At 41.4% G+C, this 144179-nt stretch overlaps 2 protein-coding genes across 9 annotated transcripts in view; both read right to left on the bottom strand.

Moving 5' to 3' along the window:
• Positions 1 to 32905, bottom strand: part of pgghg (protein-glucosylgalactosylhydroxylysine glucosidase) — a 220310-nt gene extending 187405 nt beyond the window's left edge. Inside the window, exons 1-16 of one of the 6 annotated variants that reach the window (XR_013933700.1) lie at positions 32587 to 32904; positions 32446 to 32488; positions 30327 to 30607; positions 28727 to 28943; positions 26241 to 26499; positions 21847 to 22023; positions 20815 to 20934; positions 14396 to 14527; positions 13104 to 13215; positions 11249 to 11321; positions 9818 to 9954; positions 8197 to 8330; positions 7126 to 7221; positions 5899 to 5996; positions 5313 to 5521; positions 925 to 3488 (exon numbers count right to left, since the gene is read on the bottom strand). Coding sequence is in view for 4 of the 6 variants with exons in the window: in XM_080436898.1 (XP_080293024.1) it covers positions 3412 to 3488; positions 5313 to 5521; positions 5899 to 5996; positions 7126 to 7221; positions 8197 to 8330; positions 9818 to 9954; positions 11249 to 11321; positions 13104 to 13215; positions 14396 to 14527; positions 20815 to 20934; positions 21847 to 22023; positions 26241 to 26499; positions 28727 to 28943; positions 30327 to 30607; positions 32446 to 32486 (2163 nt within the window). In the remaining 2 variants the exon portion in view is untranslated. Of the gene's footprint in view, positions 1 to 197; positions 3489 to 5312; positions 5522 to 5898; positions 5997 to 7125; positions 7222 to 8196; positions 8331 to 9817; positions 9955 to 11248; positions 11322 to 13103; positions 13216 to 14395; positions 14528 to 20814; positions 20935 to 21846; positions 22024 to 26240; positions 26500 to 28726; positions 28944 to 30326; positions 30648 to 32445; positions 32489 to 32586 lie in introns of those variants that run through there. The other 5 variants (XR_013933701.1, XM_080436898.1, XM_080436899.1 and 2 more) reach the window with 5 other exon arrangements.
• Positions 32906 to 61231: 28326 nt separating this feature from the next.
• Positions 61232 to 137272, bottom strand: LOC308091343 (protein phosphatase 1 regulatory subunit 12A). 3 transcript variants are annotated; one of them, XM_080436887.1, is made up of 26 exons: positions 136713 to 137272; positions 114036 to 114166; positions 112759 to 112877; positions 109838 to 109994; positions 106980 to 107124; positions 106233 to 106307; positions 104848 to 104927; positions 100737 to 100845; positions 98521 to 98605; positions 96984 to 97099; positions 93538 to 93747; positions 88652 to 88743; positions 87481 to 87582; positions 87143 to 87229; positions 85674 to 85871; positions 77150 to 77240; positions 75976 to 76140; positions 74544 to 74646; positions 73735 to 73838; positions 68838 to 68897; positions 68025 to 68047; positions 67873 to 67915; positions 66276 to 66371; positions 63367 to 63417; positions 62883 to 62933; positions 61232 to 61626 (listed from the first exon to the last, which is right to left on the bottom strand). In XM_080436887.1, exons 1-26 carry the CDS (start codon positions 137049 to 137051, stop codon positions 61540 to 61542), a joined length of 2919 nt encoding a protein of 972 aa, XP_080293013.1. In that variant the 5' UTR covers positions 137052 to 137272; the 3' UTR covers positions 61232 to 61539. The 3 variants fall into 3 exon arrangements, with proteins under 3 accessions (XP_080293013.1, XP_080293012.1, XP_080293014.1); XM_080436886.1 differs by having other exon boundaries at positions 61233 to 61626; positions 100737 to 100869; XM_080436888.1 differs by lacking the exon at positions 136713 to 137272 and adding an exon at positions 136571 to 136618 and having other exon boundaries at positions 61234 to 61626; positions 100737 to 100869.
• Between the last annotated feature and the right edge of the window lie 6907 nt (positions 137273 to 144179).

Genomic DNA, 144179 nt, shown 5'->3' with positions numbered 1-144179 from the left:
CCCTCTGGAGTGAGAGTGAAAATATAGTGGACCTCTCCATCATCAAAGTTGCATCACCCCTGAGCTCCAGCCCCAAGCTCTCAATGCGTCTGCGACACATTGAGAGCTTGTAGATATTTTTGCTGCTCAACATGCTTCCATAGAAGACATGCTGGCTTCTACGACTGAAATCAAGAGTCATGGAGACTGAGAACGTTCCATTCCATTTTTATTGCTCCATTTTGTATTCATTCATCGCTCAATCTCTCACATGAAAGACAAACTAAAAGCACAATTATTATATCGTCTCTGTCGGGTGGAAACCTTGTATGTTCCAAACCGTTGCTTTTCAGGGGAGAAAAAAAAAGAAGAAGCTGTGTTTCAATGGATCCATAATGTAGTTATTATTTAGTCACAAGTTCTGGTTAATATTTCATTGGTTTACAGATACCAGTGGTGGAAAAAGTACTAAAATGACTTAAGTAGAAGTATCAATACTGCAATAATAGAAATACTCTGCTACAAGTAAACATCCGGAATTCAAAATGTGTTTGAGAGTAAAAGTACAAAAGTATTGGCATAAAAATGTACTTAAAGTACCAAAAGTAAAAATACAAATTATGAAGAATGTCCCATTTCAAGTTTTCAAATGTAGAAAAATCATGTGAAAATAGCAGATCTACGATATACGTCGCATCGCGACGCATTGTGAGCTCGTAGATCTGCCATTTTGAAAAGGACTAAATATATATAGGGCTGAAGTGGTTAATGTATATTTGTAATAATAATCAAAATCTTCAAAGTAACTAGTAACTAAAGTTTTCAAATAAATGTAGTGGAGTAAAAGTACAATATTTGGATCCGAGATGTTGACACAAAGGAGACTCTTTGTGTCTCCTACCAGAACCGCTGCCGGTCATAAAATTATTGGCTTAGGAATGAGACAAAAACAAAATATCCACATAATCAAGTCTCTATGGGGTGACTAATCGATAGAGGGAAAAAAAAGTAATTTTGGGGGTGAATTATCCCTTTAAATTAATTATCCCAGTACTTAAGTAAATGTACTTAGTTACTTTCCACCACTGATAGATACACTTCTCCACTATTTAACCTAGACTTGCTATTTTGGGCACAAGTGAAAATAGAATTCTAAAATAGCGAGAAAACAGCCGATCTACAAGCTTACAGTTGTGGATAGACTATTTCAGCTACTTCTGTGCGACACGGCCCTAATGCCAAGGGTAAAATAGGGTAGTGGTCCTCAAAGTGGGGTCCGGGGACCCCCAGGTGTCCTTGGGGGGAGGGGTTCCAGGGGGACCCTAGCAAAAGTAGTTAACATAGCATCCCAATCACTTTAACCACTTTATCCATGTTGGCAATTCAAAAAAATAACTGATCTACAAGCTCACAGCGCGTCACTTCGTACCACGCTGTGAGCTTGTACTTGTATCTGCGATTTCTTTTTTTTTGGGGCGGTGAAACCGCCCCTATATGTGAGGTTTGGATATTTGCACACCAAATCCTGCGCTGTGATTGGCCACAAATGTACCCCCCTAACCCTGCACCGTGATTGGCCAATCACAGTCTATTCAGGACTGTGATTGGCTAGGGAAACATGACACATGTGCATAGCCCTATATAAGAAACCATAACTTTAAAAAAAACACAAATGTGTTTTTTTTTAAGTTAAGGTTTCTTCCATCACTTCTTCCATCACTGTGATGACCACTGTGACCACACCGCCCACTTCACACTGGGTGTGATTTTTTTTTTTACATAAATCCTCTCTTCTGGGGGTCCCTGGCACAATATATTTTCAGATGGGGGTCCGAGGCCAAATGCATATCAATTTGGGGGTCCTTGGCAAGAAAAAGTTTGAGAACCACTGAAATAGGGCATTGATTTAAAACAGGAGTCTTCAACGTTTTCAGGCCAAGGACCCCCTAGCTGAGAGAGAGATGAAGCAGGGACCCCCTACTCTATATTGTATAAAATTGTGTTTCAGATTAAAGTTTTTTTTTTTTTACTTAGTCTGCTCTTTTTTCCCTCTACACCTATAGCCTCTTTGCCAAAAATAGCCGATCTACAAGCTCTCAACGCCTCGCAGCGCGAGGCGTTGAGAGCTTGTAGATCTGCTATTTTCAGCTAATGTTCCCCTCAGAACAGGAATTCTAGGGTTCAAGTGGTTAATGTAAAACAAACTAAATCCTATCACACAAAGATTTGGCGGACCCCTATAGTAGCTCTGAGGACCCCCTAGGGGTCCCGGACCCCCTGTTGAAGACCCCTGATTTAAAAGGATCCCTGGATAATAAGCCAAATGTGCTTTAATACATTATAATCGTCCTAAAATGTAAAACACCTTAAATATTGTATTTATTTTAGAAATAGTTAAGGTCGTTTCAGACGTGGGAACGGCCGACGGGCCTCTGTAATGTATATGTAATTCATTTTCAATGAGGGGCGGGCGATTATTTGGGACGCGCGGAGAAGTTGAGGGGCGGAGAGGCAGGCGGGGCGCGGTCCCGTGAAATTCTCGTTATTTGTGCACACGCCGCGGGCGGCAAGAGCTGGATGGCGGTCAGCTTCCCCCCCCCCCCGCTAGGCGCGGGAGGACAAAACAATAATGACCGCGGCGCGATCCGCACTGATCCGAGCGAGAACCCCTGCGTCAACCGCCCCCCGTCTGTAACGACCCTTAAAGGAGAGATCCAGTCATTATAAATGTTTGCTTTGATGTGTCGCTAATCACTCACCAACATACCAGGGGCAGTTGACTTTTTCCATAGAAGCCCCTGTTGTCCATTGTGGAGAGACCCCTTCCACTGGCATAATGGAGTAATGTGTATAAACGAAAATCGCCTATTTTAGCTGCTCCGTTTTTTTTCCCACTAATCCTCATTATGCAGTGTCCTGACACTCAAACATGCACTGAATGTCCCTTGTGAGCTGCCGTTCATCACGAACGACATGGAGCTGGTTGCTTGTTTCTCTCACAGAATCTGGCAACGCCGAGGACTAGCTTCCATATTTCACCGCATATTTCATCGCAAAATCAAGGATTTTAGCCCCACATAATCAAGAGAATATAAGCCCGTACAATCAAGAGTTTTAGCCCGCATAATCAAGGATTTTTGCCAGCGTTTTTCTGGAGGGTCTACCTTTAGTAAAGGATTAACCATTTCTAAAATATTTAAGGTGTTTTATTTAGTTTTAGTTATAGAGGACAATTATAATGTATTAAGGCACATTTGGCTTATTAGCCAGAGATCCTTTAAAAAAAAATCTAAAACAATACAGCGACGTACCATGTTTTGAGTATAGTAGGGTATGAACTGAATAAGATTATGAAAGAAATGAAGAAGAGATGAGATTAATTAAGTAATGAATTGAATTGATAAGAGATGATCAGTTTGCTGCTTCCGGTCGTCAGAGCGGCCAACAAGAAAAGGTAGAATCCAGACGGCAGAGAGTCCCTGCCTCTCGAGGAAAGGTTACCGGCTGCCCTGAAAAACACATCAATGACACACAATTAATAACAAGCTATTTGTACTTATTAGGTGCAGTAAGTGACATTTCTTTGGTTGAAATGTGTGTGAAATAGCTCTATATTGTGATAGTAATCATTACTATAGAGTGTTTGTTCAGTAACAGTGTTAAATAGCTCTATATTGTGATAGTAATCATTGCTATAGAGTGTTTGTTCAGTAACAGTGTTAAATAGCTCTATATTGTGATAGTAATCATTACTATAGAGTGTTTGTTCAGTAACAGTGTTAAATAGCTCTATATTGTGATAGTAATCATTGCTATAGAGTGTTTGTTCAGTAACAGTGTTAAATAGCTCTATATTGTGATAGTAATCATTACTATAGAGTGTTTGTTCAGTAACAGTGTTAAATAGCTCTATATTGTGATAGTAATCATTGCTATAGAGTGTTTGTTCAGTAACAGTGTTAAATAGCTCTATATTGTGATAGTAATCATTGCTATAGAGTGTTTGTTCAGTAACAGTGTTAAATAGCTCTATATTGTGATAGTAATCATTGCTATAGAGCAGGGGTCTTCAATGTTTTCAGGCCAGGGACCCCCAAACTGATGGGGAGATGGAGCAGGGACCCCCTACCTCGTAGGTTGGGGAGGCTACAACATATATTGTATAATTAAAATAACATAAAATTGTGTTTCATATTTAAACATGCCATGTTAGTGTGCATTCAGACAGATTAATATATTATATTAATGCTTTTATTTTAAACATACATATGTACAAGGTACAGTGAGAGTGGCCGTACTGGCACTTATGCCTTATTAACTGAGAACCAATGTCAATACTATCAACAATCTGTCAATTGCACTATAATCATGTATACAAGCTATTCAAAATGGACAGAATCATGATTTATTTTAAACATAAATGTGGACAATGTTTAAAACATATTTAAAGACAAATGGATATTTTTGAAAAAAAAACATAAATTAAAACAAAAATATTCCCAACATTCTGACACTAAAATAGCTTTTTTCCTTAAAAAAAGAAAACCCTACAGACCTTTCTTTGTCCCAGCAACATACACTCACAATATCTAGCGACAGTAAACATAGGACGTTCGTTCGCGAGATCTGCCGTCAGACTACGCTAAGGAAACGTCTGTATGCAATTTGTGTACAATTTTGCCTCTAGTGGCTAAAAATGGAATGGCGAATATTTCTAAATACCATCTTTGATAGAGCCTGTAGTTTAGTTACCTGCTATGAGAGGGATTCTGGTGTCTGTAGTTTAGTTACCTGCTATGAGAGGGATTCTGGTGTCTGTAGTTTAGTTACCGGTTATGAGAGGGATTCTGGTGTCTGTAGTTTAGTTACCTGTTAAGGGATTCTGGTGTCTGTAGTTTAGTTACCTGCTATGAGAGGGGTTCTGGTGTCTGTAGTTTAGTTACCTGTTATGAGAGGGGTTCTGGTGTCTGTAGTTTAGTTACCTGTTATGAGAGGGATTCTGGTGTCTGTAGTTTAGTTACCTGTTATGAGAGGGATTCTGGTGTCTGTAGTTTAGTTACCTGCTATGAGAGGAATTCTGGTGTCTGTAGTTTAGTTACCTGCTATGAGAGGGATTCTGGTGTCTGTAGTTTAGTTACCTGTTATGAGAGGGATTCTGGTGCCTGTAGTTTAGTTACCTGTTATGAGAGGGATTCTGGTGTCTGTAGTTTAGTTACCTGTTATGAGAGGGATTCTGGTGTCTGTAGTTTAGTTACCTGTTATGAGAGGGATTCTGGTGTCTGTAGTTTAGTTACCTGTTATGAGAGGGATTCTGGTGTCTGTAGTTTAGTTACCTGCTATGAGAGGGATTCTGGTGCCTGTAGTTTTCAGGACAACCTCCAGGGGGCAGTGTTTGGCGGTCGGTTCCCTGAGGATGATGCAGACCTCGTCTCTCCTTAGCAACCAGTCCATCTTGTTGCCCAGGTAACTGACGCCACGGATGAGGAGCTCAGACAGGTCGTTAGGGAGGATGGGAGAGAACGCCAGGCAATGCTTCTGGACCCTGGGAGACAACCGTTACAAAGTACATTAGGGAATTGTACTTAAAAGCTGCACTATGCAGTGTTTCTCTTCTACCCCGGATTTGAACCCGGTGTCCTGCGCAAGTGCTGACATTTATACCATTGAGCTATTAGAGCCTGCCTGCTTGCTCAGGGGGGAAAAGTTCATCTTCACCATGAGGTCAAAATTCAAGTCAGATCCTATGTCTAGGAGAGACATAGTCTCGCCAGGTCCGCTGGATTGAAGGGGGTCAACAGTACATAAGAACTGACCTGAAGCCTGTAAAACCAGACTATAAGGGGGTCAACAGTACATAAGAACTGACCTGAAGCCTGTAAAACCAGACTATAAGGGGGTCAACAGCACATAAGAACTGACCTGAAGCCTGTGAAGCCAAAGAGCACGGCCTGCAGAAAGCCTCCCATGCCGGTCAGAAAGTTCACCGCTCCAGTACCGTCTGCAGATTCACTCCATACCTGTGTGTGTGTGTGTGGAGAGATTATTATATTTTCACTCCATACCTGTGTGTGTGTGTGTGTGTGTGTGTGTGTGTGTGTGTGTGTGTGTGTGTGTGTGTGTGTGTGTGTGTGTGTGTGTGTGTGTGTGTGTGTGTGTGTGTGTGTGTGTGTGGAGAGATTATTTTATTTTCACTCCATACCTGTGTGTGTGTGTGGAGAGATTATTTTATTTTCACTCCATACCTGTGTGTGTGTGTGTGTGTGTGTGTGTGTGTGTGTGTGTGTGTGTGTGTGTGTGTGTGTGTGTGTGTGTGTGTGTGTGGAGAGATTATTTTATTTTCACTCCATACCTGTGTGTGTGTGTGTGTGTGTGTGTGTGTGTGTGTGTGTGTGTGTGTGTGTGTGTGTGTGTGTGTGTGTGTGTGTGTGTGTGTGTGTGTGTGTGTGGAGAGATTATTTTATTTTCACTCCATACCTGTGTGTGTGTGTGTGTGTGTGTGTGTGTGTGTGTGTGTGTGTGTGTGTGTGTGTGTGTGTGTGTGTGTGCGCGCGTGTGGAGAGATTATTATATTCTCATTCCATACCTGTGTGTGTGTGTGTGTGTGTGTGTGTGTGTGCGTGTGTGTGTGTGTGTGTGTGCGCGTGTGTGCGTGCGTGTGTGCGTGCGTGTGTGCGTGCGTGCGTGCGTGCGTGCGTGCGTGCGTGCGTGCGTGCGTGCGTGCGTGCGTGCGTGCGTGCGTGCGTGCGTGCAAAATATTGACAATTTCGTCAACAAATAAAAACTAGACTAAAATGTTAGTGAGGGACTAGAGGAGAAGAGATCCTGTAGAACTAAAAGACACGTCATTTTATGTTTGGTTGCGCTCGGGTTTTGCGCTCAGAAAATAGCAGATCTACAAGCTCACAAGCATGTAGATCGGCTATTTTCAGCATGCAACCAAGTGTAAAATCAGCCATTACGACGCCAACAAGGCACCGCCAACATACATTTTAGTCGACTAAATCAACTGTAGATTTAGTCGACTACATTTTAGTATTACTAAAATATGACTAAAACTAAATGGAATTTTATTCAAAAGACTATGACTAAAACTAGATCAAAGTTTGCTGTCAAAATGAACGCTGTTTTTGAGAACCACTGTCGTACCTGGAATGGTTCTTGGATGTTATCGAAGCACTTCTGCAGCAGACCTAGAGCCTTCTCAGCCTCGCCCAGCTCCAACCAGCCAACAGCAAACATCGACTGCAGAGACACACATACACACAAGATCAGTGGTGGACAGTAATGGAGTAAATGTACTTGAGCATTGTACTCAAGTACAGATTCTGAGGATCTGTACTTTACTGGAGTATTAGATTTTTTTAATACTTATAGTTATTACTCTTACTTGAGTACATTTCCAAGACATATTTTACTTTTACCTGAGTACATTTCTAGAAAGGCTGTAAAGTACTGAGTACTTTTAGGCTGGCATTTTTTTTTTCTTTTCTTCCCTAAAATGCAATTGGCCACACTCTCACACTAGCCGTGTTTCTCTCGGTCTGTGTCTCATTGGAGGGCTGTGTGCACAGTTCAGAAACCTGCCTACCAGTGACATCATCGATGGTGATTCCAAGCTAATAGAAACTACAGCCCTTTTCTCTTCCTGGGAAGTTAGCATTGACCTTACCCATGTTTTAATGGATCTTACCCATGTCGTAGCTTTTATCGGTTTCTTTGACTGGATCTTACCCATGTGGTGGAAAAAACACTAACATTGTTTACTTATAAGTAAAAGTATCAATACCGCAATGTAAAAATACTCTGTTACAAGTAAAAGTCTGGAGATCAAATTTAACTTGAGTAAAAGTACAAAAGTATTGGTATCAAAATGTACTTAAAGTATCAAAAGTAGAAAATACTCATTGTGCAGAATGTCCCATTTCACAAGTTTTCAAATATTTTTCTTTTGAAAATAGCCAAAATGTATATAGGGCTGAAGTGGTTAATGTATGTTTTGTAATAATAATCAAAATCTACAAAGTAACGAGTAACTAAAGTTTTCATATACTTGTAGTGGAGTAAAAGTACAATATCTGCCTCTGAGATGTAGTGGAGTAGAAGTAAAAGTACAGAAAATGGGAAATACTACAGTAAAGTAAAAAACAGTACTTGAGTACATACATTCACTTAGTTACTTTACACCGCTGGTCATAAGTGTGTTTGACTGGATCTCACCCATGTCATGGCCGGTCCATTAGGGTCCGTGACGGCCTCGTAGATCTCCAGGTCATTCCTTCTGATCTCAGAGGTCAAAGGTAAGCCCAGAGGATAGGCCAGCATCACCGTGTCAGCCTGCTTCACCGGGTGACCTGGAGAGAGAGAGAGAGAGAGAGAGAGAGAGAGAGAGAGAGAGAGAGAGAGAGAGAGAGAGAGAGAGAGAGAGAGAGAGAGAGAGAGAGAGAGAGAGAGAGAGAGAGAGAGAGAGAGAGAGAGAGAGAGAGAGAGACACAAACACACACTGTAGGTCCACTGGGTCTCAGCTAGGGCTGTCACAATTATACATTTATGTTGACGATTAATTGTCAATCAAATAATTCCGATAAACAATTTCATTGTGTGTTTGGTATTGAACATTGGAACATATGAAGCCTTTTATAGGCTTCCTAATCAAACATTGCACAGGGCAGATATGACAAATAACTGAAATATACAAAGAAACTATTGACATATTTGATCATTTTTATACCTGTAAAAAAACTATATATAAATAGCTGATCTACAAGCTTACAACGCGTCACATCGTGACGCGTTGTAAGCTTGTAGATCTGCTATTTCAGCTTTTTTTATATATTTGAAAATGTGTGAAAATCTTTCAACATGGAAACGATTATGACGATTTTATGCAAAAACAATTGCGATTATCTCAAATAATTGCGACCAGACGATTATGTAATAATTGTGACAGGGCTAGTCTCAGCATAAACAAACCGTAGTTAACTACGGTACTTGAGTAAATGTACTTAGTACTTAGTTCCCCGCCACTAGCGCTGTGTTTCATAAACAACTTTGCTTTCATGAAATATCTGAGATCAATTAGGGTTTTCTGAAAGATTGAATATGTATTCTATTGCTAGTTCGACCACTTCAAAATTCTCTTTTATCTTAAACTCAACTAATAACCAGAAAATAGGTAACTGATAACCAAAAACAATCTACAAGCTTCCAATGCGTTGTAAGCTTGTAGACGGCCTACTTTCAGTGCGTGACATTCTTCCATAGAAGACATGCTAATGCTATGCTGACTTCAATGGAATCCAAATGACTGATGAAAATCACTGAGAATGCTGCTGTTCCCAGGCCCACCCATAGCTACGTCCCTGTAACAGCATATTTCTGTACTAGGCCCACCCATAGCTACGTCCCTGGTACAGTATACCTCTGTACCAGGCCCACCCATAGCTACATCCCTGGTACAGTATGCTCCCAGGCCCACCCATAACTACGTCCCTGGTACAGTATGCTCCCAGGCCCACCCATAGCTACGTCCCTGGTACAGTATGCTCCCAGGCCCACCCATAACTACGTACCTGGTACAGTATGCTCCCAGGCCCACCCATAGCTACGTCCCTGGTACAGTATGCTCCCAGGCCCACCCATAGCTACGTCCCTGGTACAGTATACCTCTGTACCAGGCCCACCCATAGCTACGTCCCTGGTACAGTATACCTCTGTACCAGGCCCACCCATAGCTACGTCCCTGGTACAGTATACCTCTGTACCAGGCCCACCCATAGCTACGTCCCTGGTACAGTATGCTCCCAGGCCCACCCATAGCTACGTCCCTGGTACAGTATACCTCTGACATATCCGTCGAATTCAGGATGGAACTTGTTCTCCTCATCAAAGGGGATTTTCATCTTGTCCGCCACCTCCTGCCACTCCTTGGGTGCCGGGAACTGAATCAGCTCTGCCAACTCCACCGCAAACTGCAGACTGACGCACGCGCAGACAGACAGACAGACAGACAGACAGACAGACAGAGACAGACAGACAGACAGACAGACACCTGTTTATTATGAATGTATTTAGAGAATATCGACTCTGTCAGGTGGAAACCTCATAAGTCCAAAATTGTTACTTTTCAGGATTAAAAAAAAAAGAATGGAAAAGTAGTCAATGGACGAGCTCCAAACACGTCGCACTGACTTCGGCCTTGTGGATCTGCTACTTTGCTTTTGTGTGACGCTGTCGTATGACGAAGTAAGGCGTTCATTTACAGGGGAAAACAATATATATATATATATATATATATATATATATATATATATATATAATCTCTAAACAATATGGAGATAAGAGGTTTCTACCCGACAGCGACGTACAGGGCATCCATCATACCTCTGCGTGGCGACACCTCCCGTTGACAGCCCCCCCGTTCTTGAGACAGAAAAGTCCATTCTGATAAACTCGCCGATAAACTGCACCCCTACGGACGGCTTTGATCCACAAACATCCAGTCGTGTTATGAGCAGTGTTGATTTTGACAGCACATTTTTATGTAGTTTTAGTCATAGTATTTTGAATAAAATCCCATTTAGTTTTAGTCATATTTTAGTCATCTGAAATGTTCCAGTTTTTGTCTAGTTTTAGTCGACTAAGTATCATAAGATTCTAGTCGACTAAAACTACAGTTGATTTAGTCGACTAAAATGTATTTTGGCGGTGCCTTGATGGCGTCGCAATGGCTGATTTTACATTTGGTTACATGCTGAAAGTAGTCGATCTACAAGTTCACAACGCTGTCGTGTGAGCTTGTAGATCTACTATTTTCAAAGCACAACACCCGAGAGCAACCAAACATAAAACGACTCGTCTTTTAGTTCTACTGGATCTCTTCACCACTAGTTCCTCACTAACATTTTAGTCTAGTTTTTATTTGTTGACGAAATTGTCAATCTATTTAGTCTCAGTTTTAGTCGTCGTAGCTTAGTTTTTATTTAGTTTTCGTCAGTGAAAAAAAGGTAGACAAAATCAACACTGGTTATGAGCAAAATTCTGTCAATAAACTCTGGGAGGTTTAAAAGACAGAACCCGCACACTGAGCTATGGTAAAGACATGGCAAAAGATGTAAAATCAGATTGGACTTTTCTGTTCCATGAATGAGGCTGTCAATTGAGGGAATTGCAAAGGTAGAGTTTATGGATATACCCTCTAAGTTGCGTGCGGCGGCTGGGCTTAATGAATGAATGTTATTCGTGTTAATGTTATGAATACTCCTAGTAGTACCTGAGCTTGGCTACTGTGTTGGTGTACACAGAGTCGTTGACATTGTAGTAATACTCATCAGGTGGCATGACACCTGAATGGATAAATACATAAATAACAACCATCTATGCAGTACGGTTTCTTAAAAACGGGGTCCACTTAGGGGTCCAAATTGACGCTTGTGGGTTCTGTAACTCTGAGAGTGTACAAATGGAACCAAGTAGACCTGTATGCTCTCAGAGTGGAGAGAGGAGAAAAGACAGAAAAACAGGGAAACATATCGATAGAAAAAATAAAACATATCTACATGGCATCTACATAGCATAATCCAGCTGGTACCGTATGTATGTACATGAGGTTAGACATAAGGTGCATAAGGTTAGACACAAAGGTAGTAGCACTTCGGTAGGTCCACATAGCGGCAGGTACAGCGTACATGAGGTTAGACATCACGTTGAGGAAGAGTGTTGAGAGCATTTTACATGAGATAAAGAATATTGTCCACAAGGTTAACTTTCACAGGTAATATCCAAAGGAAAAGTAAAGTCTATGTCCAGCCTTGTGCCTCGTGTGTTCAGTGTGATGATAACGTCCCACGAAAGCTTTAAAAATGTACTAACACGTTTTATGTCGTAGAATAAAACATGAAAACCCCTTAAAAGGGATAGTTCACCCTCAAAATAACTTTTTGGAGACTTGAATTCATGGATATTTTTTTGTTTTTGTCGCATTCCTAAGCCTGACCGGCAGCGGTTCTGGTAGGAGACACAAAGAGTCTCTTGAGTCTCCTACCAGAACTATCTCTTTAAGCTTTTACAGCTTCCACCCTGGCCACCATCAGACTGCTGAACAAAGGGCCTTAGATGACAGCTGTGACATTCTAAAGTACTGTTTATCGTTATCGCAAGTGCTTGTCCTCTCGAGAAGAACTCTTTTCCTCCTAACGTATTGAAACATCGATGGACGTACAGTATTCTGTGTTGATTGACAGAATTTTTTTATTTAGTTTTAGTAATAGTCTTTTGAATCAAATTCCATTTAGTTTTAATCATATTTTAGTCATCTGAAATGGTTTAGTTTTAGTCTAGTTTTACTCGACTAAATCTACAGTTGATTTATTTTATTTAGTCGACTAAAATGTATTTTGGCGGTGCCTTGATGGCGTCGTACTGGCTGATTTTACACTTGGTTGCATGCTGTAAATAGCCGATCTACAAGCTCACAACACGTCGCGTGAGCTTGTAGATCTGCCATTTTCAGAGCACAACACCCGAGCGCAACCGAACATAAAGTGACTTGTCTTTTAGTTCTACTGGATCTCTTCTCCACTAGTCCCTCCCTGACATTTTAGTCTAGTTTGTATTTGTTTACGAAATGGTTTAGTTGTCGTCAGTTTTCGTCAGTGAAAAAAGGTAGTTGACAAAAATTTGTAGTTTTAGTCAACAAAATCAACACAGCTGTATTGGTACCTAGGATGTGGTAACGTTGTATTGAAACATTGATCATACAGTATTCTGTGGTAACGTTGTAGTATGATCTGTTGCTGGGGCTTATGACTGACTAAGAAATCCTAAAGTGATCAAAGTGAGTGCCGGTGATCTTTTCTAAGAAATGCTGTAGCTAGACATTGATAATGCAGTGTTCTGTCGGTACCGAGGATATGGTAGCGTTGTAGCTAAAGATTGATAATGCAGTGTTCTGTCGGTACCGAGGATGTGGTAACGTTGTAGCTAAACATTGATAATGCAGTAATTATGTCGGTACCGAGGATGTGGTAGCGTTGTAGCTAAACATTGATAATACAGTAATTATGTCTGTACCGAGGATGTGGTAACGTTGTAGCTAAACATTGATAATACAGTAATTCTGTCGGTACCGAGGATGTGGTAATGTTGGTCCTCCGGGCTCCAGGTTGCCTTGGAAACCCAGAAGTCTGCCACGCCCCAGATGACCTCGCTGCCCCGTCGATCGGTGAACATGGTCACATCCTGAGTGACCACACACACACACACACACACACACACACACACACACACACACACACACACACACACACACACACACACACACACACACACACACACACACACACACACACACACACACACACACACACACACACACACACACACACACACGAGTAAGAGTTAAAACGCGTAAGAGTTAAAACACTTCAAAGGGGTGTGTGCAAGAGAGAGTGTACAAATGGAACCAAATGGAACCCTACGGGTCCATTTGGTTCCATTTGTACACTCTCAGAGTTACACACCGGTAAGGGGCCATTTAAGGAACCCCCTCAAGGAACCATGAGGGTCGATGGACCACACTTGAGACCCACTGGTGTAGCAGAGTGTTTCCAGTGAGTCAACACCCTGACTCTGTTTGACCAGAATGGAACAGAGCCTTCATTGGTATCATTGGTATCAATGGAAGGAAGTAAGGAAGAGGCCCAGTTTCTTTACAATATGGCTGCTGTGCATAGAGCCTATTGCGGAATTGAATCAGGTAAATAAATCTGACGTATTATTATTATTAATAATAACTCGTGTCAGGTACAGGTAATGTTGGACGGTATTATTATTATTATTATTATTATTATTATCATCATTAATAATAAACATACTCGGGTCATGTATAGGTAATGTTGGACGGTATTGTTATTATTATTATTATTATTATTATTATTATCATTAATAATAAACATACTCGGGTCAGGTATAGGTAATGTTGGACGGTATTGTTATTATTATTATTATTATTATTATTATTATTATTATTATTATTATTATCATCATCATTAACTCATTCACTGCCTAGAACGACTAAAACGACTTTTGTCCTTTAAGCCTCCACTGCCAAGAACGACTAAAACGATTTTTAATTTTTTTTTTTTTTTCTTTCTTATTTATTTATTTAATTTTTTACCTAAAGACCAAGGAGATATGATTTGTTGAAGATCTAGACTCCCATCCACTTCCTTGTTAACTTAAAACTTAAACATTTTGTATCTTGGCTCCTGAGTACTTTTTTTTTTCTATGAAAAATCTCTGGCAGTTTGTCAAACGCAAAAATAAAAAAGTTCTGGCAGTGAATGAGTTAATAATAAACATACTCGGGTCAGGTATAGGTAATGTTGGAAGGTATTGTTATTATTTTTAATAAACATACTCGGGTCAGGTACAGGTAATGTTGGAAGGCCAGCGCCACGTCTCCGTTGATGTGAACTTCCTGTTGCCCATATATGTCCTCAGGACACACCTCTCTTCCTGACACAGCACTCTCCCATGGAAACTTCAGTCCCTGCACACATGAGACAAAAACAAAAACAATAGCCATGAATTGAAGTCTCCATGGGGTGACGTAATTATTTGGGTGAACTATCCCTTTAAACTTAGTTTCATTGTAAGTGCAAAACAGAACAAATGCTGCAGAAACACTTAATAATGACCTGATCTCATTGAGGTTATGTATACTGTATGTTACAGTAAATCAGTACATTTTAACGGTACCAGTAGTCCATGGGCCAGACTAGAAGTCAGGGACACGTAAGGTGGCAAAATCTCTTTGGCACCATTTTGTTTGTAGGGTCCATATAAGTACTTTGAAACATGATAGCCTTTTCAAATGAGTAGCTTTAATACTTTTTTAGGACATTATTTTTTTTGCCATTATCTCCCCACATTATCTGCACAGTAGTCCTGTACTCTGTCACAGACCCTGCGGTCCACAGACTTGGACCTCCTCACTGTCCCCAAGGCAAACAAGTGAACCTTCGGGGACAGAGCCTTCAGTGTGGCAGCCCCCAATAGGAATTTGCCATGCTCCAACACTGGACTCTTTTAAGGCTACCTTGAAAAGACACTTCTCTCAGGCTTATGGCTTATAGTTGTTTGTTGTTTTGTTTGTTTGTCTGTTAGTTGTTCATTGTTTTTGATGTAAAGCGTCCTTGGGTTTATGAAAGGCGCTATATAAATTCAAGCTATTATTATTATTATTGAAGTGAATGAAAGAGAGAAAATTCAATTTTTTTCCCCTCTGTATGACATGATCTGTTAAAAAAAAGTGGCACACTTTCTTCACTGATAACTGTGACTAAGCTACCACGTGGGAAAGGCTATCATGATCAAATATCATCTAGGGATATAGACCTATTCAAAATACAAAACTAGAATTTGCAAATGTTGCACTTGAGTGACCCCGCAAAAGTGAAAATGTATCACAACGTGAGGTGTTGTGAGCTTGTAGACAAGCCATTTGCTGAATGTTTGCTCCAGAATAGGCATGCTAGGGTTCATGTGTGGTTCATAAGGTTCATAAGTGAAAGAAAGAGATTGAATAATGTTTTTTTTCCCCTCTGTATGACATGCTCTATTCAAAAAAGGTTAGACGATTTTTTCATTCTTTGTATATGGTTGGTGTCATTGAAGGCTGATAACTGGGACTAAGCTACTACTTGGGAAGGGCTATCATGTTGAAATATTATCTGTGTCCCAGAAAGCTTTGGTCAAAAACAAGAGGAAGAACAATGTCAGCTTGTAAAACTTATTAGGTCAACATATTATTCCCACAATGTTACCAAAGCTGTCTCTATCAATTTATTCACAAAGATCAGATCACATTCCTTTTCTATTGTTGGATTCACATGGAACGGTTTGAATTGAAAAGGTTATTGTCTCCGCCAGTGTTACGCTCCAGCCTAGGGGAACCGAGACGCAACATAATGGTGTGGAAGACCGCCCTTCCCAGCTCCCAAGAACCTGTTCTGTTCAAAAAAAGTGGCAAGCTTTCTTCACTGATAACTGTGACTAAGCTACCACTTGGGAAAGACTATCATAAGGCTAAACATTAACATGTCCGACGTTGTATGAATGATCTACATGATTAAGGTTATTTAAAAGAAATGCGCTCTCCTCCTGGGTTCCCCCACCGTTCCCCCGTCTTGGAGAACTCAGCCCCTTGACTAAAGCTCATATCTATCTGTAAATTTAGAAAAGACTAGCAAACATTTTATAATGAATCCTGTATGTATTAACGTAATTCTTGTCAGTCTGCTGGTTGAGAGAGCAGCGGTCTTAATGTCAACAGGCACTCTTGCATAATATTAGAATGGGCTCTGTGGGAACAAAGAGCTCGGCCGGTGTGGTGTTTTAGATTCACACCTATAACAATAGACAGGATACTTAGAAATGTTATCTTGATTAACTCCACTGTAACAGACAACCACAGCTGAAATCCCCCAAATAGCAACCTTTTTAGTGACTTTTGGTCTCCTGATGTCATGAAACACTTTAACAGTTCCTGGGTTTATAATGTATTAATAAAGTAATGTTAGTCAATATTCTATAGCACAGGACCCGATACACGACATTTGCTCCAGAATAGGCATGCTTGGGTTCATGTGGTTAAACAAGTGAAAGAAAGAGATTGAATGATGTTTTTTTCCCCTCTGTATGACATGTTCTATTCAAAAAAGGTTAGACGATATTTTCATTCTTTGTATCGATGGTTGGTGTCATTGAAGGCTGATAACTGGGACTAAGCTACTACTTGGGAAGGGCTATCATGTTGAAATATTATCTAGGGATATAGACCTTTTCAAAATACCAAACTAGAATTTGCCACCTTGAGTGTCCCTGATTAGTGAAAATTCTGGCCTGGGCCCATGGACTACAGTACATTTCAACGGACTGGTGGGTCAGTAAATGTGAGAAAATGTGTCAGTACTGCTGTATGGGGCTGAGACATGGACCCTCACAGTGGAGTCAGTGCTGCTGTATGGAGCTGGGACATGGACCCTCACAGTGGAGTCAGTACTGCTGTATGGGGCTGAGACATGGACCCTCACAGTGGAGTCAGTACTGCTGTATGGGGCTGAGACATGGGCCCTCACAGTGTAGTCAGTACTGCTGTATGGGGCTGAGACATGGGCCCTCACAGTGTAGTCAGTACTGCTGTATGGGGCCGAGACATGGACCCTCACAGTGGAGTCAGTACTGCTGTATGGGGCCGAGACATGGACCCTCACAGTGGAGTCAGTACTGCTGTATGGGGCTGAGACATGGACCCTCACAGTGGAGTCAGTACTGCTGTATGAGGCTGAGACATGGACCCTCACAGTGGAGTCAGTACTGCTGTATGGGCTGAGACATGGACCCTCACAGTGGAGTCACTACTGCTGTATGGAGCTGAGACATGGACCCTCACAGTGGAGTCAGTGCTGCTGTATGGGGCTGAGACATGGACCCTCACAGTGGAGTCAGTACTGCTGTATGGGGCTGAGACATGGACCCTCACAGTGGAGTCAGTGCTGCTGTATGGGGCTGAGACATGGACCCTCACAGTGGAGTCAGTGCTGCTGTATGGGGCTGAGACATGGACCCTCACAGTGGAGTCAGTACTGCTGTATGGGGCCGAGACATGGACCCTCACAGTGGAGTCAGTACTGCTGTATGGGGCTGAGACATGGACCCTCACAGTGGAGTCAGTACTGCTGTATGGGGCTGAGACATGGACCCTCACAGTGGAGTCAGTGCTGCTGTATGGGGCCGAGACATGGACCCTCACAGTGGAGTCAGTACTGCTGTATGGGGCTGAGACATGGACCCTCACAGTGGAGTCAGTACTGCTGTATGGGGCTGAGACATGGACCCTCACAGTGGAGTTTTTACTTTTCGCAATTTTACTTGAAAATCATGTTTTATGATTGAGTTTATTGTCTGAATCTAAATCTACAGTTGATTTAGTCGACTAAAATGTGTTTCGGCAGGCCTTGATGAAGCCGTAATGCCTGAAAACAGCCGATCTACAAGCTCACAACGCAGCTTGTAGATCGGCTATTTTCAGAGTGCAACCAAGCATAAAATGTCTTGTCTTAGTTCTACTGGATCTCTTCTCCTCTTGTCCCTCACTAACATTTTAGTGTAGCTTTCATATGTATCTGAGAGACATGTTTTCACTTGAAACGTTGTCCTTTAAGATACAACCCAGGCACTGTAGGTCATTTCATGTTATCACAAGGAAAGATGAAATGACCTACCTGGGTCGCGAAAAAATGGCAACAAAAGTAATCAAAAAAAGTCAACCAAAGAACAAGTTTTCTATTCAGGATCTCCTCGGTGGTCAGTTAGTCCATGAGCCAGACAAGATTTAATTATCGAAAGAGTGGGCAAAACCATACCTATATTAAATTGTTTATAGGGTCATTATAAGTAAATAAATATATGATAACCTTTCCACAGTAGCAGCTTTTTCATATTTATCACACATTTTGTTATTTTCCCCATACGTCAGGTTAAAAAATTAACCAACCAACATTTAAAAAATAGTTATCATGATGAAACTTCCCCAGTTGATTACTTACATGAAGACAATGATTTATCGTATTACAAGTTTTCTGAAATTGTATTATAAATATGCAAATTAGGCATTAGGAAAATATGCCCAAATTTGCATAACTTTCCAGAATCAACATTGGAACATTGGACAAAGCCAGAGTCAACATTCTTATTTCATATTGTTAAGATGTTGGAGTCAAAGGTTTTTAACGAGGGAATATTCAATATCTGGCTCAATTTTGGGGTTCTGGCTCATGGACTAAATTCCTAATTTGCATATTTAAATATACAATTTCAGAAAACTTGTAATACGATAAATCATTGTCTTCATGTAAGTAATCAACTGGTGAAGTTTCGTTATGATAACTATTTTTTTAATTGTCATTTTTTCACCTGTCATGTATGTATGGGGAAAATAACAAAATGTGTGATAAATATGAAAAAGCTGCTCCTGTGGAACGGTTATCAGATATTTATTTACTTATATTGACCATATAAACAATTTAAAGGTTCTATGACATTCATTTTCACTTTTTTTATTTTTTATATTTTTTGGGGGGTTTTATGACCTCAATTACACCCAAAAAATCTGAACTTTGAACATTCAGTGGATTTTCTGTGGTCTGGGGTTCTCTGAATAATTAGGCTGAAAAGTAATCTGAGCTTGGCCCTTCGGCAGTGAGGTCACAGCCGATTAATCCCGCCCACTCTCCTCCTCGTCCCTCCCCTCCCCTATCCTTTCCTTTGTGGGGGGGGCGGGGGGGGGGGCGGAGCAGAGGCGATGATTGACAGGCAAAATCCCTCACCAGCGACACCCGCAGGCAAAGATTTATTTTTTTATTGCAGTTGAAAAGGCTTTAGAAATGTGAGAGAAAAACACCTGCCATGGATCAATGGAGTGGATGTTTTTGTTAAAACGTTCTATACACGTTTGAAGGATCATGACCAGGGGCGTCACTACCGTCACGCAGACAACGCGGTTGCGTTGGGGCCCATGACGTTAGGGGCACCTCCCCACCCCAAAAAAAAAAAAATATATATATATATTAAAAAAAAATTATGAATTAAAAAATAAACCTGGGTGTGCCCCTTAACATTGTTACAAAACCGTTGTTTATGTACCCGAAATCCGTCACAAACCCGCGAAAAAAGTATCTACAAGATCTACAAGCTCATATGAGCTTGTAGATCTGCTATTTTTGAAAAATTGTGAAAATGTGTGCAAATCTTTGAAGATATCTTAGATCAGCGAACATTTGTAACTCAAATCTTTGCTTCTACAAATGTCTTCTAAATCTGTTTTTTTTTAAATAACGTATGTTGCTATATATCAGAACCAAACATTTGAGTTAAAGATATATTCAAAATATATATTCAAAAATGTTAAATATAGATTCAAAGATTTGCACACATTTTCGCGATTTAAAAAACAATTGCAGATCTACACCGCGCTATGAGCTTGTAGATCTGCTATTTTTTGAATAGCCAAAGAAATAAAAAAAAATTATGGATAAAAAACTAAACCACAGACATCTCAAAACAAACTGGTCACTACTTGGCCTCCTCACACCCAGAACTCTAACCCTAACCCCTGCTCATTATGCTAGCGTGGGATGGCTCAGGGTAGAGGACAGAGTACAGCAACATGCAATGGATCTGGTCTACAAGATACGCAAGGAAACAGGGATAACCGTCTACCTGTCGGACTACTTCAATAGCATAAGAGACACACACAGGCACACCACCAGAGGGAGCTCCACTGATCTCACTGAACCCAGATTCGGCTCAAACACGGGGGCAAATTAATTCTACTGCTATGCCACCAAAACGTGGAATTTCCTACCAACACACATTTTGACACCAAACAAGCTTAACCCATTAAGACCTAGAACGCATCTGCGTCACTTTAGATTTCTTTGGCTATTCAAAAATAGCAGATATACAAGAACTTGTAGATCTGCTATTTTTTTTTTTTTTTTAAACAGTTAGGATTTAGAAAACATTTTTAAGAATCGCCTCAGGTCTTAATGGGTTAACACCAAAAAGGACCACCAACCCCACCCCCAAATATTTACAGTACATATACAATAATAAACAAGACATAATCAACACTAGTAGCAATGTAGGACTATACAATGGCAATGTAGCGATGAACATATATTATTAGTTTTTGTCAGTGGAAAAAAAGGTCGTCGACAAACATTCTTTTGTCGTAGTTTCAGTGTCTAAATGAACAGTGAGGTGGAGGTGTACCTTGTGTCCTTGCCTCTGGGCGTTGTCTCTGGCTCCATCGATGGTGCTCACCCTGTAGTCCAGCACAGCCTGGGCCAGCTGGGGGTAGAAGAGGGCGATGCCAGGGTACATCCATATGTCCTGGAACACAGTTATTACAGTTAACTAAACAGCTGGGGGTAGAAGAGGGCGATTCCAGGGTACATCCATATGTCCTGGAACAAAGCTAGTATAGTAGCTTTGTTAAAGCAGTGGCGTCTTTGGACACAAATAACATGGCAGCCAACGTCTTTGACTTCATTACCCAAGAGTCTCTGCAAGCATGTACGGCGAGGACGCGCCGTGATTGGCTAGTCTTCACTTTGACTGGCAGTTCTGTCTTGGTGCCACTGCCTTGGCAAATGCCAGGATGAGACTCATTGTCTCCCCTATACATATGATACAGTGGAGCCCCTAGCAGGGACCCCCCTGAGTCTATACATAGTAATACAGTAAAGCCCCTACATATAGACCTGAGTCTATACATTTATGGAAGTGATGATTGTTATTGCTTAAACATGTAACCTTATAAATGTATGGGACATTATAATAGAGTTGTTAAAAAGTTACATAGTGCTGCTTTAACTAAAACGTGTGAACTTACTGAATTGAAAAATCTATACATTTAAAAGGTAGTGTTAGATTTATTTTGCATCCTGTATGAGTTTCTCTCTCCTGATTGCATAAAAGTTGTATCCTGACCCAAACATGTATTTTCTGTTTACTTAAAAAGCTGGAGAGACGGGGAGACTCCCGTTACTGAACCAACACTCTATAGCAATGATTACTATCACATTATAGAGATATTTAACACTTATTTTAACAGAATAAAAGTATAATTTAGAGCACTTCTTTTTTTTAGAAAGGTTGAGAATCAGTGACTTAGGCGTCAGACAGACAGACAGACAGACAGACAGACAGACAGACAGACAGACAGACAGGCAGACAGGCAGACAGACAGACCTGGTCCCAGAAGACAGACAGACAGACAGACAGACAGACAGGCAGTCCTACCTGGTCCCAGAACACGTGTCCCCAGTAGTCCTGTCCGTCTCCGCCGTTGGACAAACCCCCAGGACTGACCCCTCCGAACGCCCCCGAGGCCTGGTGCAGCGAGGGGAACGCACTCAGCAGGTAGAACATACAGCCAATCAGAGCTCTGTTGAAGGTAGCCGAGCCCTTCACCTCCACCTAGACAGACAGACAGACAGACAGACAGACAGACAGACAGACAGACAGACAATCAGCGCTCAGTTGAAGCTGCTGGAGCCAGACGGAGTGACAGCTCCACCTAGATATTACTTCACAGAAATTGTGTGCAGTTAAAAAGCTTTCATATCTGTGCAAATAGGACAAGATATGTCAATCTATTTTAGGTATACAGAAAACAGTGTTGATTTCGTCGACTAAAACTATGACGAAAAATGTTCGTCAACTACCTTTTTTTACTGACAAATAAATAAATAAATAAAAACTAAATAAAAACTAAGCTACGATGACTAAAACTAAGACAAAATATATTGACAATTTCGTCAACAAATAAAAACTAGACTAAAATGTTAGTGAGGGATCTAGTGGAGAAGAGATCCAGTAGAACTAAAAGACAAGTCAATTTATGTCTGGTTGCGCTCAGGTGTTGCGCTCTGAAAATAGCAGATCTACAAGCTCACAACGCATCGCGCTGCGACGCGTTGTGAGCTTGTAGATCGGCTATTTTCAGCATGCAACCAAGTGTAAAATCTGCCATTACGGCGCCATCAAGGCACCACCAAAATATAATTTTAGTCGACTAAATCAACTGTATATTTAGTCGACTATAACTAGACTAAAACTAAACCATTTCAGATTAATAAAATGTGACTAAAACTACATTTTATTCAAAAGACTATGACTAAACTAAATCAACACTGTACACAGTATACACCAATATATTGGCTGCGGCCGACTGATGCTTACCTATTCATTCGGATACTACATAAAACTAGACGCGTCGCAATTCAGGGCAATTGCAGAGTGTGGTTGCGCCGACGCGAGTCGCGGGTCGCTGCCACCGGGACTCGAGGAATACGCTGGGAGGAATACCGTCGGAGGCTGTGCCAATTACATTGTCACATAACTCCTGAGATCACTTGCGTTTCATTTTGAGAGGATTGGTCCCCCCAACATATGGTTTTTGCATCAAAAGGTTACATTTTGAGCATTTGTGGCGCCCCCTATGGAAAATCTATCCTGACGCGGCCTATATGGGGAGTTGCGTCATGACCCAAGGAATCTAGGGAAAAACATACATTTTGATTTTACGACCTACGGTTTAAGAGTTATAGGCCAAAACGTAAAGGGGGCTGTTATAGCGCCACCATGTGGCCGATTAGTGTAATTATTTTTTTAATAATTTTGGACTAAATTATGAACCTCCCCTAACTCTAGCTCTCACGGTTTCTGAGAAAAAAATACTTGAATTTGAGTTTTTTCACTTTCTCATTAAAGTGGATGGGGAAATTTAATGCACTAATAAATCAATATCAATTAAACTATGCACCCAATCTCTTAGCAAAATACAAGCACACGATTCCCGGTGAGGCCGGTCATTTTGGCATATGGCACTAAATTGGGAAAAATAAACTGTGGGAGGAGTTACGATTGGAAATAAAGTTTATCTATACGTATTAATAACTAGACGCGTCGCAATTCAGGGCAATTGCAAAGTGTGGTTGCGCCGACGCCGGTCGCAGGTTGCCGCCGCCCGGACTTGAGGAATATGCTTGGAGGAATACCATCGGAGGCCGCGTGACGTGCCATTAGAATTTGGTGCTGATTGGATCCAGTGTTCGTGATACATGGCGTTTTGATTTGAAGAAATAGGCCCCTCCCACTAAAATAAATAAGCCCCTCCCACAAATGTAGCGGGCCAATGACATCGTCATGTCACTCCTGAGATCACCTGCTTTTCAATTTGAGAGGAGTGATCCCCCCAAAAATCATGTTTTTGCATCAAACGGTTACGTTTTGCACAGTTGTGGCGCCCCCTATGGGTCAAAGTGGAAATGCTTTTGGGGATTCGTTGAGTAAACCACCCTCGACATGTGATTCAAATTTGGGATTGACTGGACGTTTTGTTTGTGATTTTTGGCTTTTTTTGTAAAACGGGCCCCTTCCTCTAACTTTGGAAGCCATTTACGGACGAACGGTAATGACTATAAAAATTCCACTTGGAGGTGTTTATCGCATGGGTCCAGAGATCATGTGTACCGATTTTTGTGAGATTTGGAAAAAAAATTTAGGAAAAGGTGCAAAAAGTGTGTTTTGAATAAAATTCAAAATGGCGGAAAATCTATCCTGACGCAAATGGGCGTGGCCTATATGGGGAGATGCGTCGTGACCCAAGGAATCTAGGTGAAAAGAAATTTAGATTTTACGACCTACGGTTCAAGAGTTATAGGCCAAAACGTAAAGGGGGCTGTTATAGCGCCACCATCAGGCCGATTGGTGTAATTATTTTTTAAATAATTTTGCACTAAATTATGAACCTCCCCTCCAAATCTGGTAACTGTAGCTCCTACAGTTTCTGAGAAAGAAATACTTGAATTTGAGTTTTTTCACTTTTCCATTAAAGTGGATGGGGAAATTTAATGCACTAATAAATCAATATCAATAAAACTATGCAACCAATCTCTTAGCAAAATGATAGCACACGATTCCCGGTGAGGCCGGTCATTTTGATATATGGCACTAAATTGGGAAAAATAAACTGTGGGAGGAGTAGCGCGGCAAAGTGTTGTTTATCTATAAATAAATAAAGACCATCCAGTACTATAGTCTGGTTGCCCTGTTAGGGCAACCACACTAATAAAGCGCGAAGATAACTATAGTCAGGGCAACCACACTAATAAATCTATCCAGCAGGCCTGAAAGCATTGGAATCAACACCAATATCATTCTGATTGACCCGCTACACACATTTATATGAAACATACAAGGATAAGAAGGAAGTCCGCACACTGTTCTCAAGCTCAAAAAATAATAATATTTATATCAATCAATATATATCAATATTTGCCTGATGAAGACCTAGAAGGTCGAAACGTTATATAAATAAAAAGTAATTTTGTTTGGAGCTTGAGAACAGTGTGCAGACTTTCTTCTTCTTATCCTTGACTGATTGATTGATTGATGTACTTTATTTAGTAAGACATGAGAACATCAGTACATGGAAGTACAAATTCACAATACAAGGTCTACTAAACTGGGAGACTCATTAAGCACTGAGCTTGTTTAAGATGAGATCCCCATGCACACAAATCATGACTCTTCCCTTGATGTCCAGCACCTAGCTGGTCTAAATGCAGGCATGGGATGTGCACACAATTCTCTCTATGAAACATACACACACATTCCTTCCCAAATATAGATGTTATCCGGCTGCAACCACACTATGTAGAGTATATACTATATAAATACACTTTACATATTGTAATATAGTTTTATTTACCACTCACCTGGCTGTCCAGGTTTTATATTGTAATATATATATATATATATATATAGTTTTAGTGACCACTCACCAGTGGTGGAAGAAGTACTCAGAGACTTTACTTACGTAAAAGTAGCAATACCACATTATAAAAATACTCTGTTACAAGTCAAAGGCCTGTGTTCAAAATGTTACTTGAGTAAAAGTACAAAAGTATTGGCATCAAAATATACTTAAAGTACCAAAAGTAAAAGTGCTAATGTTTGAAAAGAGCAGATCTACAAGCTCACAACACATCGCATCGCGATGAGTTGTGAGCTTGTAGATCGGCTATTTTCTAATAGCTTATGCAAATGTATAGGGCTAAAGTGGTTAATGTATGTTTTATAATACAGTAATTTATATAATATAGTGATTTATATCTATAGTAACTAAACAAGTAAGACGCGCGAACGCTGGAAGCGAACGCAGCTCGAAAATATTGTGTATTTATTGACTTGTAATCCGTGTTATTTCACCGTGATGGGGAGAGAACATTGACTCTGTGTGTGTGTGAGCGTGCGTGTGTGTGTGTGTGTGTGTGTGTTTTGCAGGTTGTTGTGCATTTTAATCAGAGCATTGTCTAAATTCCTGCACTCTGGCGCCCTCTGGGGGCCAGAGTGTGTGACACAGAGACTGTCACACACACACACACAACCCGAGCACGGTTACATAGTAAGCTCCACTTGGTCGGAGGCGCGGCTTCGCCGTGCCTCCTTCCGCGTTCGCAATAATTCAAATAAATGTAGTGGAGTAAAAGTACAATATTTGCCTCTGAGATGTAGTGGAGTAGGAGTAAAAATATTGCAAATTGGAAATACTCTAGTAAAGTCAAAAGTGACTCAAAATTGTACTTTAAAGTACATGTACTTAGTTACTTTCCACCACCGCCACTCACCTGGCTGTCGAGCCACATCTCGCTCCAGGCTTGCTGGTGGGAGGGCCGCAGGCTCCCGACGGCCATCAGCTCCAAACCCTCGTCGTAGCTGCTCTGCGTCGCCTCGGCGCTGTCGCCCACCGCCAGGATGAAGCCCCAGCGGGACTGGCTCTGGTCGGGGAGCAACGCCACGCTGTCCGGCACCGGCGTCCAGATGAGATGAACCGAGCTGACCGAGCCCCCCGCCACCTCGGGCGCCTTGGTCTGTCCGTGGAGGTGTCTGTGTGTGGGAGCAAGGTGATTTTGACAGCAAATTTAGATTTAGTTTTAGTCATATTTTAGTCATCTGAAATGTTTTGGTTTGTCGTCTGGTTTTAGTCGACTAAATATCATAAGTCGTAATGGCAGATTTTACACTCGGTTGCATGCTGAAAATATCCGATCTACAAGCTCACGACGCGTTGTGAGCTTATAGATCTGCTATTTTCAGAGTGGAAGTGGAGAGGAGTTTTTATTTCGTTTTCGTCAGTGAAAAAAGGTAGTCGACCAACATTTTTCGTCAGTTTTTGTCGACGAAATCAACACTGGTGAACAAACAGTACAAGACTTGTATTGCACTTCACTTGACGACCATGCGGTCACTTATGCAAAAGGTTAAAACGTAATTTAGATACGGTAGCATGTTTTGTAGACAGATGCCAGGTGCATTTTGTTGACCTGACATCCTATTAGTTTGTATAGTTTCAATGTACAGATAATAAATGTTCTAATAGTATATCGTTTAGACTGATGCTATAGGTTCTTGGTATGATCCTAGACTACTGAGGCTACAGTACACTGTCTCTCTGCATGTGATGTATTACCTTGTGTTTGCCTTGCTTACTGTAAATCGCTCTGGAAAAAGAGCATCTGCTAAATGCCTTCTGGCTCCCAAACGGTGGAACAAACTCCCCATTGCAGTTAGAACTGCAGACTCTTCCGCCGTAATCTGAAGACTCACCTCTTCAGACTCCGTCTCAGCCCGTAGCACTAGACCTAGCCGTGACGACCTTGCATGCTTATGCTTAAATGTAACTTAGAAAGCATGTTATGTAGACAGATGCCAGGTCATTTGTAGACCTGGCATCCTATAGTGTGTATAGTTTCAATGTACAGATTATAGATTTGTTTGCCTATGATCCTAGATTACTATCTCTATGCATTTGATGTAGTACCTCTATTTTCCTTGCTTACTGTGAATCGCTCTGGGTTAATGCCTACATTTTAAATTGTAACAAACGTGTTAATAAAGTATTCAATCAATCAATCAATGTAAATAACAACACCACAGAATTGTACCTGTGTTATGGGATGTAACAATACAAATCTTGAATCTTGGATCTTGACAAATCAAACTAAATTGAGAACGAACAGAAACATTCAGCATCTGTAGTTGTAAACAATGCATTACGCAAACATTGTATTAAATAATGCATTATGAAAATATTATATTAAACATGCATTATGCAAACATTATATTAAACAATGCATTATGCAAACATTATATTGAACCAGACATTATTCAGTGATGTGTTTAGAGCATAATATTGTCACTGTTGGGCAGAAACCTAGTCTAAGTGATGACATATGTAATGCATGTTTATGTTCCTTCATAAATGTATTTCCTATTTTTTTTTATTTTGAACTTTGACGTATGACGCTGTCACGCAGAATGAGCGAAAATAGCTGATCTGCTATAGAGTACAGAAGTCCTGACTTCACTCGTCCATCCCCTGGGTCGTAAAGTAATTTCTCTATGGAGAATAACATTGGGTCATTCTCCCTCATATAAGAATTGTGGTCCTTTATTATTAAAGGACCACAATTAGCTTTTTCTCAACGTCAGTTGATGCTTCATATCCATAAGAGTCAAACCGCCGTTTATTTTATTTATTGTTTATTTTTGGAACACAGTTCTTATTTGACACGATATTAAACACATCTATGGGAATTCAGAACGGGGGGGGGGGGGGAACGCGACCCAGGTAGGATGTATAAATTACGTCAGACTTCGGTGCTCTATTTGATCTATTTTAGCCAGCTTGAAAGTGGTTAAGTGGCTATAGTGGCTGATGGAGACCCCCCGATAAATGGATCAGCCAGCAGGCTATGACTGGGAGATACTAGAAATCTGTATGACGCGCTGATGATGATGTGAATATGCCAATTATCTATTTCAGTGCACAAATACAATAAAAACCCTTTTAGCTCCAACAGTGTGGGTTTAAATATTGAACAAATGAAAAGTGTCAACAAAAAATTGTGACGAAATAATAACTAAAGGTTTTGGACATACAAGGTTTCCCCCCGACAGCGACCAGAACGTTCACGATAACGTTCACAATAACGTTCACGATAAAGTTCATAATAACGTTCACAATAACGCTCACAATAACGCTCATAATAACATTCGCAATAACGTTCACAGTAACGTTCATAATAACGTTCACATTAACGTCAGCCTTTACCTTCCACCTTTGTAATCCGGAGCCTTGTGGAAGTGGATGTCTCTGCTGTGAGGGTTGAAGGAGCTGACCAGGTTGACGGTCACGGCGTCCTCTGGTGGCGAGGCGGCGTGACGCACCAGCAACACCTCCATCACCAGCAGGTGGGAGTAGTGCCGGTGAGCATAGAAGGACTGTGTGGCCGTGAGGCTGGCCGTGCGGAGAGTGTGAGTGAAGATACCTGTGTGTGTGTGTGTGTGGGAACAAGGAGAGAGTGAGTGAACATACCTCTGTGCTGGAACAAGTGTGATCGGTGTAGATATGTGTACAGATGTAGATCGGCTATTTGAACTGTATTTAAATGTTTTTCAAAACTATAAAGTTTAGGCATAAGGGGCAAGTCGAATACAAGAACGCTCGCCCCAAAACACACTCGCCCCGGGTCAAATCCGGCGACCTCGGAAGGGTCGCCACCAGGTATTCCTAAACGTAACCTCAGTAAAACTATGCCTAAAACTAACCTTATTCCTAAACGTAACCTCAGTAAAACTATGCCTAAAACTTAACCTTATTCCTAAACGTAACCTCAGTAAAACTATGCCTAAAACTAACCTTATTCCTAAACGTAACCTCAGTAAAACTATGCCTAAACCTAACCTTATTCCTAAACGTAACCTCAGTAAAACTATGCCTAAACTTAACTTTATTCCTAAACGTAACCTCAGTAAAACTATGCCCAATACTAACCTTATTCCTAAACGTAACCTCAGTAAAACTAGGCCTAAACCTAACCTTATTCCTAAACGTAACCTCAGTAAAACTAGGCCTAAACCTAACCTTATTCCTAAACGTAACCTCAGTAAAACTATACCTAATCTCTCAAGAACAGTTTCTGCTCTCCGCTTGAATCTGTCGGGGGGGTTCGTCATATCGCGTACGCACTGGCCTGCAAGTGGGCGTGCCTTCAGATCAGGAAGCAGGCCGCGCTTTACCCAAACAAATGTAGTGGGCGGGACTTACGTGTGTACCGATCCTTCCCCGCTAGAAACAAACCGAAACTCATTTTACAATAGCGTCCTCGGAGCAGACAAAACCACGGAAAGATATTCACATCTTAACTTGCTCTTTCATCATAGAAACAAGTGGGCTTATAACCAAAACGATCCATGTTCTCTGGGAGAAGTGGTGTTAGGGTTCCGTGTAGAAATATTGTTAGTGGGAATGAAAACATAGTCGCACCACCGGAAGTGAAAGGCCGAAGGCAGACCAAAACCCCGGTTTCCTTGCGCATGGGTGCTCCATTTTGCTCCCCCCAGAGCTAAGTGAAAGAGTTAAAAACAGCAGAGGGCGCTGTTTTTCCTTTTTTATTTGGCGATGGGTTTCCAGATTGAACTATACCTAACCCTCACCTTATTCCTAAACGTTCCTTAATGGAAGATGCTTCTGAACATAATCTGCTAGTTTAACCACTTAAAATGCTCCAATCTTAAAATAATAACTGAAAATAGACAATCTACAAGCTCTCAATGCGAGCTTGTAGATTTGTCGTCTTCCACGGGATCCAAAGAACTGAAATAATTTGTGGCGACTGAACTTTTATCCATGCAAGAGGTGTGATAACTACCTGTGCGAGTGTCCAGGCTGTAGGCGTGTTCGGCCTCTCCCTCCGTCTCCAGGGCCACGGCGAGGGGGCAGGGCACGTCCGCTCGGTGGCAGTGCCCGCCCTGGCCGTTGTAGAGCCCCCCCGTGTGCATGATGGGGTGGTACACCCTCCAGCCCAGCAGGCCGTTGGCCAGCGGGGGCAGGAAGCGCGGGTCGGGGGGCAGTGAGTCGGAGGTGAAGACGTAGGGGTCTTCTTCCGCCTGGGTCTCCATGAGGGGTGGAGGAGGTGGGAGACGGTGTCCACTTAGTGAGAGATGATGACAGGTGTGTAAAGATGAGATATCTGCAAACATAGGAGGTGAATGTGTTTGGAGGTTCCGTCCCCGCACGGCTATTTCTTAATAGCACTGCGTTTTGAAATGTCACAGAATGCAGGAGGCAGCAGGGTGTTGCATTATTGGAAACGAGCGCTTCCAAACTCCAACACTCTAGAAAAATACCTGCACAGAAAGTATTGACAGAAAGTAGCTCATAACATGTCTATGGTGGATTTTTATGAAACAAAAACTTGACCGATACAAATAGGATAATCCAAGCTTTCCGTACAGCTGCAACGTTGGTGAGTTTAACGTTATTTAATACAATCAGATAGGACTTTTCTGTTTGGATGGAAGGGTTGGTACTGCAACTCTAGATGCCTGATATTAAAAAAAGAGTAGTTCACCCAATAAATGTCTTGTACTTTCTATCAATTACACACCCAATGAAGCATTGCATTTTTTTTGTCTTTGTCGAATTCCTAAGCCAATCATTTGATACCGCCTGTCTCTCCGGCAGGTTTTTGGGGTGAACTACTCCTATAAAAATAGCATCTACGAGTTGCTTTCTGGCTGTGTGAGTTATATCTCCTGTTTGGATGAAATTGATGTCTGTTTATCATAATAGGTGGAGAAGATGGGGAGACCCAGAAGATGGGGAGACCCAGAAGATGGGGAGACCCAGCCTGTTACTGAACAAACACTTATCTGTCAAGGCTATAGCAATCATTACTATATCACAATACAGACCTTTAAACGTTTTAACAAACAAAACTACACAAAATTCACAATAGCAACTTTTACTTTGAATAACATTACTGTAAATATGTACTGTGTTTACTGTACATATATATATATATATATATATATATATATATATATATATATATATATATATATATATATAATTTATAACTGTTTATATGATGTTTTGCATAGTATTGAATATGTGTCCATCATAAAATGTTTCGATGAATTGAGTACAAAGGACCCCAATGGAAACAAGCCATAGTCTTGCTTTCTTGGGTTTAAAATCCTCTTAGCAGACCTGGTATTGAAATGTACTTTCCTGTGCTATTTGTAATAAAGTATTCAATCAATCAATCAAAAATAAAGCCATGTTAAGAGTTTCTGGGGTCATTTGTACACCGTGTACTTTGATCATCTCTGTTGTCACAAGACATTTCAGCACAGATCATCATGCAGACTTTGAAGATACCAAGATTATAAAATAATGATAATAAAAAAATCCGCTCACACTCACCCAGTGGTGGAAAGTAACTAAGTACATTTACTCAATTAATGTAGGCCTACAGGTGCAATTTTGAGGTATTTTCACTTTACTGGAGTATTTCCAATGTTCAGTACTTTTACTTCTACTCCACTACATCTCAGAGGCAAATATTATACTTTTACTCCACTGCAATGATTTGAAAACTTTAGTTACTAGTTACTTTGCAGATTTTTATTATTATTACACAACATTAACCACTTCAGCTCTAGATACATTTCAGCCATTTGAAAATAGCAGATATACAAGCTCACAATGCATCGCAGTGCTTTGCATTGTGAGCTTGTAGATCTGCTATTTTCAAAAGATTTCAATGCATTTTATACATTTGAAAACTTTGTGAGATGGGACATTCTGCATAGCCTATCGAGTACTTTCTACTTTTGGCACTTTAAGTACATTTAGATACCAATACTTTTACTCAAGTACAATTTGAATTGACTTTTACTTGTAACAGAGTATTTATGCACATTTATGCAGTATTGATACTTTTAATTAAGTAAACAAATGTAGTACTTTTTCCATGCACTCACCACGACACAGAGATCTGCAGAACGAGGAGAAGATATCTCATCTCTGAAACGAAAAACAAACAAACAGTCAAACAACAAACACATAAAACCATGAGATTAATGATGCAGATGCGCTTTGTTTTAAAACTTCTTATTTTTTACCGTAATTGCGGCGCAGCTCAAATCTCTAAAAGCGACCCTTATAAAAAAAAGTCCTTTGACCACAAAACCACAGAAAAGTGCAGGAATCCAAATAATAAGATCAAATGAGTTATACAATGTTGTTGTGAATTAAACACATCAGACCTACAGCCCATTGCTATCCGATCTGCTGTGGTTAGATCTCAAATCAAAAGCAAAATGAACTTTTAAAAAAAGTTTAAAAGTCTCGAAACTCCGATCTGAAGCCTCTCTCTCTCTCTTTTTTTCTCTCTTCTCCTCCTCCTTCTTCACTCGTTGTGTTTGATCTGAAACGGGTCGCTACTTGCCAAAAAAAGAAGCAGATCTATAAGCTATCGATTGCGACGCGTCGATAGCTTGTAGATCTGTTTATTTTGTTTTGCTCCGCTCTCTAGCCTGAGAGAAGAAGAGGCGTTACCGTAACACCTATAGACTGGGATCAAGTTGCTTTGCGTTTGCTGATCCGGTCTGGGTCTGTACCGGATACGGAAACGATGCTTTAATGTGTGCGTGCGTGTAAATGACCGGATACAGTAGGCGGGCTCTAGACCGGATCACACTGGTCGATTCTCAATAGAAACCAGGCTTCCCACAGGTGCTGCGGAAAGCCTGGTGAAGCAAGGCTACCAAACACCCAGTGGTGGGAAAAGTACTCAAATTCTTTACTTAAGTAAAAGTATCAATACTGCAATCTAGAAGTAGTGGGCGAAGTACTCTGTTACAAGTACAAGTCCGGAATTCAAAATGTACTTGAGTAAAAGTACAAAAGTATTGGTATCAAAATATACTTTAAGTACCAAAAGTAGAAGTACAAAATATTTGAAAATAGCAGATCTACAAGCTCACAACGCGTCGCGATGCGACGCGTTGTGAGCTTGTAGATCTGCTATTTTCAAATAGCTATGTATAAAATAGGGCTAAAGTGGGTAATTTATGTTTTTGTAATCATTTATATCTGCAAAGTAACTAACTAAAGTTTTCAAATAATTGTAGTGGAGTAAAAGTACAATATTTGCCTCTGAGATGTAGTGGAGTAGAAGTAAAAGTATTGACAATTGGAAATACTCCAGTAAAGTAAAAGTACCTCAAAATTGTACTTAAGTACAGTACTTGAGTAAATGTACTTAGTTACTTTACACCACTGCCAAACACCTCGCCTGGGGACCAGTGGCGGACGCAGGATCTCTCTATGAGTAAGGCCAGGCAGATACGTGGTAGGCCCCCACCCCACTCACCCCGCGCCGGGAGGGGAGGGGAGGGGGGGGGGGCTGGTCGCAGATAGACAGCTAGAGAGAGTTGAATAACCTCTTCAAATAACCAGAAATTACCGAAATATGTAGGCGACCTACATATTTATGTTTTAGCTTAGACAAATCCTACAATAGTTGGTAGATGATTGGTAAATCATTATGACAACGACTCAAAGACTTTTATTTTGTACTTTCTTTAACCACAAGCATATCACTGTGCCAGTCAGATATAATGTAGGCTACATGAGCGAGAAAAGGGGGGGGGGGGACACTTGATACACAAAAACAAAGCTGGCAATGTATTGCTATCCAGGGATGCTTTGGCTACTGTGCAAAGCACTACATTTAGTCAGTGAGAATTGCATTGTACATAAACTGCGCTCGGAAAGGTTTCTTTTAGGAGCGCTTGTGCACTAGTACCCCGACATGACAGATTCTCCATCACAGCATAGCAGCAAAGCCCAACACAGAGTTTTTGATCCAACTCGAGGGGGTTCAATAATTTTCGAAATTCACTTTTTTGTGATGCCCCGTGCAGTCAAATCCGCAGTGTCAATAAATCCTACTGCCCGCTCTTTGATGAGTCCTCCATCCATGAATCGAATACAAACTGCAACTACTTCCCGTTTGGAAAGATCTTTACACTCATCCGCGAGTAGGCCTATTGCAAAATATTGTCCACTGAGTTCAGCTTTTATTTTACCAAGCAGGACTGATGCTGCAGCCTCAAGCAGCTTGTCCTGAATGCGGTTTAGGCGGTGGCGGCTGTGTAGCGTTTAGGCGTCCTCGCGTCGATGAGTTTGCTCCGGACAAACTTTTTTTTTCTCGCCGGTGCCATTGCTCTCTCTCTCTGGCAGTCTCTGCTGTCTCAAGAATCAAAAATGACTCAAGAGAATGAGGCCGGGACATTGTGTGTGTGGCGTTTATATTGTGTGCTTATTTCATGACGTAGAAAACCGGTTATGTGAATAAGGGACACAGGCAGACACATTTCACACTTGAGTGTGAAAAGGGATTCTGAGAATACACATTGGCTCAAAGGACTCGACATCCTCCAGACACGCAGGACGTAGAGAGTGAATGGATGCGTATTACGTTTGTTGGAGTTGAATTTCACCTTATGACCCACACAAAGTACAGATACTTGTAGCACGGAGACAATAAGGAAAAACCAGACTCAGACAGGCAGCCGAGGGTATAAGGAAACATGTTTGTATTCAGATCAGAGAGATATAGAAGGTTACAGTATATCACAGGTATGGTTCCGCATCATCGGTCGCCCGTCTCTCTGTAGTGTAACAGAGAAAGCAGTAGCTTTTAACAGAGTCCAGTAACATAAACATATGACATCATAGGATGTGACATCGATGAGGTTCCGGGTGAAGGTGGACTTCTCGGATTGGATGAGAGCGATGGTTATGTCGTCGTCTGATGATGGTAGATGATGGTAGATGATGATTGTGTGACAGTTTATCTCTGGACAACAGCGTCCCCATGTCTGGGTCAACAGGTTTGACATCTCTGACCTGTCACTGGTCAGTGGAGATTTGGTTGACACTAAAGGGAGACAGCTGTAGAGAAGAGAACACCCAGATACCGTGTTCCCAAAACAAGATTGCCACAGAAAAGGCCTGCATGACTTTGACCTTGGCTGGCAGACAGAGGGACTAAGAGTACAGAGTACTTTTACCATGACAAAGTACAGGCCTGTATGGCATTATTAATAGGACATTTTAACCAGGTTAAGGACCCTAGACACATTATGATAATTAAGATAAGATAAGAGATTAAATGACTCTATCAAGCCTACATCTTATCATGATTTGGATAGGGTCAAAGGTCAAGCTGATTGTACCTTGTGACATTATTCAAAATCAAATCACAGACAGGCAAAGATTTAAAGGACTTAAAGCCAAAAATAAATAAATGGTTAGTTAGATAACATACACATTTATACTTCTTCAAAAGGACTGTATAATTTATTAATTTATTCAAATAAGAAGCAAAACAGGGTTAGTTCATGAATTTCCAAGACACTCCACACGTGTCCAAGTTTTCCCTTTGCACCTTTGCAAATAACTTTATTATAATTCAAAAAAATCTCAGCTAATGTCTCCGTCCCAAACAAACCTTTTCAACATGTTTTGTTTAACTGTAAGACAGACAATTTTAGCACAGTGTAACGGCATGGCAGCAGAGAGATTGAGAGGGAGGGACAATTTACTAATCTGCAAGTTTTCATATTGAAATCTGACAAGAAACCTACGTCTCCCGTCATTGATTGTTTCTGTACACGTTCAGAAATAGAAAAGTTACCTTCCTCATTGTGGAGCTGCGGTCCATGTGCTCTTATCAAGATACAAGTATTTAAAATGGAACGGGACACTTCTGTACTATGTAAATTTGTACATCACTTTACACTTTATTTTGGGAAAAAACTTACGTGATATCGTCTTAAAACTCAAGAAATACTTCCTGATTGCATGTAGGCATGTGGGTATCAAACATCTGTCTATCCAAGACACAAGTTGAAATCTGTAAGACAGAATGGAAATCAAATTTACTGTTCGGCATGACAGTAGCCTACAGTTGACTGTAGTATGAAACACAGTTTAAAACAGGTTTAGAACCAGATATAAAATTAAAGTTTAGCCCTGTATGTACAATTGTATGTACAATTAGCAGGTAATGTGACCTTATAGTTGTCCAGGAATTGGATTTATGGGGTGGTTTACATTCTCGTTCTAAAATGAAACAAACACAAAACACAGCAATTAAACATTAAATCAAATCATATTTAAATCAAATATTCATCAAACTCCCCTCTATTTGACACCCATATATCTATAATATAGTGTGTGTCAGATGATTTGTTGATGAGAAAGGGGATGAAAAAAATTTTTTTTAATTAAAAAGTATAATTAAAACTTTTAAAATTAAAATATAACAATGAAAAATAAGGAATAAACATCTTTGTTCTGAAGAGTATATTGAAATGAGATAAGTACAGAAAAAATAGTTTCTGAAAATTAGCAAATCTACAAGCTCATAAAAAAAATCATAAGTTAAAATGATAAAATATTTTCAAAACGTTTAAAAGAAATCAAAATGACTTTATGATAAACTTAATATTATAGTTAATGTTTCCCAATATTGATATAGAACAAATTGTATCTTATTGTGGGTTAATTTAACGGATCTATGTTTTAAATGGAATTCACTTGAGACTCAGCTACAGGATGACGTTGCCATGGAAACGTGTCTAACATACCACTAACACTTCCTGCTGAAGGGATTATGGGAAATGGAGTCTAAGTAGCCCAGAAGGAATTATGGGAAATTGAGTTTTAAGAGATCAGAGCGATCATTTTGGATGAGCTGATGACGCTAAATTACTGATTTGTCACTGACAGATCCTTGGAAGTTTTACTTTGTTCTAACTGACAGGGGAATTAATTAAATTTGGACTAAAATGGTTATAGAACTAGCGAGACAGACAAACTCAAACATTCACGCATTCCTGCATAGCTGAAATCGTTCATACATAGATAGTAGAAGGGAGACAAAGATAAACAGATAGACTTTCACTCCTTAGCTCTCTCGCCCGCTCGGACACACACACTGTAGACGACAGCTGGCGGACCCATAGAGAGAGAGAGAGAGATAGAGAGAAATCGTTCATTAATACATACACAGACATACAAACATACCGAACATAGATATCTTTCAGCAACAAACTAATTTTGTAATGAAAAAGATTTTAACCTGATTGGTTTACTTATTATTTTAAATTATATTCAAAAATATATTTTAAATAAATTAAAACGTATTTTTAAGGCAAATATAATTATACTGATGGTTCAATGAATTTAGAACAGTGTTAAAATATATATATATTTTAAACTTTTAAAACAAGCCTTCATAGTTATAGTGTGATTATTATTCTTGTCTGTAACTTAGCCTACTTTGTTATTAGAGCAGCTCTGAACAAGAGAATGTAAACAGATAAGACACGGGAGAAGTGAGAGGCTGTATAGGATAAGTGATTTAAAAGTTATTGTCAAAGTGCAATATATTAAATGGATGGATGATTTAACTACAGTGGTCAAAATAAAACAAACATATAAGACAAAACAAAAAAAATTTACTGACAAAGTAAAACACAAACTTCACAGAAGTTTCTGAATTAAAAGGGCGACAAACCTAGCATTGTCTTGGACATTCAAATATAGCAATGTCCGTTATGCAGCTGTCTGTTTAATGCTTTGTACCCAAGGGTGGTACTAACATCGAAATACAGCTGCATATCTTGGTACCGGCAAGGGTGGTACTAACTGCAGCAGGGCTAAGACCTACATGTAGCCAGGATAGATAAAGCAACACTGGAGTACTTTAATCATGTGAGCTGATATGAGACCCGATTTGTAACATTAACCCTATACAGCCGATAGGCAGTGTAAAAGGAGGGCTGGGGTTAATCTTAGGTCAAATATCAGTATAGAAGGAAAATTAGTACATTATGACAATTGTAAGGATATATTCATGCAGGCACACAGACAAACCCCCAGCACCTAGTGTAAAACTAATATTAGATAAATTCACCCGCACCGAAAACCAAAGCGTGAAAAAGTGGTATTTCGAGGTACAAAAAAATAAATCCATATATTTATATATATAGCCATGCATTGCTCGAACACCCAAGTTGAATCGTGGGTTATTCTAGAGGCCTTGACATAAATATATATATAAATAAAGACAAATAACTGATAGTAACAGCTGATAGTCAAACATCTGTGTAAAAAAACTTCGGGGTGTCTCCGGTGGTCTCATAAACATATACAGAGACAAAGACAAACTATATAATGACCCAGGTAGATAAGAGAATTTATGAGACATTCAGGAATGTTCTCCCAGGGATAAAAGGTGATAAAACATTTTTACTTGACTCACTCCCTAGCGGAGTTGTGTTAAACAGTAATTTACAAACAGGCTGATAATTATGAGACAAATGGTTCGGTAAAGACAATAAAGAAAAAGGTATACTCATCAGATCAAGGCAGGGATAAGTTACATGGAGGTCCCAATCACTGGACCATGGTACAATAAAAAATAAAAATATATACTCATCAAATCTGATGTTGGTTCAGGGATCCCGACCCCGATGGCTGGACCATGTGGAATTTGAGACATGTCGAGGGTCCAGTCCAAAGGTCCAGCGATCGCGTCCGGATCCAAAACAAAAATAAATTGTGATACTGTTCAAAGTTAACCTTCATCTGAATAGAAGTGATAAGTCGTTACACCCAAGGCCGGTTCGTTTGATACGTATTAAAACATGGTCTGCCGGGGAAGAGAGTCTGACAATAGCAGTTCCCCCCCGTACACCATATTTCAAACATATCCTGGCTCGATAAGGACCAATTGTTGGAGTTGAATTTCACCTTATGACCCACACAAAGTACAGATACTTGTAGCACGGAGACAATAAGGAAAAACCAGACTCAGACAGGCAGCCAAGGGTATAAGGAAACATGTTTGTATTCAGATCAGAGAGATATAGAAGGTTACAGTATATCACAGGTATGGTTCCGCATCATCGGTCGCCCGTCTCTCTGTAGTGTAACAGAGAAAGCAGTAGCTTTTAACAGAGTCCAGTAACATAAACATATGACATCATAGGATGTGACATCGATGAGGTTCCGGGTGAAGGTGGACTTCTCGGATTGGATGAGAGCGATGGTTACGTCGTCGTCTGATGATGGTAGATGATGGTAGATGATGATTGTGTGACAGTTTATCTCTGGACAACAGCGTCCCCATGTCTGGGTCAACAGGTTTGACATCTCTGACCTGTCACTGGTCAGTGGAGATTTGGTTGACACTAAAGGGAGACAGCTGTAGAGAAGAGAACACCCAGATACCGTGTTCCCAAAACAAGATTGCCACAGAAAAGGCCTGCATGACTTTGACCTTGGCTGGCAGACAGAGGGACTAAGAGTACAGAGTACTTTTACCATGACAAAGTACAGGCCCGTATGGCATTATTAATAGGACATTTTAACCAGGTTAAGGACCCTAGACACATTATGATAATTAAGATAAGATAAGAGATTAAATGACTCTATCAACGTTGTTTGTCGGCCTTAAGTATAGGGGGCGATATTCATAGTAAATACACAAAAAGCCGTCTGGCGGAGGGAATGCACAGTGTATTCGAGGTAAGGCACGTGCCTTACTTGGCCTACCGTGCGTCCGCCCCTGCTGGGGACCAGTACCAGTTTCGGGGTTTCCGATCCGGTCTGCTGCAGAAATAACTTTACGTCATCAGGCAGGCCGGAACCACTAACCAGAACCACTTAGCGCCGTGCACCTCCAAAATGATTCCCCTTAGTTTAAAGGTTTAATGACATTCACTTTTACACCACATTCAAAGTCTTTGTCCTGGTCCTTCAAAAGTGTACAAAAAGTTTTAAGTGAAAATTCCATTCCAGTGATCCATGGCAGGTGTTTTTCTCTCACATTTCTAAAGCCTTTTCAACTGCAATGAAAAAATAAATCTTTGCCTGCGGGTGTCGCTGGTGAGGGATTTTGCCTGTCAATCATCGCCTCTGCTCCGCCCCCCCAAAGGAAAGGATAGGGGAGGGGAGGGGCGAGGAGGAGAGTGGGCGGGATTAATTGACTGTGACCTCACTGTCGAAGGGCCAAGCTCAGATTACTTTTCAGCCTAATTATTCAAAAAACCCCAGACCACAGAAAATCCACTGAATGTTCTAAGTTCAGATTTGTTGGGTGTAATTGAGGTCATAAAACCCCAAATAAAACATTGAAAATAAAAAAAGGGAAAATGAATGTCATGATACCTTTAAACTGGGTTTAAATTGGTATAATCATTTCGTTTCTTTAAAAAGAAAAAATCGTTTGGTATGTTCATCTTGTATTCTAACTCGTAGCGTGAGCGAGAATAAACTAATTGATTCGCATTATGTGGGGAACAAAAACAATGCGACGCCAACCGGAACCAACCAACGCAACTACCGTTTTTAAGCTCCGTACCACCATTAGTCCTAGGTCAGACTGTTGCCTCCCACAATTTAGTTGTCTGGTGACGCGAGACTAGTTGTCTGGTGACGCGAGACTATTCCGCCATCAGATTTAAGACTTCCTCTTGTTTAGCTTGCAGATATAAGGTTTCCGGTTGCCTTACAATAAGATAATCGTTATTAATGTTTTTTAAAAGACACACATGTATTTTAAAAATACATTTATGATGTATGTATTTTTAAATGTCTCACACTAGAGCACTTTTAGGAGCCAGTTCTTTTTTTTTTTTTTTAAGACACAAATGTATTTTAGAAATACATATATATATATATTTTTTCCTAAACCGGATCACACAGCTCGGTTTAGAACGAATACCAGCCTTTCCTCCGCGGTGGAAAGGCTGGTGATGCGAGGTTATTAGTCTGAACGGGTTGCTTGACAAAAGGTACAGATCTACAAGCGATCGACGCGTTGCCGATAGCTTGTAGATCTGTTCCTTTTTTTTTGCTCCAGCCTGAGAGAAGAGGCGTTACCGAACACCCGGCGACTGGATCTCACTTCCACGTTGGAACGGATTCAAGTCTGAACAGTATCACTTACAGTGTTGCTAGATTGTGAGAGAAATCAGCAACCAGGTCTAAGGAAAACAAGCCCAAAAGCAGCGCCACATCATGAGCACTTTACACCTAGCCTGGTAAAGCCCCTCCCTCCGGAAAATCTCAATTACAAATGAGATTTCCGGAGGGAGGGTTTACCAGGCTACTTTACACCTATCTACTGTATACTTTGGCTATTTCTACAAGCTCACAACGCGCGTGATACGACGCGTTGTAACAGGTCATATTTGATGATTCGCGACTGGAGGAAGTTCGGCTTAAAAGTGTGGATAATAGTGAGAGAGTAGCAGACCTCATATCGTCTGGCCGATTTGAGGTTACTTAGACCACTGCAGTGGGACAACGGAGCCAGCAGTAGGTGGCACCATTTTTCCAGTCAGGTGAGACGCATACTATTTGACATTAATTACAATTTGACATCCTGGGGGGGGGGGGGGGGGGGCTTAGTCGCTTTCATCCACAGTCTGCCTGTATGTTCTCAATGTGATATCAGTCCAACTTGTAATATACTGGGAAAAAAAGCAAAGAGTGCTGATCAGCAAGGGTGTGCGTGTGCGTGTGCGTGTGCGTGCGTGCGTGCGTTTGCAGACTCATGTGTGTGATCTCACGGTGGGTGGTGTCAGAAGTAAGAAGGGGGCTCCAAGGGAAAATGTTGGGAACCACTGATCTAGTTGGTTCAGTGGAGCCATAGGGGGGTCTCCAAGGCACGCTTGGCGTGACCATTCTACCACTTCAACTTCTGCCTGTGCGCAGACCATCAGCTATGAGCTAGAGCTCTTAATAATAATAATAATAATAATATTAAGGGTAATAATAATAATAATAATAATAATAATAATAATAATAATAATAATAATAACTAGAGAAAGTGCTCCTCGGAGCACAGGTCTCCGCCAGGTCAGGTAAGTTATTGTGGCCTCCTGGTGGCGCTATAATAGGCCAATGTGAAAAGGGTGGCATTTCTTCCTCGGCCTAGTGGGAATATGCGGGCAAATTTTCACGGAAATGGCACGCCGCGTTCATGATTTCAGACATTTTGTTCAAAACGGACCAATCCTGCAAACTTTGGAAGTCAACCTTAGTCAATGAGGATGGAATATGAAATATCGGACAGATGCGTCTTGATCACATGACTATAGAGATACTGTGTACCGATTTGTGTGATGTTTGGATAAAATCTGAAGGATTAATATCCAAAAATGTATTTGACATAAGTCGGCCTCCTGGTGGCGCTGTAAAAAGCAGATGTGAAAAATGCAGTGCAGATGTTTTTCCTTGGCCTCTAGGGAGTAGGCGTGCAAAGTTTCATGCAGATCGGTGCAGTTATAGTTAAAAATGCAAATCGGCCTGTTATAGCGCCACCATGAGGCTGATGTGAAAAGTTTTAAGTGCCATTTCTTCCTCGGCCTAGTGGGAATGTGCGTGTGCAATTCTATGCAAATGGCAAGCTGCGTTCATGATTTGAGGCAGTTTGTTCAAAACGGACCAATCCTGCAAACTTTGGATGGTAACCTTAGCCAATGAGGATGGAATATGGGAAATCAGACAGATCAGGGTTGATCACATGACTATAGAGATACTGTGTACCGATTTGCATGAGGTTTGGTTAAAAACTGTAGGAGTAATGGGAAAAAATGGGTTTTGCACAAATCGGCCTCCTGGTGGCACTATAACAGGCCCATGTGAAAAATTTGAGGCAGATGTTCTGAATTGGCATCCAGGGAGTGTGTGTGCACAGTTTCGCAGCGACCGGGCCAACAGTGCCAGAGATTTGGTGCTAACACACAGACAGGACACACACACGGACGGACGGACACACGGACGGACGGACAGGGGCGAAAACATACTCTCTCGCCATGCCTTTCGGCCTGGCGGAGACAATAATAATACATCACACTTATATAGCGCTTTTTCATAGTGCTCAAAGTCGCTTTACAAAACAAATACAAATAAATAAATAAACAACTTTTAGTATTTTAGGGAGGCTTTGTACACAGCGAGGGTGGGGGCGGCTTTGATATGAGGTTGGAGTGGGTTCCAAAGGGAGGGGGCTGCATCTGAAAAAAGCCCTGCTGTCACCCCAGGTGCGTTTGTTAGGTTTTTTTGGGTAAGTCCAGGAGGTTGACATCACCAGACCTGACGGGCGTTGGAAAAGACCCGTGACCGTCTGGATCCGTGTTTTTTTTTTTTCATAATCGCTCGGACCCTGTCGGATCTGTTTGTATTGTCTCGGACCTCTGGTCTGTTTATCAGTAGGCCTATGTATAAATACCCGAGTGGATCGGAGAAGACCCGTGCTCTGCGCTGATCGGTAGAGAAAAGTGCTATGAACTATGAAGTGCTACGGTGATCACACTGACCTGGGATCAGTTTACTGCGGCGCAATCGGCGCAACATACAGGGTAACAAAGTTACTCATTCATCTTAGTCACTTATTCATCGAGGTGAAAACATGCAATTAATGTCTCTTATTGTAGGCTGCTACGTAGCTGCTGGGTTTCATTATGGAGACATCTAGCCTGAAAGAAATTTTAGGTATGTCGGGTCCATAAAATAACTCTGTTATAACTCGGAACAAATCGGATCTCGGAACAAACCTCCGGGTCCGTCATTTAAGAAAGATTGTCGGGTCCACTCGGATCTCCGAACCAATTTTATACAATTTAGGCATTCATCAGACGCTCTTAATCCAAAGCAATTTACAGTAAGCAGGGTAAACACGAGGTAATACATCAAATGCATAGAAATAGTAATCTAGGACTATAGGTAAACCAAGAACCTATCATCAGTCTAAACAGTATAATATGAAAAAAAATATATTAATCTGTACATTGAAACTATTCACACTATAAGATGCCAGGTCTACAAATGAACCTGGCATTGGTCTACATAACATGCTGTCTAAGGCCCCATTCACACCCAAAGTTCGCTTAAAAGGTCCGGATCAGGGACCAAATGTTTACATTGCTGCATTTTGCATTTGGTCTGGTTAGCGTTCACACAGGACTTTGTTAAGCGAACCAAATATGTAAACAAATGACACGTGGTTATACAAGCCGTTAATCTATTGATGGAAAATGTCTTCACTGCCAAACAACAATATAGCAACAGAAGCATGTTATGATTGTTTTAATTTTGTAATTTTTGTATTTAATCAAAGCACATTTTTATCATGGCCGCTTATTAAAAAATACACTATTATTTTGTAATACAATTGTATGAACTACATTATTCATTATTGATAGGCCTACATCTACACGAATAGTGTTTTGTTATATTTTCCATGTTGTTCTTCAGTGAACACACAATGCAGAATGTATTTAGGTTTTCTAGAGTATCTGGTCCTCTATAAAGTCCGACCGCATTCACACCCGCAGCGGACGGACCGTGGTTCGCTTGGAAACAGATCGAGTTCAGCATTTTCATTTGATTCGCACCAGGGTTTGCATGCTCGTTCACACCACTCCAAACGAACTGGACCAAAGGAGTAAGCGGACCATGGTCTGAAAAAAATACTTTATCTTAGATGTTTCTCCTCTTGTTCTTAACTGTCCATCTGCTGTCTTAGAACAGTTGTTCTGATCCATTTAACCTAACCTTTCCAGGCCACGACTCCAAAATAATCATATTTGAACTGGGGACCGCCCAAAATAATCGTATTTGAACTGGGGACCCCCCAAAATAATTTGTTAAGTTTGGGTCCCAAGAGTCTCAAAAATAAAACAATATTTCTATTTGAAATGTGAAAGTCATGAGCTTGCAACAAAAAAAAAATGCTCCAAAAATGTACTGAAGTACAGTACTCAAGTAAATGTTTTATTTACTGCAAGGGTATTGCAAGTGGGCCTTTCAATACCTGTTGAGGAAGACAGACTCTCCTGACAGATTTATTGATTGATTGATTGATTGAATATTTTATTAAACAGAAATGTAAAAACAGCACAAGTACAGTCAAACACTTTGTCTAAAAGGTACGTCCAAAAAAGTCCTTGCTGTCTTGTTTCCATTGGGGTCCTCGGTAATCAATTCATAAACATATAAAGCAGCACCAGTTCCATATCATCACAAAAATACAGGAAAAAAAACACTATATGTACAAAGTTGGAAAAACGATGGGTGGGGGGGGGGGGATTAGAGTCAAAGGAAGGCAGACAGACAGACAGACAGACAGACAGACAGACCTGTTGACCTGCAGTTTAGGTCAGAATCAGTGATACCTGACCTCATATAACTCTGAATGGATGTTGATGTTGGAGACATTGAACACTGGGAAGTACATGTAGGTGTGTGTCTGTGGAGTCTCACCAGAGGAAGGGGATCGGATGCATAGGGAGTGGATACTGGTATATACAGTTCACTGATGATACAGATTAGTCTCCTCATCAGGGCCTAGGGTTCAGAGTACTGTTCTCTCAGAGAACCAAAAACTCCGGAGGATCAGAGTCCAGCTGGACTGGGACAGAGGACAACTGTCCTTCTCTGATCCTGATTCTAACACACACCTACACACCTTCACACACACTTTCACTGACACACTGTTTCCATTCATTTATAATGATGATTATGATGGTCCGTCTCTGAAGAAGTTACCAGGGAAGATCTGTGTCACTCTGGAAAACCACAGTTAGAACGTCTAGCGTCCAATAACAGCCTACATTGAATATATTGATCTGATATCGATTATGGGATCTCCATGGTAATCAGAAGGGATTGGTTTATGGCAGGTTATTCATTATTATTTTGAATTACATGTGATTATTTAATTAATATCGTTCAGTTTTGAATTGCTTTGGTATTATGGACAGACAGACAGACAGACAGACAGACAGATCATGCATTACAAACACAGCTATGGTGGACAGATAGTTAAACAGATCAAATGATTCCTGATAACATACTTTTATTTTGTAGAGTATAAACAATCAGTTTGTAATTCTATTTGTATAATGGTGACATGTTTGATACGATTATTACTGATAAAATGTTTTATATTGTAGTGTTTGTCATATATGGATCAGGTTTGAATTATATAGTTTCTATGTGACAGTAATGTATGTGATCTTATTAAAGAGATGAGTGATAAGTGAGTCAGACGTGTGTTTGTAACAGTCAGCATTCAGCAGATCAGGTCATACACTAGATAGGTTTATAAAACACATACAGATCATACACTAGATAGGTTTATAAAACACATACAGATCATACACTAGATAGGTTTATAGAACACATACAGATCATGCACTAGATAGGTTTATAGAACACATACAGATCATACACTAGATAGGTTTATAGAACACATACAGATCATACACTAGATAGGTTTATAGAACACATACAGATCATACACTAGATAGGTTTATAGAACACATACAGATCATACACTAGATAGGTTTATAGAACACATACAGATCATGCACTAGATAGGTTTATAGAACACATACAGATCATACACTGGATAGAAGGTTTATAAAACATTTACTTGAGTACTGTACTTCAGTACATTTTTGGAGCATTATTTTTTTGTTGCAAGCTCATGACTTTCACATTTCAAATAGAAATATTGTTTTATTTTTGAGACTCTTGGGACCCAAACTTAACAAAAACACATTATGAATTAACCACTTGCCCCGTTTCAAATCTAGTGAAAATAGCAGATCTACAAGCTCAAGCCTTTTTCAGGCCAAGGACCCCTTAGTTGAGAGAGAGATGAAGCAGGGACCCCCCACTACATACTGTATAAAAGTGTTGCAGTTTAAACATACATACATTTTATTCATTAAATAAAGTGACGTAGTGCCACTTTAACCACTTGAACCGTCAGTATGGTAAACTTGACCTTTGGCTCTGTACTTGGCCCGCTCTTTTTCCCCTCTACACCAAACCTCTTAGCCTAACATTGCCAATCTACAAGCTCACACAACACGTTGTGAGCTTGTAGATCTGCTATATTTTTGGTGAATGTCCCCCCCCCCCCAGAATACAGATGCTAGGGTTCAAGTAGTTAAAGTACTGTATCTTTAGCTAAATCTATGTCTGGTAGAAACCTCATATGTCCAAAACTGATACTTTTCAGGATTCAAATAAAAAAATATCAAAAATAGCAGATCTGCAAGCTCAAAACGCGTCGTGCCGTGTTTCCAGCTTGTGGATCTGCTATTTTTGATGCTTTTGATCAAGTAGGGCGTTAATTTACAAAAAAAAATAAAGAGGTTTCTGCCTGATATAAATAAAGGAACATTTTTCTCCTTTTCAAAAGGCTTGTATAAACTCTCAATCCTTTTCTCTGATGAGATCTGTCCATATAGATTGAATTGTGACTGTAGTTTTCTGAGTGTTTCCACTGCATTGGGAACAGTCTGCTGGCACTGAGTGAACCTGTCAATCACTGAGTGAACCTGTCAATCACTGAGTGAACCTGTCAATCACTGAGTCAACCTGTCAATCACTGCTGTGAACTTCTTAACAACACTTATTGGCACATATTTGTTCTTGTTAAAACCAACCTTTCATTAAAGCTATGACAGTCATTTGTCAGCAACATAGAAATGTGTAAAATAAAATGTAAATGTATCAATGAAGAAAATGATCTGTACAGTATTTTAATTAATAGTTTAAACGACTTGGGCAGTACCTCCGTGGCCCACTGGGTGGTGCTCTGAGGCCCACCAGTTGAGAATGGCTGGTCTAATCCCCAAACAGCCACAGTCTCTGGCTGTCGCCTCCTTACAGTGAAATGGCTTTTTTATTCCTAAAAATGAAAATAGTGGATCTACGGTACAAGCTCATATTGTGATCAGCTATGGGACCCCCCAAAAATAATAATATTTGAACTGGGGGACCCCCCAAAATAATCATATTTGAACTGGGGAATCCCCAAAATAATTGGAATTATAGGAGTTGAGGCTTTGCATTCGCCTTTCGTGTATGAAGGTTCATTTTGTAGTTATATTGGTATAGTGGTGACATGTTTGCTATGATTATTATTATTATAACATGTTTTTTTGTCATATGGTTCAGGTTTGAATCATAAGGTATGATACGTGACAGTGATGATGTCTGTTGATGTGTTTTTAATTAAATGTGTTTTTTTCATTAAAGCCAAAATCAGGAGAAGGTGTATGCTGTATTGATGAATTGAATACATAGGGCCACAATGGAAACAAGTCCCAGGACTTTTTTTGTGTTATCCTTTTAGCCTTAATGTCTGACTGTACCTGGTGCCGTTTACATGTCTGACTAATAAAGTATTCAATCAATCAATCAATTTAAAAGAAGATGATGAGAGGAAAGTGAGTCAGACGTGTGTTTGTAACAGTCAGTATTCAGCTATCATAAACTAGAAGATTTATTAAAAGTCCAGTAGTTGAGTCAAAGTATAAATACTGCTGGTCAAATATCAATAGTGAAAGTTACTCTGTCAAATTGATACTTGAGGTAAAGAACAGGAGTACTTGATTTAAAAAAAAGTATTCAAGTATTCAAATTACGAAGTACATTTTTCTCTTCAACTCGTTGCTGTATTGAAATGTAGAAAGGTTTTCCAAACAAATCCAAAGATTTTCCAGAAACTTTCAAAAAAAGATATATCATTAACAGTGAAAATAACATTTCAATGGTCCCTTTTAAACGAACCAAACAGTCCTGGTGTGAACACGCCCTAAATGACATTTTAGCCATACAGTTTCATTTTATTTTTTTGTGTAAACTCATTTTATATTAAAAAAAAAAAAAAAAAAAAAAAATATATATATATATATATATATATATATATATATATATATATATATATATATATATATATATATATATATATATATATATATATAATATTGTTTATTACATATACATACATACATACATACATACATACATACATACATATATATATATATATATATATATATATATTCTACTTTGGGTTATTTTGTGAGTTTTAGTGAAGTATAGTAAGACTAACGTTGTCCAACAAACACAACCAGGGCAGGAATTTCAGGGAGGCCATGGCTGTCGTTGCCCCTCAGTTTGGCCTTGTGCCACAGTGGCCTTAATGCCCCAGCTGACTGAGCACGCACACACGCATGCGCACGCACGCGCGCACACACACACACACGCGCGCGCGCGCGCGCACACACACACACACACACACACACACACGCGAATAACCTTATTCCATGCAGTTAAAGCACAAGGGGGCGAGGGGGCGAGGCTGGCGGGCTATGTTAGTGCAGTGAGTGGCAGTTGGGGCAAACCATAGAGGGGCAAACGCAGTCCCCACAACATCATTTACGATTCTTTGCCTATCGGTACATAACTCGGACGGCGCTTAGTCGACTAGCAGACCATCGGCCGGTCGGCGCGGGCACTCGCGCCTGGAAGCGCTCGGGCGCGCCTCCTCGGCCTCAAGGTCTGCTGAGTCGGTGCGCCTCCGTCATGGTCCGCGGTTGTTTGAAAAAGTAATGTCCCAAGCAGGAGTCAAACCCAGACTCCCACTGGTAGTGGATGGGGAGTCCAATGATTATCGAAGTGCGCCACTGAGGCCGGTGCTGAGATTGCTCTGCTGCTGTTGTTCTTGTTGTCGTCGTCGTCCTCGCATCAAAGCCCCGCCTCGCAGCCCCGCCCCGCGCCTAAAAACAAGCGCTCCCCTTTCAATTTCCCTGGAATGCCAATGTCCCTGTGACATAGACACCAGTGTCTCTTTCTTGTCATGTAGACACCAGTGTCTCTTTCTTGTCATGTAGACACCAGTGTCTTTTGTTGAGATTCTGAATCCCCATCTTTAAACCAATCCAGTGACTTTAATGGGTGCAGGGCTGAGCATGGATCAGATTGTAAATACCATAGTTTATTTATTTCACTGCAGATAGTCTACATATTAAATTTAAAATCGTCCTTAACCCTTAAATTAAATTCATTCTTTCAATGGAGTAAAATCTTGTTATATTTGATGGCCTCCCTGCCCTGGCCTCCCTGCCCTTGTGCCCTCAAAACATGGACAACACCAAAGGCCAAGTGGCCTTGCCCCTATAAAATGACGAAAGGCCTGAACACAACAGAACGTAAACAACAGGTCATCACAGTGTCATGCACTGTGGTGCCTCTGCCACTGGGTGGCGCCCAGGAGCCAGCCGGTCAGCCTTCCTCCTGGCACCGTGCCAACAGCTCAGCTCCACAAAGCCTGGGAAAAGCACTGCTATGCCCATATAAGGCTGCAATCCATCCGCCTCTCTCTCTCTCCCCTCTTCCACTACCACTCTCTCCCTCTTTCTCTCCTCTTCCACCACCACCAAACTTTCTCTCCCCTCTCTCTCTCTCTCTCTCTCTCTCTCTCTCTCTCTCTCTCTCTCTCTCTCTCTCTGGTGGAAAGTAACTAAGTACATGTACTGACGTACTGTACTTAAGTACAATTTTGAGTTACTTTGAGATGTAGTGCTGAACTCCACTTACTTTTGCAGATTTTTATTATCATTACAGAAAATTACATTAACTACTTAATGATATGCTTTACTTTGGGCTATTCTAAAGTAACCCGATCTACAACCTCACGGCGCGTCACATCATCAGGTCACATTGTGAGCTTGTAGATCTGCTATTAAAAAAAATAATAAAAAAAACATTTGAGTATGTTTACTGTTTCTGTAAGTACATATTGATGCCAGCTTTTGTACTGTCAGTTAAGTACTAATTGGAATACAGGACTTTTACTTGTAAGCAGTGGTGTAAAGTATCTAAGTACATTTACTCAAGTACTGTGCTTAAGTAAATTATTCTGGTATTTATTTTATTGGAGTATTTCCAATACTTTTATTTCTACTCCATTACAACTCAGAGAAAAATATTGTACTTTTTACTCCACTACAATGATTTAAAAACTTTAGTTCGTTACTTTGTAGATTTGGATTATTATGACAAAACATACATTAACCACTTCAGCCCTATATACATTTCAGCCATTTGAAAATAGCCGATCTACAAGCTCACAGCGCGTCTTATACATTTGAAAACGTGTGAAATGGGACATTCTGCATAATGAGTACTTTCTACTTCGGGTACTTCTAAGTACATTTTGATACCGATACTTTTACTCAAGTACATTTTTAATTCCGGACTGTTACTTTGTAACAGAGTATATTTCTACATCATTGCAGTATTGATACGTCTACTTTAGTAAAACTAAACGTGGGTACTTTTTTTTCCACCACTGCTTTTAAGAGAGTATTCTTATATAGTGGTATTGCTATTGAGTTTTACTTCTTTCACTACTGCTCTCTCTCTACCCCCCCACCCTCTCTCTCTCTCTCTCTGGGTTATATTTACAGAGTAGCTTCTTGGCTCAGCGACCTTATTAGGAGCTCAGCCCTGGTTGTCAGGAGACCATCTCCCCCTGCAAGACAGTGGTCCACACACACACACACACACACACACACACACACACACACAGTAGTGAAACCAAGAGATTTTTTTTATAACTGCACAAATCCTGGCTACTATAGTGTCCCCTATTCTGGGGGGAGCGGGGTGGGCGACCGTTAATAGCGTTGATAGCGGATCTACAAGCTCACAAGCTTTTGTAGATCGGCTATTTTTCCTCAAGAAGAGACTTGGTGTAGAGGGGGAGGAAAGAGGACAGGGACCCATGGACAGGAAATGTTCTCTCTCTCTCTCTCTCTCTCTCTCTCTCTCTCTCTCTCTCTCTCTCTCTCTCTCTCTCTCTCTCTCTCTCTCTCTCTCTCTCTCTCTCTCTCTCTCTCTCTCTCTCTCTCTCTCGCTCTCTCTAGCAGGGACAGAAACAGACAGAATAATAACTGCTAAGTGCTAATAAGTAAATAAATAAATAGCAGGACAGTCGCTGTACAGTAAACACTTCATTCTGTGGCGGTGATGTCATCAGCATGGCGGTGATGTCATCAACAACATGAACGCTTAGACCAGATGATGATGATGATGATGATGATGATGATGATGCAGGACATCTGGTTTAACAGTAATATGAATCTTATCCACTAGCCTAAAGGGGAATTCCCCCCCCTTCGGCCGGGGCGGAGATATGAGGGTTTTTGGTCATCAGGCAGAGGCTCTGAGCTGGCCTTGGCGTAATTTTTGGCCTTGGCGTAAAACCCCAGAAATGCATAGAAAACTATGCATTTCATACAAACACAATGGTCTTACACCTGCATTAGGTCATGATATTTAGTTTGTCCCCTGGCCATTCCTTGCCATACCCCAATTGACGCCCCTGAGGAGAGGGCCACTATATTTCCACACTCACTCCAGAATCCCAATGCAATGTGGCCCCGAGTGAGTGTGGAAACATAGTGGCCCTCGCCATCATCAAAGTTGCCCTTTGCGTAACATTGCATATATATACAGTAATACTGTCGGGCAGACACCTCTTATCTCCATATTGTAACTTTTTTCCGCAAATTAATGCCGTACTTAGTACGACATTCTATAGTCGATCTACAAGCTCAAAACGCTTTGAACGTTTTGAGCTTGAAGATCTGCTATTTTTGCGAGATCTCGTAGATATAAAAATGTAAAAATACATCTACGATAGTCTTGATCTGAGGCTAGCTCTGAGCCACTGCTGGTCTCAAATTGAACACTTCAAAATGTGAGCTTCTTCCGGTTAAAAACAGCACAGATAGTTTTATCTCAGGGGTCCCTGTGACAGATAGTTCTATCTCAGGGGTCCCTGTGACAGATAGTTCTATCTCAGGGGTCCCTGTCAAGCACACGATTAAATATCTTGGTGTTATAATAATCGAAAAGGACCAAAGCTCTAGATTGTCCGAACATTTTGACCCCCTTCATTACTTCAGTCCAACAGAGATCTATAATGTTTAGCTTCAGAGAGATTTGTCCATTACTGGGAGATCCTTAGTGGATAAAGTTGAATAGCCTGGTAAACCCTCCCTCCGGAAATCTCATTTCCATTTCATTTCAGGAGTGAGTCTGGCCTGATCGCCCATTCTGCAATATTGGCTGTGGGCTGGAGTTGGGCGGGAGTAATACCGTTGACTGACAACCCCTTCAGCCAATGATCGTTTTTCCCCTTCAGCCAATCAGCAGTTCACCAGACTAATGTGACGGCCATGCCCAAAATGGGTTGCCTTATTCGGATACATGCGTGTCGCTGCCCGTCCCTACCGGGGAAATCTACATTTTTATTTTTAAATAGGCTATGTCATGATTAATTGACCACATATATGAAGTTAAACAACTAAATTCTATCCAAACGATATCTTATAAGTAAATTCCGTGCCTCAAAATAGAAGTTTGAGAGCTTTTTGAAGTAAAAAAACAGCGGCGAAAATAGAGGACAGAAAAGATGGCTGCCGTTCGTGTTTTGTCGGCTGCATTCAGGCTGCACTCGGTGTCATTCGGGCTCACTCGAACTCGCCACCTGATTGGCCAACTGTCGCTGTCAATCACAGAACGATGTGCGACGGCGCTGATAGGCTCGTCCATTTGGTGTACACAGCCAATATTGCAGAATGGGCGATCAGGCCAGACTCACTCCTGAAATCAAATGGAAATTAGATTTCCGGAGGGAGGGTTTACCAGGCTAAAAGTTGAAGGCCTCTCCAGACTTATACAGCTATGGCTCTTGATGTATCAAAAGACCTATGCACAAACATTTACAACATGTGTAATGATAAATAAATTATGTTCTGATGGCCTTAAAGGGACAGTTCACCCCAAAAATATATTTTTCTCTATCGATTAGTCACCCATGGAGACTTGAATTCATGGATATTTTTTGTCTTTTTGTCGCATTCCTAAGCCAATAATTTGATGACCAGCGGACCGGTAGGCAGCGGTTCCTGTAAGAGACACAAAGGAGACTCTTTGTGTCTCCTACCGCAACCGGTCATCAAATTATTGGTTTAGGAATGAGACAAAAACAAAGAAATATCCATGAATTCAAGTCTCCATGGGGTGACTAATCGATAGAAAAAAAGTCATTTGGGGTGAACTGTCCCTTTAATGCTTTAGAAAAAAAATAAAAACTACTACCAGTGAACTGTTGTATGAGATTCTCAGAGTAAATGTACCAACCCTACATAATACTATATATAATACACCCTACATAATACCATATATAATAGGGCATAGCAGTGGCGGCCATTTTCTGGTTCCACTACAAAATAGTCAATGCATTTTTTCCATTGACATTTCCAAAAATACTACATTTATTTTAAGCCTAGAATCAAGCCATCCAGGGTCCTGGTGAATCATGACCATTCTGTGAAAAAACCTTTTTGAAAACGGCAAAACAAAGGGTATTTATTAAACATAGTATATCATATAATTAAATATAAAATAAATACAAATCACAGAAATAAATGTTTTATGGTCATGATTCACCAGGACCCTGAATGGCTTGATTCTAGGCTTAAATTAATTGATATAAATATTTTTGTTAATGTCAATGGGAAAAATGCATCGACTATTTCGTAGAACCAGAAAATGGCCACCACTGCTATGCCCTATAGACGGGTTTCCTGTTTGTAAACATGAGACGATGATGCGCACGCAGTGGCGGGATGAGCCTGTAGAGGGCGCTATTACCCGCAGCAGCTCTGGCCATTGTACATTCAGAAAATAAATGGTCTTCACCAGGTTTAATGAAAGTAGATTAAATGATGCAGTTTGTAATATCTTCTTTACTCAATAAAAATGATTTGTCGAAAGTTGGATCTGTTTGTATATAATAGCAGCATTATGCCTATTATGCCTATAATAGCAGCATTATGCCTATCTAAATCCCGAAAATAACGAGAGAGTGAATGGCGCTTCCGGTTCGTTCTCCCCCGCGCATGTGCAGATTGCGCACTCTGCTCTGTGATGACGTCGCGCGGAAACCCATCTATACACCCTACATAACTATATATAATACACCCTACATAATACTATATATAATACACCCTACATAATACTATATATAATACACCCTACATAATAACTATATTGGATCCATTGGAACACAGTTTTGGACATACAAGGCTTCCACCCGACAGTGACAACATGAACAAGTCATGTTCTACAAATTGGACACAGTCTCTTGGTTTAGGTGCTGACATTCATTTAATATATTAGAAAACCAACAATTGTGAAAAAGACTAAAGATGAAAACACTTCATTTTGACGTTGTTATTATTCAAGACTAATATTATTTTATACACATACAATATACAATAACCACACTCCCTTACAAAAAAAGTGAGCAATCTGACAATGGACAGGAACATATGAAAATATCTTTTTATCATATTAATGGTAATAATTAAAAACAATGCATAGCATAATAAGCTTTTACACAACAGCAACAATTCTATATTGTGCAACAATGACCGTTGACCTTCAGCCCTGGCTGACATGTAAGAGCTCTGATTAACTCCTCCCCCTACAAGTGGGAAGGGCTCTGCTAACTCCTCCCCCTACAAGTGGGAGGGGCTCTGCTCGACCCCTCCCCCTACAAGTGGGAGGGGCTTTCCAAACAGAGGACAGGACATTAGCTCTTGCAGTGAAGTTTAAAGTGCTTCTGGATCTGCGGTCATTAATGCCTCATTAAGACCTCGTCGTACAACAGTGTTTCGCGCTATTTTCGGCGCACGACAACGGCGTTGCGACAAAGTACAAGGGGCCGTGTCCACAGAAAGCTCTTAATGAGCGGAGGAACGTTTTGGATTATCGCAGCTTTTACTGATGCCCGCAACGTTCGAACACGTTAACGGTTGCTGTACTCGAATGTCGAACGTCGCGTCATCTGCGTTATTAGCAAAAATAGCAGGGATGCACCGATATGGAATTTCTGGGCTGATATCGATACCGATGTTCAAAATAACAATTTCGCTGATAGCCGATACCGATATTTGTTTATTTTGTTCTTTGTTGTTATTATTTCCCCCTTTTGTGCGAGTGAAAAAAAACATTACTGTACCAAATCTGCAGCTTGGTAGGCTGCAGATAACCAACACACCAACAGATAAACATCGGCTACTGCCATCGGTGAATGTCAACTTATTTGCAGATACCGTTATTTACAGATACCGGCAAATATCGTCCCGATACCGACATGTGTCCGATATATCGGTGCATCCCCAACACATATCCTAATAACAGTAAACATGGACTTGTCACGGTTGTGGTAACGACGCGTAGTAAATGGCCGGGTCTTCACACACACAGCCAGAAGAGTCAAACGTGACAACTCCAAAAGTTGAACTATTTTCTACTTGAAGCACCCAGAGCGCTGCGTCAAAAAAACAACAACACTGGGACACCTAGAGCCCTGAAACTGGATGCCGGGAAGAGAAGCGTTCCAGCGACGTGTTTTCTAAAAGGTTGGGATCCGGGTTCCTCCGGTTCCAACTTTGAGAGACCAGAATCGGTTCCATCACATTTTGGAAGCGTTTCCGGAACCGTTTTTTGTATCACGATGTCAGAGCTGGTTATGTGGACTTCACGTCTGCTATACAATTACAGAACCGGTGGTTCTCAAAGTTTTTTAATTTCATGGTCTTATGACTTACCTTAAGACCTGGAGGCGTGGCCAATGCTGTTTGGCCACTCAAAATAGCTAAAACAGCATTGACCACGCCCCCAAGTGTCAAGTTAAGTCATAAGACCTGGTACTTGAGACGTGCAGGCCCTCAGAGTTAGGACCTTGGAAGCGTCCATTCGGAAAAAAACCTTTAGGAATCGATAAAGGGAACCGTTAAGGAATCAAACCGTTTAAGAGGGAAATCGTTACGGAACCGGAATCGTTACAAATCCTGAAGGATCCCAAACCTGGTCTTTCACCATAGAAATGAAAGAACAGAAAGGCACTGACAGCAACCAAACAAAAAAAAGTATTTCTGCGGACACGACCTCTAAATGGGGCGTAAGAGCACGGAGTGAGTGGTCTGTGGTCAAACATACGTGCGCGGGGGGGAATGGGGGGGTTTGGGGGGGAGGAGTGCATAGGTGGACAGAGGTAGGTGGGTTCAAAAACACTCTTATTATAAAATCTGAATCAACTTCATGGACCTTCCTGTCTTCAGGACCTTCGTTCAAAGCAGTGGTTCTCAACATTTAGGTTTTTTACGCTACGGGACCCCCGTTTGATCGCATCATCATCCGTGTTTACTTAAAGGGGTAGTTCACCCCCAAAATAACTTTTTTTCTATTGATTACTGACCATCTGGAGCCTTGAATTCATAGATATTTTTTTGTTTTTGTCACATTCCTAAGCCAATAATTTGATTATAATAAATGTGTCCCCATTGATTCCGGTAGGAGACACAAATGCATTTGTGTCTCCTACCGGAATCAATGGGGACACATTTATTATAATCAAATAATAAAGGAAGGAATGCGACAAAAACAAATAAATATCCATGAATTCAAGGCTCCATGGGGTGAGTAATCAATAGAAAATAAGTTATTTGGGGGGTGAACTACCCCTTTAACTGAGAGTGTACAGATCCAAGACATCCAAGACCCCACCTTAATTAAAGGGATATTTCACTTTCAAGCATGTTTGGGGTCATTTTAACGTCTACTTAGGCTTCTGTGTTTCACCACAAACAGTTTTTAAGTTGCTTGATTGAGTATTTAGTTATTTGATATTCATTTTATCAGACACGCCCCCTTTCCTATACAAACCCATTGTAACTTCAAACTCCATTTCAACCTTGATAGATTCATCGAAAAACACCCGTCCTTGGTTCTGGTGACTGATATTTGTCCTTTTAATGCGTGAGGGGGCCGTGTTTTTTTTTCTCTCCAATTTTCCAATTCCAATTTTAATAAATGTTCTATATTTTTGGGGGGAAATTTAAAAAATAAAATAAAATAAAAGATATCTGGTGACTGACTATATCAGTCTCCAGAACCAATGACGGGTGTTTTCCATGAATCTAACATGGTTAAAATAGAGTTAAAAGTTACAATGGGTTTGTATAGGAAAGGGGGCGTGTCTGATCAAATTAATATCAAATATCTAAATACTGAATCAAGCAACTTAAGAACTGTCTGGAGTGAAACATAGAAGCCTGAGTAGAAGTTAAAATGACCCCAAACATGTTTGAAACATGTTAAACTACTTAAACCCTATGGGCGTGGTTGACTGGAGTCGCTCTGGGCTGGTACGCTAGTCCTTTTTTTTTGCCTCTAAATTAAATATCTAGAAAAAAAGCCCGATCTATAAGCTCACACAGCGCCTTTGTGTTGTGACGCGTTGAGCTTGTGGATCTGCTATTTTCTGTCAACCTTTTTTCTCAATACACAGAATACGGATGCTGGGCGGTTTAAAAACCAGTGGTTCTCAAACGTTGGGTCCAGGGACCCTTCTGGGGTCCTTGAGGGGGTTCCAAACGGGACTCTTACAGGGTCTGTGAGAGTGTACACATTTGTACACTCTCAGAGTTATGGTGGTCCTTGAAATTAATACTTTGGCTATTCAAAAATAGCAGATATACAAGATCATAATGCGGCTTGTAGATCTGCTATTTTTTTATTTATTTTTTTATGTGTGCAAATCTTTGAATATGTATATATTTTTAAAGCTAATATTTCTAACTCAAATCCTTGCTTCTGGGGGGGGGGGGGTCCCTGGCAAAAACAATTTCAGATGGGGGTCCGCGGCCAAATTAATGTCAATTTGGGGGTCCCTCCTTGGCATGGAAACGTTTGAGAACCACTGGTTTGGACTCAGAGAGCCACCCTACCCACCCTGCTTCATCCACCATGAAGGGCCCTTTACGGGGTCCATTCTGGGACCCCCTGGTGGCCCCCCAGACCCAATGTTGAGAACGAGTGCTTTATAAAAAAAAGGAGCATTCCACCCATTTCCAGCCTCATCTTCCATGTAACCGGTTCACACTAATGTCTCGTTATAAGATATAAGCAACCATTTCCGTCTAAACTAAACTCTGCTTCTCATTGGTTGGATCTGTGGAACAGTTCCGGAAACCACGCCTACCTAAGTGACATCATCATCGATGTGGGCGGATTCCGAGCTTAATGGAAACTACTGCCTTTCTGTTCCTGGAAAGTTAGCACGCTGAAATAGAAGACGTAGTTCACGCATAAAAAAACTAAACGAGAGAAGACGTCTCGTTTAGAAATGACCACCGATGATGTCATCGGTAGGAAGTACGTTTTAAGAAGCATCCGCAGTCGACAGAAGTGACATCGACTAGTCCCATAGTGAGCATTAGTGAGAGGATCCATATATGGAGAAGTTGAAAAAAGCTGAAATGGTCCTTTAAGATGAGATAAGACAAAACAAAACTAAAACAAGTCTGAGACATGTTGTTGAGCCTTGCGTATTGATTTGAACAATCAAAACCAAACTGGTGGGGGTGGGGTCATTATCCGATGACGTTCTACACTAAAACCCTGTAGTGCCTCTTGTGGATTGGATGGTTAGATTCAGTGGTTCTCAAAATGTCTTCATCTCAGGGATCCCCAAATTGATACATGATATTAGCCTGCGGACCCCCATATTAAGCATTGTGCCAGGGACCCCCATAAGAGAACATTTTTTTTGTGATTCTCAGACTTTTTAATTTCAAGGACCCCCAAGTTGACATATTATGCGGCCACTATTTGATGCAATTATTTTTTTTATCTATGAGACCTCCAATCTACACTGTAAAATTGCCAGTGTTAATCCGTTCATTTGGTTCCATTTGTACAATCTCAGAGTTACAGACCTGTAAGGGTCCAAAAGTTGGTTCTTACTGTAAATTTGGGGATTGGGGACCCCCCTGAAAAAAACCCACGGGCGGGTCCAAAGACCCCACTTTGAGAACCACTGGGTCAAGAAGAACGGAGGCTGAGGAGGATCATTAAATCGTCAAATTCGTGGGTTAAAAAAAAAAGAAAAATCGTGAAAACTTCGCGTGAATGTGTGAACCACAAAGAAAATAACACTGGACGTGGGGAAACTAACTGGAGCCACCGAGTCGACCTCTGCATTTTTTTTTACGGAATGTGCAACGAGGAAGTGATGCACGCGTTAGGAATGTGTGTGTGCACTACGTCAATGTTCCCCTGGTGGTGCCCCCTGGTGGTCAGTCGTGCACGGTGGTGTGCACACCCGTCATGCTGTGGGAGGACTTAACTGGGAACTACCCAGAAAAAAAAAGCCTCCCGTTTGTATAACTAAAAGATTTGTGGAATTTGACACGGTGGTGTACCTCAAGGATCTTTCCTTGGTCCCCTGCTCTTCCTGATAGACTTAAATTACTCGTATTTAACGTCTAATAACATGTTTTTTGTTTTTGTCCTGTTTGCTGATGATACTGTTATATTTCGGTCAGACAAAAAGAAACCTACGATGATGTGACTGTTAAAACAAAAAAGCGTAACCGAATGGACCCGTTAAACATTTCTAAACTATCATGCCCGACTCATACTTAACCCATTCAATCCGGGAATGCATCTCTGTCATTTTAGATTTATTTGGCTATTCAAAAATAGCAGATCTACAAGCTCATATGAGCTGCTATTTTTGAAAAATCGTGAAAATCTTTGAATATATATATTTTTAAAGCAAACATTTGTACAATATTTTTGTTCCAGGGACCTCCCCAGAAGCAAAGATTTGAGTTCCAAATGTTTTGCACACATTTTCAAGATTTTTCAAAAATAGCAGATCTACAAGCTCATAGTGCGGCACTCGGTGCCGCGCTTTGAGCTTGTAGATCTGCCATTTTTGAATAGCCAAAGAAATTTTAAAATTACAAGAGATGTGTTCTCGGATTGAATGGGTTAAATAGCGCGCCAGTGTCTCGCAGGATCTATAAGTTCACAAACAGTGAGCTTATAGATCTGCTACGTTTGTTAGCGATACACTGACGCGCAGCAGGCGTATACAGTCAGGCTTTCGGAGTGAATTGTTCGCCCTGCCTCGGTTGTCGTCGTCGTGACATTCTGCGACTCTCTCTCGGTCTCTTTGGCACTTGGATGGAGGGATGTAAGAAGGGAAGGCGAGACGGAGGAGGATGGAGGGATGATGGCGTCTCTCTCTGCTATTTGGAGAGTTTGCTGATCACGCGGATCAGCGCACCGTTCTCGTCTTTAAGACGCTGGTTGTCGGCTCTCAAGTCTCCCAGGACCTGGTGAGAGACGGAGGGTTGCTTCAAAACATGGACGTTAACTCTACGAGACGCTTCTTTATGGGAATATAACTATGTATCTATGTATCCATCTATGTATCCATCTATCTATGTATCTATGTATCTATGTATCTATGTATCTATGTATCTATGTATCTATGTATCCATCCATCCATCCATCCATCCATCTATCCATCTATCTATCTATCTATCTATCTATCTATCTATCTATCCATCCATCCATCCATCCATCCATCCATCCATCTATCTATCTATCCATCCATCTATGTATCCATCTATGTATCTATGTATCTATGTATCTATGTATCTATGTATCCATCTATCTATGTATCCATCTATCCATCTATCCATCTATCCATCTATCTATCTATGTATCCATCTATCTATCTATGTATCTATGTATCTATGTATCCATCTATCTATCTATCTATCTATCTATGTATCTATTACTCAATCTACCAATGTATCTATCTATGTATCTATGTATCTATGTATAGGCCCGTAACAATTATTACATAATAGTCTAAAAGCAATTATTTGAGATAATCACAATTCATTTTGCATAATCGTCATCATCGTTTCCATGTTGAAAAAAGTTCACACATTTTCAAATATTAAAAAAGCAGAAAAAGATGCTCTTTCTGCTGTTTTTAAATTTATAAAATGATTAAACATGACAATCATTTCTTTGTATATTTCAGTTATTTGTCATATCTGCTTTGTGCTATTTGAAACATATGAAGCCTAAAAGGCTTCATATGTTTCAATGTTCAATGGCCAAACAATGAAATCGTTAACTCTCTCAGTGCTAAAAAAAAAGTGCTTAGGAAGCGAGATACAGCCTTTTCAGTTATAAGTTAAACAAAGAGTGGATGGAGCTGCAAATCTTCAGATAATGATATCTTGGGTTCTGAACATAAAAAAAAATAAAAAAAATATCTGGATTTTTCGTTCTGGCACTGAGGGCATTCAGAAAAAACTCGGGATAACTCGGGGCTTGGCACTGAGAGAGTTAATCGCAATTATTTGAGTGACAATTTATCGTCAACTTAAATTTGTAATCATGACAGCCCTATCTATGTATCAATCTATCTATCTATCTATCTATCAATCTATCGCACGCCAAATCACACCAGGGAGAAAGATCTTGCCAGACATGAGAATAAACTTGAGATTAATACTAATAATGTAAAAAACGGTGTATCTCTCTCTCCTTCTCATACTGTCTCTCTCACCTTTAACTCCTCCTCCAACTCAGCTACACGTCGTTCCAACATCCTCCTCTCCTGATGAAGACCACGGTGATGAAGACCACGGTGGAGGTGATGAAGACCATGGCGGAGGTGGAAGGAAGGGACAGAGGGTTAGAGGAGAGTTTATGAAGCAGAGATCAGAAGAACACAGTGATGAAGAAGCAGAGATCAGAGGAACACAGTGATGAAGACCATGGTGGAGGTTATGAAGAAGGAAGGGACAGAGGGATAGAGGACGGTAGAGGAAGCAGAGATCAGAGGAACACTGTGATAATGATGAAGCAGAGATCAGAGGAACACAGTGATGATGATGAAGCAGAGATCAGAGGAACACAGTGATGATGATGAAGCAGAGATCAGAGGAACACAGTGATGATGATGAAGCAGAGATCAGAGGAACACAGTGATGAAGATGAAGCAGAGATCAGAGGAACACAGTGATGATGATGAAGCTTTGGTTTCTTACCTTCTTCTCCAACTCCAGCAGAGCAGAGCAATCAGTGAACCTCTCCTGTCTCTGATGGACAGACAGACAGACAGACAGACAGACAGACAGTTTTTTTTAGACCAAAGAATAAAGACATTGGCTCTAGTCAGGGGGGGGGGGGGGCTGTGAATGATCCAAGCACCACCGAAGAAGAGTACACCCAGAAATCACGTGATCACATCCTTTCAAGTGTTTTTTAAAAAAAACAAGCCACATTCAAACAGCTCTGGAATGGAGGATCGCGACCGGCCAATTTCCCCCCCAGATTGTACCGGACCCCCGTGCGTGTAATGAGTCGATCTCCGTGAGGAAGGAGGACACGGAGAATATTCCATGATTTTTCAGAAGGTACAGTGAAATTGCCGGTTTCGCTGGCAAGGGGACCGGAGATCGGTTAATTAATTAATTAATTCCTGGTAGTGAAAGAGTTAACTCATTCAGTGCCAATACGTTTTTCATAAGCCCAGAGTGCCAATGACGTCTGAGACGTAAAAAAAAAAAAAAAGGTTCAGAACCCAAGATATGATGATTTGAAGATTTGCTGCTCCATTCACTTCTTGTTTAACTTCTTACTGAAAAGGCTGTATCTCGGCTCCAAAGCACTTTTTTTTTACAATGTATTTTTGGCCTTGGCACAGGGGTGATATAGCCAGAAATATTTTTGGCACTTAATGAGTTAAAGGATCCACCATGAATTTAAAAAATATATATATATATTTAATATCATATTGTTTATGTCAAACGTTTTTCAAAAGGTTTGAGCCTAAATCAAGCCTCAGATATACTCATTCCAACTAACTTCTCTCTGGCTTATAAAGCACTTTCACCTGCAATACCACATTGTCCTGTTTGGCACGGGGCGCTATTGAGCCAGTTTGTATGCATGTTATCTCCTGGTTCTGTGTGGAAAAAGTAAAAAAAAAAAGAAAAAAATTGGTTGGAACTGAAAAACGGGAGGGATTGTATCACTCATGACGTCACTTTCGGGTGCAAATCAGTTTGGCCTGTTTTGAGACCAATTTACATAAAACCCCAGATTTGCTGTGAAAGCCTGAGTGCTCAAACTGGGGTATTTTTGGGGATAGAAGAGAGGTAGGGGAGACCAAAAACACACAAAAAAGAAGGAAAAGTTAAAATTTGTGGTGTAGTCCCTTTAATTTAGTTACTAGTCAGTCAGTCGGTCAGTTTGGACATGCAGGAAGGCATGTGTGCAGAAACACAATGAAGACTTTCAGCCTCTTGGAAGCTGCAGTGTAGAGCTGCCCTACATTCTGGATGAGTGTGTTTTAAATGTCATCTGACCTTCTGGATGTGTGCGTGTGCGTGTCTGTGTGCGGGTGGATGTGTGCGTGTGTGTTCGTTCCACTGCTTTTATTAAATGTCATGCAGCGAGAGGCAGCGTAGTTATTTATATTCCATCATGCAACAGTGTTGCTTGCCCACAACAATTGATCTGTTTGGCAAGCGACTCTTGTCGCATGATGGACTATAAATATGTGTGTGTGTGTGTGTGTGTGTGTGTGTGTGTGTGTGTGTGTGTGTTAAGGACATAAATTCATACGCCAACATGTATAAGCACTCTTGTGCTTCAACTGCCACATTCAAACTGTGCAATAATGAAAATTAAACTGCTTGCGTTTCTACTTGAAAGCCTTAAAGGTAAATGTCCATAAACTAGTTGTTGTGAGAGGCCTGCAGATTGCAGGGATAACCAATAAGACAAGAGCTGAATTCTGTTCAGTGTCTGTGATGATTCACAGTTATGCCACATTATGGAGCAGACGATGCTTCCTGTATCCTGAAACACTTGCCGTTACGTTTCCGCTACCGTGTGCATCTACTGTCTGTGTTCAACAATGTCTTGTTAAATGTGAACGCAAATAAAGATGTTAAAGGGATAGTTCACCCCCAAAATGACTTGTTTTCTATGGATCAGTCACCCCATGGAGAGTTGATTTCGAGGACATTTTTTAGTTTTTGTCACATTCCTAAGACAATAATTTTTTTTATTTTTTTTAATTTTTATCCCGCGATTTTTGTAACCCATTTTTTTCACCCGGTGCCAATTTCCTAAGTGATCCTGGGCACTACACCAGCCCTACACCAGTATTACACCTGTCACCCCACAGTAGGGAGGCCAGGGCCGAGCTCACGCTTCCTTCAGGCATGAGAGCCAACTGACCTTCTTGTCACCTGACAGGGGGGAGTTTCCCTGGTTGGACGTAGCGCGTGGAAGGAACACGTTATTCCAACCAGTTCCCTTCCCCTCCATCAGGCGCCCCGGCTGTCATGGGGGAGGCGGTATAGTGACCAGGATTACTACATGTTTTTGTGAGGGTATTAACTACCCTAGGAGACACGGGGAGAACATGCAAACTCCACACAGAGTAGGCCCTTTCGCCAACCCCACCTAGGGTATGGGCGCTGATGACGCGGAGGAGAAGACACGCCCCCAGTGCCCACAGCGTCCCCGGCGGGAATCGAACCCAGGACCTTCTAGCTGTGAGGCGACAGCGCTACCGACTGCGCCACCGTGCCCCCTCTAAGACAATAATTTGATGAGCAGCAGCGGTTCCGGGAGGAGACTGAAGGGGTTTCCTTTGTGTCTCCTACCGGCACCGCTGCCTACCGGGTCCACTGGTCATCAAATTATTGTCTTAGGAATGAGACAAAAACAAAACAATATCCATGAATTCAAGTCTCCATGGTGTGACTTTTCTTTGGGGTGAACTATTCCTTTAAATGTGTGTGAGTGAGTGAGTGAGTGAGTGAGTGAGTGAGTGAGTGAGTGAGTGAGTGAGTGAGTGAGTGTGTGTGTGTGTGTGTGTGTGTGTGTGTGTGTGTGTGTGGGGGTGTGTGTGTGTGTGTGTGTGTGTGTGTGTAAGTACCTTCTCCAGCTCCACTCTGGTCTGGCTGATGATCCTCTGTGTGTCTTGAAGCTGAGAATGAAGCTGGTTGTTCTCCCTGGACACCTCCTCAAACAACTACACACACACACACACACACACACACACACACACACACACACACACACACACACACACACACACACACACACACACGTATTACTACACTGATATACAGTGATTTTATGAATGTCTACGTGTGGTGTGTGAGCTTGTAGATCACCTAAACACAGAAACCTAACTGCTTTGTTTTATTATCTTCTTCTTTGTAACCCATTCAATCCGGGAACACATCTGTGTGATTTTAGGATTTATATATTATAGTATATATATATATATAAATATATATATAGGATATATATATTTTTAAAACAAACATTTGTACTCAAATCTTTGCTTCTGGGGGGGGGGGGGGGGCTTGAACAAAATATTTTGAGATGGGGGTCCGTGGCCAAAAACATAATCTAAAAATGTTTTCTAAATCAGTGGTGCGCCTACTTTTTCATGTCAAGGACCCCCAGAATGATATATGTATTTGTCCGTGGACCACCATCTCAAAATATGTTGTTCCAGGGACCCCCAGCAGCACAGATCGGAGTTTTTTTTTGTTGCTTTGATACACACACAGTCACACAGATATATATATATATTCAAAGATTTGCACACATTTTCCACAATCTTTCCAAAAATAGCAGATCTACAAGCTCATAGGGCGGCACGCATGAGCTTATATACAGGGGTGCACATAACCTTTTAGGTCTAGTACTCAGAAGAGCACCTGGAGATGTGACTTGGTGCGCACAAAATAAATGGTCCCGTGCCGTTTTGTCGGGGGGGTGGGGGGGGGGGAATTCTGCACGGTGCCCACCGGACAGTTTTGTCAACGGGGGGGGGGGGGGGGTGCTGCACGAGAGAAAAGGACGCTCTGCTTCCAAATTCCGCCGATTTTCGCCGTTTCTTTTTCTCTCACGCCGTTTGGTGAAGCCCCCAAGGTTGGTGCCCTGCCTAATGGCTATACATGGGGCCGACGCGTGCTTTAGCGTGATTGTGTGAGTGTGGCTTCAGGAAGTAAATTCCTAGCCTCGATCTCTAGGCTTTTATTTTTTAGTTTTGCTAAAAAATAAAAGCTTGGAAATTCCTGTCCCAGCTGTTGGTACGCAAAAGCGCCTCGCGTCGTCTGATGTGCCGCGCATTATTTATTTTGGGTGCGCATGCGCACCTGCGCACCAGTTATGTGCACCCCTGCTTATATATCTGCTATTTTTGAATAGCCAAATAAATCTTAAAATGACACAGATTAAAGGGGTAACTGAGTCCAGTGTCACCGGCAGCGAGCCTGTGACACGATCAATAATAATAATGATAATAATGATAATAATGATAATAATAATAAGGGTAATAATGATAATAATGATAATAATAATAAGGGTAATAATGATAATAATGATAATAATAATAAGGGTAATAAGGGTAATAATGATAATAATGATAATAATAATAAGGGTAATAATGATAATAATGATAATAATAATAAGGGTAATAATGATAATAATGATAATAATGATAATAATGATAATACCTTCTTGTAGTTTTTGCCCGCTGAGCCTCCAGCCGGGTCTGACCTGAGGGCAGTAAGGGGTCGGAGGTCAAAGGGCAACCATAGACAATATGCTGACATCAATGAGGTCATACAGTGGCACAGGTCAAAAGGTCAAACGAGTGAGTTCCTACCTGGAGGTTAACTGTCGCTCCGACTGTTTAGGAAAAAACAAACAGTTAATAGCCAGCAGTGGTGTAAAGTAACTAAGTACATGTACTCAAAGTGCTGTACTTAAGTACAGTTTTGAGTTATTGTTACTTTACTGGAGTATTTCCAATTTTCAATACTTTTTCTTGAACTCCACTACATCTCAGAGACAAATATCGTACTTTTTACTCCACTACAATTATTTGAAAATGTTAGTTACTAGTTACTTTGTAGATTTTGATTATTATTACAAAACCACTTCAGACCCTATACTTTAGCAATTTGAAAATAGCAGATCTATAAGCTCACAACGCGTAGCTTGTAGATCTGCTATTTTCAAAAGATTTTTATTCATGTAATGAAAACTTGTTGAAATGGGATCTTCTGCATAATGAGACTTACTTACTTTTGGTACTTTAAGTACATTTTGATGCCAATACTTTTTTTTTAAAACTTTTACTCAAGTACATTTTGAGTACCGAACTTGTAACAGACTATTTCTACAATAGGGTATTGATACTTTAACTTAAGTAAAAAAAAATAAAAAATAGTACTTCTTCCATCACTGGCAGTCAGAATGTCATGTTACACACACACACACACACACACACACACACACAGTCTCAAACACACAGTCTCTCACACACACACACACACACACACACAGTCTCAAACACACAGTCTCACACACACACACACACACACACACACACACACACACACACACACACAGTCTCAAACACACAGTCTCACACACACACACACACACACACACACACACACACACACACACACACCTGTGTATCCGTGGCGCTGCCAGACACCTCGTCCTCTCCGCTGGGTTCGTTGTCGTCACTCTGCAGAGAGACAGAACACACCTGTCTCACTGCTTCCTGTCTCACTGCTTCCTGTCTCACTGCTCATGAAAAGCTAGCTAATTTAAAGGTAGGGTACGTGATATTCTTTTGTTAAAACAAAAAGTGTTTTGTGAAAAGGTTAAAGCTCTATATTGTGACAGTTATCATCGCTATAAATCAGCGGCTCTCAAACTATGGGTCGCGACCCAAAGTGGGGTCGCGGGAAGGTGCCGTTGGGGTCGCGCATTGGCAACCAAAACATAACATATTTTTTCTAATCAAGAAACGGTAAAAAAAAAACAAAAAAAACACGACCAACGTGAAGAGGACGGTCACTAGACTCCTCATTAGGGCTGGTGAATTAATATTTGAATATGGAATATTCCTTGAATATGGGGAAAATATGTATATTCGAATATGAAAATTAATATTCAGATTTTTTATTTTTTATTATATGTTTATTTGACAGGGACAATACAAAAAACAATGTATCAAGTTATAAAAACAAACAAAAGATGTTTTACTGGATCCGAGCACTCGATACATTGTTTTTTGTATTGTTTCTGTCAAAAAAAAAAGATTTTCTTTTTTTGAAAAAAAAAATATATATTTTTTTTATAATAATAATATTTGAATATACTCGAATATCTGCCAATTTTTAAGACCAATATTCAAATATCATTTCTGAGGAAAGTTGACAGCCCTACTCCTCATACACACACAGCTCCGCCTCCAACACTGACAGAGAACAAGCAGCAGCAACACAAGCGACAAGACACACACAAGCCTTTGCGGGGGCTGAGGCACACACACTGATTTACTCTAGCTGTTTATAAACGACTCACTTAGGAATTATGTTCAATATGAGTGGGTGGCTTAACTCATTCACTGCCACAATTATTGCTGGCCACGTTTGCCCACTGCCAGAGATTTGTCATCGGAAAAAAAAAAGTACTCAGGAGCCAAGATACAGATTTTTTTACGTTTTAAGTTAACAAGGAAGTGGATGGGAGTCTAGATCTTCGAAAAATCATATCTCCTTGGTCTTTGGGTCAAATTCAAATTCAAAAAAAAAAAAAAAAAAGTGGCAGGATTGGTAAACGGGAATAATTACGTCAATGGACCCTTCGCTAAGCCCCACCCACTCCACTCTGTGACTGGTGGTGCGAAGTTAGTCACACCCAGGCCTGGCAGCGCCTGGCAATCTCTGCTTCTCACCCATTGACTTGCATGTTAAATGACGGCTTTTCCCCTTAAAAATAATCGATCATTTCAGCAGCAATAGCTTCAAAATCTCTTCTAAATCTAGTCAACAAGGCCTGCAGTAGGCTATGCACTGGACAAATGTGCATGACATTATTTCAATAAACTAAAAACACGGGAAATGTTAGAGGGAATAATAGCCATGGATACACGACGGTCTTCTGTTTCGACCGTCATGGATGAATTTCAACCTGGTGTTTGCACTTTCTCCATTTATAGCCCGTACATCTACAGAAACGTTCATATTTCAAATATAAAGTGCTTATCCCATGGCCACGGATGTTACATTTATGTACGGGCTCTCAAAAGTACACGTATCATCCGTATTGTTCAATAAAAAGCATTGTAATCTGATTGGTGGCCATTTTCTTCATATGCTTTCAACTAAGCGACCCTATCGGTTGGTAGGTGTATTGCACTCTGATACATTATAACTCTATGAGAAAATGGCCACCGATCGGATTAAAATGCTTTTTATTGAACAATACAGAATATACGGGTACTTTTGAGAGTCCCGTGCATCATTTTAACATCCGTGGCCATAGGGTAAGCAATTTATATTTGAAATCTGAACGTTTATATATATGTACGGACCATAAATGGAGAAAGTGCAAACACCAGGTTGAAGTTGATCCATGACTGTAACAGGAGTTTTCATGTACCGCAGGGTAAGACTACAATAGCAGTTAATAAATAGACGAACAAATGAATGAATATACTTTAACGTGCGGAATCCGAAACAGGCAGCGCTGTGATTCTGAATTTTGTTACGATTACGGTGATTAGTAGCCTATTATTGACACCACCTGGGCGAGTGAGTCGTGTCGTGTAACTTTCTGACATTAAGCTGTGTATGTGTTCAACAACACAGCCATATTCAGCCTTGCAGTTTAAGTGCAGATTTCAGCTTGGGAAAAGCAGCCTCCAACGGGTTTGGGTACGTGGTTCATAGTCACCATTGCGTTATCGTGGTATTCCTATTCTTGCTATTATGTTGCAAATGATTGTGTGTGTGTGTGCGGGCGAAATAACATTGACAGCTATGGCAGGTGACGAAAGCTTGCCAGACCTATGCCAGGCTAACAACGGTTGCTAAGCTGGCATTGGACAATCGCTTTTGGGGTGGGGTTTAGCGAAGGGTCCATTACGTCAGTGGCAGTGAATGAGTTAAGAGATCCATTTTGGGTGCTTTTGTTACTCCCAGACCGAGAAGGTACAAATACATGGTCGACAGATCCATTTGGTTCCATCTGTACCCTCGCGGAGTTAAATATAGATGGGGTCGCCAAAAACTTTCCCTCATAATATTGTGTCTTGGTATAAAAAAGTTTGAGAACCCCTGCTATAGAGTGTTTGTTCAGTAACAGGAGTCTCCCCGTATCTCCAGCTCTTTAACACATTGGGTGCCCGAATTTTATAATAACAGATTACGTTCGGTGCCAGAAATCTCACCGTTGCGCTGCACTGTGCTGTTTAAAGCTGTAGACTCCACGACGGGCAATCCATGAAAAACAATGCATGTGTGCAGGGTGCGCGATGGTCCTGGCTAAAGCCTGGAACAACAACATGTCTCATGCGAGTCACCATTGCGGAGCGATCGCGCATCGAGAATGACTCGTTTTGCCCACTGTAAAAAGTTAAAGGGATATTTCACTTTCAAAAAAACTTTTGGTCATTTTATCGTCTACTCAGGCTTTTGTGAGCCCCCCAGACCGTTTTTAAGTTGCTTGATTCAGTATTTAGATATTTGATATTCATTTTATCAGACACGCCCCCTTCCTATACAAACCCATTATAACTTCAAACTCCATTTTTAACATTAGTTAGATTCGTCAAAAACACCCGTCCTTGGTTCTGGTGACTCACCCCACCCTCCTAATACGCGAGGGGGCCGTGTTTTTTCGATAACTTTTTTCATTTATTAAAAAAAAAAAAAAAAGGGAAAATGAAAGAAATTAAACGCATTAAAAAAAATTAACAAAATAAATGAAAAAAGTAATCGAAAAAACACGGCCCCCTCACGTATTAGGAGGGCAGGGTGAGTCAGCAGAACCAAGGACGGGTGTTTTTGATGAATCTAACAGGTTAAAAAATGAGTTTGAAGTTACAATGGGTTTGTATAGGAAGGGGGCGTGTCTGATAAAATGATTATCAAATATCTAAATACTGAATCAAGCAACTTAAAAACGGTCTGGGGGGCTCACAAAAGCCTGAGTAGACGATAAAATGACCAAAAGTTTTTTTGAAAGTGAAATATCCCTTTAAGGAGAGATACAGAGCTCCCCCCCCCCCCCCTTGTGGAAAAAAACTTTAAAAAACAAAAAGGTAAAAAAAACGTACATTAACGTTTTTTGGGGGGCTTTTTGGCACTCCACGGGTGTATTTGCGAAACGGTATATTCACGGTTTTGGCACCCAATGTGTTGGGTTTAATCTGTATTCAGTGGGAGTTCTCTCTCCTGATTGGATACAATTGGTATCCCGACCTGAAAATGCATTTTCTGTTTAACAAAGAGCAGGAGATACAGGGAGACCCCTGTTCCTGAACAAACACTCTATAGCAGTAAGTACTATCAGAATATAGAGCTATTTAACACTTATTTTAACCAAAACATATCACTTACCCTACCTTATGTTGAAGTGATGTAATTATAGTTATGAATAATTATTTTAACCCATTAAGACCTGGGACGCATCTGTGTCACTTTTTGATTTGAGCTAAAAAAGCATTATTTTACACTTTGGCTATTAAAAAATAGCAGATCTACAAGCTCATAGCCGGTGCCGCGCTATGAGCTTGTAGATCTGCTATTTTTGAAAAATCGAGAAAATGTGTGCAAATTAATATATTTATATTATTTTAAAGCGAACATTTTTAACTCAAATCCGCGGCCAAATTCATATCATTTTGGGGTTCCTTGACATGAAAAAGGTTTGAAAACCACTGATATAGAAACATAAGTTTTTCAGAAAACTGTTGGGATTTAGAAGACATTTTTAAGAATCGCTTCAGGTCTTAAAGGTAGGGTAAGTGATATTTTTGGGTTAAAACAAAAAGTATTTTTTTAAAGGTTAAAGCACTATATTCTGATAGTAATCATTGCTATAGAGTGTTTGTTCAGTAACAGGAGTCTCCCCGTCTCTCCAGCTCTTTAATAAACAGAAAATACATTTTTTGGTAGGTGTCAAAATCTCAGCCAATCAGGAGAAAGTACCCATTTTTAAGCTTCATTTTTATAGTGTTCCAGTTCTAATTTTGCCTGCTCATTTCTTAGTGTCATCACTTCCAATTTCACTTGTTTAATCTATATCCTGATTGAGTTCTCTATCCTGATTGGATAAAATTGGAAATGAAACTGAAACGAAAATGCATTTTCTGTTTTATGAAGAGCTGGAGAGACATGGAGACTCTTTATATGGACAGGACACTCTATAGTAACGAGCACTATCAGAACATAGACCCATTTTGCAATTATTTGAATAATTGCAAATCACTTACCCTACCTTTAATGGGTTAATGGAAATTAGTTTAATGAAAAGTATATAATTATAATGAATAAATGTGTTTTACGTACCGCTCCAGGGCGCGGTCCTCTCCTTCTGTTCCGTGCTTGCCTCCTCTCTCTGCTCTCTCTCGTCCATCGCTCCGTCTCGCTCTCCCCTGTATCCACCACGCCGTCTGACACAGGACACACCCCTTTTTCACTTAGCAGCCAATCAGCTATCTCAGGGTGCACAGTGGACACTCTACCCAGTTTGCTCTCAAAGGTCCTTGGCGGGTGGGGTTCCAGGGTGTTAAAGTGGTTAATTTTAACCACTTTAACCTTTTATACTTTGGGCTATTCAAAAATATTCTAATCTATATGCTATTCTAAAATAGCAGATATACAAGCTCATAGTGCGGCTATGAGCTTGTAGATCTGCTATTTCTTTTTTACATTTAACATTAGTAACTCAAATCTTTGCTTCTGGGGTGGTCCCTGGAACAACATGTTTTGACATGGGGGTCCCTGGAACAACATGTTTTGACATGGGGGTCCCTGGAACAACATATTTTGACATGGGGGTCCCCCTGGAACAACATATTTTGACATGGGGGTCCTTGGAACAACATATTTTGACATGGGGGTCCCTGGAACAAAATATTTTGACATGGGGGTCCCTGGAACAAAATATTTTGACATGGGGGTCCCTGGAACAACATATTTTGACATGGGGGTCCCTGGAACAAAATATTTTGACATGGGGGTCCGCGGCCAAATAAATATCATTTTGGGGGTCCTTGACAAGAAAAAGTTTGAGAACCACTGCTCTACCCACATGGCCACTGAGCTGGTAGGGTTCAGGGTTGGTTGACCTAAAACCATAGTGTTCTCCACGTTACCTTTCTTGTCCGTGGTCTGCGTGCGTGGCGTTCCGGCAGGCTGCGTCAGGCCCAGCAGGTCCGACTTCTGAAGGCTGGCAATACGAGACCGCCAGCTCACTTCCTGTTTACACACACAATGACATCACAACACTAGTATGACATCACAACCCAGTATGACGCCACATAAGACCCGCTTCTGTCCCGGACTCGGTTCCGAAATTATCGAGACCCGAAAATCTATCACATTTGGGCTTCTGGAGACTCTTATCGGGTCTAGTGGGTGAATTGACCTCATGCGAGACGAGAGTCATCATTTAATCACATTTAAATGGTGTAATAAAGTTAAGCTGTCCAGAAAGTAATTATACTGTACAACGGTGTCACATGTTTCGCATCCAAAAAGAACAGATCTACAAGCCAACCATAAATAATGTGACACATGTTATTAGTTTGTAGTTCTGATTCAGCGTCGCCTACCAATGACATCATCAAATCTGCGACCTCTCGTTTTACTTACCGATAAGCTAAAATATACATATTTAACATTCACCAACTTCATTTATTTATTTAAGTTAACTCTTTGATTACCATGGACGAGCTAATTCGTCCGATGGTACTTGGTACACAGTGCCATGGACGAGTTAAGACGAGGCACATTGAACTGGCCACAGCTGTGCAATGGTTGTTCGCGCACGGATACATTTTTTTCCCCCCCGAGACTCCCGAGATGCGCGTGCGTGTAATGAGGCGATCTCCGCACGGACAGCGTTCACGGAAAATATTCCATGATTTTTTCAAAGGTAGGTAAAAAAAACACTTGTTTTCTCTGGCACTGGGGTGACACTATTACACTTTTACTCTGGCAGTTAACTCATTCAGTGCCTGACTTATTTCTGACAGTTTGGCTCAGAGCCAAAATTCATTGTAAAAAAAAAAGTGCTTAGGAGCCGAGATACAGCCTTTTTCAGTAAGAAGTAAAACATGAAGTGAATGGAGCAAATCAAGTTGATGGGTTCTTTCCAAAAAACATCACATCTGTTCATCCCAATGATGGGATTTTCAGAAAAACACCTCTAACTCAGTTTCTTTTTTTTGCATTGAAAACCACCCGTTTTCAACGGACCATAGCCCCAAAATGGCCGATCGCGGTTGGAACATTATTGTCCCTGTGGATTCACAGATCCCTCCGCCAACCCATTGGAACTTTTTTCCGTGTTTTTTTTTTTACACAATGTATCTTCCACGGCGTTTCAACGATCGTTGATTTAAAGTAATTACGCTGGCATGGGGATAGAAAACTATGTTTAATATATAGCGGTAACGCAGATCCATAAGCGCTATCGATAAGGGTACCGATATCAATACAAATGTACGATCCCACCCCCAAGTATGACATCACGTTAACCCAGTATGACATCACAGGATGACATCACAGGATGACGTCACCTACCCCCTCCTCTGCTTTCTTTTTGTTGTCCTTCTCTTTGTCCTGTTCCCTCTCTTCTTCCTCCGTTTTCTTCTCTTTCCCTTTGTTTTCCTTGTTCTCTTTGTTCTCTTTGTTCTCCGTCGTCTTCATGCTCTTCTCTGCCTCCTGCAGGTCCGTCAGTGTCACTCCCTGTCAAACATCAAAGAGTTCACACATCCATTAGCGATGAGATTAATCGCAGTTTAGCTGTGATTACTTATGATTAATCACCATTGGTCAACATGCCCAGCATGGGTCCATTTCCCCTCTGTATGGCTGTGACAACGGAAAGACAAATGACCACGGATTCAAAAGTGTTAACCCATTAACTCTTACCCTGCCAGAGTTTTTTCAGAACAGTCTGTAGCCTCTGCCAGGGTTTTGACCGATTTTGGTACCTTTTCGCATAGCCACAAAATATTTTTCTCAAGTATGATTGATCCCCAGAAAATTTCTAATCACAGATGAGATTCAGGTGTGGTTTCACAAATGTCAACGAGGTCAATTTGACCTTGTTGTCATGTGTTGTTTGATGTTTGAAAATAGCTCAAAACCAGTAGTTTCAAACCAAAAAACATTGTGAATTGTTTGTCCGTTTCAATTTTAACATTGAAGTGGATGGAGCAGCAAATCTTTGGAAATTGTTATCTCCTTATTCGTTTGGAATATCGAAAAGGTGTCAATACTAAATAATTAGAGAATCTTTTTAGATTTTTTTTTTTTGTGGGCGTTTTTAAACGTCTTTGGCAGGCAACAGCTAATTTCTCAAAGACGTTTATAAACGTCTTTGGCAGTTATAGAGTTAAGACCTGAGGCGGATTCTACAAAATATCTTCTAAATCCTAACATGTCAAGGATCCCAAAATGTATATGTATTTGGCCGCCGACCCCCATCTCAAAATACAGTATGTTGTTCCAGGGTCCCCCAGGAGCAAAGATTTGAGTTACAAATGTTCGTTAAAAAAATATATATATTCAAAGATTTGCACAAATGTTCTTGATTTTTCAAAAATAGCAGATCTACAAGCTCATAGCGCGGCACTCGGTGCCGCGCTATGAGCTTGTAGATCTGCTATTTTTGAAATATCCAAAGACATCTTAAAATGACACACAGATGCGTTCCCGCTCTTAATGGGTTCAGAGAGCAGGATGCAGGTACCTGAGTGGAGCGGCGGGATTGGCGAGCATGTCGGGAGCGAGCTTTACGCTGAGCCTCCGCCTCCTCATCCCTCACTGGTGTCAGGTAGGACCTGCACACACACACACACACACGTACACACACACACACACACACACAATACATTAAAAAATCACACCCAATGTGAAGAGAGTGGTGCCTTTCATGAGTTCATTTCGTTAGTTACTTTTTACAGACTTTGATGACTTCAAAGTATTTTTACTCATTTTAAGTACTTTAAAATGTTTTACTGATTTGTACGTGTTTTTACTCATTTTAACATCTTTTAAGTATTTTTACTCATTTTAAGTATTTTTACTCAGTTTAAGTATTTTTACTCAGTTTAGGAACTTTAAAGTATCTTTACTAATATTTAAGTATTTTTACTCATTTTAAGTATTTTTACTCATGTTAAGTATTTTTACTCAAAAGTGTGTGTGTGTGAGTGTGTGTGTGTGTGTGTGTGTGTGTGTGTGTGTGTGTATAATTAGTGTAACTGGTTGCATCTTTGTGTTGCAATCAGCCGCAGCTGTTGAGCCGCAGCTGTTGAGGCTGTGCTCAAACATACAGAGAGGCCGTGCTCATACACACAGACACACAGACACACAGACAGACACACAGACAGACACACAGACAAAGTCACTCCTTGGAGTGGCTAGCACCACTCAAAAACAGGGGAAAAAACAGACAATCAACAGTCAGCAAAAACTATTTTTCGTTATGTCTGAGAGTTATACTTAAACAAACAACAACTTTGGCTGCACTGAAATCCCACTGACCCACTGTGACCTTAGGGGCTGTGTGTCCACTTAGGCTTTTTTTCTCCCCGGCTGAAAACGCCAAAGCTTAACTCATTCACTGCCAGACTTATTTCTGGCTGCGTTTGCCCACTGCCAGCGATTTTTTTCGATTTTCTTACCCTTTTTCAAGTAGTCACAGCATATTTATCTCCATTATGATCGATCCCCTGATGATTGCTAATCACTGAGGGTTATACGGTGTGGTTTCACAAATGTCAACGAGGTCATCGCAACCTTGTTGACATGAATTGTCTGTCTTTGAAAATAACATGTCTGGGCCAAAAATACAGAGTAAAAAATAAAGTGCACAGGAGCCGAGATACAGGACTTTTAAGTAATAAGTTAACCAAGAGGTGAATGGAGCAGCAAATCTTCAGATCATGATATCTTGGGTTCTGAACTTTTTTTCCCAAAAATAAATAAATATTTAAATACGTTTTTTTTACGTCAGTGGCAGCATTGGTAAACGGGAATAATTACGTTTTTTACGTCAGTGGCAGTTAAAAAAACACTTCCAAACGCTCGAGTTGAAAATATTTCAGCTCAAAGCTTCAAGCAGCTTCAAGCTGATAAAAACGGCACACGTGAACGTGCCAGCGCAAAGTCATATGCTCAGTGCCACATAATCACCACCTGCCCTCTGTACAGACCACCTTCACAACACATAGACCACCTGTCCTCTGTACAGACCACCTTCACATCACATAGACCACCTGTCCTCTGTACAGACCACCTTCACAACACATAGACCACCTGTCCTCTGTACAGACCACCTTCACAACACATAGACCACCTGTCCTCTGTACAGACCACCTTCACAACACAGACCACCTGTCCTCTGTACAGACCACCTTAACACATAGACCACCTGTCCTCTGTACAGACCACCTTAACACATAGACCACCTGTCCTCTGTACAGACCACCTTCACAACACATAGACCACCTGTCCTCTGTACAGACCACCTTCACAACACACAGACCACCTGTCCTCTGTACAGACCACCTTCACAACACATAGACCACCTGTCCTCTACAGACCACCTTCACAACACATAGACCACCTGTCCTCTGTACAGACCACCTTCACAACACATAGACCACCTGTCCTCTGTACAGACCACCTTCACAACACATAGACCACCTGTCCTCTGTACAGACCACCTTCACAACACATAGACCACCTGTCCTCTGTACAGACCACCTTCACAACACATAGACCACCTGTCCTCTGTACAGACCACCTTCACAACACACAGACCACCTGTCCTCTGTACAGACCACCTTCACAACACATAGACCACCTGTCCTCTGTACAGACCACCTTCACAACACATAGACCACGTGTCCTCTGTACAGACCACCTTCACCACACACAGACCACCTGTCCTCTGTACAGACCACCTTCACAACACATAGACCACCTGTCCTCTGTACAGACCACCTTCACAACACATAGACCACGTGTCCTCTGTAGAGACCACCTTCACAACACATAATCACCACTTGCAAGTAATGAGTGTTTATTCCATAACAGGGGTCTCCATGTCACTCCAGCTCTTTAGTAAACAGTAATTGCATGTTCAGATCGGGATACTAATGTTATCCAATCAGGAGAATGAGAGAACTCATCCTGGATACAGGATAAACAAGTGAAAGTGGAAGTGATGACACAAAGAAACTAGAAAAAGTGCTCCTCGGAGCACAGGTCTCCGCCAGGTCAGGTAGGTTATTGTGACCTCCTGGTGGCGCTATAATAGGCCAATGTGAAAAGGGTGGCATTTATTCTTAGGCCTTTCACGGCAATCGGACACTGCATTCATGATTTGAGGCATTTTGTTCCAAAAATGTGTTTTGCTAAATTAGACCTGCTGGTGGCGCTATAACAGGCCAATATAAAATGGGTGGCATTTCTTCCTCGGCCTAGTGGGAATGTGCGTGTGACATTTCACGAAAATAGAAAGCTGCGTTCATGATTTGAGGCATTTTGTTGAAAACGGACCAATCTTAATCCTTTGGATAAAATCTGTAGGGGTAATGTCAAAAAATGGGTTTTGCACAAATCGGCCTCCTGGTGGCGCTATAACAGGCCCATGTGAAAAATTGGGGGCAGAGGTTCTGAATTGGCATCGAGGGAGTGTGTGTGCACAGTTTCGCAGCGATCTTTTCGCATGCGGTAAAAAGTGATTGACCGATCGCACCCTGTCTGCAAAGGCCTTAAAGGGGTAGTTCACCCCCCGAATAACTTTTTTTCTATTGATTACTCACCCCATGGAGCCTTGAATTCATGGATATTTTTTTGTTTTTGTCGCATTCCTTCCTTTATTATTTGATTATAATAAATTTAGCCCCATTGATTCCGGTAGGAGACACAAATGCATTTGTGTCTCCTACCGGAATCAATGGGGACACATTTATTATAATCAAATTATTGGCTTAGGAATGTGACAAAAACAAAAAAATATCTATGAATTCAAGGCTCCAGATGGTCAGTAATCAATAGAAAAAAAGTTATTTTGGGGGTGAACTACCCCTTTAACCCATGCTTTTATCACCTCTCATACTCTCTACTGCAGGGGTACTTCAGGCCAAGGACCCCCTAGCTGAGAGAGAGATGAAGCAGGGACCCCCTCTATATTGTATAAAATTGTGTTTTAGATTAAACTTTTTTTGTTTACTTGCTCTGCCCTTTTTTCCCTCTACAGTACCTCTTAGCCAAAAATAGCCGATCTACAAGCGTAGATCTGCTATTTTTTGCCTAAAGTTCTCCTCAGAAAAGGGATGCTATGGTTCAAGTGGTTAAGGTAAAAAAAAAAAAATCATATCACACAAAGATTTTGCGGACCCCCAGTAGTAACTCTGAGGACCCCCTAGGGGTCCCGGACCCCCTGTTGAAGACCCCTGCTCTACTGTAATTCCCTATATCTGGGGCTGCCCCCCAGTCCACCATCTCCCGTTTACAGATGGTTCAAAATGCTGCTGCTAGACTCATTACTGGAACAAACAAACGAGAACATATTACTCCTGCTCTGGCACAACTGCACTGGTTACCAGCACAATATAGAATTGAGTTTAAAGCTCTGCTCTTTGTTTTTTAAAGCTCTCAACGGTCTAGCCCCCTCCATCTGATAGAATGAGTCTCCTGTCACTAGGTTACTTAGATCAGTGGTTCTCAAACTTTTTCATGTCAAGGACCCCCAAATTGATATTTACGGACCACCATCTCAAAATATTTCGTTCCAGGGACCCCCCAGAAGCAAGGATTTGAGTTACAAATGTAACTCAAAGATTTGCACACATTTTCAAGTTTTTTCATAAATAGTCTATTTTTTTGCTTTTGTTTTGGAAAGCACTTTGGGTCAACTGCTGTTGTTTTTAACACATCGGGTGCCAAACACGGTTCAAACCGTGTTTTCACAGAGTAGCGCTTTGGTGCCGAACACGGTTCAAACCGTGTTTTCAGTCCTTTTTTTTTTCCACACGGGGGGGGGGGGGGGGCTAGCGCAGCTCTGGAATCACTATGACTAGTCTAAGAAGTAAGGGACAGATGGATCACCGTGCCAAAAAATCTGGCTCCCATCCGCTTCCGTTCTATCTCCTTGCTAAAAACCTCTGTATCTCCTTAACTTTTTACAGTGGGCAAAACCAGTCATTCTCAATGCACGATCGCAATGGTGACTTGTTCCAGGCTTTAGCCAGGACCATCCATTGCTGCGCACGCATGCATTGTTTATGTGCGTGTGCTCGCCGTGGAGTCTACAGCTCTAAACAGCGCAGCGTTGCAGACGGTGAGATATCTGGCACCGAACGTAATCTGTTATTATAAAATTCTGGCACCCAATGTGTTAAATGTGCTATATAAATAGATTTCACTTTACTTGACGTGATTGGCTAAAATTGCCAACCCGCCTGGAAATGTATTGTCATAATCACAATACAGAGCTTTAATCTTGAAAAAAAAAAGAAAACGTTTTGTTTTAACCAAATTCTATCACTGACCCCATCTTTAACTGTGTGGTATGCTGGTGTAATTTAGCCTCCTGGCCACTAGTTGTCTAAATAAGGACGATTAGGGTTTCTAGACACGCCCCACATGGGTGGAAAAAGCCGCGGTGGGTTTCCTTTTATGATCTGTTATTGTGATCTAACTGAACCAAGGGAAGCATGTTAAACACATCCTTGGCTCTGTGCCAGCGTGCCTGACGGTGAGAAGTTAAGAACCAAGGGGCTTCTCCTCTTACACGCTCCTCATTCAGGGCTTCTAGTGCAATGGTTGTCAAAGTGGGGTCCGGGGACCCCCAGGGGTACTTGAGGGGATACCAGGGGGTCCCCAGCTAAATAATTTATAGGAACCAAATGGACCCTTACGGGTCTGTAACTCTGAGGTCCGTAACTCTGAGAGTGTACAAATGGAACCAAATGGACCCTTACAGGTCTGTAACTCAGAGAGTGTACAAATGGAACCAAATGATCCCTAACGGGTCCATTTGGTTCCATTTGTACACTCTCAGAGTTAAATTAACATTGATTTTACAATATGAATTGGGGTCCCAGAGATAGAAATGCCATTAATTGGGGGTCCGTATAGCCTAATGCATGTCAAACTGGGGGGGTCCTTAAATTACAATGATTGAGAATCACTGCTAGAGCCGTAAAAATCTTCTCTTATTATGGGGGTCCCTGAATTATCTTTTCAAATGGGGGTCCGCGGGCTAATAAGTGTCAATTTGGGGGTCCTTGACGTGACAAAGTTTGAGAACCACTGTTCTAGTGGACCTTTTCTTAGATCAGGGGTCCACTTGAAAACTAAGCGGCCCACCCAACTGACCTCGTGTGTGGTGTTGTATCCTACTGACTCACCTACCAGTGAGGAGCGTCCACCGAGAGGACATGTGTAAAAAAAACCTGCACTATCCAGACGTTTCACACAGATTTAATGTCTTTGCTAAATAGTTACTGTATCGATTTTAAATCATTGAATCGTATCGTATCGCCATGAATGAACCGATATCGTCCATGTATCGTATCGTCAACCATGTATCGTGATGCGTATCATATCGCTGTTAACCCATTAAGACCGGGAACGCATCTGTGTCATTTTTTAGATTTCTTTGGGCTATTCAACAATAACAGATATACAAGTTAAATGCGCGGCACTAGCTTGTATATCTGCTATTTCTTTTTAAATTGTGACTTTTTTTTGCAAGTCTTTGAATATATATATATTTTTAAAGCGATTTTTAAATCTTTGCTTCTGGGGGGGGGGGGGGGGGGGGTCTCTGGAAAAAAATATGTTCAGAAAGGGGTCCGCTGCCAAATACATTGGGGGTACAATTTTGGGGGTCCTAGACATGAAACAAGTTTGAGAACCACTGACAGACCTGCCAACCTTTAGATTTTCTGTTGAGTACCAATCCGTGCGCGGATTTGGGGGGCCCAAAAAATAACGATTTTTGGGAGGGGCCCAAAAAATATTTAACAACCTCACTTGCTCATACTGATATAACATATATAATCTATCAATAACTATGAGTGTAGATGTCAAAGTACAGTCTATCACCAGTGACTTTATGAATGAACATCACAATGATCATTAATTTAATTAAAATTAAAATGTGTAATTATTCAATTAAAATCGAAATCATGTACAATATCAGATGTACTCAAATGTACATCTGCATTAAACCATTAAGTTTTTGGTAAATTTTCATTGTCAAGTATTTAGATAATCTTGTCTTTGATCAAATTTAGGAGCCTAAATAAAGCCAAATTTCTGTGCATGATTTACATTTAATAATCTAATGATTGAATGCAATTCAATTACAATTATCAGCTTATTTAAGTGCACATATAAAATGGGGAAACAAATCAATTAAGGTTTCTATTCCATTAATGAATTCATATATTCAATGAGTGTATAGATATTAGAGATGCGCGGATCGTGGTTTTAGCCGGGTTGACGCAGTGGTATGTTTTTACATATTTTGTAGAGAAAGGTGCTTTTTCACACTTACTGGGATAGCCCTGAAACACGACTGTCATACCATGACAGTCATAGTCTGGGAGGCTTCGGCTCAAAGCCTGGACAGCAGGGGCGCGGCCACTGATTTCTGATTCAAATCAACAGCCAATGAAGAAAAGGGGGCGGGATCCACATGCAGTGGGTCTTACATGTAAATAGGAGCGACGGGAAGCAATTTCCCCTTGAGAAATTGCGGCCGCCATTGTTGTGTACTGCTGTTTGCCTCTCGTCGGACTTTTTAGACGAGTAGACCGGTAAGAGGCGTGTCCGCTCAGATTCTGAGCGTAAGTTACATCCTGCCCACAAATACCAGGGCTTTGGCCCAGAAGTTCCTCGCCGCTCCCGTTTGTATGCGAGGCGAAAAACTTCTGGGAACTCAGATTATGACAGTCATGGCGCTACTTGTCCCTGTTTTTTGAAAATTTTACATTTACAACCAGCACATCACATAAACGTTCAGATTTCAAATATAAAGTGCTCCCCCCCCCCCGGCCACGGATGTTACAAGTTAAAGTGCACTGGTCTAAGTACCTGTATCCTCCGTATTGTTAAATAAAAAGCTTTTTTTTTTTTTTCTCTTATAATTTTTATCCCACGATTTTGTAACCCATATTTTTTCACCCAGTGCCAATTGCCTATGTAATCCTGGGCGCTACTCTCCCTCTGCCAGCCTAGGGAGAGCCCAAGCTGAAGCTCATGCCTCCTTCAATGCATGAGGAGCAAGCAGGCCGCTTCTTATCACCCGACAGGGGGGAGGTTCCCTGGTTGGACGTAGCGCGTGGAAGGAACACATTATTCCAACCAGTTCCTTTCCCCTCCATCAGGCGCCCGGCTGTCATGGGGGAGGCGGTATAGTGACCAGGATTACTGCATGTTTTTGTGAGGGTATTAACTACCCTAGGAGACACGGGGAGAACATGCAAACTCCACACAGAAAGGCCCTTTCACCAACCCCACCTAGGGTATGGGCACTGATGACGCGGAGGAGAGAACACGCCCCCAGCGCCCACAGCGGGAATTGAACCCAGGACCTTCTAGCTGTGAGGCGAGAGCGCTACCGACTGCGCCACCGTGCCCCTACATAAAAAGCTTTTTAATCCGATCGCCGGCCATTTTCTCCAAATCTTCTCCATATGCTTTCAAATACACACCCCTATCGGTTGGGAGGTGTATTGCACCCTGATTCATTACTAAAAAATAAATAAAAAAAAGGAAATGGCCGGTGATCGGATTAATTTTATTTTATTGAATACGGAAGATACGGGTACTTAGACCTGTGAGCTTTAACTTGTAACATCCGTGGCCGGGGGGTCAGCACTTTATATTTGAAATCTGAATGTTTATGTGAATGTACTGGTTGTAAATGTAACATTTTCAAAAAACAGGAACCAGTAGCGCCATGACTCTTGTGACGTCATGTCACAAGAGTCATGTGAAGCGTCATGTGAACCATGGCTACTACTGGGACAACCTGTGCGTAGGAGCAGGCAACCATTTTTTTCATGTTTATACATATAAAACAATTTTATACATAAATATACGATATATGTGGTAGCCCCCCCTACCCTACGAGGTAGGGGGTCCCTGCTCCATCACCCCACCAGTTTGGGGGTCCCTGGCCTGAAAAGGTTGAAGACCCCTGATCTATCTATCTATCTCTAGACGATAGACAGACTCTCACTCACTTGCGTCTCTGCTTGGTCTCCGTGTCTCCTGCAGTGGAGGAGGAGACACTTCCAGAGGAGGAGGTGGAGGTGGTGGTGCTTCCAGATGTGGAGGTGACGGTACCAGGGGTGGAGGAGGAGGAGGAGGAGGAGGTGCTTCCAGATGTGGAGGTGGTGACGGAGGGCTGGTCCTTCTTCTCCGTTGCTTCCTGAGTGAGTCTGAGGGACGAGACACATCAGTATCTAGGGCTGGGGTTCCAGAACCCAACTAAGGAATCCAAATTGGTTCCATCACATTTAGGAACTTCTGATGATTACTTTTGACACAATAGTGATATTATTCTTATTATTTAAATTTTAGAGGTACTAAAAAGGTCTTAAAAATCCTTAAAGGTCTTATGACATTCATTTTCATTTATTTATATATTTTAGCTTTTGGGGGACCTCAATTACACCCCAAAAAAAAAAAAGGAACTTTGAACATTCAGTGGACTATCTGTGGTCTGGGGTTTTCTGAATAATTAGGTAAAAGAAAAGTGCTGGCCCCTTGACTTTGACATCATAGTCCCTTAATCCTGCCCCCTCTCCTCCCCGTCCCTCCCCTATCCTTTCCTTTTGGGGGGGATTTATTTTTTCATTGCAGCTGAAAAGGCTTTAGAAATAAGAGAGAAAAAAACCTGCCATGGCTCACTGGAGTGGATTTTTCAGTTAAAACATTTTAATACACGTTTGAAGGACCATGACAAAGACTTTTAACACCTTTACCGCCGGGCCCGTAGTTCTACGGGCCGTTAAATCCAACGGTTAAGCGCCGAGCCCGTAGTCCTACGGGCTGCGGTCTTTTCGCGCATGCGCGGTCCGGGTGCACTTTCGGAATTTTTTTGATCCACTTCCGTTTCCGGTTTGATGACAGGAAATAGAATTATTTGGGATCCGGTTTCGACGATCACGCCCGCTCCCATTCTACAGACGAAACTGAAACTCAATTCTCTTCCTGTAGTTTTTTCTCCTCGCATTTCACTGTTTAACGTAATCCGCTCTAACTACAGTCATGGAAGTCCGTTTGACATGCGGTCTTCACTGGGAGATACAGGGAGATCTCGCGGATGTAAACAGACCGTTCACGGCTCAATCTTAAGGATTTTAACAAGATCTATGGCGACATGAAAAAAACAAAAAAACAACAAAAACACCTTGGCACTGGTGAGTACATTATGAGATTAACCTCTGGCGGTGGATGTGTTAATGTGTTGTAAAACTGAATGTCATGAAACCTTTAAATTGTCACTTTATAAACGTGCAGATACCCTGTATACACTTTTACTGTATGTTGGTTTGTTTACTGTTGAGTGAGAAAACTGTTGCACATTAAGCAAATCATCTGGGGACCCCCCCCCCAAAAAAAAGTAATCATTTGGGGACCCCCCCTGAGGGTCCCGACCCACAGTTTGTGAACCACTGCTCTATTCCGGTGAGATGAACGTTGTTACCTCTGAGACACGAGGTTGTTGAGCCGGTTGAGGCCGGCAGAGGCGGAGCTTATACCCGGGTCGTCCAGTCTCCTCCCATAAGACGAGCTGGAGAGAGAGAGAGAACGATAAAGAGCACACGACTCAGAGTCAAAACTACGTCAACGATACAAAACAAGTCTTTTTTTTTTACAGCAACTATACATTAAAACAAACTTCATGCATGTCTGTGGCAACACAACAAAAACAAAGCTGTGTAAACAACAAAGCAACATCCAATCACACGGAGCCTGGGAAGGGGGGAGGGGGAGAGGGGAGGGGGGACGGGGGGGTTCCCGGGGGGGAGGGGCTTGACTGACCTGCGTGGCAGGAAGGCGTTGGAGGAGGCGGAGCCACTGAGGTCGCTCCCTGATTGGCTACTATGAAGGCGTCGGGTGTAGGAGGAGCTACGGCTCAACCAGCTGAGAGAGACACACACACGTTTGGCAACAGTAGTGACACACAGTACGCGCGCACACACACACACACACACACACACACACACACACACAGATACACACACACACATACACACACACCCCCCCCAGTAGTGGAAGAAGTACTCTGACCTCGTTTTACTTAAAACGCTCTTTACTGGTGTCTTTTCCGTTTTGGCTCCACATTAAATATCTTCGCCTGAATCTAAAAATCGACAAGCTTACATGATTGGCATCAAAATATACTTAAAGTACCGAGTACATTACTTGGCCTGCACTTTTTTCCCCCTTCCAAACCTCTTTGCCGCTATTATCGGCTAATGTTCCCCCCAGAATAGGGAAGTGAGGGTTCAAGTCTTTCAGTGCCATTCTTATTTATGGAAGTTTGGTTCTGAGTGCCACAGTCAAAATTCATTGTAAAAAAAAAAGTGCTTAGGAGCCGAGATACAGCCTTTTTCAGTAAGAATTTAAACAAGAAGTGAATGGAGCAGCAAATCTTCAAATCATCATATCTTGGGTTCTGAACCTTTTTTTCAAAAAAAATTAAAGTTTTTTTTTTTTTTTCATGACGTCTTAGACATCATGTGGCGCTCAGGACGCTCAGGGCCATGACGTCTTAGACGTCATGTGGCGCTCAGGACGCTCAGGGCCATGACGTCTTAGACGTCATGTGGCACTGAATGAGTTAATGTAAAAACAAAAAAATCCCTATATCACATAAAGATTTGGCGGCCCCCCCTGTAGTATCTCTGAGGACCCCCTAGGGGGTCCCGGACCCCCTGTTGAAGACCCCTGGTCTAAACAATTTATACATATTTTTTTTTTAATCTGTACATTGAAACTATAGAAACTATAGGATGCCAGGTCAACAAATGAACCTGGCATCTGTCTACATGCTACATTTAACCTTTGCATGAGACTGCATGGTCGTCTTTAGTTACTAGCCCTTTAAGTACAGTACTTGGAGTAAATGTACTTTAGTTACTTTCCACCACTGGTAAAGACGCACCTTTTATTTTTTTATTACAGTGCAGCATGCCATGCGTGATCTTACCTGTTGGAGGCGCTGTCTGCCGAAGTGCTGGTATCTGGAATGCTGAACAGCCTGCGTGTGGGGGTGGGGGGAACGCGCGCCAGCCTGGGCTCCTGGGATTCAAACCATCAACCATCACGTTTTAGGATTTTATATCATAGCCGAGAATAGACGACCTACAAGCTCACAACGACGCGTCGTGTGGACGACGCAGCGTGTTGTGATCTTGTAGATCGGCTATTCTCAGTTTCTCAGAAACCTGCCTACCAGTGACATCATCGATGTAGCACGCACACACACGCACACACACACACACACACAAACACACACTACAGTGACCAGATGTTCCGAGCGTTGTGTGCCATTGCTCCACTTTCCCTTTAAAGGACTGACGTCAGGGGTGAGTGACATTTCTACTAGCATCATCCTCAAAGTCCTTTTGAAAAATAGCAGATCTACAAGCAAATAGCGTGGCACCGAGTACCACGCTGTGAACTTGTAATCTGTAATCTTTTTGATTTTTTTTTTGTGCACATCTTTGAATATATATATTTTTAAGCAAACATTTTTAACTCATATTGCTTCTGGGGGATTCTACAAATGTCTTCTAAATCCTAACAGTTATTTGAAAAAAACGTATGTTGCTATAATGTCTGCACGGTCGTCATAACTAGGTCTGTCTGTCTGTCTGTCTGTCTGTCTGGTCGTCATAACTAGGTCTGTCTGTCTGTCTGTATGGTCGTCATAACTAGGTCTGTCTGTCTGTCGTCATAACTAGGTCAAGTGCTACAGGGCTGAGGTCTTCAGTCTGAAGAGGTGAGTCTTCAGGTTACGGCTGGAAAATTGGGAATGAGTCTGTAGTTGTAACTGTAATGGGGGGGGGGGGGGGTGGTAACACAGTCAAGTGCGACCCCCCCCTCCCCCCCTCCCCCCCCAACATAAACACAGTACTCCAGTGAGAGTGGAGCTACACTAAACAGAAGACTGTGTGAATTATTAGGATGATGGCAGCAGCACACTGCTGGATGCTACGGTATGTCTGTGAGCTTCTGCTGCACTAAGAGTGGGTTATTACGTCAGCCAGGGGGAAAAGGCCACTTCAAACATCACCCCCAGGGTGTGTAACACACACACTCACGCACGCACACGCACACGTACACGTACACGTACACGTTTGTATTACTATACTTGAGAGGACATCAACATTTTAGGAAGCCGATTTTATGATTGATTTATGTTTTTTTTTGGGACATTTTTAACCGCAAGTCTAAAGCCGGAAAATAGTAGATCTACAAGCTCACAACGTGTTGCGCTGCGACACGTTGTGAGCTTGTAGATCAGCTATTTTCCGGTGTTTGACATCGCCGCACAACTAAGTATAAAATAGGGGAAAATCTAACCCAAATCCCCTAAACCTAACCTCTAAAAAGGTCTAATCCTGAACCTAACCCCAACCTGAATCTTTATCCAATAGTAAACGTATCTCTAAAAATCTTTTTTCAACCATAAAATAACAATTTATCTTGTGAGGACCAAGAAAATGGTCCTCGCAACGTCTATTTCTCATATTCTACTATACTTTGGTCCTCACAAGTATAGTAATACACGCACGCACACACACGCACAACTCCAACCACTAAACCTAACCTCTAAATGTCTAATCATAACCACACTCTGAATCTTTGATCCAACTCTGAAATCCTTTTTTAAAACAATGTTTTAACCATCAAACAACCATTTCTGTTGCGAGGACCAGACAAAAAAAAGTTCCTCACAAAAACAAATCGTCACAATGTCTAAGTTGGTAGGTACATGGTGTGTTGCCCCAGAAATACAACTCCTCTGTATTGTAGGAACTCAGGCATTATTATGAACATATTGCTTCATGTAAACTGAGCCCCGTCATCACTCTATTCCTTCAGGAGCCATTCCATTGAAAACAGCAGCATTGTTTATTTGGTTTGTCTTCTTCTCTCAGAGGAAGAGGTCGCCCACAGGGGATCATCTGTTTCCATGGTTTTTCTGTCTTCCTCTGTGACTCCATGCAGCCACCTGCATGTTGTCCTCCTCTCTCACCACATCCATGAACCTCCTCCTCCTTGGCCTTCCCAGTGTTGCCAGATGTACGATATTAATCGCATTTGTATGATCATTTCACCCTCTGTACGATGTACGATTAAATAATTCCAAAAACGCCCAAATGTACGATCATTTGGCCATATCACACAAGTGTGTCAATTTACTAAATTCCCCATGGCTGCTGATTCGGGATCCGGTTTGGCTTTTCAAAATAAGTCAGGAAGTCAGTAAATCTGACCCTAGATCCATACTTGGAGGCATTAAAAACACCACAACGGTCGCGTCTTTCCAGTCCAGTTTCAGGCTTTTATTTGTGTAAGGTACAGGATTTGCACAAATTCTCACGATTTTCCAAAACAAATAGCAGATCTACAAGCTTGTATATCTGCTATTTTTTTTATAGCCCAAATAAATCTAAAAATGCCACAGAGGCGTTCCCGGATTGAATGGGTTCATCAAAGCCTTCTAACCTGGGCAGAGCGTTGACACCGCAGCTATGGCTGCCTACAGGCAGCGCGTCTGTGGATTCGTCTATACAAGCCGTACAGCATGGCTGCTCTCTCTCTACCGTCTCTCTCTCTCTCGCTCTGGTTCCCTTCTGTCACAGATCACTCCTGACACTTCCCTCACGTTCCACTCCCCACATTACTTTGGATAGTTGACCCCAGGTGTTTAACCTCCATCACCTTCACCACCTGCAGACTCTATTCTCTCTCTCTGTCCGTGTCCGTCTCTCATTCTCACACACACACACACACACACACACACACACACACACACACGCACGCACGTGATCGGTTCGCATCGGTTCGCATCATACTGTATGTCACTGATTGAAGGGAACACTGTTTTTGTTTTTATGCCCATATTAACTCATTGAGTGCCAGAATTGCCAGAATGATTTCAGAATGATGTTGTCCCAGTGCCAGAGTTTTTTGCCAAGTAAAAAAAAAGTGCTTAGGAAGCAAGATACAGACTTTTTCAGTTCTAAGTTAAACAAGGAGTGGATGAAGCTGCAAATCTTCAGATGACGATATATTGGGTTCTGAACATGTTTTAAAAAAAAAATTTAAAAAAAAAATAATAATAATTTTTTTTTCAAAAACACGTCAAACACGTCATTGGCACGTTGCGCCATAGCGGTAAAAACACGTGAAACACGTTAATGGCACTCAATGAGTTAAGGCGGTTGTCCAGCATGAATTGAACCGTTGTGCTATGGTTGGCACCATAGACATATAAAAGGTAGACGGCTAGACGCCTCCTCCCACTCTGCAGCGTCTGTATCTGTGGGCGACCGTTTTAGGGAAGGCAAACTGCCTATCAAAGTGACTACTGGCCAATTAGGGGTGTGCCGATATATCGTCCCGCGATATATCGTGATACGTTTTCGTGACGATATGTATCGTTTTGGAAAAAAATAAAATCGTTTTGAATTTTTTTTTTTAACAATTATAATAATCAGGCATGCAAACAGCCCCGAGGTGAAAAGGGTGACAACATGCTGTTTTTTTCGGGTCAGGTGTCCCACTATTGCCCTATTTGGATTCAAAACGGCTATTGTAGCTGAAAAGCTACAAGTTTGCGGAATTATTTGTTTGCATTTTTTCTCCCCCATATATTTTCATAATAAAAAAGTGCATATCGTATCGTATCGAAATCGTATCGAAGTTGTGAGCCAAATATCGTATCGTATCGTTTGTTGAAATTAGTGTATCGGCACACCCCTATGGCCAATCACAGCGCGTCTTTTCCGGGACTTGGCAGAATCTAGTTGTTTAAAAATATAACAGGATATTTTTTTTTTATACAACTAGATTCTGACAAGTCCCGAAAAAAGGCGCGCTGTGATTGGCCCGTGGTCACTTTGAGTGGCAGCGTGCCTTCCCGAATATGGCGAATTGAACTGCAGCGGCCAATGAGGAATCTAGTTCAGGGGTCTTGAACGTTTTTCGGGCCAAGGACCCCCTAGCTTAGAGAGAGATGGAGCAGGGACCCCCCACTACATACTGTATAAAATTGTATTTTCATCGATTTCAATACCAATACCAAACGTCCTTGCCGAAAATAGCCGATCTACAAGCTCACAACGCCTCGCAGCGCGAGGCGTTGTGAGCTTGTAGATCTGCTATTTTTGGCTTAAGTTCTCTTCACATTAGGGATAATGGGGTTCAAGTGGTTAACACATTACCTGCCAAAAACGGACATGTTCGTCTTGTAAAATACACCCGTTTACCGCCAAAGACGGACATGTTTGTCTTTTCAAAATAAAAGTACAAAAATAAAAACTTTTTTTTTTAAAAGATTCACACAGAACCAGAGATATCGCTATCCAAAGATTTACTGCTCCATTCACTCCCTGGTTAACTTATTACTTAAAAATCCTGTACCTCGGCTCCTGTGTACTTTTTTTTATTTTACCATGTATTTTTTGGTGAAACATGCTTTTTTCAACTGGCTGCAATTATGGAACGGACTACCGCGATCGGATTATTTTTTTTCTCCACGATTCTACGAGACTCCTGTGTGTGTAATGAGAGGATCACCGTGAGGACGGTGATCACAGAAAATATTTTGTGACTACTTAAAAAATGGTTAAAAAAGGTTAAAACATCTTAAAAAATGCTGGCACTGGGTGGGAATAATAAAAAAAAACTCTGGCAGGGAATGTGTTAATGTATTTAAAAAAAAACCTAGGGGTCCCGGACGCCCTGCTGAAGACCCCTGATCTAGGTTTCTATATCTATGGTTGGCACACTATCCGTTTATCCACCTCCCTGACAGCTGAGATGTAACGGTGCATGTTTGCTGTGGTGTTTTTTTTTTACCTTGGTGGTGTCTGCGGCCTCGGAGCTGAGCCTTGGGCTGGAGGCAGAGCGGGTCATCCCCAGACCCAGACCCAGACCGTCTGCAGGTCTGATGGGGTCCTGGCTGGAGTCAGAGCCCCCCGCCGACCCCAGGGTCACTGAGCTGCCCGCCTTGCGCAGCGACGTACGCCACGAACCCGGGGCCTCTGGGACCGAAGGCTTGGCTGGTTCCTGACCCACACACACACACACACACACACAAACACACACACGTTTGTATTACTTGAGTTGTGAGGACATCAGAAATGTAAGAACACAATTAGCCATTTTGGACTCATACCTAGCCATGGTTCACATGACGCTCGTCTGTCACAAGCATCATGGCGCAACTTGTACCTGGTTTTGGCACTTTCTCCATTTATAACCTGTGGACTACACCAGGTACAAATGACTTTTTGTTGCACTCCCTCATGGAGCTACATGCGGATTATACTAGGGTCAGTCCACTCTAGGTGGACACGCACTGACCTTTTGCACCTTAATCCCTTGTATAACGCACTGACTTTTTTTGGGTCTTTTTATTGTGCTCCTTAAGCACCTTAACGTCCTTGTCTATCATGCACAGTATAAGTATAACATGCACAGTACAATACATTGCTGCTATGCTCAGGCACCTTAGTTTAGTTTTTTTAGTTTTATTTATTATCTCAGGTAATTTGTAAATATGTAGATAACTTGTCTGGCCTTCTGTTGCTCTCTTGTTTTTGATCTCCTTCCCACCTGCCCCCCACCCTCTTCTTCTCCCCCCCCCCTCTTCTTTCTATGGAAACTAACGTTGCGATGGGAACGATGTACAAAAAAGAATTTCACCCACTTTTTTACCTTGTAAACCTGTGATGTGACAATAAAACTGATTCTGATTCTGATTCTGACATCTACATAAACGTTCACATTTCAAATATAAAGTGCTGACCCCACGCCCTTCCGTATTGTTCAATAAAAAGCATTTTAATCTGATCGGTGGCCATTTTCTCATATATATATAATGTATCAGAGTGCAATACACCTCCCAACCGATAGGGTCGCATAGTTGAAAGTATATGAAGGACATTTCGAGAAAATGTCCACCGATCAGATTAAAATGCTTTTTATTGAACAATACGGAAGATACGGGTACTTATACCTGAGCGTTTCAACTTGTTACATCCATGGCCTGGGGTCAGCACTTTATATTTGAAATCTGAACGTTTATCTGAATCTGAACGTTTATGTTCAGATATGTCATAATATTACAGTCATGTTTCAGGGCTAGACCTAAATATTAATGCCTGAATTATCCTTAGTTGCCCGTGGGTACAGCGTAGGGATGGGTATCGTTAGGATTTTTACGAGTCCGGTTCCGGTTCTGCTTATCGGATCCGGTTCCTATCGGTTCCATATTTCGGTTCCAAAATGATAAAAAAAAAAAGAAGCCGAAAACCGAATAGCCGGAAATTATTAATTAAAAAAATATATTTATACATTTGTTTTAAAGTTTTTTTGTACCATTGCTGTCATGGCTGTGCCTCTGTTGTAGAGCTACTTGATTATGGCAAAACTTATCATAACTATAATGGGTCCATATTGAGATCAGTTATTTAAAACATATTTATTTATTGTGTAAGAATTATTGATTTACTATTGTGTAGTAATAAAATACAATATGCCTCAGAACATTACCCTGCCATATTCAAGAAATTAAAACAAATATTGAATAGCCTAGCAAATGGCATTATAATGTCTGCAGTTGCATTATTGCACACAGCCAAAATGCATTAATAATATTAGGTCTGCCATTCCTTCCTTTTGAAGAAGTCACTTTCAGTTTAATTTTTGCAACACACACACACACACACACAAACACGAACACACACACACACACAATCAAACAGAAGCGTTCACAGCTGGTGTTAATTCTTTTCCCCTGCGCGAGCTCTTAACTAGCGCTGGTTTTCCAACTAATGTTACACCCTCTGACATGTGGATTTTAGTTTTCAAGATGACAACGGCAAATCTTGGTTACAAAGTTTGCAGGGCAGGCTGTTCCTTCCCTTACTACTTCAGTTGAGACGGTGGTGAGTGAGGGGAGGGGGGGCGGTGCGGGGAGGAATGTGTCTGGGCTGAGTGCGCTCGGAGAGAAGCAGCAGCTCTACTCCTCCATACAGAGAGACGCAACTGATGTATACTTCTCCATACAACAGTGTTTTACCGGATTTGACTTCTAAACGCCTTTGTTTAAATGGCTTTTAGCGCGTCTAGGAACCGATATGCAGAACCGAAATTACATATTTTTTATGGGTACCCGGTACCGACCATTTCTTTATCGGTTCCCACTTGGAACCGTATTTCGGTACCCAACCCTAGTACAGCGCACCAACATTTTGCGCTGGGACGAATTGCGAGCATGTAGATCAGCTATTTTCGGTAAGTATACTCAATCTAACCCTTTTCTCTAAATCTAACCTCTACAGTAGATATATATTTTTTAACCATATAAAAAAACATTTCTCAAAGGAACATTACTCAGATCCTACTATACGTACGTTTGAGGACACTTGGCCCTCACAAGTATATAGTAATACAATACACTACACACACGCCACGTTATTTGGACGAGTATTTTTAGCACATGACATACAGGTCATCACCGATCAATCAGTGTCACATGACCTACTGGTCATTACATCATCAATCGGTTTGTGTCTATTATGGTACAGACCTCAGCTGAGCCAAATGCTATCTGTTTATCTGTTACCTTTTAAACACATTTCCTGTAAGTGTTACCCTTTAAACCCGTTTCCTGTCCATCTGTTACATTTTAAACCAGTTTCCTGTCTATATGCCATGTTTTAAACCAGTTTCCTGTCTATATGCCATGTTTTAAACCGGTTTCCTGTCTATATGTTATGTTTTAAACCAGTTTCCTGTCTACATGTTATGTTTTAAACCTATTTCCTGTCTATATGCCATGTTTTAAACCGGTTTCCTGTCTATATGTTATGTTTTAAACCAGTTTCCTGTCTATATGCCATGTTTTAAACCTGTTTCCTGTCTACATGTTATGTTTTAAACCTGTTTCCTGTCTATATGCCATGTTTTAAACCAGTTTCCTGTCTACATGTTATGTTTTAAATCTATTTCCTGTCTATATGCCATGTTTTAAACCGGTTTCCTATCTATATGTTATGTTTTAAACCAGTTTCCTGTCTATATGTTTTAAACCAGTTTCCTGTCTATATGCCATGTTTTAAACCGGTTTCTTGTCTATATGTTATGTTTTAAACCAGTTTCCTGTCTATATGTTATGTTTTAAATCTATTTCCTGTCTATATGCCATGTTTTAAACCTGTTTCCTGTCTATGTTATGTTTTAAACCGGTTTCCTGTTTATATGTTATGTTTTAAACCAGTTTCCTGTCTACACGGTACCTTTTTCAGCGTGTTTGCTGCGGTACTGGTGGACATGGAGGTAGACAGGAGCGATGTGGTCGTGTTGTTGCGCTTGTTGTTCAAGTTGTTGATGATTTCCCGGTTTTTGGCTTTCTCTGCAACGACAACAATTGAAAATGCATTGTGGGTAACACAAGGGATTTGTCATTTCACTGACACTTAAACAACGTTTATTTATTTTTTACCAATTGAACAACTATATTCTATTTAGCCAACACTGAGCACATTTTCATCTGTAAGGCCAAACATCATCTGATTTGTTATCTTATTTAACCCATTAAGACCTGAGGTAATTCTTAAAATTTTTCTAAATCCTAGATTTTTTTTGAAAAAAAATCAAAAAAACTTTTTTTAAGATTTAAAAAAAATAGCAGTTCTACAAGCTCATAGCGCGGCACTCGGTGCCGCGCTATGAGCTTGTGTATCTGCTATTTTTGAATAGCCAAAGAAATCTAAAGTGACACAGATGCGTTTCCAGGTCTTAATGGCTTAATTAATATCAAAATAACCATAAATGTCCTCCCGGTGGGGGCACCTCACTGGCAGGTGAGTCAGTGGGATACGACAGCAGTGACAACACAGAAATGTATGTGGGGAGGAATTAATTGGCATAACGACTAAATTAGGGAGAAAAAAAAATTGGCTACAATTGGCTACTTCGCAAAATTAAAACGATACCGTCAAACATGGAGTCTGGCATACCTGACTCAGCAGAAAGGGGGCGATAGCGTTGTCATACCTGACTCAGCAGAAAGGGGGCGATAGCGTTGTCATACCTGACTCAGCAGAAAGGGGGCGATAGCGTTGACATACCTGACTCAGCAGAAAGGGGGCGATAGCGTTGTCATACCTGACTCAGCAGAAAGGGGGCGATAGCGTTGTCATACCTGACTCAGCAGAAAGGGGGCGATAGCGTTGTCATACCTGACTCAACAGAAAGGGGGCGATAGCGTTGTCATACCTGACTCAGCAGAAAGGGGGCGATAGCGTTGTCATACCTGACTCAGCAGAAAGGGGGCGATAGCGTTGTCATACCTGACTCAGCAGAAAGGGGGCGATAGCGTTGTCATACCTGACTCAGCAGAAAGGGGGCGATAGCGTTGTCATACCTGACTCAGCAGAAAGGGGCGATTGCGTTGTCATACCTGACTCAGCAGAAAGGGGGCGATAGCGTTGTCATACCTGACTCAGCAGAAAGGGGGCGATTGCGTTGTCATACCTGACTCAGCAGAAAGGGGGCGATTGCGTTGTCATACCTGACTCAGCAGAAAGGGGGGTGATAGCGTTGTCATACCTGACTCAGCAGAAAGGGGGCGATAGCGTTGTCATACCTGACTCAGCAGAAAGGGGGCGATAGCGTTGTCATACCTGACTCAGCAGAAAGGGGGCGATTGCGTTGTCATACCTGACTCAGCAGAAAGGGGGCGATAGCGTTGTCATACCTGACTGAGCAGAAATGGGGCGATAGCGTTGTCATACCTGACTCAACAGAAAGGGGGCGATAGCGTTGACATACCTGACTCAGCATCGCTCTCGGACTCGCTCTCCTCTTCGGAGCTGGAGCTGCTGGACGCCTTGGCCTGAGGGGGCGCGGCCTGGCTCTGAGGACGTAACGATCATGACGTTTTAGTCGCCGATTAATCGTCGTACAAATAATTGTAATTAACCCATTCAGACCTGGAACACCTATTCGTTATTATTATACCTTTCAAGGCGGGAACACCTGTGTGATTACGTTTTTTGAATAATTTTTTTTAGTTTTTTCAGAAAACGTTTTTAGAATCGGCCTCAGGTCTAAATGGGTTCATAATGTAATTGTGTTTCTGGCATTGAACAATGGAACATGTTGGTAAAAACATACATTTCTCTTGGTCTTTTAGGCTCCGCCTGTGTCTCATTGGTGGGCTATGGACAGTTAGAAAGCCTACATCACTTCCTAGTATATTTTGGTGCAAGTAGACAGATTCTTCTTTGTTCTTCACTTCACGCTATTATGAGGAGCGGCAGTGGCTCAGGGGTAGAGCGGCCGGATGGCATCGCAAGGTTCCCCCAGAGTTAGGCTCCCCCAGAGTTAGTGTGGAAGTGTCCTTGAGCAAGACGCTGATCCCGATGAGCAGGTTGGTGCCTTGCATGGTTTCCTCCGCCATCGGTGTGTGAATGTGTGTGTGAATGTGTGTGTGAATGTGTGTGTGAATGGGTGAATGTAATGCACAATCTATGTAAAGCGCTTTGGATAAAGGCGCTTTATAAATGCACCATTTATGAGTGTTCTTCAGGACTGTAGTAGCACCTGGTATGGATGTTTGTCTGTTGCCTTAAACTGCTGCAACAACTGAAAATGTGTTCAAAAAGCCATGTTTTGTATTATATGGGGAATATAGGTTGCTAGCCTCTGGTAGCCAGACTATATCACTGCGTGGATACGAGTCTGGTGCTTCTATGAGGACTTTTTTTTTTTCCAAGGGGAGGAATCAAAACAATGGCTCTGGACGCAATTGGTCAGACCTACAGCCAACTACCAATTACAGTCTCCCATATTCGAATACTGGGCCCTGATTGGTCACCCCAGACTTCGGGAGCAGGAAATGGATTGACAACGGAGCGGTGCCAGACCCAAATCGCAGAGTGCAATTTTCTTTTTTCACTCGCAGATTCGTCTGGTCCCTTACGCTGCAACAACTGAGAATGTGTTCAAATAGCCATGTTTTGTATTATATGGGGAATATAGATTGCGTTCTGATATACAATAAGGTCAGACTGAAGAAGTCCTTCGTCCAGCAATCGATTTTGAGGCTTAATCCATTAACTCTTTCAGTGCCATGCTTATTTATGGAATTTTGGTTCTGAGTGCCACAACCAAAATTAATTGTAAAATAAAAAGTGCTTAGGAGCCGAGATACAGCCTTTTTCAGTAAAAAGTTAAACAAGAAGTGAATGGAGCAGCAAATCTTCAAATCATCATATCTTGGGTTCTGAACATGTTTTTCCAAAAAAAAAAAAAGTATTATTATTATTATTTTTTTTTTTTTTCATGACTTATTTGACGTCTTGTGGCACACGGGGCGTCAGGCCTCATGACGTATTTGACGTCTTGTGGCACTGAAAGAGTTAAGACCGGGAACGCATCTGTGTCATTTTAAGAATTCTTTGGCTATTCAAAAATAGCAGATATACAAGCTCATAGTGCGGCACCGAGTGGCGCGCTATGAGCTTGTATATCTGCTATTTTTGGAGATTTTTTTTTTTTTAAATGTGCACAGAGTGCCGCAAAATGAGCTTGTATATCTGCTATTTTTGATTAGCCAAAACATCTTAAAACGATACCGATGCGTTCCCGGTCTTAACTGATTCACTGCCAATCACGTAGATCTACGCAAACCTATTTAAAGCCGCCACGTGCCAATCGCGTAGATCTACGTGAAAAAAAAAAAGAAAAAAGATCTAGACTCCTATCCACTTCCTTGTTAACTTAAAAATTCTGTATCTCGGCTCCTGAGTACTTTTTTTTTTTCAATGAAAAACTCTGGCACTGGCTAAAAAAATATGAAAATACCTCTGGCAGTTTTTAATGGATTAATTAACTTATCCCTCTCGGTTCTGGGGGCTCGGCTGAAATAGAAGCCATTGTTTTCACCGATGATGTCACTGGTAGGCAGAGGTTTCTGAACCGTCCAGTCCACAGCCCAGCAATGAGACACAGACCAAAGCAGACAAGAAGACACGGTGCCTCACCTGGGTGTGCTGCTGGCCACCTTCCTCCTCGTCCTCCTCGGCGGGGGTGCTCTGCAGGGCGGGGGGAGGCGGGTGCTTGTCCCTCTCATGGAGGCAGATCTTCTCCCGGCTGCTCATACGAGAGATTGAGGTCCTGGTGGGGAGGGGGGCGTGGCCAGGGCCAGGGGGGAGGAGGAGGAGGAGGAGGCGGGGCCAGGGGAGGGGTGGGGCGGGGGGGGGGCGGAGCAACAACACAGGTGGCAACATGCAAAACGAGCGGCTCGTCAGTGAGGGCCATCATTCCAGGTGCGGGCCGATGGCGACGACGGCGACAAACGGTGCTGCGCGTGTCAATTCAATTAACCACTTATAGCCCTCTGTAGTCGTAGTCGTTAACGACGCATAGCGGAAATGGCGGATCTGTACGAGCTCACAACGCATCACCAGTAGGTAGGGATGGGGATCGAGAACGTACTTACATACGCTGCATAAAGAATAGGAAATACCGTCCGTCCCCCCCCCCCTCAGCCACTTGCAGTGCAACATAACACGTCAAACCATCTAAAACAAGACTGACATTTAAATGTTATTTAGAGGGTGGCTACCAATATAAAAGAAAATGAGTGCGTCTGTGTGTGTGTGTGTGTGTGTGTGTGTGTGTGTGTGTGTGTGTGTGTGTGTGTGTGTGTGTGTGTGTGTGTGTGTGTGTACAGTGAAATCTGACAGCGCTGTGCTCTGCCGTGTGTCCACAGATGCCATAGTCTGAGAGGGTGGCGAGTCCTCATTGGCTGGCCTTGGTAAGAGGCCAGCCAATGAGGAACAAGTGTCGAGAAGTGATGACTAGGTACAGGTCTGTTTATAGACCGGCTGGCTTTTCAAGCCACGCTGTAAAAAAACATCATAAAACGGCCAAAACTAAAACGCAATAGGCTATAGACAAAGATTTTAAATATATATATATGTATGGCACGCAATTCATCTGAGAGTTACTCAGGGGCGGACTGGCCATATGGCATACCGGGCATATGCCCGGTGGGCCGCTGGGCCAGTGGGCCACTGGGCCAAAAAAAAAAAATATATATATATATATATATATATATATATTTTTTTTTTTTTTAAATATTTTTGCTCCTGTTCATTTCCGGGTTGCACGGCCCAATTATTAGTTACGGTAATGTCCCTGACAATTGGGAAGGCTAGGAGATCTGGTTTGAGGCTGGGGGGGGGTCGGCCGCGCACAAAGCGCCTGGACGGGGAAAATTGCGGTAGAGTGTCTGCTATCTGCGTGCCGGTTGTGGTGGGCCGGTCTGGGCCAAAATGCCAGGGCCGAATTTTGTTCCCAGTCCGGCCCTGGAGTTACTAGCAAATAACATACAGCATATGTAAAGTGCCATGGTGCAATACAGCACAGTGTAGTTAAAGTGTTGTTGTGCATTTCAATAGTGCATCATGTCCAGTCGAGAATCGAATTTCCGAAGTTATTGAGAGTCGGATATCAATACGGTTTTGGCTTATCGATTCTCTCATCGACTCTAGCGGGACCTTGACTCGACATCGTGTCTCGAGAGACGAGAGTCACGCCATTGAAATCAAATTCGAAATCCATAATTAACGATCCCCATCCCTAGTTGCGAGGCGACACGTTGTGAGCTTGCAGGTCTGCTACTTCCGCTACTTTTAACATAAAAAAAAAGAATAAAAAAATCTTGAAAGGTTTTGAAGTGGTTAACGAGGACGGTGGCATGGTGCTGTGCAATGCTATGCCAAGGATTATACTTTTTAAAAGGTGCTGTGAGTGATATGTTCATGTTAATATCAGTGTTAAAATGCTCTATATCGTGGTAGTAATTGCTATATAATAAGTGTTTGTTCAGTAACAGGAGCCTTTCCACATTTATGTATTTTTTGGGGGTGTTGGGATATCAATTTCATCCAATCAGGAGAGAGCACTCATACAGGTCAGGATGCATGATAAACACTCAATGGATGAAATCGGTTATCCTGACCTGAAAAAACTATTTTCTGTTCAACCCATTAAGACCGGGAAAGCAGTGTCACTTTAAGATTTCTTTGGCTATTCAAAAATAGCAGATCTACAAGCTCATAGCGCGGCACTCGGTGGCGCGCTATGAGCTTGTAGATCTGCAAAAAAAAATAAAAAAATCTAAATGTTTTTGGCAAATCTTTCAATTTCTTTAAAGCGAACATTTTGAACTCCTATATTTGCTTCTGGGGGGTCCCTGGAACAACATATTTTGAGATGGGGGTCCGCGGCCAAATACATATAATTTTGGGGGTCCTTGACATGGAAAAGGTTTGAGCACCACGGATATAGCAACCCAACAACAAAATGTATATTTATTTGGCCGCGCACCCCCATCTCAAAATATGTTGTTCCAGGGACCCCCCCAGAAGCAAAGATTTTTGTTTAAAAAAAAATCAAAGATTTGCACAAATTGTCATGATTTTTCAAAAATAGCAGATCTTTTTTATATCTGCTATTTTTCGAATAGCCTAATAAATCTTAAAATGACACGGATGCGTTCCCGGTCTTAATGGGTTAAATAAAGAACTGGAGAGACACAGTGACAACACTGATACTGAACAAACACTCCACAGCAATGGTTACCGTCACAATATAGAGCCTTTTTTTAACAAAACAAAAAACAATAAAACCTTTGTTTTAACCCAAGAATATCACTCATAGCACCTCAGTCAGTGGCAGAAGTCCTGCTACTGCCACTGACTTGTGATTCTGTAGACGTGTGATCGTGCAATAACACACCTTTACATCATAAATACACTGTAGGGATAAAACGCTTCAGCACAAATATCACATCGTTGTTGTCGGGTAGAAACCTTGTATCTCAATATTTATTTATCCATTTTTTTCCCCCTCCATAAATCTGTGTCCTACTTTAGTGTGTCACAAAAAAGGTTGCAAAAATAGCCGATCGACAAGCTCACGCTTGTGAGCTTGTCGATCTGCTATTTGTGCTTCTTTTTTTTCTCCACTGAAAGTGGTCAAGTTTTTTTTTTATTATAAATATTGAACCAATTAAAAATATTTAACCCATTCAATTCGGGGACGCACCTGTGTGCCATTTTAAGATTTCTTTGGCTATTCAAAAATAGCAGATGTACAAGCTCATAGCGCGGCACTTGAGCTTGTAGATCTGCAATTTTAGAAAAACCTTGAAAATGTGTGCAATTTTTTAAATATATATATGTATTTTTTTAAAGCGAACATTTGTAAAATATTAAGTTCCAGGGACCCCCAGAAGCAAAGATTTGAGTTACAAATGTTCGCTTTAAAAAATATACAGTATATTCAAAGACTTGCACACATTTTCACGATTTTTCAAAAATAGTAGATCTACAGTATATCTGCAATTTTTTTAATAGCCAAAGAAATCAAAAAATGACACAGATGCGTCCCCGGATTGAATGTGTTAAGAAGTGCTTGCGTCTAATAGGGCTGGTAAATTAATATTCAAATTTCGAATATTCCTCGAATATGGGGGGAAATATGTATATTCGAATATGAAAATTAATATATAAAAAGAAAATATATATATATATATATATAATTTAAATAAAATATTTATATATTTTTTTATGTTTATTTGACAGGAACAATACTAAAAACAAAAACAAATATTATTGAATCCAAGCACTTGATACATTGTTTTTTGTATTGTCCCTGTCAAATAAACATTAAAAAAAAAAAAAAAAATATATATATATATATATATATATATATATGTATTTAAATATTTTTTCTAATAATAATAATAATAATATTCAAATATATTCGAATATCTGCACATTTTTAAGACCAATATTCGAACATCATTTCTGAGGAAAGTTACCAGCCCTAGTGTCTAAATAATAACTGCTTTAGCTCCATTGGAACACAGGTTATTTTTCACCCCCTTTCCTTGAAAAGTAACAGTTTTGGACACACAAGGTTTCCATCAGACAGCGACAATAACATGATGTGGTCTCAGATACAGTTTCACACCTGCAGTGTAAAACCGGTGGTGAAAAAACACACATCACACACCCCGCATGCACGATAACTGCTGCCACACACACACACACTCACACACGCACGCGTACGTGCACTGACCTGCGTGTACGAACAGGTGCCATGGAGATAGGAGGGCTGGTGTCTATGACAGGAGCCAGCTTCTCTCTCTCACTGCGTAACTGGAAGAGAGACACGGAGACCATCACTCTCTAACTCTCTAGTAACTAAGTACATTTACTTAAGTAACATTTTGAGGATTTTTTTTTTTACTTTACTGGAGTATTTCCAATTTTCAGTACTTTTACTTCTACTCCACTTACATCTCTGAGGCAAATATTGTACTTTTTACTCCACTTACAATCATTTGAAAACTTTAGTTACTACCAGTAGTTACTTAGTAGATTTTGATTATTATATATTATTACTATTAGATCTACAAGCTCATTGTAAGCTTGTAGATCTGCAAAAAAAATTTAAAGAGCTCATTGTAAGCTTGTAGATCTGCTATTTAAAAAAAGAGCTCATTGTAAGCTTGTAGATCTGCTATTTAAAAAAAGAGCTCATTGTAAGCTTGTAGATCTGCTATTTAAAAATAAATAAAAAAAAAAGCTCATTGTAAGCTTGTAGATCTGCTATTTTAAAAAAATAGCTCATTGTAAGCTTGTAGATCTGCTATTTTAAAAAAAGAGCTCATTGTAAGCTTGTAGATCTGCTATTTAAAAATAAATAAAAAAAAAAGCTCATTGTAAGCTTGTAGATCTGCTATTTTAAAAAAAGAGCTCATTGTAAGCTTGTAGATCTGCTATTTTAAAAAAATAGCTCATTGTAAGCTTGCAGATCTGCTATTTTCAAAAAAAGTTTTTTATACATTTCATACATTTGAAAACTTGTGAAATGGGACATTCTGCATAATGAGTACTTTCTACTTTTGGTACTACTTTAACCACATGTTGATACCAATACTTTTGTACTTTTACCCGAGTACATTTTGAATTCTGGACTTTTACTTGTAACAGAGTATTTCTATATTGCAGTATTGATACTTTTACTCAAGTAAAGAAACGTGAGTACTTTTTCCACCACTGCGTGCACGTCAGCCATCACACTGCATGTATATTCATTCACATGCACGCTTACACAGTATTGTCAATCTGGCAAAACTTTCCCCAAAAACACACATTTGGCGCTCTCCCCCGGGATCTAAACTTACAAAAGCAGGAATCACAGCGTTTTAAAAGTATTTTTTCTAATACGTATTCCTATTCAAGGCTATCAATAAATCATATTATGCTTTATTTCAACGTTGAGACGGCACTATAAATCAAGTGTGGGGTCGCAGAACAAAATGTCCCCCATAAAATGTGGTCCTGGTATTAAAAAAAAAACAAGTTTGAGAACTCCCAGTAATTAGATGAGGTCATGATGACATCATGATGATGATGATGATGATGATGATGATGTAATCATCATCGTCAGAGACTTACGGCGTTTTGTTTCTTCTGCAGCTCCTCCAGTGTGTCCACCAGGTTCTCATCTGCTACGTCTAGAGGAGTCTGACCCTGTGGAGGAGGACACATTAATAATAATAATAATAATACATACCATTTATACAGCGCTTTTCTAGGTACTCAAAGTCGCTTTACAAAAACAGAATAAAAACTACTTTTCTGTTGTATGCGCCCCGTCAGAACAACTTCCGGGTCCAAGTGAATGTTTTGCCAATATGCCGCAGTGCTGTGAACCACTAAAGTGCTGTTAAATAATTTAACAACACTATAATATTTAGTCACTAAAGTATAATAAATTATACCCCCTGGGAGAACACAACTCTATTCGAGTTGAAAGCATCAAGACCCTTCTTAACCCTCAATGGTTCCTTTCTGAAAAAGGAGGTTATTGTCAAAAGATTTACGGGTTCCGACATGTTTGTTTACAATGAAGAGCGGACTGCGCCCGGTGCCTCTTGGACCCGGAAGTGACGTCGGACTACAGGTGGCGTGGCGTTGGAGGAGGTCAGAGAGGTAGCGGGGAGCCTGGTAGGTGAGGGCCTTGTAGGTGGTGAGCAGTATCTTGACATCTATTCACACTGCTGTGTTTAAACACGTAGACTGATTTTGTGAGAAAAACAAAGTGGTCCAGGGTGTTTTATGGAAGGTAGAAGAGTCTAGGACGTGTGGAGCGTTGTCCAGGGTGTGTGTGTGTGTGTGTGTGTGTGTGTGTGCGTGTCTCACCACATTGTTGACAGCGGTCATGTCACACATGTGTTCAGACAGCAGGGTGCACACCTCCTCCTGTCCCCAGTGAGCAGCAGCATGAAGCGGAGTCCAGCTGTCACTGTCTGTGCTGTCTACATCCATCCCACACTGCAACAGCACCCTGCGCACACACACACACACACACACACACACACATAATATCACTGTCTGTGCTGTCTACATCCATTCCACACTGCAACAGCACCCTGCACACACACACAATATCACCGGCTTCGAATGCTATCAATGCATTGAATGGGAGATTATCACGTTTTATCAGACCATTGAATGGGCGAGTAGTCCCCACAACATGATTTACCATTCTGTGCCTATCGGTACATGACTCCAACGGCACTGAGTAGTCTCAGGCGAACGTCACACCGTTCAGGACGGCAACTCGTCGCTTTAGCTCCCTCTGTGGTCCTTCACGGGGTGACAGTTCGCCTGAGACTGCGCGCCTCCGTCATGGTCCGAAACCAAAACCAAAACCGAAACTGGACTATTTAAGTCATCTCCGTTGGTAGGTCAGTATGTCTTGATAACACCCAATGAATGGTCTGATAAATCGCGGGTAGGTCAGTATGTCGCCTATTTCGCCCATTCAATGGTCTAATAAAAGGTGATAATGTCCCATTCAATGCATTGATAGCATCCGAATGGGGTCCAAAATATCACTGTCTGTGCTGTCTACATCCATCCATCCCCCACAGTACTAGTACTCTAGCGGCTGAACGATAAGCCTGGCGGAAATGTCAGTGGATGTGTTGGCTGCAGCTCAACGTGAACTTTACTCAGGTATCTAGTTTGTCACCGTCCGTCCTTCCTAGCCCGTGTTCAAAGAAAAGAAACTGACGAAAATGGCCAAAACTCAAACATCAGTTTTCAAGATGTTTTGTCCATTCTCTCTGGGACGTCCAATCTGCTCAGTTCAAAGCTTGTTGCATGTGTGACTTTGAGGACATTAAGCCACAGACCTGAGGCCGACTCTAAAAAATGCCTTCTAAATCCTGACCTAAGTTTTCTGAAAAACTTTATATTTATATATTTATTTATTCAAAAATTACAATAAATGTATGTTGCTATTTACTGTACTGTAGCAACAAGAACCCCAAAAGGGGTTCCCGTCCTGAAAGGTACAGTTACAAATAGGGGTTACCGCCCAAAATGGGTTAAGCACATAATGACACTGTTCAGTTTTTTGGGGCTTTCGGGCCTAGAATTATGGTAATTGTTCGGGCCGGCCCAGTTAGGGCCCAGTTAGGGCTGGGCCTTAATTTTCAGGCCCGTTGAGAACTCTAACGGGCATAAGAGGGACACAGAGAAAACAGACGGTTACAACAGGCAATCTGACAACTAATGTTCCCTGTAACATGTACCCTAGCATGCTATCTACACACCAGTGGCGTCGTTACGGGGTCTTCGGTGGCTATAGCCACCAATGTTTTATCCAAAGCCACCAATATATTATTATTATTATTTTTAATTATATATCTATAACCCTAACCTAACCCTACCCCTAACCCTAAAACCGAAATAAAGTTTAAAAAAACGGGGGGAAAAGTACCAAAATCCGCCGAAATTCGCGGAAAGAATCGCGCGTGCGTGCATGTATGTGTCCGTTGCCTGGGGGGCTGTTGCCGTTGCCTGGGGGGCCGTTGCCCTAGGAACGCCTCTGCTACACAGTACACACTATAAAGCCCTAACTCAGAGAGTGCACACATGGAACCATGTGGTTCCATGTGTACACTCTACAGACCCACACTCTACAAAACCCACCTTTTACAGACCCATAACTCCTCAAGTACCCCTAGGGGTCACCAGACCCCAGCGCTTTAGCACACATTTCCGGTTGCGTGTTTAAAATCCATTATAGCACTTATTGTAGTCGCCGCCTGGTCAACGGTAATCCACCAAAAAATCCCACAGCTGTCGGCACAGCAACTCTTTCAACTCCTTATAGTCTGGGAGTCATTTTGGAGCGAGTGTCGGGACAGACACTCGCGAATAAAAATAATGATTTTTTTTACACCTGCAAGCTTTCGCACCACTTTTGTTCCCACGTCGTTCAAGTGTTTCACAGCAGTGTTTTTATACTAACGTGAGGACTTCTATGTAGCCTTTAGCAGTAGTGTTTTTATACTAACGTGAGGACCTCTATGTAGCCTTTAGCAGTAGTGTTTTTATACTAACGTGAGGACTTCTATGTAGCCTTTAGCAGTAGTGTTTTTATACTAACGTGAGGACTTCTATGTAGCCTTTAGCAGTAGTGTTTTTATACTAACGTGAGGACTTCTATGTAGCCTTTAGCAGTAGTGTTTTTATACTAACGTGAGGACTTCTATGTAGCCTTTAGCAGTAGTGTTTTTATACTAACGTGAGGACTTCTATGTAGCCTTTAGCAGTAGTGTTTTTATACTAACGTGAGGACTTCTATGTAGCCTTTAGCAGCAGTGTTTTTATACTAACGTGAGGACTTCTATGTAGCCTTTAGCAGCAGTGTTTTTATACTAACGTGAGGACTTCTATGTAGCCTTTAGCAGCAGTGTTTTTATACTAACGTGAGGACTTCTATGTAGCCTTTAGCAGTAGTGTTTTTATACTAACGTGAGGACTTCTATGTAGCCTTTAGCAGTAGTGTTTTTGTACTAACTTCATGACTTCTATGTAGCCTTTAGCAGCAGTGTTTTTATACTAACGTGAGGACTTCTATGTAGCCTTTAGCAGCAGTGTTTTTATACTAACGTGAGGACTTCTATGTAGCCTTTAGCAGTAGTGTTTTTATACTAACGTGAGGACTTCTATGTAGCCTTTAGCAGTAGTGTTTTTGTACTAACTTCATGACTTCTATGTAGCCTTTAGCAGCGGCTACGTGCAGAGCCGTGGCCTTGGTGTTTGGATGAGGTCTCAGAGTTCCGCTTCCTGCCAACACGGCCTTGGCGTCCTCGAGCATGATCCTCTCCTCCTCTTTACGAGCCTTGTCCACGTCGATGCCTAAAACACACAATTTAACCATTTACTAGAGATACGATACTAAAAACCAATACTAGATAAAAAGAAAAAACCTGAGAAATTTTTATTTTATGTCATGAAACCTTTAAGTTAGATCAAACTGCCCTAACATTGGTGCAGGACAAACCAATCAGCGATCTCAATACATACTCCTTCTGACGTACAAACAGGGGTGCACATAACTTTTTAGGTCTAGTACTCAGAAGAGCACCTGGAGATGTGACTTGGTGCGCACAAAATAAATGGTCCCGTGCCGTTTTGTCAACGGGGGGGGAATTCAGCACGGTGCCCACCGGACAGTTTTGTCAACGGGGGGTGCTGCACGAGAGAAAAGGACGCTCTGCTTCCAAATTCCGCCGATTTTCGCCGTTTCTTTTTCTCTCACGCCGTTTGGTGAAGCCCCCAAGGTTGGTGCCCTGTGCTGCGCTGTTTTTATCCGTCAGATTGGGACGTTCACGGTCATTTTTGCACCATTACGGTGCGTTCATCATCGGTGACGAGTGCCTCTAACAGCCGCTGCTGGCTGCGTGCACGCAGCGAGGCAATGCGAGCCGAGGCGATGCGAGACAACTCACACAATCACGTGCAGCATGCGTCCTCTCCCTGTCTGTGAGTGTGGCTTCAGGAAGTAAATTCCTAGCCTCGATCTCCAGGCTTTTATTTTTTAGTTTTGCTAAAAAATAAAAGCTTGGAAATTCCTGTCCCAGCTGTTGGTACGCAAAAGCGCCTCGCGTCGTCTGATGTGCCGCGCATTATTTATTTTGGGTGCGCATGCGCACCTGCGCACCAGTTATGTGCACCCCTGCGTACAAACCTTTCCTCAGAAAGGGAGGTGGTACAACTACAAACCACCGGTGTGAGCCTTGGAGTGAAATGACGAGAAATCGAGTTAAGTTCACCCGATTTATTGTGCTTCCTCTTGCTGAATGTGTTGTGCTTTGGTTGCTCCCACCACCACCCCAGCACCACCTGTAGGCAGGGCCGGCCGCTGCCATAAGCAACATAAGCGGTCGCTTAGGGCCACAACCACTAGGGGGTCACAATTTTTTTTTATAATAATTACTTTCATATTGTAATTATGTCATGTATCTCCTATCCAACAACTAGCGTTATTATTTTAGCATGCAATAAAAAATGACATAATGATTTTATAATGGGGGTGTTTGGGGGGGGGGGGGCCACCCCAAAAAAACTTGCTTAGGGCCACGAAAATCTTAGGCCCGGCCCTGCCTGTAGGCTTTGCTTTCCCTAAGGGTTCCGTTTCACCTGGGGGGGGGGGGGGGTTTGTTATAGATGTGTTATCTCCCTGCTCTTAAATGGTTGTCCTCTAATGTGCTGAGCAGGGAGTAATGCATAGCAGAGCCTGAACGCCAAGTTCAAATATATATATATATATATTATAATATAAAATGTTCTCAAGCTATTAACTCTTTGACTGCCATGGACGAGTACACTCGTCCGTTGGCACTTGGTCCACAGCGTCCAAGGGCGACTTTGACGAGTTTGTGGTTTTCAGTGGTTTTCCACTAGATGGCGCTGTTCCGCAACCTATGAGCCACCATTTCAGGCTCAGTCACGGAGAGATCACGGAGATCACGTGTTCACACAAGATTTACTCCTCCATTCCTTTTTCTTCCCTGCATTTTTGGCGAGACATGCTATTTTCAACGGCCTATAACGAGCGAACAGTGAAACCCTCCGTGATTAGCAACGATCGAGGGATCGATCATACTGGAGATAAGTATTCTGTGACTAGTTGAAAAGGTAAGTAAAAAGAGAAAGAGTTAATGGTCTCAATCTATTAGTGAGTTATCTGACTGATATATACGTTCGGAAAGCTTTTACGAACGAGAATATTTTTTCCGGCGTCAGAAGGAGTACGTATTCGCCTAACTCGACGCAACCGGCGATGATCCGAACACACCCGAAGGATTGGCTCTCCAGCTGAAAGCTGTGCCATATTATTGTCTCCGCCAGGCCGAAAGGCATGGCGAGAGAGTGTGTATTACCCCCCGTCCGTCCGTCCGTCCGTCCGTCCGTCCGTCCGTGTGTGTGTGTGTGGTCCGTGTGTTACCAGCTAATCTCCGGCACCGTTGGCCCGCTCGCTGCGAAACTGTGCACACACCCTGGATGCCAATTCAGAACCTCTGCAAATTTTTTACATGGGCCTGTTATAGCGCCACCAGGAGGCCGATTTGTGCAAAAAAAAAAAATGTACATTACTCCTACAGATTTTATCCAAACGTCATGCAAATTGGTACACAGTATCTCTAGAGTCATGAGATCGACCCGGATCTGTCCGATTTCCCATATTCCATCCTGATTGGCTAAGGTTGGCTTCCAAAGTTTGCAGGATTGGTCCGTTTTGAACAAAATGCCTCAAATCATGAACGCAGCTTGCAATTTCCATGAATTTCCCACGAACATTCCCACTAGGCAGAGGAAGAAATGCCACCCATTTCACATTGGCCTGTTATAGCGCCACCAGCAGGTCTAATTTAGCAAAACACATTTTTGGAACAAAATGCCTCAAATCATGAATGCAGTGTCCGATTGCCGTGTAAGGCCTAAGAAGAAATGGCAACCTTTTCACATTGGCCTATTATAGCGCCACCCGGAGGCCACAACAACGTACCTGACCTGGCGGAGACCTGTGCTCCGAGGAGCACTTTTTCTAGTTACAGACTGTAGCTTTAAACGTGACTAAAAAACATGTCTTTACATCAGAACACAGAACAGTCCTTACCTTGTTTTTTAATCTCCGCTTTAAGGGCTCTGCTCATGGCGTCGTCTGTGGCCACGTCTAGAGGAAGCTCTCCTTCACTGTTCACCGCTCCTACATGAGCCCCGTGCTCAATGAGGTACCTAGTGCACACACACACATTAGTTCTCCTTCACTGTTCACTGCTCCTAAATGAGCCCTGTGTTCTTTGAGGTACCCGACGCGCGTGTGCACACACACACACACACACACACACACACACACACACACACACACACACACACGCGCACACGCACACACACGGGCATTCACAACTAATGATTTTTACCTGTCGACTCATTTGACCAAGTAGTAGTCGACTAGTCGACTACTCGAAATTTACATTAACCCTTTAAGACCTGAGGAGGCGATTATTTAAAAAAAATCTAAATCCTAACATTTAAAAAAAAAAAATTTAAAAAAAAATCACGATTTTTCAAAAATAGCAGATCTACAAGTTCATAGCGCGGCACTCGGTGCCGCGCTATGAGCTTGTATATCTGCTATTTTTGAATAGCCAAATAAATCTTAAAGTGACACAGATGCGTTCCAGGTATCAATGGGTTAAAAAAAAATTACATTTTTTTTTTTTTTTAGGGGGGGTCATTGTTTTAATGCCATCCTACTACTATATTACTATTATTATTATCCTCCTGCCCTTATTTTTATGGCGTTTTAAGGGAAGCGCTTCTGGCACAGCAGCACAGCACCACAGCAGCGTCTCCAAGGATCCCTATTGCCCAATAATAGGCTTTTATTGGGCATACTTTTGACCCCCTTTTGATAAAAAATAAAGTCAGGAGAATAAGATGGGAGTAAGATGGGCCATTACTATGGCATTAAAACAAAATAAAAAACACACACACACACACACACACACACACACACACACACACACACACACTTATTTGTGTACACATAAGAGATACACAACAAGGACACAAGGTTCAGTAAAAATAAATTTTTTTGGAGAAAAAAAAACGCGAACATTTGTGGTAATCTTTGAATATATATATATTTTTTTAAAGCGAACATTTGTAACTGTCAAATGTCCAATAAATGTCTTAATTTTTCTGACAAACTATTGTTGCCATTTCAGTGGTGCTCACACTTTTTCTTGTCAAAGACCCCCCAAAATGTTGTCAACAAAAAAACATTTTGTCAACAAAAAAACTTCACTAAAACAAAACTTTTTTGGATGACTAAAATATGATGAAATTGAATCTTATTCAAATGACTATATGACTATAGTGGAGTCTTACTTGGCGATCTGGATGAAGGCGCAGGAAGCTGCGGCGTGCAGCGGCGTCCAGCCCTCGTTGTCACCGTGGTTCACGTTGCTGCCGCTCTCCAACAGGAACTGGACCATCTCCAAGTTATCATCTATACACGCCTGATCACACACACACACACACACACACACACACACACACACACACATATTTATTTATGTACACATAAGAGATACAAAACAAGGACACAAGGTACAGTAAAAACTTTACCCCATAAACCCCTCAGGGGTATAAATTAAGTGTCTTTGCCATATTTGGCAGCTACCAATGATAGAAGAGATTGCACAGCATTTTTTGCCAGCTCCGAGCTTGTAGATCGGCTATTTTTGAAAAATATGGGAACATTTGTGCAAATCTTTGAATAGCTATATATTTTTTTGAAACAACATTTTTAACTCAAATCACACACCACACACCACACACACACACACATAGTAACGGTTTCCACTAAATTGGTTAATTTGTATTCGTAGGGGTGCCAGGTAGACGCTGTCTACCAGAGGAATAATATTCCTCCTTTTTTTGCATTAGTGAGTTCGTCCTCATCTGGGTTTTTAACCAGTAGTGAAAACCACACAAAAGGACTTACATATGGAATATAAACCCTCGTCATTGAGCATAAAGTTCAGTTGCAATTATTTTAGTGAAGGAAAGTTATATTCAGCCAACAATCAGTTCATCAAAACTCAGTTCATCACGTGCAAAAATAAACCAAAAGCCAACCAGTTGATCAACGCGTTTCAAAAACAAACAAAAAATAAACAAAAATATAATTCACAAAATCACAACAACAAGGTTACATTTGTAACCCCTCGTTTTCAACCCAAATCACAACTCAATGCATTTCCATCAGTTCACAACAGAGCACCATTCAATTCCTTCACAAAACCAAGTCCTTTAATAGATAAAGTCTCGTACCACAGGCTCTAATAGTCCGTGCTCGGACTATTAGAGCCCAGAATAAACGCACGCAGCACGCAAGACGCAACGCAACAGTTAATGTTCATTCCACTTCACCGAGTAGATCGGCAGCTTTTTAGATTCCCCAAACAATAAACAAATAAATCAAAATAAAGTTCACTCTCCCCAAAACAAGAATAGGCCTACAGTATATGAGCTCAAATTAAATACCAGTAACGCAAGGCAGTGGATGTGATCTGGAACGGTTCCCTGCGTGTCTAGTCACAACAAACAATGTGTTGTTCAAGCAGGAACGGCCAGAAAGCGGAGAATCGCACCGTTGTTCAGGATCCGATTTCGGGGTGCAAGTGGCTCCTTCTGCTGTGGGATTAACGTCCACTTCACGGAGGGCTACGAACACTTTTCTAAAACGAACGGCACAAACACTGCGAGTACAGAGGGTCTGACTTCCTCACTTCCCACGCTCACTCTCTCGCACCGCAGGTGCCAGCACCGGGGCATTTAATGACAACGGGGTGATTGACCGGCGGCTCGGGGACCATTTCGGGCCGTCGCAACACACTCTCTCTATTATTACCACAGGTTTAGAGGTGTAAAGGAGTGGGTGAAATTCTTATTTTCTTATTTCATACAAGCTTCATCATTTGTAGCAGCTCAGTGGCCTTGAGGTTAGAGCAGGGGTCTTCAACAGGGGGTCCGGGACCCCTAGGGGGTCCTCAGAGTTACTACAGGGGGTCCACCAAATCTTTGTGTGATAGGATTTCTTTCTTTTTGTTTTACATCAACCACTTGAACCCTATAGCATCCCTTTTCTGAGGAGAACTTTAGCCAAAAATAGACGATCTACAAGCTCGGCTATTTTTGGCAAAGAGTTATAGGTGTAGAGGGAAAAAAGAGCACCAAGAATTTATCTGAAACACAATTTTATACAATATAGAGTAGGGGGTCCCTGCTTCATCCCTCTCTCAGCTAGGGGGTCCTTGGCCTGAAAACGTTGAAGACCCCTGGGTTAGAGTGTGTCCGCCTTGAGACTGGGAGGTTCTTATTTTGTAAATTAATGCCCCACCTCGTCATAGAGTGACACAAAAGCCTAAGTAGCAGATCGACAAGCTCACAACATGTCGCAACACGTCCGCTTACATATCTGCTATTTTTGATAAAAAAAAACATTGAACCAACCAATGCTCGTGACTAAATAAGAACTACAACAAGACGGTACTGTAAATAGTAGCAGGTGTTAGTGCTGCACGATTCTTGCTCAAATGTGAATCACGATTTTCCTCCATAAGAATTGAGATCACGATTCTCACACAATTCTCTTGTAAATATAAAAATATTAAGCAAAAAAAAACAAATAAAAAAAACTTTTTTTTTTATTTATTTTTTTGAAAAAAAAATCGTCATAATTTAAAATCGAGATTGCATAGGTGTCTGAATCGAGATCACGATCTTTTTTCGATTAATTGTGCAGCACTAGCAGGTGTGTACATAGCAGATACGGTTGTGAACATAAGGTACAGCTATAAAGTATAAAACACTAACACATAGAACATACTGTAAAAGCCTTTGTGTAAATAGTCCCACATGCAGACATAACGGAAAGACACACACACACACACACACACACACACACACACACACACACACACACACACACACACACACACACACACACACACACACACACACACACACACACACACACACACACACACACACACACACACACACACACACACACACACACACACACACACACACACACACACACACACACACACGGTTGAGGTGCTTAAGTGTCAGTGTTTAACAGAGAATGGTTGTGTTTACTTTAATAATGACATTATGATATGATGACAGCTCGTGTCATGGTGTCAAAGAGAAGGGGTTTTGTTGCTCAGGCGTGTCCTCAGCCTCTCCTTCAATAAGAGGCTTTTCTTTTGGGCTTAAACAACTCATCACCAAGACATTTTAAATCCCCATCCGTCACTTCAGGTGTGTGAAGAAGAGGAAAAAACAAACAGCCTTTAAAAAGGGCAAGATCACTTTGGTAGAGGTTTGGGTTGTGTAGTTACCTTGCCATGATGTAACTCCAAGTGGAAAAGACATCAAAAGTGTCCATTGATCAGAAATTGATCATTCTAAATAAGTTCTAAATATTGACTTACATTGTACGTTGAAACAGATCTCAAAGTCACTCTTTTAGCACGTAAACAAACACAAACCAAGCTGATTCAGACAATATAGATAAGCTCCAAACCCAGTACTGTTTTTTTTTTAATATAAAAATGTCAACTTCCTGTTGATTTTACGATTTGAAGATCCGGATCCATGGATCCAGTTTGGGGGAAGTTGAAAAAAAAAAGCTACTGGGTTTGGAGCTCTTCTATATTGCCTGAATCAACTTTGTTCATTTATGTGCTAAAAGAGTGACTTTGAGAGCTGTTTCACCGTACAAGGTAGGTTAATGAGGAGCATATTTAGAATGATACATTTCTAATCAATGGAGCAATTATTTTTGATTTCTTGTCCACCTTTGGAGTTACATCATGGCAACGTTACTACACAACCTAAACCTCTACCAAAGTGGTCTTGCCCTTTAAGTAGAGCAACCCTGAGGTCTTTATCTGGGGCTTCGATGTCCTTGTTTATTTTGCTTTTTTTTAACACATTGGGTGCCAGAGGTTTATTACAAATGTATACGTTCAGTGCCTGCTATTCTTCCATCCACTTACGTTGATACGTTTCGTGCTGTAGAAGCCCCGACGCGGAAGTGCATGTAAACAAAGCGTGCGTGCGAGACGGCGGAGGGTCCCGACTAACGCCTGGAACAATATTTCTAACGCGATCCTCCATTGCAGAGTGATCGCCGATTGAAAACGGCTCACTTCCACCACGTTAAAAAGAAATGGAGATATTAAGCTTTTAGTCAAGGAGTTAACATTGGAAAGGCCGACCGGAAGGATTTTTGACATGGATCCACATCCGGCCTCTCCTTCTCAGAAACTCCTTGGATGATCCCAAAATAAGAATAAAATTGGGTCAAAAGCGGTCCAGACCGTTTTCGGCACTCGATGTGTTAACAGATGCATAATAATACTCTTAGAATGGAAACGATCCACGCCGCCATCGCACTTAAGCTGGTTCAAAGACATAATGTACTTCCTTAAGATGGGGAAAAAAAAACATTGTCCCTAAGAGGTCAAAAAGACCTATTCTGATGACCGGCAGCGGTTCAGGTAGGAGGAGACACAAAGAGAGAAAACATCCACAAGCTCACAATAAGGCACAACCTCTGATATAGTCACTATTTTTAAATATAGGGCTTTAAGTGGTTCAGCTAGAGGCTGGTCTACAGCAGAGGGAGACCCCCTCTTTTATGTGGGTGCTCTGTGTTCAGTAGGGTGTTCAGGCTAATAGTAGGGTGTTCAGGATAAGGTTCTTGATGGGCCTGAAAATGAAGGCCCGGCCCTAGTAACTGGGCCGGCCCGAACAGGGCCCAGCCCGAACAGGGCCCAGCCCGAACAATTACCATAATGTCAGGCCTGAAAACCCCCGAAACCCCCAAAAGCGTCAACATGTGATTAATGTCCTCAAAGTCACGCATCCAACAAGATTTGACCTGAGCAGATTGGACCTCCCGTTCCAGAGATAATGGACAAAACAACTCGATGTTTGAGTTGTGGCCATTTTTGCCAGTTTATATTCTATAACACGGGCTAGGAAGGTCGGACGGACGGTGACAAACTAGATACCTGAGTAAAGTTCACTTTGAGCTGCATCCAACACATCCACTGCCACATCCTCGGCCTTACCGTTCGACCGCTAGGGACAGTTGAAATTTCCATTTTGGAGGTAATAGATTTTTTTTTAAATCACGGAACCCGAGGCTCGGCTTAGCTAGGCCCGACAAATTAGCATGACACGACAAATTAGCATGACACGACAAATTAGCATGACACGACAAATTAGCATGACACCATGACACGACAAATTAGCATGACACGACAAATTAGCATGACACGACAAATTAGCATGACACGACAAATTAGCATGACACCATGACACGACAAATTAGCATGACACGACAAATTAGCATGACACGACAAATTAGCATGACACGACAAATTAGCATGCATTTTTTGGCCCGGGCCGGCCCGAAAACGTCGGGTCGGGTAGAGTCATGTTCGGGCCGATATTTGAAAATTCTAGTTCAGGATAACAGTCAGGCTAACAGTAGGTGTTCAGGCTAACAGTAGGTGTTCAGGCTAACAGTAGGTGTTCAGGCTAACAGTATGTGTTCAGGATAACAGTATGTGTTCAGGATAACAGTATGTGTTCAGGATAACAGTATGTGTTCAGGCTAACAGTATGTGTTCAGGATAACAGTATGTGTTCAGGATAACAGCAGGGTGTTCAAGCTAACATTAAGGTGTTCAGGCTAATGCTAGTGCAGTACGGTGTTCAGGCTAATGCTAGTGCAGTAGGGTGTTCAGGCTAATGCTAGTGCAGCAGGGTGTTCAGGCTAATGCTAGTGCAGTAGGGTGTTCAGCAGGGTGCTCAGGGTAATGTGAGGCTCCTCCTACAGTGAGTCAGTAGGGTGTTCAGCAGGGTGCTAAGGGGCTCCGCTCCTCCAGTGAGTCATGGTGGAAATGCTGTTTGACAACAGCAGCTTGTGCAGCTTGAGGAATGTTTTCCATTTCTTCATCTAAATCCCTAAAGTCCCCTAGCATGGGGATCTGGCACCGGACGAGAGACACAGAGAGAGAGACACAGAGAGAGAGAGACACAGAGAGAGAGAGAGAGAGAGAGAGAGAGAGAGAGAGAGAGAGAGAGAGAGAGAGAGAGAGAGAGAGAGAGAGAGAGAGAGAGAGAGATCTGGCACTGGACGAGAGACACAGAGAGAGAGAGACACAGCGAGACACACAGAGAGAGAGACACAGAGAGAGAGAGAGAGAGAGAGAGAGAGAGAGAGAGAGAGAGAGAGAGAGAGAGAGAGAGAGAGAGATATCTGGCACTGGACGAGAGACAGAGAGAGAGAGACACAGAGAGAGACACACACAGAGAGAGAGAGAGAGAAAGAAAGAGATTGAGACGGGGCAGAGGTACAGAGAGCAAGAGAGAGACACAGGGTGGGGGAGAGACAGAGAGAGAGACACAGAGAGAGAGAGAGAGAGAAAGAAAGAGATTGAGACGGGGCAGAGGTACAGAGAGCAAGAGAGAGACACAGGGTGGGGGAGAGAGAGAGAGAGAGAGAGAGAGAGAGAGTGTGTTGGACAGAAGTGATGGAAAGTTTGTACTTTGGAGAGTGTAGGCCTATATTTAATACTGGTTGCTAGGCAACCAGCAAGCAAGCGGGAGAGAGAGAGCGAGAGAGAGAGGATGAACTGTAGAGACTGGGACCACACCGGATGACACTACAGAATTAACATGTTATTAACATGTTATTAACATGTTATTAACATGTTATTAACATGTTATTAACACAATGAGTGCCAAAAACATAATATTACGAGTTTTTTTTCCTCTAATGCAACGTAGGAATGATCCTAGGACCCTATAAAAAGGGAATGGACGGATGTGACGTCATCCCAAAAAAATGGACGTGCATCCTCCCCAATGATGGGATCTTGAGAAAAGGGTCCAAATCTCCATACTATCTTTTCGCAGTGGTGAAAAACAAGCCATTTTTGGCGGGCGATCTCTCTGCGATGGCGGATGGCGGTAGAAATGTTATTGTTCCAGTGGTTAGACGGGACCCTGGGCCATCGCCCAGACACCCTTTGTTTACATCCGGGTCCTCGTTGTGGCTTCTGCAGCTCTAAAAAGACCGACAATAAACGGTAAAAAAAAAAAAAAAGCTGGCACTGGCTGTACCCTGTTTTAAAAAACCTCTGTAACCCAATGTGTTCAAAAAGATAGCAGATCTACAAGCTTAATTTTGGGGGTCCTTGACATAATTAGTTTTTTGTTCCAGGGACCCCCAGAATTAAAGTTTTGAGTTACCAATGTTGTTTAAAAAAATATATGTATTCAAAGATTTGCACAAATGTTCGACGATTTTTCAAAAATAGATCTACAAGCTCAACCGTATACCGAGTGGCCCACGCTATGAGCTTGTATATTTCCGTCCTCTGGGCAGAACACCCAGAGGGAGCTCCACTGATCTCATTCCCCCCGGATTTGGCACAAACATGGGGATGAATTCATCCTACTATTAAATGCCACCAAAATGTGGAGTGCCCTCCTATACAACCAGCAGTGGTGTAAAGTAACTAAGTACATTTACTCAAGTACTGTACGTACTTAAGTAGACTTTTGAGGATTTTTTTACTTTACCCAGAGTATTTCCCATTTTCACTACTTTTACTTCTACTCCACTACATCTCAGAGGCAAATGTCGTACTTTTACTCCATTACAATTATTTGACAGCTTTAGTTACTAGTTACTTTGCGGATTTAGATTATTACTACGAAACTTACATTAACCACTTCAGCCCTACATACATTTCGGCCATTTGAAAATAGCCGATCTACAAGCTCACAATGCGTCGCGATGCGACGCATTTTGAGCTTGTAGATCGGCTATTTTCAAAAGATTTTTTATACATGTTGAACTTGTGGAATGGGACATTCTGCATGATGAGTACTTTTACTTTTGGTACTTTAAGAGTTATGTTGATGCCAATACTTTTGTACTTTTACTCTAGTACATTTTGATTACCAGACTCTTACTTGTAACAGAGTATGTCTACACTGCAGTATTGATACTTTTACTTAAGTAAAACAATGTAGTACTTTTTCCACCACTGCAAAAGAGCACCTGTCTGCAATCTACAACTGGACCTAGACCCCCCCCCCCACTGTTTTACTGTAAACATACTTTTACTGCTCCTAGTATCCATTATATCTTGTATAATAGTGCATGTCTTTATGTCTTGATGAATTGAATACATAGGACCACAATGGAAACGAGCCCTCAGGGCTTTTTCGCGTTATCCTTTTAGCATTGTTGTATAACTGTACCACTGCAGTTTTCTCACACACACACACACACACACACACACACACACACACACACACACACACACACACACACACACACACACACACACACACACACACACACACACACACACACACACACACACACACACACACACACACACACACACACACACACACACACACACAGTCAGGATGCCAATTTCATCCAATCAAAAGAGAGAGCCCTTTTATCAGCTTAAATGTTATATTGTTTCAGGTCCAAGTGTCCCCTTCCAAATCAACTTGTTTATCCTGTCGTATGAGTTCTCTCCCCTGATTGGATGAAATTGGATTGACCTTCACTAAAGAGCTGGAGAGACGCTGAGACCGACTGTGACTGAATAAACTCTCTATAGCCATGATTACTATAAGATGTCATTCCAAGTTAGTATAATAATGTAATAATAATGTAAATAGTACAGTAAGAGTAAAAAAACAGTAGAACAACATCAACTGAAGCATTCAAAATACAAAGTAATGTATTACTGTAAATTAACTCATTCCCTGCCAATGACGTCTTTTGACGTCTCTTTTCACAAAGAACCAGGAGATAAAGCGATCCAAAAATGTACTGCTCCATTCACTTCCCTGTTAACACATTGGGTGCCAGAATTCTAAAATAACAGAATACGTTCGGTGCCTGGATTCTCACCGTTGCGTTCCATTGTGCTGTTTAAAGCTGTAGACTCCATGAGGAGCGATCCATGAAAAAAAAAGCATGCCTCCATTTTGCCCGATGGTACTGGCTAACAGCTGGAACGATAACATCTCTCACGCGAGTAACAATGGCGGAGCGATCGCGGATACAAAATGAGTCGTTTACCCCCAGCGTAAAAAGTTATAGGGGTTTTAGAGAAGGAAATAGAACGGAAGCGGATGAGGAGCCATGTTTTTGACACGGTGATCCATCTGGCACTTCCTTCTCAGAATCGCCTAGGATTCCAGAGCTGCTCTAGCCCCTCCCGCGTGGAAAGAAACGAAAAAAACAAAAAGATTAACAAAACGAGTGTTTACGAGCGTCTGAACTATTTTGCTACAACAGAACAATGACGGTTGGATATAAAGTCGTCGGGGAAAAAAATACGATGGTCGAGGATTCTTTGGCAAGACAGAACAAGGTCATAATCATGTTCACACACGGGATGAATCAACATACATTTAAAGGTCTACTATGCAAGATTCCTGTGTGTGTGTGTGTGTGTGTGTGTACAAACAGGGACGGTGTGTTGTTAAACACCCCCCCCCCCTGCAGAAACACACTGCCCTCTCTCTGTGAGTTCGATGTGTTTCTACAGGTAAACACCACCACACTACTGTAGTGGCTGATCACTGCTGCTACAGAGGTAAATGATGGGTATAAAGAATGTATTCATTGTTTTGTTATGTAAACACGGGGCAAAGTTACATACTGTGCCTTTATTGACTGCCAGAATTATTTCAGATTTTTTGCAGTTTATTGCCAGGGGTTTTTACATTGAACAAAAAAAAGTACTCAGGAGCCGAGATACAGAATTTTTAAGTTTTAAGTTAACAAGGAAGTGGATAGGAGTCAAAATCTTCGAAAAATCATATCTCCTTGGTCTTTGAGTCCATTTTTTTTTTTTTACTAAAAAACGAGTTAACTCGATCTTGGCAATCAAGTGATGGATTCTAAAAACGAGTTAACTCGATCTTGGCAATAAATGTGTTGTTAATAATTAAAGATATGGGTAGAGGATCCAAAAATGGTAATTAATGTGTGTGTGTGCGTGTGCGTGTGTGTGTGTGTGTATTCATACTTCATTCCACCCCTGCATTTGGCCCACCCCGGTCAAATAACCTCTGTGACATGCAAACGTACAAAGATGCCTTTATACATATACTGAGTACATGTACAGTATAGGGATGAGTCCGACTATTCGAATATTCTAATAGTCGTTTGTAGGATAAAAATCGATAAAAAATAAATAAAAAAAAGTTCTGTTGCAAAGGCTATATTGTTTATTTCACCACGTCTTTAATAGTTTAGTTACAATAATGTAAAAGATGTACATGCTACGGTCTTTGTTAATTTCTGAAAATCAGTTTATAGGCCAATGCAATGCTGTTATTGTAACCTATGAGTCATTTGATGAAAATCCCCTGAACAATTTCACCCAAACAAATCCCAGTAAAAAAAAAAAATGCAAAAAAAAATATATATATCTTTTTTTTAATTGAAAAGGGGGCGTGGTCGAATATTCGAATAATCGGTAAGAATAGAATTATAGTAATCGATCATTTTGGTCACTTTTACACATCCCTAGTACACTACAGTATAGGGTACATATTATGCATATGATATTTAGAAGTAGTATGTAGCGTGCATCAGATATATAAAAATAGATTTATCTCTGATTTCTTTTCCCAGATTGCGTTTTTGCTGAAAACGTGCTTATATTCAACCACCGATAACTACAGAACGGACGATCGCGATTACAATGGGTTTTTTTTACTCGGTGGAAAGAAGAGAGACTCGTCTTTCCACGAGACATCGTTTGTTTACATCAGCGTTGAAAAAAAAAATCTGTGGATCGTCAAAATAAAGTGAAACCACTGGCAGTGGCGGATGAATTAATTAATTAACACCTGGCGATGAATGTGTTAATACTTAATACGTTATTCTTAACCATTTTGTCCACGTTAACCCTTTAAGACCAGGAACGCATCTGTGGCATTTTAAGATTGCTTTGGCTATTCAAAAATAGCAGATCTACAAGCTCATAGCGCGGCAGCTTGTATATCTGCTATTTTTGAATAGCCCAAAGAAATCTTAAAATGACACACATATGCGTTCAGGGTCTTAACACATCCACCGCCAGAGGTTAATCTCATAATGTACTCACCAGTGCCAAGGTGTTTTTGTTGTTTTTTTGTTTTTTTCATGTCGCCATAGATCTTGTTAAAATCCTTAAGATTGAGCCGTGAACGGTCTGTTTACATCCGCGAGATCTCCCTGTATCTCCCAGTGAAGACCGCATGTCAAACGGACTTCCATGACTGTAGTTAGAGCGGATTACGTTAAACAGTGAAATGCGAGGAGAAAAAACTACAGGAAGAGAATTGAGTTTCAGTTTCGTCTGTAGAATGGGAGCGGGCGTGATCGTCGAAACCGGATCCCAAATAATTCTATTTCCTGTCATCAAACCGGAAACGGAAGTGGATCAAAAAAATTCCGAAAGTGCACCCGGACCGCGCATGCGCGAAAAGACCGCAGCCCGTAGGACTACGGGCTCGGCGCTTAACCGTTGGATTTAACGGCCCGTAGAACTACGGGCCCGGCGGTAAAGGTGTTAAAGGGACATTTCGCAGATTTTGCATAAACTCCTATTTTTATCTAGGTCTAGGACACATAAACATGATCCTGGTGTGTTGTATCTGTATTTTTAGATTGTTATCCATATCCTCAGAGACTACGAGTCATTTGACTCATAGTCTCTTTATCTCACCTTATTTCCTGACTACAATGTAGACCACACCCCCACGCCGCCTCCCCTCCCCACAAGGAAGGGCAGTGCCCCAAAGCATTATGGTCATTGTAGTAATGCAGCAGTCCAGTCAAACCCCAGTCAAACACACACAGACTTCTATATTTTTTCTGGCCATAGGGTGCAAATTTCAAATGTTTGCTACTGTTATCTACTACAAATATTATTAACATTGAGTGACTGTAAGTTCTTCCAGGGGTGAAATGCTCCTTTAAATGGGTTAATGCGATTGTCTGTCTGTGTATGGATTCACACGAGGAGCGCAGTGTGTGAACCCAGTGGCGCCGGCGCCTGTTTAATTAAAGGACACTGTGTCCCCCCACTATTCAGTCCAGCCAAAAAAAAAGAAAAATAATAATAATAAATAATAAAATCAGTCCAGTCCCCCGCACCTCGCGACCACGAGGCGAACCGAATTAACCTAAATAACCGAATTATCCCCCCCAAAAATTAACAAACCCACCCAAAAGAAATGTTCGTGCACGCACGCGCGCACGGTCCACATCGCGCGCGTTCATGTGTCCCTGATGTGTCCCCCCAGGTCATATTCCATTCCGGCGCCTCTGTGTGAACCCTGCTGATCCACATGAGAAGAAAGCAGCAGTTTGTGTCACGCTCCCCCCCCCCGTCTGTAGAACCCTTCAGGCCAGCGGTGTCCACTCCAAACCCTTTTTCAAAAAGGAGGCCATCATTTGAAAATATGAAAATATCTTACAGGGCTGTATGTGACTGTATCTGCTGTATCATACTGTACCTTTGAACCATAACCAAATTCCATTCCCCATAAAATGTAAATTATTTGATTCATCTGGAGTGCAAAATCAATATGCTTTTGTTGACAGTGTATCCAAATGTAGGCCTGCTTGCGAGCCTTCTTTCACATGCAGTGAAATACATTCACTATGATGTTTACACTCCAATAAATTATCTTTTGTTCCAATGTTCAAGTGCGGCTGAATGACGCAGTTATAAATTTAGACAGAGAAACAGCCTATAATATGTCCAGGTTAATTTAACACACTAAGACCGGGAACCCATCTCTCTGTGTCATTTTTTGATTTCTTTGGCTATAAAAAAAAATAGAAGATCCACAAGCTCGTAAATCTGCTATTTCTTCTTGAAAAATCGTGAAAATGTGTGCAATTCTTTGAACTTTTTTAAAGCAAACATGTTTAACTCTGTTACAACTTCTCGGGGTCCCTGGAACAACAACATATTTTGAGATGGGGGTCCACGGCCAAATACGTATCATTTTTGAGAACCACTGATATTATAGCAACATACGTTTTTTCAAAAAACTGTTAAGATTTAGAACGAAGACATTTGTAGAATCCCCCAGAAGCAAAGGTTTGAGTTACAAATGTTCGCTTTAAAAACATACAGTATGGATTCAAAGATTGAATCGATGCGTTCCCGATCTTAATGGGTTAAAAACACTGTAAATGTCAATGTTATGAATTTCACACGACCATATACTGGCGGGCCATAAACAATACATTTTTAGGAAGGAAGCTGGCGTGAGGGCCATATAAATATAAAAGCTGCCCTCATGCCACGACTGGCCTCCAGGCTGGACTTTGGACATGCCCGCTTTAGACCTAAAGTCAGCTACACACCACCACTCACTGTGGCCGTCACCACTATTACATTTTAAATTACCATTAACTCTTAAACTGACAGGGTTTTTCAAAAATAGTACTCTCAAACTGCCAGCAGTTTACATGGTAAAACATAGGAAAAATGTTATGTATTTCTCCGTTTATTTTTTAACATTGAAGTGAATGGAGCAGCAACTTTTTGGAAAATGTTATCTCATGGAAAAACGGAAAGAAATAAAAAATAACGAATAATTTAAAAAATATATATATTTTGTTTTTGATTAAAAAAAAAAAAACGTTTATAAACGTTTTGGCAGGCAGAGAGTTAATTGTCGCTCAAATAATTGTGATTAAAAATGTAATTACATTTCTGTTTGGCTTTTATTAAGCTTTGAAGTTGCACAGGGGCACATATGACAAATAACCTAAATATACAAAGAAATGACTTAATGACATAATTGAATAACTTTATACTTTCAAAATAAAATTAATGGTGGAAATAGCCGGCGTTGTGAGCTTGTAGATCTGCTATTTCCATTATTTTGAGGGGGGGGGGAATATATGTTGATATTATAGCATCACAATTTAGTTTAACCACTTTAACCACATTTATACTTTGGATATGCAAAACAAATAGCAAGCTCACCATGGTGTCATGATATATGTTAAGCCCAAAAAAACGCAACCCGCAACGACCAATTTTTACTAAGCAACTTTACAGTAAAAGAAGCCCAATGTCGCTTATAATAAGCCGACATGGCAACGCTGATTACAGGGGCTAGGGAAGGGGCAACAAGTGTTTCTCTGCTCGTGCTTTGATTCTCTTCACTAGCCCCCAAAAAACAATGTATTTGGCTGTGGACCCCCCCCCCAAAATCTGATGTTGTGCCAGGGACCCCCCCAGAAGGGAAGATTTGTGTTTAACCCAGTAAGGCCTGAGGTTCCGATTCTACAAATACCTTCTAAATCCTAACAGTAAAAAAAAAAAAATCACACCCAGTGTGAAGTGGGCGGTGTGGTCATCACAGTGGTCATCATAGTGATGGAAGCTCACTTTTAAAAAAAATGGATTTTTTGAAGTGCATAATCCTATTTATAGGTTATTAATGTCATCATGTGTCTCGCTAGCCAATCACAGTGCTGAATAGAGTCAGCCAATAGAGTCAGCCAATCACAGTACAGCTAGGGGTGTACTAATGAGCCAATCACAGTACAGCTAATGAATGAGGTGTCCCAACCCCACTTATAGGGGCGGCTACACCGCCCAAAAAACGTATGTTTCTATGTCAGTGGTTCTCAAACTTTTTTCATGTCAAGGACCCCAACATGATGATATGTATTTGGCCGCGGACCCCCGTCTCAAAATGTTTTGTTCCAGGGACCCAGAAAGCAAAGATTTGAGTTAAAATATATATATTCAAAGATTTGCACACATTTTCACGATTTTTCTAAAATAGCAGATCTGCAAGCTCGTAGCGCGGCACTCGGTGCCGCGCTATGAGCTTGTATATCTGCTATTTTTGAATAGCCAAAGTGTAAAATAATGCTTTTTTAGCTCAAATCAAAAAGTGACACAGATGTGTTCCAGGTCTTAATAGGTTAAAAATGTCTAAATTATTCCAAATCTTTCACATGTAAGTTGATAAAAAATATAGCAGATCTCCAAGCTCACAATGTCTGTGAGCTTGCTATTTGTTTTGCATATCCAAAGTATAAAATAGGGTCAAAGTGGTTAAACTAAATTGTGATGCTATAATAAAAATGTAGCTGCATGGGGACCCCCTGGAAGCCCGTCAAGGACCCCTGGGGGTCCCCGGACCCCGCTTTGAGAGCCACTGTAGATAGATGAAACCAAATGCGTTTGTACGTATGATCTCATGATGTCATGCCTGGCGGGTCATTTCTTCAAACAATGTTGGATTCTACTTTAATAATAATCACGTATTCATTGGAGGACTTGTTTTTCTCTCCCTCTCCTTGTTTTGTTTTAACCACTTAAACCCCAGGCCCCCAGAGTTTGCTGAGAAACGCTGAAGCTGCCACCCCAGTGGCCAAAGCTGGAACTGCAGGCGGGGCGAAATACATGCACGAGCAAAAAATACTGAGATATTTATATATATATAAATATATATAATATAATATAAATATGTAAACATATTATACATAAATACATATGCACTTACATATAAATATGCATCTCGAGTTTATTTAATAAATATAAACACAGGCTCGTTCATGGAGGTAGGTTGTGACGTAGGACGCAAAAGGGACACTAGTGCGCATGCTCATAACTCTATGGCTGCTCGAAACGTCTCAATAATTCTACTTCCGGCAGGCTTCCGGGTGCTTCAAAACGCCACTGAGCACTTTCATTGAAATGAATAGCTGGGGGCGGGGCAATCCGACCTCTAGTTATATTATACCTCTATGCTTAAACCCAGACGTACTTAGGCCCCGTTTAGACGACAACGGTCTCTAGAGAAAACTGCTAAATAAAATATTGGACGTGCCTTCCGTTTAGAGACGGTAACGGCGTTATCGGGGGTTGAAAACGTAACAAAGTGAAACCACCTTCCAGAGGAAATCATTGAAAACGCTACGCCTCGCGTCTCCATGTGAATGGAAAACACGGGGGAAACCGCAAAATGCGTGATGTCATCATGGCACCGTTGCCAGATTTTGCGAGAGAAATAAGCAGCCAGTTATATGAAGACAAGCCCAAAAGAAGCGACTAGGCTACACAAGCACTTTAAACCTATACAGTACATTGGCTATTTGAAAATAGCCGATCTACAAGCTCACAATGTGTTGCATTCGCGACGTGTTGTGAGCTTGTAGATCGGTTATTTTCAAAAAGATCTTGAAAAGAAAAAGTTAAATAATATTTGGAATATATATATATATTCTTTAATTCAGATGGGGTTCTGCGGAGAAATACAATAATTTGACATGCACATGTTTGAGGACTTTAAAAAAGAATAAAATCTAAAATCTAAAAATCAACTACACCACCAATATTTACAAGCAATTTACAAGCCATGTTCGCTTATAATAAGCGGACATGGCAACCCTGCGTAGAACCACGCTGCATTGGTGTATGTCAACAAACAGCTTTGACAGGAAGTAGAACGGAAGTGGTTCTACGCATGCGTAGTCCCGCGTAGCCAGACAACTATTAATTCCACAATCTCACGAATGCTATATAGAGTCTGGAACTACACCTCCTGAAATACGAGTAACGGAAGCTGGCATTTCCGGTCACGGAAATATATTTTCAAATATCTTTACATTTTATTTTATTGTTTCCATTTCTGCTGAGCAGCAAGCTATATATAATTAGATGATTTTGATTTATTTTAGGATACTTTTGCGTGACTGTAAAGACGAAACGGAAGTGGGCAGGAGGCTTCACATCCGGTTTATATTCTAATCATGATCAGCGCTTCCGAGTCCCAGACTGTATGACCGGAAACATTTGAAAACTGTGAGAGGCAACAGTCTGGCCATCTAAACGCAGAATAAAAAAAAGAGAACGCAGCGCCACCTTGTCATTTTCTCTAGAGACCGTTGTCGTCAAAAAAAAAAAAAAGAAAAAAAGAAAAAATAATTATGTCTAAACGTGGCCTTAGTTGCCCGGGGTCCCCCCTGAGCCCCCACTCCTATCTTCCCTCTACACCAAACCTCTTCGCCAAAAACATAGCCAATCTTACAAGCACAACACGTTAGGAGCTTCTATACTTGTAACCTGCATTTAGATAGCAGGTTATTTTAGACGCTAAATTCATTGTTCACCTGGTATCCTAATAGTTTCAATGTACAGATTATAATTGTGTATATATATATAGTTTACACCATGCGTCTTCAACAGGGGGTCCAGGACCCCTAGGGGGTCAGTTACTAGAGTGGGGGCAGCCAAATCTTTGTGTGATTGGAGATATAGATATATAGATAACTCGGTTATTTCCAAATATCAGTGGTGTAAAGTAACTAAGTACATTTTTGAGGTACTTTATACTTTACTCGAGTATTTCCAATTGACAGTACTTTTACTTCTACCCCACTACATCTCGGAGGCAAATACTGTACTTTTACTCCACTAGTTATTTGAAAACTTTAGTTACTAGTTACTTTGTAGATTTTCATTATTATCACAAAACATACATTAACCACTTCAGCCCTACGTGCATTTCCGCCATTTGAAAATAGCAGATCTACAAGCTCACAATGCGACGCATTGTGAGCTTGTAGATCTGCCATTTTCAAAACATTTTTAATACATTTGAAAACTTGAAAATGGGGCATTTCGCATAACGATGCCAATACTTTTATAATTTTTTACTCAAGTACATTTTGAATTCCTGGACCTTTACTGGTACCAGAGTATTTCTACATTGCAGTAGGCTATTGATACTTTTACTTAACCAATTAAGACCTGGAACGTATCTGTGTCACTTTTAGATTTGAGCTAAAAAAAAGCATTATTTTACACTTTGGCTATTCAAAAATAGCAGATCTACAAGCTCATAGCGTGGCACCGAGTGCCGCGCTATGAGCTTGTAGATCTGCTATTTTTGAAAAATCGTGAAAATGTGTGCAAATCTTTGAATATATATATTTTTAAAGCGAACATTTTTAACTCAAAGCTTTGCTTCTGGAACAAAATATTTTGAGATGGAGGGGTCCGTGGCCAAATTCATATAATTTAGGGGGTCCCTTGACATGAAAAAGTTTGAGCACCACCGATATAGAAACATACGTTTTTTTTCCAAGAAACTGTTAAGATTTAGAAGACATTTTGTAGAATCAGAACCTCAGGCCTTTAATGGGTTAAAATGTGTTCCTCATTTTGCTGAGGACCCTCTGGAATACCCCCCCCCCCCCCCCCCCCCAAGGACCCCTGGGGGTCCCCGGGGCCCACATAGAGAAGCAGTGGGTCCAGTGTAGCCTGGCTGCATCATGTCCATGTGAGGCTGTAGTCAGGCTGTAGTGGATGTAAAGCCGTAGCAGCAACACACACGCTATGATTAACCCATTCAGACCCGCCCGGGAACCCATCCGTGTCAAGTTTTAACATGTCTTGTGGCCATTTAAAAAAAACTGCAGATCTACAAGCTCCTCATGGGTCACGCTAATGAGCTTGTAGATCTGCAATTCATTTTTGGGAAAAAATCATGAACATTTGTGCAAATCTTTGAATATATATATATATATTTTTTTAAACAAAATGTAACTGAAATCTTCTGCTTCCGGGGGGGTCCCTGGAACTAAATGTTTTCCGATGGGGGTCCGCGGCCAAATACATATCATTTTGGGGGTCCTTGACATGAAAAAGGTTTTAAGCACCACTGATATATATATAGCAACATATGCTTTTTCAACAACAAAAAAACTGTTAGGATTTAGAAGACATTGTAGAAAAAGATGCGAGTTAAAAATGTTTACTTTAAAAAAATTATATATATATATATATATATATATATATATATATATATATATATATATATATATATATATATATATTCAAAGATTTGCAAAAAAAAAATCAAGATAACAAATATATATATATAGCAGAAAAATAGCAGATCTACAAGCTCATAGCGCGGCACTCGGTGCCGCGCAAAGAGCTTGTATATCTGCTATTTTTTGAATGGCCCAAAAATAAATCTAAAAGCAACGACACGGACGCGTCGTCCCCGGTCTGAATGGGTTAAAAGTGCCAGGCAGGGACTGGGTGCATCTCAGTGAGAGAGAGAGAGAGAGAGAGGCTGGATGACACTGACAGGATCCAGACTGTGTGACCATGAACAGACTCTCAGCCCCGCTGTGACTGGACCGTACCGCTAGGGGGGGGTTCTCAAACTGTGGGTAGCGGCCGCAGGTTCCCTACATTTTCTTTTGGGGGGGGGGGGCAATTTAAAGGGATAGTTCACCCCCAAAATGACGTTCTCCCCATCGATTAGTCACCCCATGGAGACTTGAATCTCATTCCTAAGACAATAATTGAATGACCGGCAGCGGTTCCGGTAGGAGACACAAAGAGTCTCCTTTGTGTCTCCTACCGGAACCGCTGCCTACCGGTCCGCCGGTCATCAAATTATTGGCTTAGGAATGCCACAAAGACTAAAATAATAAATAAAATAAAAATCACACCCAGTGTGAAGAGAGTGCTGCCTTTAAATTAGTGTAACTGGTTGCATCCTTGTGTTGCAATCAACTGCAGCTGTTGAGGCCGTGCTCAAACATACGGACGGACAGACAGACACACACACACGGTCAAATGTAGGAGTGGTTGGCACCACTCAAAAATATCCATGAATTCAAGTCTCCATGGGGTGACTAATCCATATAAAAAATATATATTTTGTGGGGTGAACTATTCATTTAAGGAGTTTCAAGACAAGTTTGTAGTGCCTCTAAAATGAAAAAAAGACCATTATTAAACATATCACCTAAAATAGAGGCAAACATTTTGAAAATAGATCTACATGCTCACAGGATTTACTATTTTCACAATTCCAATCTGTGGAAGTGAATCAAAGACAGAGACAGAGACAGAGACAGACAGACAGACAGACAGACAGACAGACAGAGAGACAGAGAGAGAGAGAGGCCGACCAACATGTCTTCAACTGCAAACAACCCCAATACAGACCACTGTAGGAAACGTCTAATCTCCTATCTTTCTATATCCTATTTTCTACTTCCTGTATGTTAGTAGCTCAGCCTAATGTCTCCCCTGGTCGATTGGGGGGGGGGGGGGGGGGGGGTTCCCTCTTGGCCAAGCGGTACATGTTTGGTGTCCCACGTGGGTTCGAATTCCGGGTGCTACACACATACAGTATGTCTCTACTCCTACTGTGGTAACCGGAACGCTCACCCCAAAACACACTCGCCCCCATTGTTTCCGCGAACCGCTCGCCCCCAGCAGTTCTAGTATTCTTGTATTCATTTTACTGAAGTTAAGGTTAAACAATAAGTTAAGGTTTAGACATAGTTTTACTGAGGTTACGTTTAGGAATAAGGTTAGGTTTAGACATAGTTTTACTGAGGTTACGTTTAGGAATAAGGTTAGGTTTAGGCATAGTTTTACTGAGGTTATGTTTAGGAATAAGGTTAGGTTTAGGCATAGTTTTACTGAGGTTACGTTTAGGAATAAGGTTAGGTTTAGGCATAGTTTTACTGAGGTTATGTTTAGGAATAAGGTTAGGTTTAGGCATAGTTTTACTGAGGTTATGTTTAGGAATAAGGTTAGGTTTAGGCATAGTTTTATTGAGGTTATGTTTAGGAATAAGGTTAGGTTTAGACATAGTTTTACTGAGGTTACGTTTAGGAATAAGGTTAGGTTTAGGCATAGTTTAACTGAGGTTACGTTTAAGAATAAGGTTAGGTTTAGGCATAGTTTTACTGAGGTTACGTTTAGGAATAAGGTTAGTTTTAGGCATAGTTTTACTGAGGTTACGTTTAGGAATAAGGTTAGTTTTAGGCATAGTTGTACTGAGGTTACGTTTAGGAATAACTGGTGCCGACCGTTCCGAGGTTGCCGGATTTGACCCGGGGCAAGCGTGTTTTGGGGCGAGCGTTCTTGCATTCCTCCTACATGTATCTGTCCAGTGTTTCTAAATTCTTACGCCATATTTCATACTCAAAATGTGTTACAAAGTAGCGTAAATAGCCGATCTACAAACCGGTAGTCAGTCAGTCAGTCCATGAAAAAGTCCATCACTTGTATTGGATACAAAAATGGTACAAAGATCACGGTGTCCCTGTTTAAACTGACACTGATGTTATAATAAATATATAGATCACAGTTTTCTGCTACATGATATTAACATAGGCTACAATGTTGTCTTCGTACCGATTAGAGGAGCATAACATGTCACAGGGACATGTTCATTGGCTGATAACAAGGTCCTATAAACTCCTAGTGGAAATTCCAGCAATGACCAATGTGTCTCAATCCCTGTCACCAACTGTCCAATCACAGCTGTCTATCTGTCTGTACCCTTTTTTTCTGTCTGTCTGTCTGTCTGTCTGTCTGTCTGGTCTCACACACACACACACACACACACACACACACACACACACACACACGCGCGCACACACACACAGCTCTATAATACAGTCACATAAAGAAGGACAACATCAACATTGCAAACAAACAAACAAACAAACAAACAAACAGCCCCAGAACGATAAAGATGTTGATTATAATCAACCATAAAAACCCAGTGAACACATTAATATCTACAACTGTATTATGTATCTGTTTAAGGGCATAACTCGACATGTTCATGAAGTAACTTGAGATAGTTTATTGCACCAGGGCCAAGTTTGGCTGTTAGTTACTTCTCTTTTTTTTCCACTCCCCTTTTCTTGACAACATTAGAAACATTGTACCACTGCTCTGTAGATCTGCAGCTATACGTCACATAAATGTAACTCTACTTCAACAACAAAGTAGCCTTACATTTACACTCAGTACAACAATCTGTAGCAATAATGTATCACTTTCTAACTCCGGGAGTTAAACAATAACAATCAAAATGTGTAGGACTACTACTTCCTCAACAACAACAACAACAACAACAAAGTAACGTTAACACACAGTAAAATAACTAGGTGGCAACAATGTATCCATTTCTAACTCCAGGAGTTGTACAAATGTAACCAAATGGACTCTGAGTTACAATAACAACCAACATAATGTAGGACTACTTCTTCTTCAACAGCAAGGTAACTTTAACACACAGTAAAATAACCGGGTGGCAACAACCATCTCTAACTCCAGGAGTGTCCAAAATGTAAACCAAATAAAAGTGTAATGTGTGTAACGGATTGACTTTATATCATTATTGTTATATAAGAGTATTATCATCATTATTACTACTTCTAGAGCAGTGGTTCTCAACCAGTGGTCCTTGAGGGTGTTCCAGGTGGTCCCGAGCTAAATGATGGAGAGTTGGTAACCAAATGGACCTTTATTAGATGTTTAACTCTTGTCTCAAGAGTTAAACTATTGTTAAAGTGTCAAATAATTGTTATTTTGATCAACATTTGCCCGATATCTCTCCTATGGAACCAACATCATTACAACATGGATGGAATTGTGGAGACAATGTCATCCAACATAATATTCTAAGTCTTGGCTAAATCTCACCAAAAGGTGGTTCTGTGGCTCAAATGTCAAATAAATAATGGGCCTTGATATGAATAGGGTTGAAACCCACTGTTTTAGATTATTATAGTTGTTACTTGGTGCAGAGCTGTCAGCCTGGTTAATATATGATATATAGTATAGTATAGTATAACTCTAACCTGGTGCAGGGGAGTAAGTCCATCTACATTAGCATCAGCTCCCTGTATAGTATTATATTATATTATATTAATGTATATATATTAGTAGTATAGTAGATCTATAATAGTATATATATACCTGGTGTAGAGCTGTAAGACCATCTACATTAGCATGGTTAATATCAGCTCCCTGTATAGTATTATATTATATTATATTATATTATATTATATGAATGTATATATATTAGTAGTATAGTAGATATATATATATATATATATACCTGGTGTAGAGCTGTAAGACCATCTACATTAGCATGGTTAATATCAGCTCCCTGGTGCAGCAGAGCCTCCACCTCGTCTCGGTCTCCGGCCGAGCAGGCGGCCATGAACACGGCTCCCTGGGCGAAGCGGACCCGGGCGGCCCGCTGGAGGCTCTGGTTCTTCTGTCCTCCTCCTCCTCCTCCAGCCCCGGGGCCCCCCGGCGGGCCTCCGGGACCCCCGGTGTCGCCGCTAGCGGGGTCCCGGGCCCCGGTGTCCGTCTCGGAGCCCAGCCAGCGCTGCAGCTGGTCCTGGCGGCGCTGCTTAGCGGCTTCGGACCGGGAACGGTCGGTCGCCGCCATGTTTGTTTCTCTTCTCTCTCTCTCCCTCTCTCTCTCTCTCTCTCTCTCCCTCTCTCTCTCTCTCTCTCTTCTCCTCCTCCTCTCTGGTTGTGTGTGTGTGTGTGTGTGTGTAGTGTTGTGTCCACTAGTGTGTGTGTGTGTGTGTGGCTCCGCAGCGGATGGTCCTCTCTCTTACTGCCTGCCTGGTTGCCTGGCTCCTGGCTGGCTGCTGGCTGGCTGCTGTCCCCGTGTCAGGACGCTTGACGTCGGGGGGAGAGACGCAGAGAGAGGAGGCTCCCTCCTCCTCCCTCTGGGCGCTGCTGCTGCTGCTGGTTGTCTAGCCCTGGCCCGGTGCGCCCCCTGGTGGCTGTTTGATCAGTGGTGTAAAGTAACTAAGTACATTTACTTAATTACTGTACTTAATTACAATTTTGAGGTATTTGTACTTTACTTGAGTATTTCCAATTTCCAATATTTTTACTTCTACTCCACTACATCTCAGAGGCAAATATTGTACTTTTACTCCACTACAATTATTTGAAAACTTTAGTTACTAGTTACTTTTCAGATATAAATTATGATATTATAAAACAAACATTAACCACTTTAGCCCTATTTTATACCTAGGCTATTTGAAAATAGCCGATCTACAAGCTCACAACGCGTCGCAGCGCGACGCGTTGTGAGCTTGTAGATCTGCTATTTTCAAATATTTAGTACTTTTACTTTTGATACTTTAAGTACATTTTGATGCCAATACTTTTGTAGTTTTACCCGAGTAAATTTTTAATTCTGGACTTTTACTTGTATCAGAGTATTTTTATATTGCAGTATTGGTACTTTTACTTAAGTAAAGAATTTGAGTACTTTTTCCACCACTGTGTTTGATTGATTGATTGAATACTTTATTTAGAAGTTTGCAGAGAAAGTTCAGTTTAAAAATACAAGATCAACTAAATAGGATTGAAAAGCCCATGAAAGCACAATGGCTTGTTTCAAACGGGGTCCCCATGTACTCAATGCATAGCAGCGCTGTGTCATGGTGATTTCTTTTACTGGCAGGACTTTAATGACGTCACATGCACGCACGCGCGCATTTTATTTTACCTTAAATTAGGAACCATGTTTGTATAGGAAATGTTTTTTAGCTTCGTTTTAGTCTTTTTAAACTAATACAATAACTAATTCAAGGAATGCCATGAATTATAGAGCTGAAACTAAAAGTTTGCTTTGAACGAGTATCTTTCTCTTCTTCGATGGTGGCTGAGGCATTGCTGCGTGCAGACAGGATACTGACAGCAGCCCTACTATACTGAAGCCAACATGCTGTGTTGCTTACCTTGGCTTGTAGCCAGAGATGGGGACTCGAGTTAGGGACTCGGACTCGAGTCGCACTCGAGTGGCCAAAAACGAGACTCTCGACTCGACTCTGACTCGCCCCTCAAAGACTTGAGACTTGACTCGACTCGAGCCTCAAAGACTTGAGACTTGACTCGACTCGAGCCTCAAAGACTCGTGGACAATCTTTATTTTATGTTTATTTTTTGGACAAATAAATGAATGAAATGCCCAAGACACTTCCACTCCCCTGTCCCCCCCCCCGCAAAGAAACCTCCGCTCCAGTGCGCGCTGCGCGGAGCCGGCTTCAGTCAAGCTGTTTCGTGCTGCTCATTAACGTAAACATGGAGAGGCGAGCGCAACAGCTGCTATGTGTGTGGCTGCCGCGGCCTTTCATCATAAAGTTTAAATATAAAAACTTCGAAATTAAACAAATATGTTTAGCTCAGAATCAGCTATATAACCTCAGTTATCTTGGCATATGCTTACATTTTTTATAAGATGGTCGGATCATCTGTGACAGCACGTTTAGGAAACATCGGATTTTCATTTCGTTAAACCCAGCTGGGTGAATATTCAACACTTCACCACGGTAAACGCTACGCTCATGTAATGTTCACTGCATAAAAGCTGTGGTTCTCAAACCTTTTCAGGCCGTGACCCCCCAAAAGAATCATATTTGAACTGGGGATCCACATTTAGACAGTTTTTTGGTGCGCAACACAGCCCTCGTTTAAGTGAATTGCTTTCACCAGCTCTGCTGTTGGACTGCTGTGCGGAGTCGAGTGTGCGCAACAGGGCATATCTCCGCCAAGCCAGGGTGACCTACCCAGGCCCATGAAATTCATATGCAGGCATAGTAGCCAATTAGAATGAAATCTGCAAAAACTGACTCATATACTGATACAGAACCATATTGGCTATATATTATCGCTGTCGGGTGGAAATCTTGTATGTTCCTTTTTTATTATTATTTAAAAACAATTGAAAATCATGAAAATAGCCAATCTACAAGCTGTAATTATTAATAATTAAGAAATACTAAATTTTAAAGAGTGAAAAATCAACTAAAGTCATTATTAGTGCAAGTTCAATCACATTTCATTTGAATGAAAATAAATTGTGGGGAAAATACATAAAATCTCTAATCTGTGAATCTAATGTGATTTATTATGACCTGTCTATACTTTTACATCTATGCCCCCCCCCCCCCCATTTTTTTATTTTTTTAAAAAGACTTTAAAAAGACTCGAGACTTGACTCGGACTCGACCCTCAAAGACTTGACTCGGACTCGACTCGACTCAACCCTCAAAGACTTGAGACTCGACTCGACTCGAGCCTCAAAGACTTGAGACTCGACTCGACTCGAGCCTCAAAGACCCGAGACTTGACTCGGACTCGACTCGACTCAACCCTCAAAGACTTGAGACTTGACTCGACTCGTGCCTCAAAGACTTGAGACTTGACTCGGACTCGAGCTCAGAGACTCGTGGACATCTCTGCTTGTAGCCTATATAGATGCGAGGTGTGAGGAATCTGAGGAAACATTTTCACACTCACTTGTAAACCTGTTATGCAAAGTAGCCATTTGGGTACTTGGCTCGTGAATCTACGGGGGGGGGGCACGTGCACTGTACCGTGCCGTACACGTCCTACTCCGTGTGGCCCCCATGACACCACTGATGCATAGTGACATTAAATGACAGACAGATATACACTACTATGCAGAACATCATATAAACAGTTTACAAATTGAAAAATAAGAAAAAAAACTAAAATATGTACAGTAAAAAAATGAGAAAAAGGGGAGGGGGGGGGGGGGCGGTTAGGTTATGACTTTCACAGGGGCCAGTTTTGAATTGCAGCCACCCGAAGGTACTCTTTTAGGGCCGTTTTGAAGGACTCGGAGAGTAGGGTTTTACTCTTCTCCACTGCTTAAAACCCTACTCTCCTTCTAAGCTGCCCTAAGGGCACGGCCCCACCGCACTTTTATTTTACCTCTGGGGCAGAATCTGCCAACGCTTTGTCAATGCAAATGCGTGGATTCTTGATCTTGCGGATTTTTCCAAGAATCCACGCATTTGCATTGACAAAGCATTGGCAGATTCCGCCCCAAATAAAAGTGCGGTGGGGCCGTGCCCTAAAAGAGTACTTTAGGTGAACACTCTGTGGGAGAAAACCTACAGGGATGCCCCCCTTAGTCCATGCAGTGTGGTTCTCAGACTGTATTGTGTCAAGGACCCCCAAAATGATCATATATTTGGCTGTGGACCCCGCCACCTCAAAAATATTTTGTGTTTACACGCTATGAGCTTGTAGATTTTTGAATAGCCAAAGTATAAAATATGGTTAAAGTGGTTAAAATGATTGTGACGCTATATTAACTCATTTTGCTGGGGACCCCCTGGTATCCCCCTAAGGACCCCACTTTGAGAACCATGATGCCTTAGTCAGCTGGTCCAGGGACTCTGGACCAGGGATGTTGCCCGCACCACACATTCCCTGGTAGCGCAGGTTGCACCTCTCGTCTTTAGTACAAAATAAAAAATACGCTTTTTGACCAAAATGTAAAATAATCCACCGGATGGAGGGGAAAAAACTGTTTTAGTTACTCCACTGCGCCCCCTACAGATTCTGTCAATGGATTTTTTTTTCTATGATAAGATCTCTCGCGCTGTGAGGCGTTGTGAGCTTGTAGATCTGCTATTTTCGGCAAAGTGGTTTGGTATAGGTGGAAAAAAGAGCAGACTAAGTACAGAATGAAAGGTCTGGTTTATTTATTAAGTATTGTTTAAGTGCATGGTTAAATGTCTGGAAATAGGCATTAACATGAATCCAACATGATAGTGCGGTGAAACAAGTCTATGAAAGCTGCCTATGAAATCTATGAAAAAATAAATATTTTATACAATATATAATGGGGGTCCCTGCTTTATCTCACTCTCAGCCAAGGGGTCCTTGGCCTGAAAACGTTGAAGACCCCTGTCCTAATTGAATTTTTTTTTTTGTCGCTTTCCTAAGCCAATAATTTGATGACCGACGGAAAGATGCTAATGTCTCCGGTAGGAGACTCTTTGTGTCTCCTACCGGAAATACACCGGGTCATCAAATTATTGGCTCAGGAATGCGACAAAACCCCCCCAAAAATATCTATGAATTCAAGGCTTCATGGTGTGTGTAATTGATAGAAAATACGTAATTCTTTTGGGTGAACTATTCCTTTAAGTAGAACTCCTTCTAAAGCTATGCACCAGAGCTAGACTCTGTGCACAAACGCAAGCAAGGCAACCAGACGGAAAGCCCTTTGGACTTAACCAGATTATAAGAAAACAAAAAGAAAGCTATACCTGACATACTGGAAAGAAACAAGCCAAAACCAAATCTAAATGGAACGCTATCTAGCACTAAAAAGAGAATATACATTGGCAGAATATGTGAGCACGCAGCACGGTGAACGACCCAAAACTTAAGAAAGCCTTATAGGTACAGACTTGGTGAACACAGCCTTGCAATAGAGGAAGGCCGCCACAGACAGACCCCGCTCCCAAGGGAAGACAGATTATGCACCCACTGCACACAAAACGTGGTGGAAACAGAGCTACACTTTCTAACCACCTGCCCACTATACCAAGACATCAGAGACACATACTTCCCACAGCTTGCATACACCCAACATGAGTTTGAAAACATGACCAACGACAACAAACTCCCATACCTACTGGGAGAAATGTGTGAACACAGCAGCAAGATTTGTGAACTGTTGTGATAAAATAAGGTTAGCCAATCAATGGAATACAACCACCCTAAGGACTATTAACCATTGAGCGTCCCGAGTAGACCTCTAGATCTACTGCACATATAAACAGAGCTGCTACCTTTAAACACATTTTAAATCTGAGGCTTTTTGTGTATAATATTTAAATAGTTTTGAGAAGAAAATGCTGCTATTTGTCCCAAAGTGACTGCAAAAGATTTCTGTATTTTTATTTGTATCAAAAATGCTGTACCCCCTCCAACTGTACATACTTTCCCCATTTTCAACCCTTGCTTTGGCAACGTAAACATGTTTTCTCATGCCAATAAAGCTCCTTTGAATTGAATTGAATTGAGTAGTGGTGGTTGTCTAGCCCTGGCCTGGTGCGCCCCCTGGTGGAACACTCTAAACATGACACCAGTGGTGCTGTGATTCTATGAAAATAGCAGATCTACAAACTCACAATGCGTTGATTCTGCTATCTTCAAATTGCCGTAGGTTTAAAGTGGCTAAACTGATGCTTTCATTCGTTCATTATGTGTGGTTTTATTTTTGCAAAATGGACCCTACCTGCAAACTGTGGAAGCTAATTGTAGCCAATCAGAATGGAATATGAAAAGTCTGAATCGTACAGTACATCTTTATCATATGAATCCAGAGGTTATGTGCACCGATATGCGTACATTTTGGATAGAAACTGTAGGAGTAGACACAAAACGTGTTTTGGAAAGTGTTATCAGGACAAATTTGTATGTAATGCTCATTTTTTTGATTCTCCTTCTTGTAGATTCTAAATAGATTCAAGAGGGAAAACACATTTGAAGAGGTTAGTGGTTTACATCATTGGTTCTCAAAGTGGGGTCCGGGGACCCCCAGGGGTCCTTGAGAGGGTACCAGAGGGTCCCCAGCAAAATGAGTTAATATATTTTAACCCAGGTCGCAATCATTTTAACCATTAATTGCCATTCTATGTCACACAAAAGTAGAAAAAAATAGCCGATCTACAAGCTCAAAATGCATCGTACTGCGACGCGTTTTCAGCTTGTAGATCTGCTATTTTTGCAATTTTGGAATTGGAATCCTATTTCTGTTTTTTTTGCAATTTTTTTATTGGAATCCAGATTTTTTTTTGTTCTATTTTTTTTATTAGAATCCTGAAAAGAAAATGTTTTATTTAATTTCAAATGCATTTAGTTATACTTATGTTGAATTTATGAACTTAAATACAAATACAAGACAATAGAATTGTAATACTATTCATTAAGCTACTAATATAGACTGAAGTAATTAAACCCGGTCATTTTTGGAATTAACAGTAACAGCTGAAATCAATAATATATCAGTATTCCGATATTAACCTGCGGGCCACAATAAGTGAAGGTGGCGGCCGCATGTGGCCCCCGGGCCGCCAGTTGCCCATGTATATTTTCACCAATTAAACCATATGTACGTTGGCTATTCAAAAATAGCAGATCTACAAGCTCATCTCGCTACGAGCTTGTAGATATGCTATTTTTGAAAAACTCTTGAAAAATGTGTGCAAATCTTATAGATTTTTCTTCAACTCAAATCTTTGCTTCTGGGGGTCCCTGGAACAAAATATTTTGAGATGGGGGGTCCGCGGCCAAATACATATCATTTTGGGGGCCCTTGATATGAAAAAGTTCTCCAGTTTTAGTCATCACCGCGGTGAGTGGAATACTAAAACGACTTCACTGAGCCGTGTGGTTTTTGGACCAAATGGACTTCCATAGGAATCACCCTTTGGTTGCAACCAGTAAAATTAGTATAATGGTGTCTTATCAATAAGAAACTTTAGGTGGATAAGTGATGGGACGAAAGGGTGGGTTGGTGGCCAAAACTGGAGCATGTAGGGGCCTTTAGGGTCCAGATACAACAACATGACTGAACAGAAAGGATCATACAGTCCAGTTATAACAATGTACTGTAACTGAAGAGAGAGATTAGCTTTTTTTTTAGTGCAGCAGCGTTTGTTAATCACTTTGATCTAAGTGTTTTAATTTAACCCATTAAGACCGGGAAGGCATCTGTGTC

This window comes from Gymnoscopelus braueri, assembly GCF_963280865.1.
Source record: "Gymnoscopelus braueri genome assembly, chromosome: 9".
NCBI lineage: Eukaryota > Metazoa > Chordata > Actinopteri > Myctophiformes > Myctophidae > Gymnoscopelus > Gymnoscopelus braueri.
This window is presented reverse-complemented; position numbering and strand designations above follow the sequence as displayed.

What these genes read in the sequence shown, in the direction of transcription:
- LOC308091343 (XM_080436886.1), bottom strand. Translation starts at nt 137,051, where the DNA reads ATGGCGGCGACCGACCGTTCCCGGTCCGAAGCCGCTAAGCAGCGCCGC. An exon ending in AACGCCTTCCTGCCACGCAG is followed by an intron (nt 87,230 to 87,480) that starts GTCAGTCAAGCC and finishes CTCTCTCTCCAG; the next exon opens with CTCGTCTTATGGGAGGAGAC. An exon ending in GCAGCGCCACGGATACACAG is followed by an intron (nt 68,048 to 68,837) that starts GTGTGTGTGTGT and finishes TTTCCTAAACAG; the next exon opens with TCGGAGCGACAGTTAACCTC.